Genomic DNA, 144179 nt, shown 5'->3' with positions numbered 1-144179 from the left:
AGTTCCATGTGTCAAAAGAATAATGCAAGTAAAAAACAGCTACTGGAAGCAAGTGTATTATTTTAAAAGATTTCAAAAAAAATCAGTACCCAAAAGCCACTGTAGCTATAACCACAAGAGATGTCATTTATCAAAACAGGGGAATGAATGAACCAATAACAAACAAGAAGGTTAATGGAGCTTCACCTCTCAAAATGCTTGAGATCACATCAAAAGTAAATTCTTTTGAGACATCAAGTTTAGATTAATCATAGAAATAAACAAAAATAAGAGTCAACTGTATTTTCTAGAATCATTGCAGCCATCTTAAGGAACAATTGAATAGCATGATAACATGACAAGCACTAAAAGGAAAGTCCAAGGAGAGACCAATAATAAAAATATGAGGCTTCCTAGGCTAAATGGTTGAACGAACTACATATAATGCTAAATATCAAACTACTCTTTTTGATAATTAATAGAATCATAGCGTGGTGTTATAAACTAGGTAGAAGAAAATAACAAATTAGTAAAAAAATTCATCAAAAAAAAGTAAACCATGATTCAGTTAGGAAAAAATATTCAAAAGACTAAGGAAACCAAGGAGTACATGCATGATCATAGCAAACTATTACATTACTTATTTAAATTTATTTTTCCTACAAAATTAGCAAAAAAATATTTTACAAAATGAAACTTACTTCAAACTTTTTCCCTCCACCCATTATATACAAGCTTAGTTAATCTGAACTTAAAGCAAATAAAAAAATTAATACAGATCTAAGTGTCAACTTCATAATCTGAGTGAGTTCTCAAATTTGATAAGTAGAATTGAGGATTGGTGGTCACTTGAAATCTGATTTCATCCAATGGAATATTAGTTAGCTATAAAAATGAGAAATTAGGATTTTGATTTGAAACTGAACCAAAAATTGAATTAAAATTATAGAAATTAGGATTTTGGTTTGAAATAAAATCAAAATTTGAATCAATGATATAGAAATTAGGATTATACAGAGAAATTGATAAATTATCAATAAAATATGCAGGAATATATATATATATATATATATATATATATAGAAAAATATAGGGTTTAGGGATCGATTGGAGAGAAAAATTAACAAAATATGTGGAAAACATACCTCAATTTTTTAAGTCGAGTTTAGATTAGATCGGATCATTTTAGATTGAAACCTCACGCGTTTGAAAAATCAAGAGAGAGAGAGAGAGAGATCGACAAAGACAGATTCGTCGAGTGTGAGATGTAAGAAAGACAAAGACTTCGTTTTCGAACTTAAGAAAAAGATAGAAGCTTCCACTGCGTTTGGATAGAGCTTCTTGACGACTTCTGCTCTTGCGGGGAGCTAGCAAACGTTTGGATAGATTTTTGCTTTGGCGTGGAGAGGTTTTTGCTCTTGCGGGGAGAGGTTTTTTGCTCTTTGTGGAGAAGCTTCAAAGACCTGCTCTTCCGCGGAGAGGTTTTTTGCTCTTGCGGGGAGTGATTGAGCTTTTGCTCTTGCACAGAGAGTTGTATCCACACAAGCCCTTCGTTTTCGAGCTTGAGAAAGAGACTTATTTCGAGAGAGAAAGAGATCAATGGAGATGAAAGAGAGAGACTATCTTCGAGTTTCAGAAGGGAGAGAATGAGTGATTGATTTCGAGTTTCAGACGAGAGAGAGTTTGATTTCAAGTTTGAGACAAGAGACAACGAAAGTGAGTCACTGAGTCAGTGACATCAAAATAAGGAGATGTTGTAAAAAAAAGACTCTATAGCGATGGTCAAACTTTGACCATCACTAAAAGTTGTTGTAGGTGATTTTTCCTGTAGTGATATTTCTATTCTACTCCTACTGTGTTTCTTCCTCTTCCAGGTATGCCATTTAACCTTTGATGAAAAAATAATCTATTTTGATTTTATTGGTTTCTCTATAGATTATCTAGAGGTTGTTGTACAAAGTATGCACTCAATTTAACTTGAAGAGAATTACTTACTCAACATATGCAAAGATCAAAGTGATATGCACTCAATTTCTAGAAGCTGTTCAGATTGGTGAAACTCCTTTAGTGGTATTGGAACCTCCCAAAACATTGGTTGTCAATGCACAACAATAATGTTATTGTACCTCTGCTCCGCCCACATTTAGAGATATACTGATTGAAGAAAGTACGAATGCAAAGCCCTTGTAACAAAGATGATCAAAGTGTGTATCATTCAACTACTTTAAGTGAAAACTTGGACAATATTGAAGATAGATGCCAAAAACAACCATCCACTTCCAATAACTTCATTAACCTGCATATTTCAGCATAACTTACCATGAAACTTTTAAAATCAATTTCTGCAAATTCATCAGGGAAGTTCAATATATTGGAAGGTTTGGGCACAATAGGGAATAGGGCAATGTCCACATTCCAGCTAAAAACTGAATTTGCCACCCATTACAGTACAAGGAATCATCAAAATGTTAGGACAAAAAAATCAGTAATTAATGTTAAAAAAATAATAAAAAGAAATATCAAACCTTATGTATTAAAACACCAAACTGAATGTCTGTGATACTAGTTTATTCGCTAAACAAAAGCAGCTCTCTAGTTTTGAGACAAAATATGTTAAGTAGGTGACTGGAATTTTAGGGGATGTTTTGTTTTGGATTGTTAAATTTTAATTTCAGATTTGGACTTTAGATTGGTCAAAAATCATATAATAAAAACTCATTTTTCATAATCTGAAATTAAAACATTTCAAAGTTAAATTAGAAAAATCTACAGGATGTCACATCAAGATTTTTGAAAAAATAATGGGAGAAAGTTCATATTGATACTAGAAAGTTATTGTCGAGCCGAGGACATGGTTAGGCATTACACAAATATTGATACTCCTTAACAAAATGGTGTCACCGAAAGAATGAACCTTACTTTGAAGGAATGTTCACGATGCATGTTAAGCAATACTGGTCTGGAACTAGAGTTATGAGTTGAAGTAGTTTCAATGACTTGTCATCTCATTAATCGATAACCTTCAGTGGCATTAGAGAAAAAACCTCCAAATGAAATGTTGTATGGAACTCCTAGTAATTATTTCTATTTGAATTTTTTTTGGATGTGATGCTTATGCACTTATTCCAAGTTGTCAAAAGAACCAGTTGGATCCAAATTCATAAAAATGCATCTTTGTGAGTTATATCTTGGGTGTGAAGGGATATCAACTGTAGGATCCAAGCATTCAAACAATAATTACAAGTAGGGATGTTCATCTTGATGAATCATTTGTGTTAGCAAAAGGGTTAAGAAGGCTTGCTAATGATCAAGAAGCAATTATGATAGCCATGTTTTACGAATATGTTGAATCAAAAAGTGAAGATGAAAGACCACATCACCATCAAGAAAAAGTTGTCTCTCGGGCCCAAGTGTTCTACTAGACAGATTTATCTACCTAAGTGGGATAAAGATTATGTGGATCCTAATACTTTGCATGCTTTTATATTAAAGAACGAAGAACCAACTTTTTTTTTATGAAGTCATAAAGAGAAGTGATTCAAGTCATTAGAAGAAGGCCATGAAAGAAGAAAAGTTGATTTTTCAAATAAACAAGACTTGGGATTTGGTAGAATTACTTGAAAAGTAAGAAAATAATTTGTTGCAAATGGGTGTGTTCAAGATAAAGAAAGGACTTGATGGAAAAGTTGAAAAGTACAAGGTAAGGCTATTTGCAAAGAGATTTTCACAAAAGTAAGGTATTGATTTTGGTGAAATTTTTTGCATAGATACTCAAATTGGTCTTCATTCATTTGGTTATTAGATTGGTTACAATGCATGATTTAAAACTCGAACAAACGGATATAAAGACGACCTTTTTACATAGGAAATTCTAAGAAGAGGTTTAAACGCAACAAGTAGAAAAATTCCTTGATAAAGGCAAATAAGAGCTACTATGCCAATTAAAGAAGTCTTTGTATAGATTGAAGCAAGTATCAAGACAATGGTACAAGACGTTTGAAATTAAAAAAAAATGGAGAAGAAAAGGGTGAGTAACAAAGGTTACTTAGTAGGTAAACAAACAATTCCAACTAATAACCTCTCATTGCATGAACGAGTAAGCATTCTTAATCATTTTAATACATACACAATTTTATAAGATAACTGGTAGATATAGTCAGGGATGAACAATTAAATAGTTAAAATTCACATTACATCGATCAGTATTACTCATACTATTACATTTTTATATATAATTCTAATTGATAAACTTGAGACAATAAACATGCTTTTTCTTTTTAGAATTCAAAATAATGCAACAGATACATAGTACATAATGGTAGAGTAGTGGAATTAGAGAGTTAGGATTCTACGACTAAATCGCTTCTAGTCGAGACATGGTATTCCAATACTGTACTAATGTAAGTTTCTAATTTTTGTGGTCGATCGATACATTACCATATTTACAAAATCATTTATCCGGCTCAAGATGGCCGTTTGACGTGATCGTAAGTAATAGATCTCTCTTCGACATATCAAAATGTTTGACTACTATAGACTGTTAGTGATCACTGACTAGTCATCTTCATCTATGCCTATCAGGTATGTATGTGATTCTCATTATACATTCCCACTTGTGTACGTCACATTTACATTACATGTTCACTTAAAAAGATATAAATGAATAAACCCAGATTCTAGTCGCGACGCCACTCTTATAAGCATCTCATACCACATATGAGTTTGGTAGTTCTTATCGTATATCCTAAGATAGTAAATACAATATAAAAATGTAAATAGCGTCTTACGCTAACATAATTATAAATAAACATGCAAGTTACCTTGTGACAACAGAATGTAAATTAACCTTGAATATCCGTTCATCAACCCACGCATAGTACAACAATGTAAAATGCAGATATTATCCCTCATGTGTGATTTTGACATTTTACTATTTCATCCATTTTTCCCTTTTTCTGATATTCGCACTTTTCGATGTTTATCAAATCATTATCAATTTATTTAATATCAAATTATTTTTAACTTTAAAATTTATTTTTATTAATTAAGTTGAAATTTTTTGAAATTTGGATCAAAACACGGTCCGAGCAATGACATAAGACCAAACTAACAAAAATAATTCGGTGAAATGTCCAACCCACATATATTTCTTATAAAACACAATTAAACACATATATTTCTCAATAATTTGAAATAAACTATGAAAATCTTACGTTTTAAAATAAAATCAAAAGATTTATAATAGTACTAAATGCATTTTCGAAATCTACAATTACTAGTAAGAATTATAACCCCTACCACTCTTTGAGCGTAAGAATTGAAAAACATGCATGGAAATCAAGGCGATTAGTGCAAAAATTGAGGTAAATCAAACATGAAGACAGCTGATTTTTGAAAAAAGTTTAGGGCCTGTGTGGATTGACTTTTCTAAGTACTTCTGACTTTTGCGGGGAGTCAGAAGCACTTTAAAAGTGTTTGGATAAATTACTCCTAGAAAGAACTACTTTACTGTGGAGTCATTTTAATGCTTTTTCACGGAGTACCGATGGTGCTACTTCTCTAAACTACGCTTGCGCGGAGCCACAAAATATTGTCAAAATGACGAGATTAGGACAAGTATGCTCATAAATTTCAAAAATTACAAATCTACCCTCAAAAAAGTAATTGAAATAATATTATATTACTATCTATTGATATGATGGTAGCCTTTTGGTGTAACATTTGGGACAAATATACCCCTCATAAATTTTGAAAATTACAAGCATACCCTTAAAAATGCAATTGCAGTAATACTATATTACTATCCATTGATGTGGTGGTAGCTTTTTGGTATAGCATTTGGGATAAGTATGTCCATCATAAATTTTGAAAATTACAAGCATACCCTCAAAAATGCAATTAAATAATATTTTATTATTATCCATTGATGTGGTGGTAGTCTTTTAGTGTAGCATTTGAATTTGAATTTCTAACTCCCCCAATTGCTTACTCAATGATTTATCCATGAGCATTCCAACTATGGTTGAAATTTTCTTATTGAAAAATTGATGTGAACAATTACACACAAATTTACTATCCATTGATGTGGTGAAAGCTTCTTCATATTTTTAGTGGTTGTATATATTTGCTCACAATATTTTCTATTTATTTATAATTGTTGGGTGTTTATATTAGTTTTTATGGATAAAAACAATAACTTTTATTTTTTTTGAAGAATAATTTGTTGAGTTATAATGTTAATAATAGTAACTGATACTTATAAGGGCTTTTTGATCATTTAAACAGAATTCAAAATAGTTTCCAAACACAAAATTCTATCAAAAGTACTTCTAACAGTACTTTTCAGAACCTGCATCCTAACACACAACAGTTATCCACTTACTCCAGACAATACTTAAAAAAGTACTTATGAAAGTACTTATGTTCTAAGTACTTCTGGCTCCTGTATCCACACGGGCCCTTAGTGATTTCGAAGACCTCAACAACGACGTCATTTTTTTCTTCTACGGCGGAGGACAGTTTGGACTCTAAGTTGATGAACTCGTTGGTTGAAAGGATCCCCACGTTATGTTTCAATTTTTTTTATGAAATGTGGAGAAGGAGAAGAAAGAAAGAAAAAATAATGGGTTGGGTTTGTCAAGTTTGACGTCGCTGACAATTCTTATTTCTTAACCGATGATCAATAGAATCCTATTTGCGATGAAACTACGATCAAAGTTGGTTGAAATCCAACATTTTTAAAAATGTATAGCTATTGGTCTTTGATGGGTTGGGGAAGACAATGAAAAAAAAAAGTTATTTTTTTATATAAACAAATATTGGGACGCAAGCGATATTTTTGAAGTTATTTTCGTTTTTGACGATAATTTGACTTTTTAGACTTCAAAATTGATGAGTGAATATTTCATTTTTTTTTTAATTTTCATTACGGTCCTAATGGTGTGATTGGATTTTTTCAATTCTCACTTTAACAAAAATTTACTTTTTAAGCCCCGTCTAACTCGAAAATCGAGGATTTTGTAATTTTTTCGTTCAAATTCAAATTTAAGCGTACTTATAAGGTAAAGTATGTTTTTCATCCATTTTGAATCCAATGGTAAACTTAAATTCCCTTAAAAGTGAACAGAAAAAAAATTCAAAAGTTTTACCCTCAGTCCCACTTTTAGAATTTTCTCAAAATTATACTATTTGATTTTTCTCGAGAGACGAATTAAAATTTAGGATATTACATATGATAGGAATTTGTTATACAAGAAATATCTTTAACCATTGCATTTATTTCAAATTATTTAACGATGGCTTATATTTGATATTAATATTGTTTGTAAATAACTTGTTTTTGGTGTATAAGGACAAAACGAAGATTGATGAACTCAAGACAAGCTTGAGTAAAAGATTTGAAATAAATAATCTTAGACCAACAAGGCAAATTTTCGAAATTGAAATTTTTAGAGAGAAGCAAAATAGAATGTTATCACTTTCTGAAAGGACATACAGAAATAGTGCTTGCGAAATTTGGCATGAACAAGGCAAAGTCGGTGAAGATACTATTAGCATCTCATTTCAACTTATGTTCAAAGAAAAGTCATGAGAATTGTAGACATGAGATTTACGAGTCCGAAGATCTCTACTATTTGAATTTAGAGTCCTCACCATTCTTTTTCAGAAAAAAGGTGTGAATGGACACCCAAAAAATAATTTTAAAAATTCATTTTTGTTCATAATGACTCTCGGGCAGATAAAAGACATTGGTCTACCTATGATTTAGGTAAAAGGTCTGTTTTAGGAAATAGAAAAGGTGTTAGGCACCCTATTCCCTCCACCATATGTGATAATTTTAGATTCGATCATTTTTCAAGAATAAAAGAAAAAATCAGTAAAATCTAGTTTTGTGCATTCGCTTGCAAGGGACTTCGATTTTGGTTTAAACTAATGAGAGCTTCCTTATTAAGGAAGGGTGCCTTCTATAGTCCATGTTTTTGGACACTTTTTGAAGATTATGGACTCATCAATAAAAGACCCATTTCATAAGAAAATGGCCTAAAACCTTAGTCTCAAAATATTTTGTGGTGGGTAAAAATTGTGTAGGAGTTTTTAAGAAATATTTTTGAAAATGGTTTTCAACCCCTACCCTTTCGACCCAGCTGAAGCCCAATCTATCAAAAGTAAGGGATGGTATCCACTAATACATCTTAAGGTTATTCTAAAAATGAAAATAAAAAAGAAAGGAAGAGACAAGAAGGGGAGAGTGGAAGGGAGAAAAAGGGGAGAAAATGTTATTTTTCTTATTTTTTCCTCACCCTACCTTGTTCTTCTTCTTCTTTGAGTTTTCTTCTTGGTCTTCAAGATATGAGCTTTTTTAACTTTGCACTTTTAAACTTTAAGGATGAAAATGATAGGTATTTTTATGTAGAGCTTAAGATTGTAAGAGAGGTGACTTTAAAAAGTTAAGTAGGTATTTATAAGGGTTTTATGGGGATTGAAAGAAAGTTGGGAGGTGAGGAAATTTTTAGAGTTAAGATAGATGATAGTTGAGTAATGAGAGAGTTGAAGCTTGATAGGGAGTTCAAGTCTTGGAATTTGTGAAAGAGGAGGTTTATAAGATTTTGAGGTGACTTTGAAAGGTAAAATGGGGTGAAAGTCTTAAATGATGGAGAATAACAGGAGGCTTGTGGGTGAGGTATAGGGGATTTGAGATTAAGGGATGCGCATATATGGAAAATGGTGTGGATGGGTTGTTTTTTTTAAGAGGGTTGGATCTTTCAACCCATATAGGTTGCGTATTAAGTGGGGTTAAGGGGTGTGGGTGTTGATTAGAAGAATTGTTAAGTAAGAAGGATAGTTATTGATATTTTGGGAGGGTGGAGGAGATGTTGACACATAACTAAAGAAGTATGAGGGTGTATGTTAGATGAGTTAATTAAGAAAAGGGGGTGTAGGAGGGTATGAAGATAGCTTGTGGAGTGTATTGAGGAGAATGTGATGGGGTTAGGTGTAGGAATAGTGATGATGATGAGAATGATCTCTTTTGGGATGTGGGTTGTGATGATGACATGTATCCTTTTTTTTTAGCATGGACATTTTAGGTTATATGGACCTTGATTGGGTTCTTAGAATGGTGTTAGGCTTGGGTAAGTTTTATATCTTGAATTAGGTTTGAAATTGGTTAAGACTTATGTTTTAAAAAGGGTATAGGGTTATAAGGTGATGAGAATGAGATTTTAACTTAGGGGTTCAGGTTAAGGATTGAATTTGAATGAATGTGGGATCAAGATAGGATTTAGATTTGGATTTGATAAGCTTAAGATTTTGGTACGCTTTTTAGGAGAGGGTTAGAATGATGCTAGGTTGAGAAGATGATAGGGTTTAGGAATTGGGTAAGCCTTATTGTAGGTCCATAGGACTATTGAGATTTTTAGGACTTTTGATTTGAACAAAAATGTCAAATTTTGAAAATTTAGGCCCATCAACGACTTTTTTATAAAAATATGTCTGTTGGAACCATTTTCAAATAGGGCCCATTTAAATTGGGGTGTCTATAAGAACAAAGAAGAAAAATGAAGTATGAAGAATGTTCCATATGCAAGTGTTATTGAGAGTTTAATGTTTGTCATAGTGTGCACTAGACCGAACATTATGCATACGATTGGAATGTTCAATCGTTTTGTGGTAAATCCTAAGAAAGTTCATTATGAAGCTACAAAGTGGTTGCTTTAATATTTGAGAGGCATTAGTGCTTATGCAATCACTTATAACAAGGGATCAAGCTCAATGCAAGGTTTTGTGGATGGCAACTTTGTTGGTAATCTTGATAGAGGAAGATCAACATCCTTATTTATATTTCATTTTTCAAATGAATCGGTAAGTTAGGCGTTAAGACTTCAAGATACGGTTGTTTTATCTACTATCTAGGGAGAATACATGGTGGCAACAGAGGCATCAAAAAAAGTGATTTGGCTCCAAGTATTGATGGAGGAGATATGTATTATTTACCAACACATAGAAGTATTTTGTGATAATAGGGGTGTTATTCCCTTGGCTAAAAATCCAGATCATAACAAGAGGTCAAGACACAATTTTAGTTCAATATCACTATAGTAAGGCCTTGTCCCTATTTTCCTATGAGTTCCACCTATATACTAGAAAATGAGTACAAAAAGGAGGGGATTTTTATCTCTAAATAACATTGTAGATTTCATTGAACATAAATATTCATATCTCAAATATACAACTCTAACCCTTCAACAACTAGCTAGTGTCTCAAAATATCAAAATTTAGAATTGAACAGTGAGACAATTAGATATTATTGTGCCCTTAAAGTAGTCAAAGGCAACTTTTGCAGCCCTATTTTGGGCAATATCTTTCTTCAACCCAAAAGTTGTTGTACCAACCAATTTATTATCAACAAGAACATTAATAGTTGCATGTTCCTTCCATTAGTTTTTCATATATTCGACATTCATACCATTTTTCTAATAGAGCTTAAGCAACTCAATCATGGGATGTGTAGATGCAAAATTTTGCTCTACCTCGTGATCCTCACTGATCCTTCCTGAGCTCAGGGGTGGGCCTGCAACAAAGTCACTCTGATGCCCAAGTTAGACTTTTAGTTTGATAGAAGGTTCTTAGAGAAGATTTTCCATACCTTTTGGGGTGTATCGCCACCGTGTATTTATAGGATTTTCTACCCACAGATCTCCCTGGATTTTCTCCGTGATTCTCACCGAAGTGGTTGTACCTACTTAGTGATCTGCCTCGATTTCCATAGGACCAATTATACCTAATGTCTCAGAAGTGAGAGCAATTACACCTAACGTTCCAGGCTTTATAGAATTTTTCCCAATCTACACAACAATATAACTTGGGAGATTAGTCTTAATGATGGTCGGATGCTCGATTGGTTTATCATACAATTTGGTTTTCTTTGGCTATGACTCCTCAAGATTATTACGTGTCACTTATCCGAGAAATACCTTCCACAATACCCCATTTGGGGGGTTTGGACTTTTAGTCCAATTGCCTGAGAATAAATGAATGGTACCATGTGACACGTGGCCACGTGGCCACGCACCTTATAAATTGTCCTTTCAAGGTCTAAGATCTGTTTAGTCACTATTCATGGCATGCGCCACCTGCCTATGTTACCTTCAAGAGTGTAATGACCATAATTACCTCAATTTACTTGACCAGTTGATTTTATTATATGCCACGAGATAAATACATTGTTTACTCCCCCATATGGTCGAATTTGGCCCATTCATGAGTTAAGTTTTTAATTAGCAAATGATCGGGTTTGGTTCCTTCTACGTGCCAAAACTTTTGTTGTGTGTCGATCCCCTTACGGTTGGACTTGGCAATGCTTACGAGCCAAGACTTAGATAATAAACTCCACACGGTCAGGCTTGGCTCTAATGATAGGCCAAGGCTCTTGTTAAATAATAGAATAATTGATCGAAGACTTTAATATATAATAGAATATCCGATCGAAGTGTTAGATCAAACTTGGATCTTATAACGATCCAATACTTAGATAAATAACAGAAGTACCAATCCTAAACGGTTAGGCACAGCTCTCATGATAGGGTCAGGGCTTAGATAATAGATGAACCGACCGAAATCCCAGATCGGGCTTGAATCCCAAAACAATCCAAGACTTAGATAAATAACAGAAGTACCAACCTCACATGATTGGGTCGACTCCCATAACGGGCCAAGGCATAGATAATAAATGAACCGACCGAAATTTCAAATTGGGCTTGGATCCCAGAATGATCCAAAGACTTAGATAAATAACAGAAATACCAACTTCATACAGTCGGGCTCGACTCCCATGACGGGCCAAGGCTTTTGCTATACCAACCCCCACACGGTCAAGCTTGGTTCCCAAGACGAACCAAAGCTTTGTGTTAGTAGTCCCGCACGATCGACTTAGTATGTGGACTGGACTCCCCATATGAGTCAGGTGTGGTGCTAAGTAGTCTAGTACGACCGACTTAGGATGTGGACCGAACTTCCCATATGAGTCGGTGTGGTGCTAAGTGCTCCTGCACGACCAACTTAGGATGTGAACTGGATATTTGTCGTTTATCATGCTATGCCTATGTTTTATAGTTATATAATTTTTGGCATGTTTCTGTTTACTTCCGTCATGCATCTAGTTCTGATAGTCATATTTATTGCTTGCATGTTTATTTTTCCCCTATGTTTATTGGTATATATTATATCGATATTAGGTTGATTACACCATTTGTCAAATACTGACAAAAAGGGAGAGAATATTGTTTTCACCCATGTGTACTGTCCCAGTTGAATCTTATAGGTAAACCATTCAAGGGGAGCAGGGGAAACAATACCTAAGGGGGAGCAAAACAATTAGAATCTTAGGTTTTTATTTTTAAACACTTTTATAAGATTATAATTGGGTGTAAGTGTATTAGTCATTTTAGGAATGTTTCCTAGTCTATTTGGTCTTGATTAGGTTTTGTCTCATAATTGACAGAGGGGGAGATTGTTAGTTTTATATTTTGTTAATCCCGAGACTTAAGTTGTGTGTCGAACCATTTTACAATTGAAAACATGTGAAGATCTCGGTAAAGCCACTCAACCTCAAGCACATCGACAAAACGATCATAATGTGTGTGCATAAAATCTAAAAAGTAATGAGACCACCTAACCATTTTCCAAAACCTAAATGATTTTTAGGTTGATTCACAATGGTAAATACCTCGACCCATTCATTCATCAAAGCTTTTAGAAGTCCTAAATGGGCATAAAGGGTATTTTGATAATTCGACCATCCTTAGACCTCACCCACCCTTGGTGAGTGTTTAGGGATCTTATATAGGCAAAATCTACTAAATCCCCGAATTATTTAATCACCAGACTTCCCGAGAGCTCAATTTGGCCCATAATAGCTAAAAGAATATTTTAATAATTTTACCCAATTAGACCATGGCCCACCCCTTGGTGAAAGTTTGCGAAACTTCTATTTAGTAAGATATACAAAATCCCCGAACGATTTGTTCATCGGAGCTTCTGGGAGCAAGTTATGATCAAAATAATCCAAAAGGGCATTTTGGTAATTTATCCAGCACCGTCAGGTTGTTCACCAGAGGCTTTGACAGCAAGGTCCATATTCCACCAGGGTTGTCGGGTGAGTACTCCAACAGTCCAAAAATTTGAAAATATGACCGTTGGAGCCCCCAGCACCACTGGTAGGTAATTTTTATTTTTAAAAACCTTTAAAACCCAGCTCTTGAGTTCATTCTTGGTTTAGCTCAAACATAAAAGAAGACTTGCTTCCATCTCTCATCCATTAGAAAGTATCATCAATCCATGGAAGACCTAAACATAAGTTAAACCCATTTTCAACATAAGCTTTCCCTTGCTTGACTCTCTTCATCCTTTTACCCTTACCTTACACACATATTGGAGTACATCAATGGAGCTTGTAGCATCCTCTCGAAGCAAGGAGTTCAAAGTAATTAAGAAGAAATCCTCAAGGACATAAAGAACTCAATCAACTAATTAGAAGATCAATCAAGTTACGTCAAGTCCTTGTAAGTTTGTTTTCAATTTTCTTTCATTATCTAAAAGGTCTTAGTTCCTAGTCAAAACCAAGCTCTTGGGAAGAGTTGAGAACTCTACTCAAAAGAACTAGGTTGTGGATTCTCTAGGGACAAAATCCACAAGTTTGAGGAAGAAGCATTTTTCTCAAATCATAGGTTTAGATGAAATCTAGTGAAAACTTTAAGTTGTAAGGTTTTGAGGTGAACTGTAACAATGCTAAATAAAAGAGAAGAGAAAGAAGGAGAAGAAGAAGAAAGATAGGCCTATTCGAGTTGGCTGAACTCCTTAACTAAATAACATTTTTTATTCCCCCTAATTACAGAACTTCCGACTCCTTTTATCCTAATCATCTCTAACTAGAATAAGAATTCTATGCCTATAAAATAGCAACAGAAAAACAGAAAATAGAAGGATTAGATTCAAATCTGTTCTCCCCAGCAGATCTATGCAAATCTATCCACATCAACGCCACCTAATCGACCTTGAGAATCGCAACACTCCTGCCCGCTTGAAATCAACCTTGTCCTCAAGGTTGAAACGAAGGAAATTCACGTTGCAACCTCGTCCATGGTACCCAAGTAGCATCTTCCATAGGTAAGTTGCGCCATTGGATTAATAATTCGGTAATGGCTTGGTTATTACGCTTCACCATGTGTCTATCCAAGACCTTGTCGGGTAAGAGTGATATTTGTCCAGAATCAGTAGTAGGTGGTAGCACCATGGAAACAGGAACGGAGTTGCCGAGTCGTTTCTTTAAGCAAGATACATGGAAGACAGAATGTATCTTAGAATCTGGGGGCAGATCCAAGCGATATGCGACTAGCCCAATTTTTTCAACAATTTGGAAAGGCCCAAAATATCGTGGTGCAAGCTTGTTGGAGTGTCTAGTTACGAGGGAGTTTTGACGATAAGGCTGCAATCGTAAGAACACTAGCTCACCTACTTGAAATTGGCGTTCCGTTCGATGTTTGTCGGCTTGAGTTTTCATGCGCTCTTGAGCTATTTCAAGGTTGTATTTCAGAAGCCCCAAAACATGATCTCGGTTGAGTAACTCTTCCTCTACATGTTGTACCTCAGCTGTTCCTTTAATGTAACGATCAATAGAGGGAGGTTTTTGTCCATAGACTACCTCATAAGGTGTGTTTTTGTTGCCTCATGAAACGAGGTATTATACCACCATTTTGCCCACGGAAGCCAACGAACCCATTGTTTTGGTTGTAGACCAACAAAACACCGTAAATAAGTTTCCAAGCATCTATTAACGCGCTCTGTTTGACCATCAGTTTGCGGGTGGTATGCGGAACTCATGAGAAGGTTGGTACCTTGTAGGCGGAAGAATTCTTGCCAAAAATTACTGATGAACACAGCATCTCGATCACTAACAATAGTTTCTGGCATTCCATGAAGCTTGAAGACATAGTCGACAAAAGCTTGAGCAACGTGGACTGCTGTGTATGGGTGTGCTAATGCAATGAAGTGAGCTGCTTTTGACAACCGATCGACCACAACCCAAATGACACTTTTCCCGTGAGAGATAGGCAAACCGTCAATAAAATCCATAGAGATATCAGTCCATACCTTGGTAGGGATTGGCAAGGGTTGTAAGAGACCCGGAGGAGCCACTGATTCTGTCTTGTTACGCTGACAAACATCACATTCTCTTACATGTTTCTTGACATCATTTTTTATACCTGCCCAATAAAAATGACGTCGAATGCGCTTATATGTCTTCAAAAACCCCGAATGTCCCCCTTCCAGTCCATCATGCAATAAGTGTAATATCAATTGCTTGTTGGAATTAATTGGGTTTATCACGAAGCGCCCTTTGTAAAAAAGGCAATTATTGGCCAAGGAGTATTTAGAAACCGAATTTGGATCGTTTTTTAGGCGATTGGCAATGGACTGGAGACGGGGATCATCCATCTGATTTGCCCGAAGTTGCTCTAACCAAGTATGAACTGGGGTGGAAATTGCTATTAGTCACGAGTCTTCCGTCCGCCTAGATAGTGCATCTGCAACTTTGTTATCCGCACCTTTCTTGAAAACCAACTCATAATCAAATCCAATGAGTTTAGAGATCCATTTTTGTTGAGCAGGTGTAGACACACGTTGATCCAACATATATTTCAAGCTTTGATGGTCTGTGCGGATGACAAAGCGTCGACCAATTAAGTAAGGTCGCCATTTACGAACCGCGTAGATAATAGCTGCCATCTCCTTCTCGTAAGTAGACAATCCGCGATCTCTATTGGTAACTGATTTACTTATGTAGGCTAGTGGTCTTCCTCCCTGCATCAAAACAGCCCCAAACCCGACGTCCGAGGCGTCACTCTCAATCACGAATTTATTGGTAAAATCTGGCAATGCCAAGACCGGTGTGGTAGACATGGCATTCTTGAGGGTGTTGAAGGCATTTTCTGCATCGACATTCCACTTGAATCCGTCCTTCTTGAGTAAGGCAGTTAAAGGTGCACTGATTACCCCATAGTTTTGGACGAACTTTCGGTAGTAGCCTGTAAGACCAAGGAACCCTCGTAAAGCTCGGACTGATTTTGGAATTGGCCAATCAAGCATACAAGCCACCTTATTAGGATCGGTTGCAACTCCATTGCGAGATATGACATGCCCAAGATACTCGATCTCCTTAGATCCAAAGACGCATTTAGATTTTTTGACGTACAACTTAAGATCTTGTAGCCTAGCTAGAACAACGCGAACATGCTCCACGTGGTCAGACCAAGACTTGCTATAAATCAAGATGTCATCAAAAAATACTAGGACGAACCGGCGAAGGTACTTGCGGAACGCATCATTCATCATACTCTGAAATGTTGAGGGAGCATTAGACAAACCGAAAGGCATCACCAAGAATTCAAAGTGGCCATCATGAGTCCTAAAAGCTGTTTTGTGTATATCTTCCTGTCGGACCCTAATTTGATGAAAGCCTGATCGTAAGTCTAATTTAGAGAAAAAGGCAGCCCCATGTAGTTCATCCAAAAGCTCATCAATTACGGGTATTGGATACCGGTCCTTTACAGTAATATCATTTAGGGCACGATAATCAACGCAAAAACGCCAACTTCCATCTTTTTTACGAACTAGTATCACCCACCGGGGAAGAGAATGGACTATTGCTTGATCGAATAATGCCTGATGATAGCATCTCTTGGACTATCCTTTCAATTTCACCCTTTTGATAATGTGGATATCGATAGGGCCTTACATTAGTAGGCCCGCTTCTCGGTATGAGATTAATACAATGTTCATGCGACCGTGATGGCGGCAGACCCATTGATGCTTCAAACACAATGCTTTGGTCGTCCAATACTTGTTGTAAGTCGGAGGGAATGGAAGCATCAGTAGAATTTGTTGTTGCTAAACTCATATAAAGAAGGGCGAAAGGCTCCCCTACTTGTAGAGATCTCAAAGCAGCAGATGGATCCATTGCGTGTGCCTTTAGGGAAGAGTCCCCTCGAAGTTCAATCAATTTCTCATCCACATGAAATTGCATACCCAATTTGTTATAATCAAAAGTTACAGGACCCAATGCTCGTAACCATTCAACACCTAACACCATATCGCAGCCTCCAATATCCAAGAGGTAGACATCTGCATAAAATACATGGTTTTGAATTGAGATGGGAAGTTTGGAGCACATGCCGGAAGTGATCATACGTTGACCATTAGCTACCGTAACATTTAGATCATCACCCTTGTGTACTGGAAATCCGAGCCTCCGTCCGAGTCGATAATTAATGAAATTGTGTGTACTTCCTCCATCGATGAGGATATTGATGGGCTGCTTCTTCACAAAACCCTGTACACGAAAAGTGCGTGGTGTTTGCTGTCCCCCCAACGCATGAACAGAGATCTCGGCCAAAAGAGGTGGAATGGATTCATCAACGTTTTCTAAGTCTTCCTCAGGCTCCCCAGCTGATTCAGTTGTGCTAACCTCATCTGTCATAACCTCTCCAATGCAACAAAACTGTTGAGCCTTGCAACGATGGTTGGGCCCAAACTTCTCGTCACAGTTATAACAAAGGCCTTTAGATCGCCTTTCTTGCATTTCAGCAATGGTCAACCTCTTGAAGTTGGGATTTGGAGGAGGTTTGATTTTGGCTAGAGGACTAGGTAGGATTGGGTTAGTTGCTGATTTTTGCCCCAACTTAGATCGACGTCGTTGAGAACCCAACTTCTCATCAAATAGTCGAGCAAAAGCTATCGCTTGGACCAATGTGAGAGGTTGTTGACCAACTACATCATATCGAATATCTTCATGAAGTCCACTTAGGAATGTCTCCACCAGATTAGTTTGCGAGATTCCGGTAACATGACAAGATAGCCTCTCAAACTCTCGCTGATACTCATCCAATGATCCGGTTTGTTTAAGCTTAGTGAGCTCGCCAAAATAGCTGACGAACTTGGTGGGTCCAAATCTTGCAAGGAGGGCATCTTTGAATGCTGGCCATGGAAGGTATCCCACATGGTGCAACAACCATTCATGCCATTCGAAGGCTTCTCCTTCGAGATGGAAGCTTGCGATTTCCATCTTCATTTCTTCAGGGATTTTGTGAAAGCGCATATAACGCTCTACTCGAGCTAGCCATATGGATGGTTGTGTTCCATCAAAGGTTGGAAAATCCAGCTTCATTCCCTTGGAATATATGGGATCGATATGTTGGAAAACCTTTTGAGGACGAGGGTAAGCCGGAGGCGGTGGGTTTTGATCACGAACCACTTCCACAGATTCAGACCGAGTATCCTGATTGGATCCGATCTCTAGTGATTCCAACGAAACTGTTGGTGCCTTGCCCTTGTCTTGTTCCATCATTCCTTGAATGAGGCCTTGCAACACCACCATTTGTGCCCTGATTTCTGTGAAGTTTTGTGTGGTCTGTGTGTGTTGATTTTCCATCCTTTCCTTGAACGATGAGAGTTCTGTTTCCAATAGCTCAAACCTCTCTTGCTTTTCTTGCCCACGAGTGGTCATTGCGGATCGGAACGCTCTGATACCAGTTGTAACAATGCTAAATAAAATTGAAGATAAAGAAGGAGAAGAAGAAGAAAGATAGGCCTATTCGAGTTGGCTGAACTCCTTAACTAAATAACATTTTTTATTCCCCCTAATTACAGAACTTCCGACTCCTTTTATCCTAATCATCTCTAACTAGAATAAGAATTCTATGCGTATAAAATAGCAACAGAAAAACAGAAAATAGAAGGATTAGATTCAAATCTGTTCTCCCCAGCAGATCTATGCAAATCTATCCACATCAACGCCACCTAATTGACCTTGAGAATCGCAACATGAACCATAAACCTCATTTGTTAGTGGAACCCAAAATCCTAAAGTAGGATAGTTGGTAGTAGATGTAGGCAAATTGTCGAACTACTATAAATCTTGTGTCTCATTTATGATTATACTCTATGCTCTATCTTGAATGAATGAATGACATGAATGCCATGACTTGCATATTAAATGTTTGTTAAAATGTCTACGTCATATTTTAGAGTTGCAAGATTTGCCATGAATGATTTAAGTTGAGCATGTGCTTCTCTATGTATTTACTGGTTTTAGCATAATCTTGAAACCTAGGTTAGCTTCTTGGGTGGTGTAATTATTTTGGTATCTTGATCTCATCAATTGACTGACCTACATAATTTAGGAGAATTAAAAGGATTTTTATTTTTACCAATTCACCCTCCCCCTCTCTCTAGGTCTAGACATGATACAAAGCTCGAAATTTCAAAATAACCAACAAATTTAGCCGACTATTACTAATGGACATGATCTTCACAACCTTGCAAGGAAAACAATAGACATAGAAAAAAATATATATAATGCGCTTAGGATTGGGCTTTGCCTACCATCATAGTGGTGCTAGCCTGCTACGCTAGGTTTGGACATCAAATTTGGAGATTCAAGCCTAACACAACCAAATCAATATAATAAGCAGATATAAGGAAACTGAATAGAAGCTTACAAATTTTTTCTATGAGAAATTGTTCCTTAAAATGGAAAATCTAATGTCTTGGAAATTTTAAAATAGTATAAAATTTTTATTTAAAGGAAAAAAGGAGAGGGAGTAGATAGATTTTGCTAAGCTTCTATTCAAGAGATCTGAAGTGGAAAGTCCCTCCCCAAATTAAAAAAATGCCTAACATGGGGATGAACCAATTTTATAGATCTTTTCAAAGACTTCATAAGATTGCATAAAACAACAAAAACACAGAAAAAAAATGTTGCTTGCAATTTACTTTTTTATATAGGTAGATGATTATGAATTTGAAAACAAGCAAAAAACGAGAAACAACTCATACCTATAGGGGCAAAGTTAGTAAGTAGGGCTACAACTTAGGCGGGCAAAACCCGAACCCACTGGGTTTAACCTTGCCTTGGGTCAGGTCTGGGCATAGTTAGCTTGAGTTCGACCTCAAGTTCGAACAAAAAAAAATAAAAAAATGCTCGACTTAAATCGAGTTGTATACAGGCATAAGTATCAACCAACCCAATTTGCCCGAACCCGAATTTAATATGACTATAATTTAAAATTATTTCTTGTCTTGATTTCTTTTACACTCATAATTCATATTTTAATATGAATACTTTTGTTTATCTATATATCAAAATTGATATGTAATTATTTTTATTAGATAAATAATTATTTTGTTATAATGTTTTGTTTTGAGTGTAATTTTATATTGTCATACAATGATTATATAACAACTTTAAATGTTTTTTTCTTTTTCTTGAGATGTATATAAATTTTTGAAGACAATTTTATGAAAAATAATTGTACATTTTAAGTTGTTTTACATGCTAATTATCTTTATATAAATCCTTACCAATACTAAATTACATAGTATTAATGAGGATTGAATTAACTTGACTTGAGCATTTCCTGCTCAAGGTCAGGTTGGGAAAGGGCATGTATTGGTGTTTGTCAAGTTTGGAGTAGGCACTGGTTGATTCTCAATCCACTCGACTCAAAAAAAAAATTGGATGATTTTAGATACCCTTGCATATGCTTTAATTTGAGATACCCTTATATTTTCAACTAATGACATGCGCCTTTGCCTCCAAATCTCTCACCTCCCTCCAATTCAAACCACCACCCTCCCCTTCCATGTATTGAAGATGACATTCTCCCTTGACTTTGGCCTTCTATCATAGAAGAATTGAAAATGTCCTAAATACCCTCTTCTTGAACTACTAACAAAAAATATTTGAATTTTCTCCTCAAAAGCACTCATCTCCAACCCTACAATTAACTATAGTTTGCCCCCATTAGAAGAAAATCTTGGTTCTGCCCTGCATACCTACTTTTCAGGAGTGTGACAAAACCCAAAGTAATGTCATTTTTGGACATGAATTTTACTTTTTTATGTTTTTTTTCTTAGTTAGAGCATAAAATACGTCCTAAAGTACTTCTGAGATATGAAGTCAATGACCACAAATTCTTTTTAATAGGATTATTAAAATATAGAAAAAAAAAATTATTCTCAAAGTGCACTTCGCAGATACTATTGTAAACATCCAATTGTATCGAAAATGCGTCCAACGGAAGTACTCCTAAAGAAGCACTTTCATGGAATACTCTGCATTCCTAAACAAGGCCTAATTATTTTTATGAGTAACCCCTCAAATTTGAAGGTGTCAACTTAGCTAAGTCGATAAGGTTTGTGTGAGTGCTGAAATCATGACCCAGATGCAAAACCCATTGAACAATAACCCTTGCTGGCCTAGCAAAACTTTTAAATTGTTCCAAATTCCCAACAATTTTAATTACGATAAAGAAATTAGTAGATAACAACAATTGCTTTATGCATGAAGGGTTATTAAGGAATGAATATCAAAGATTTGATAGGAACGCGAGGATTCGTGCAAAAACAACCCAGGGATGGAGGGAATGTTATTGTAACCAAGAACTTGAAGAATGTTTCAAAATCGATCCATAGCTTTTGAAATAAGCACACTTGCGTCATGTTTCATTGCAAAGAAAATTATTTGTCTGGAAAAATCCATTTATAATCCATAGTTGGTTGGCATTTTCTAGGTAAATCATTTGCCAAGTGAATGGTCTACCCAGAAAAGCATACAAAACATTCCCTTAGAATTATTGTTTGCAAGATAGTAAACCAAAAGGATGGTCTCTTCTGTCCTTTACTCATGTCTTCTAATTTTACCATGTTGGGTACTTCAATACAGTTTCTTTAACCATTGTAACAAACTTAAAAAGATAATAAACATGGAAAAATGGTAGCTCATTTAAATCCAAAAGAATTTAAATCAAATATAAGCCAGTAGACACAACTTTGCCTGATAAAATTTTTACAAAGCTCATCTTATAAAAATGAAGTATCAGCCTACCTTTCTCACATAACAACATTCTCCCCCCCCCAACGTTGTTGTTGTTGCTGCTGTTGTAGGCACGATACATGATATCTTTCCATGTTCAGTGAACCTCTCCTCGCCAATTGTTATAAGCAGTGTTTTTGAACAACCAAAATTTCTTTCCATGCTTCATAGAACATCCAAGTGATGCCAGAGGATGGCATGACTTTCAAACAACTTGCACCCCACCCTCTATAGAGCCCTCCCAATCCCTCATTTCGAATGACTTCGGATAACACTGCTGCCATGTTGGCTGGACACTTCCCTTGCAGTGCACCCACCATTAGACGTTTCCTGGCCACCTCCAATGGAAAGCTGATTGTGCTTGCAGTAAAACCTGCATAGGTTGATGTAGTTGAAACTCTAATAAGCCAAACCAATTTTAATTTTGTTCATCCACAAAAAATATATATATACATTTCATTTGTTTACTTAAATCATTCTGTTATTATAGAGATGAAAAACAAATGGAATAGAGAGCTGCCATTGGCACCCCAACGTTTACTTATTACACCCAAATTTGTTAAATTATTATCTCACCCCCCAATTAGAGATTATAACACTCTTCAAACAAACATTGCAAAGATATAGCTCAGATTATAATCTCAACATTACAAAACATTATAACACTCGTTCAAACAATTTCAGTAGTTGTTTATAATTAATATTAGCTTCATATAAATTCCTAAACCCAAAAGATAAAAATCTAGCATCCCAAAAAAAACATGAGAGCTTTCATCGGCACCCCAACTTTTACTTATTCTCAACCATTCACTTATTTTCTTTATTTTTAATTGGGGTGAAATAAGTAAAAGTTGGGGTGCCAATAGCAGCCCTCTATAATAATTGACAATCAATAAAAAGATAGTACTAATATAGTCATGTTTCCATGAGCTGTGAGAAACACACAACTTGTGACAAATCAAATGATAATCAGAGCAAAGTGCTCTCACCTGACAGAGCTCCAACCATAATCATCTCTATGCGATTTAAAGATTTTTTATTCTTTCTTAGACAGTAAGAAGTCTTCAATGTCTCGTACATGAAATAGTAGCATGTGCTGTATGGAAGCATGCCAATCAACGTAGGCGAAAGGCCAGCATACAAGGAACCAACCCCACCATCCTTGTACATCTTGCTAAGGGCAACACCGATACTAGGATAAGCTTCAGGACTAATAGTCAACCGATCCTGTAATAAGAAAGGAAGAGAAAATTCAAGTTTTTATTATGAAATAAGATCAAAATAATTACAAGATATGTTTACGATTTTGTCAAAAACTGGTGAAAAAAAAAGAAAAATATATAAAATAAAAATAATAGATAATTGAATTGAATATGCAGGCAGTTGAAACTTGAACGCATGTTACTATCTACAAGTAATAGATCAATAACAACCATCATCACGAAGAAAACATGTGCCTTCTGTTCAAACGCAAGTATCTGATTTCCCTGTGAAATCTCTTCTTTATTTTTTTAGGGTAAATTACACTTTGACCCCTTGTAATTTGGTATAATTCCATGTTGTCCCCCTAACATTTTGAAAATTGCACTAACCTCCCCCTTCACACCCGATGTTAAAGTTTAGATATTATTTTATTATTTTACCCTCATTTTATGATTTTTTTTATTAAAAAAATTAAATTTCCAAACTATAAAAATGTTCCCAACTAAGCCTTCATATCATAAGTAAACCCACCTTTTCACAGGCATATTTTTGTTTATAAAAAAGAATAACATTTTTAAAAAGGTAAAATTGTCTTTATAAAAAAAGAAAATCATTTTTAACTCTTTTGTTGACCACAAGTAGACAAAAGGGTGTAAGTGAACCCATTAGATAACTATAGGGGAGGTAAGTACAATTATCGAAACGTTAGGGGGTCGATAAAGAATTATGCCAAACCAAAGGGGATGGAAGTGTAATTTACCCTTCTATTTTTTTATTTTACAGGCAACTAGTATCCTAAGAATCCTATTACCTTCAAGACTTCGAGAGGATGGCAGACAAGCGTGCTAACAACTCCAGCAGCTGCACCACCAATAGCAACGGGAGACATCCATGAGAAAGAGAAATCCAGACTCAAAGGACCGATTTGAACTTTCGGGTATCCATCCTTCTTCGATTTCTCTTGAGCCGACGTCACTGTTCGCTTGACACATTCAAATGTGCCTAGTTCAATTGCCTGAGTAGGGATAATACGGAGCATATTGATGGTGTTTCCAGCCCACAGCCCTTGCCAACCCTGATGCTCGATGATCTCAATGAAACTTCCAGCAATGTGTCTGGATCCAACACCAACCACCATTCTTGTCCTGCAAAAGTCATGTGAATCAGTTCTGGCATTATGTTTTCAATGTGATACAGTTTAGCCCTAATTGGTTGAGCAACAACTTTAATAATTCAATTCTTTTAGCTAAAATTCTGAAAATTCCAGACAGAGATATTCATAAACTTGGACTCAATGTGGGAATCGGTTGCAAATGAGTTCGATCGATGATCTTACTGGTTCAGCTCATCTTTGATGATGATAAACTAAGGGCAATCTTTAAAAAAATGAGAATTGAGGATTTTTGAACATTCACCTACGCTTTCCAAGGAAAATCCGACTACCAATCAAATACCAAAGCATTGAGGCATGAAGTTCTTGTGTATTTAAAGGTAATATAGCAATATAGAAAATAAGTAAATGAAGATAATATAGCAATTGAATAATAACAGGATGCATTTTTTAAAGATACAAAAAGAAACCTTCTTTGAGAATCTTTGTAAGTAGTTTCCAGTAGTCAACACAAAATAGACTGGTTAGGTTAGCAGCAATTATTGTCAGTATCTATGTAAGATGGGTATATTCCGAATTATAAAAATAAAATAAAAAGGTATATTCCATCAGTTCGGCCTAAAAAAACGGTCATGGGACAGATGACGGCAATAAATGTGACGCAAAGTGACAAATATTTAATCCAAATCAACTGGTTCTTGAAGTGCAAACGACTAACTTGCATAGTGAACCCGAAACACTAATTCATGCCTACCCTGTTTGCCAGATCTGCAGAATCTCAAATACATTTGTTTTAGTTTTACGTGGTTCACCATGAGAAAAAAAGTTAGGGAGAGTGCATGATGCATATCAGCCCGACAAATGCTACATTGATTCAACTAGACCAGAAGCAAGCAAGATTCATGTGAAGGCAACAAATAGGCAAGACTTACAAGCAGCTTAAGACTATAAATAAGCGATGCCGATCACATAGTGGCCTATATACATTTATATTCTTGACAAGGGAGAACTTGCATTCATAGCCTCTTCTGATCCAAGACACTATCAGGGAAAGCAAAATTTCAAATATGCATTAATCTACCAATTTTTTATTTTTATTTTTTTATATTTTTTGGATTGGCAAGCTGGACTAGAAACCATGACCTCAAAGTTGCTTTGCAATGTGTCAAACCAAATGAGTTATGGGTCTAAGGCCCAAAATTATAATTTGTAAAGCGCTGTTATGATTCTTGATTTCTTGTACATATAGGCCTAGTTGAATCAGACGACTTGGCCAATTCCGAAAGATCATATAATGATTCCATGATCCGCTGAAAACTTGGGTGATTCCTTGTGGATCCTTAGTCAGCTACGAAACCATATTGATTCTTTATAAATGATTTTTAGAACTTTTGTGGAGATAAATAATGACCATGCCAACATCTTAAAAATACGGAAGAGGAAAAATAAAATGAAAACCCACCTGATGGTTTCTAAGGGAGCCAAAACAGCTTTGGTCATGGCACCCGCTAAGGCTCCACTAGCAAACTCCCTAACTTCCCGGGTCCTCAAAAAATCCTGCATCCACATTGTATCTCAAATCTTCGGTTACTTTATAATCATTATGCACAAAGACAATCATTCCACACAAAGAAGAATTCATATCCAGGCAAGTACTAAAATCGTCAAAATCCAATAATTTCAAGCTTTAATATCAATGGTAAGATCAAATAATGGTCAGTATCATCAGAAATTCTTCTATGGACAGACCCCTAAAAAAAGCCTTAAAGTTTGATTGCCAGATAAGAAATTACTCTTAACATAATTTCATCTTCTGTCACGATAGAAACAATTGATGAGATTAATAATTCCACACCTTTGTCACTTTCAATAAAAGAAACAGTTCGAAATAGAGAAAGAGATTCATTTTATTAATTAGCCCTAATTAGGCTATATAAGAAATACATTAAGATAACTAAAGAATGTAAAAGACTAAAATAGCCCTACAGACTTATTTAACAATCCCCCTCAAGTTGGTGCGTGGATATCAACAATGCCCAACTTGGACAAGACATCTTCAAAGGAGGTTTTACTAACACCTTTAGTAAGAACATCAACAAGTTGTTGAGAGGTAGGAACAAAGGGAGTACAAATCTGTCCAGAAACTATCTTTTCTCTAATAAAATGACGATCAACTTCTATGTGCTTCGTTCTGTCATGCTGAACCGGATTTGCAGCTATGTTAATAGTTGATTTATTATCACAATATAGTAAGAAGGGGACCGGCACAGGAAAACATAAATCAGCTAGTAAGATTTTGAGGCACAATAACTCGCATACTCCAAGTGTCATGGCTCTGTATTCTGACTCAACACTAGATCGAGAAACCACATCCTGCTTCTTACTACGCCAAGTTACCAAGTTACCACCAACTTTAGTGCAATACCCAAAAGTAGACCGTCTATCAGTCACTGAACCAGCATAATCTGCATCTGTCCATGCCTCAATGCGAAGATGACCATGATTGTTGAATAAAATACCTCGACCAGGACATCCCTTAAGGTATCTAAGAATACGATAAACAGCAGCAAGATGAGATGTTCGAGGCGAGTGCATAAACTGACTTACAACACTAACAGCATAGGCAATGTCAGGGCGAGTCATAGACAAGTAGATCAATTTGCCCACAAGACGCTGATATTGGCCAATATCTGACACACACTCCCCCTCAGAATCAGCCAACCTGTGATTCTGCTCAATAAGAGTATCAGCTGGACGAGATCCAAACTGACCAGAGGCACTAAGTAGGTCAAGAACATACTTACGCTGAGAAATAAATATACCAGATTAGGACCGGGCAACCTCAATACCCAAAAAATAGCGAAGATGTCCAAGGTCCTTAATCTCAAATTGACGTCCTAAGTAAGTTTTGACCTCAGTAAGGCCATCTGCATCATCTCCAGTAAGAACAATATCATCCACATACACAATCAGAGCAACAGTTTTGCCTTGGGAGTGACGCAAGAACAAGGTGTGATCAGCAGAACTCTGATGAAAACCAAACTAATGCATGGCCTTAGTGAAGCGCTCAGACCAAGCACGAGGAGACTGCTTCAGACCATAAAGAGACCGGCAAAGACGACAAACATGGGCAGGAGAAGCAGAAGGAAGAAACCCAGGAGGTTAGACCATATAGACTTCTTCCTGAAGATCACCATTGAGAAAAGCATTCTTGACATCTAATTGAAAAAAAGGCCATCCTCGGATAGCAGCAACAGAAAGGAGAACGCGAATGGTGGTCATCTTGGCAACCGGAGCAAAAGTATCCTGATAATCAATCCCATAAGTCTGAGCATAACCTTTGGCCACCAGACGGGCCTTATAACGAGCAATGGAACCATCCAGATTATGCTTAAGCGTGAATACCCAACGACAACCCACAGCTTTCCGTCCAGGCGGAAGAGGCACAATTTCCCAAGTTTGAGTCTTTTCAAGAGCAGTCAACTCATCAATCATAGCTGCGCGCCACTCAGGATGAGCAAGAGCATCTGCAACAGTAGTAGGAAGAGAAACAGCGGAAACAGAAGCAAAAAAACTCTGATAGGATGGTGAGAGTGCAGAGTTAGATATATAATTTGAAATGGGATAAGTACAAGTACACTTACCCTTACGAGTGGCAATAGGACAATCATCACAGGAAACAGACAGAGGCGGAGCTGGAGACGAGGAGGCGAGCTGGTCGGACATAGAAGTGATGGTAGTATCACGGGGACGTCGAGAATAAACCTGCAATGGAGGAGAGGACAAACTGACGGGGGATGGAGTGGGAGGAACAGGCATGGGAAGGGGAAATAAAGAAGGAAAAGGATCATCAGGTAAATCTAAAGGAAACCACTCAGATTGAATACCAACAGACCCATTATAGTAAGGAGTATGTTCAAAAAAAGAAACATCTCGAGAAACGAAACGCCGTCGAGAAGGAGGATGGTAACAACGGTATCCTTTCTGTGTAAAGGAATAACCCAAAAAAATACATTTTATTGCCTTAGGGTCAAGTTTAGTACGAGTTGGAGTAAGAATTTGAACAAAGCAGACAGACCCAAACACACGCGGGGGAAGTGGAAACACAGGACGATCTGGAGAGAGCTTAGAGAGAGGTGTGGCAAACTGAAGAACACTAGAGGGAGTCCGATTAATAAGATAAACAGCAGTAAGAACTGCATCAGCCCAATAGGATTGAAGCACATTCATGCCAATAGAAATGGCACGAGCTAACTCTAGAATATGACGATTTTTTCGTTCTGAGCAACCATTCTGCTGAGGGGTCTTAACATTGGACATTTGATGCTCAATGCCAGACTCTAAACAAAGTTTCAAGACCTCACTATAGGTGTACTCAGTACCATGATCAGAACGGAAGGTCTTGATGGTACGACCATATTGGGTATGAACCATAGCAAGAAATTTCTTGAAGATCCCATAAACCTCACTCTTGTGTTTCATAAGATAAATCCAAGTAGTACGACTGTGGTCATCGATGAACAAAAAAAAATAGCGAAAACCAAGAGTGGATGTAACAGGGGAAGGACACCACACATCAGAATGAATTAAGTCAAACATAGCAGGTGTAGTAGTATTCATACTAATAGGATAAGAAGAACACACATGTTTAGCTAATTGACAAGTTTCACAAGACAAATCAAACAAATTGTTATTATGAAATAAAGTAGGGAACATGTGTTTCAAATATCCAAAGGAAATATGGCCTAAACGTAAATGCCAACGCATTATAAGAGCCTTATTCGACTGACTACGACTACTACTAAGCTGAAGAGCAGAATGAGTGCTAGGTGAACTGGGAACGTCCAAGAGATACAATCCATTTTCTTCATGTCCAGTGCCAATCGTCCTCTTCGACTCCAGATCCTGAAAGACACAATGAGAGGGATAAAAGGTTACACTGCAGTTCAAATTTTTTGTAAGACTACTAACAGATACAAGGTTAGTAGTAAGTTGAGGAACATGAAGTGTGTTAGTTAAGGATAAAAAAGATGTAACGGGTAAATGACCTTGACCAGCTATGGAAGACAAAGAACCATCAGCCAGTCGGACCTTGCGATGACCAGAACAAACACTATAGGTTTTAAATAGGGAGGACGTACCGGTCATGTTATCTGAGGCACCAGAATCAATGATCCATGGTGAAGAAGTGGTAGAAACACTGTGTGCAGATGCAAAGGTACCTGAGTGAGCGAAGGTAAAAACTGGCTGAGATGAGGTCTCTATCTGATTGAAGAATTTGCTGAACTTGTCAAGCTCTGCTTGGGACAAAGATACCGAATCCGATGAGGAGGTAGTAGCTGAAGAAGGTGCTAAATCATTCGTTTGCTGAGAAACTACATGCGCAGAAGACCGTTGAGACTGTTGACGATGCTGGTTAGGACGTCCATGAAGTGCATAACAACGAGCCTTCACATGACCCAACTTTCCACAATGATCACACTTATGTCGCTGACGGGTAGGTAGAGACCCACTGGGGGGCTGTGAAGAAGGTAGACGAGCAAGCATAGCGGAATGATCTCCCGAAGAAATGGGTATGACAGCTGCGCGACGACTCTCGTCAGCCAAGACATAGGAATACGCAGTCTGGAAGGAAGGAAAAGGTTCCATTCCCAATATATGAACCCTCGCATACTCAAACTCATCCCGGAAACCAGCCAGAAACTGAAACACCCGATTCTTATCCAAAATTGATGCATATAATGTCTCATCAAGAGGGTCCTTCCAGGAGTAATACGAAGAATAAAATGTCAACTCTTCCCATCGAGCACGTAGTTGTGATATATAGGTAGTAACAGAACAGTCACCCTGTGAGAGTCGAGAAATCTCACGTTCTAAGTTAAAAATTCAGACATTGTTTTGACGTTGGGAGTAAATGCTCTTTGCGGAATCCCATATCTGTTTTGCTGTCGAGGAGAACATAAAACCAGCTGCAATGTGTGATTGCATAGATGTAACCAGCCAAGAACGGACCATAGAATCATTAGCAAACCAATGTGAGTAAGAACTGTCAGTCTGTGCAGGTTGTTTGTCCGCCCCTTTAAGGTAACCAATCTTCCCTTTTCCACCAATGAACATTTCAACCGATCGTGTCCAAAGGAGATAATTAGGGCCATCTAATTTCACAGTAGTAATTTGAGTGCCTGGAAAGTCAGTTGAATGATAAGGAAGACCACACAATCCATTACTAATGCCAGTGATCGAGGAAGAGGATGACTCGGAAGCCATGAAATAATCTGAGTACTTTGGTTTAAAGGGAGTTCAAGAAGATGAGGGCACAACTCTCTTCAATAAAGTGATCGCAGCACCCTCAAGGTGACAATACACGATCGAAAGAGCTATAAAGGTTGATTAAACACTGTTGTGGGTGACCCAAGTAATCATTACCGCAAGTAGAGGGAATTAATGAGCAAAATCAGTGTGAGAACAGCCTTAAACAGCCCCTGCTGTGATCAAAAAATTCCGTAGTTGTTCAAAAAAACTGTCGGCACCCTCATATAACCACTATGGGGATCAGAAAACTAAAAACACAGCTACCTGCTGTGTCGCACAAGGCAGAACAGCAACTAATTGGGTCGCACACAACAGCACAGCAACTAATTGAGTTCGTTTACGCAAGAATCATCTACCTGCTGTGTCGCACAGGGTAGGACAGCCACTCATTGGGTTCGTCTACTCAAAAAATCAACTACCTGCTGTAGTTATAGGGTCTAAACAATCACCAGCTATGTCGTACGAACCAAAACAACCAGTTGCTGTGTTGGAAAAGGTTATACACAGTCACCTGCTGTGATCGCAGCTGTCTGGGCTCTACTTTAGGTGTCGCAAGACCTCACTGAAGCAACCTTGAGTGTCGCAGGACCTCACTGAAGTAACCTTGGGTGTCGCAAGGCTGAGATACAACTACTGTAGAAGTCGCAGGCCCTAAACAGCATCGTTGCTATAAGTAAAGCCTGATCGCAGGCTTTGAATATGGTTAACTCCCTATCGCATGATGCGATTAGGGTTTGCAGCAAAAAAGAACCCCCGTAGGGGTGATATAGGTTGAAGACGAGTGTTTGTAGAGATTCGTTTTTAAAGAAGAGGTCGATTGAGGTCTGTTGCAGATGAAGAAGGAGGATTTCGATATAGTTTCAGAGAACCTGCTCTGATACCAAGTTCGAAATAGAGAAAGAGATTCATTTTATTAATTAGCCCTAATTAGGCTATATAAGAAATACATTAAGATAACTAAAGAATGTAAAAGACTAAAATAGCCCTACAGACTTATTTAATAGAAACTAATTCCTATATCGAAATTTTAGTTGAGATTTGTGTGCAAAAAAACAGCGATGGCCTGTTTGGGTCCCGATCTAGTACCATAAAGTATTGCGAGAAAAAAAATGGCAAAAATTTGAGAATTGGCTACATGAATCTTGTTCCTCCATTCAATTCTTTCTAAACCATGTCTTCTATTAATTCTAGTGTGTTATCCACTCACACTACTTCATTTCATGTTCTTTTAGTCTTCCTCTACCTCTATTAGAATCTTCAACTCGCACATTTCTTCTAAATGGGCTTGTGATTGGCCTTCGTTGCACATGACCAATCCATCTTAAACAACTTCCCTTTAGGTTATCACCTATTACGGTTTCTCCTATATTTTTCGACATGCGCACATTTGTAATTTTACCTGTCCTAGTTTTTTTACTCATCGATCTCAGCATTGTCATCTTTGCCATGCTCAATCTATGTAAATGTTATTTGTTGATTTCCTAACATTCAGAACCATCAAGTATTTCCGATGTCTTATTTCCATCTTATAAAATTTTCCCTTTACTTTAATTGGGATGAGTCACTCACATAGCACTCTAAAAGGCATCTTTCTCTGTTTTTTTATAAATACAAATTTTATTATAAAGAAAGAGGAATATAATAATTACAAGGAGGTCAAGTAGACCTGCCAAAGAGAAGAAAAAACCTAAAAGAACATTAAAAAAAATAAGAGAGAAAATGTGGGGGAAAGCAACTGCACCCCACCCTCCTCCCCCATTTGCAACATAGTCCTGGTCCTGACATACTGAATCCCATCTAAAAAGCTAAATCTTCGAAGAAGACCCCCTTATATTCCTTAAAAGCACTACATCAGAAATGCAATAACCCAAGCAATCGATACAAGGGTCTCCTGGATTGAATGTTCTGACCCTATGAAAACCAAAGAATTTCTTTTCTTCCAAATCACCCAATACACAGCAAAAGGGGCAAGGCTCAAGAGCATCATTTCTCTCCACTTTGAGACCACTGACTGCTAATATCTGGGAATGAAATAGACAATTTGGGAAGCACCAATGTAGATTGAATAATGAAATGAAATAGGACCAAATGGCATGGGAGAATTCAAAATGAATCAACAAATGGTTTTCCGGACTTGCCATTGGACTTACAAAGGAAATAGAAGTCAACCAAAGTGAAACCACAAACCATGATCTTGTCAATGGTCAGATCTTTCTATACATGCTGTCAAAATGAAAAGAAGAAGAAGCTACTTTTGAACGAAACTTAGGGCCACAGGTAGCGATACTAGGAATTTTTCTGAGGAAACATACATGATCAATGAGGGAAAGACTCTGTCCTTATTAATACATCAAACCCTACGGTTAAAGAAAACATCAAGAGTTCTAGTTCGATAGGACTCCGACTCTAAAGTCATTAACTAGCACTACATTATCTAAAAATAACATACACTAAGTTCACCTATAACTAGAGCAAACAAATAGGAACTCAATGCTAATCTTGATGTAAACCATTTGTAACTGAGAACTCACTTGTCTCATTTGCTCTCACATTAGTTACAGCTCTGTCTCATATGTCCTTAATTATATGAATATATTCGATTATGACCCTTCTCCCCAATACTGACCAAATTAACACTCTATGAACTATTTAATATGCTCTCTCGAACTTGATAAAACTATGAGAATATTTCTCTTTTTCTTAAACTTCTTCATCATTTGTCTAAGTACAAAAACTGCCTCAATGGTTGATCTCCCAAGCATAAACTAAAATTTGATTTTCCATCACCCTTCGCCATAATTTCAAGGTGACTCATAAGTTTGATGCCCTAACTTCACCCAATGTATTTTTAGTCTTCAATATTAAACAACTACTTGGAGTGTTGGACAATTGTAATTGTCTTCAAGATATTTTTAGTCTTCTAATGAAATAATATCTAGTCCTAGAATCATACCTATCTTTGGCTGTGATAGCATTGTTTTCACCTCTGACCCTTAATAATACAATAGTATGTGCGTACTTTGGTCTCCCATAGTTCCATGTGTCTCTTCCTGGTTCTAAGCCTCCTATGTGATCTCACTTGATAATTTATAGAGATAAAGCCCACCAACTTTCCTTAATCCCTTCATCTTTTACCGAGGGGGCGTTTGGTTCAGATTATAAAATCCAATTCTCGTGCATAATCAGATTCTAGAATCCGATGCAGTGTTTGGTTTGGATTGTATGGATGATTTTTTCATAAGCAGGAAAAAAACCACCATCAGAAACGATCATCAAGATGTTTCTTGTGTTTCTCACAAATAAGTGGCTTGTTACGTTTTTGCACTAAATGGCGGAACAATGTGTAACAACATTTAGGTCATGGGTTCACGTCTTTTTGTCCATAAAAAGAAGGAAAAAACAAAAAGGGAAGAAAACCATTCTCTCTCTTCACTTGCTGTGGTTACCTCTCCATAAGAAGAAGACAACCCTATTTCTTTGAGTTACTTAGATCAAACACTTTCTTTTCTCTATAATTTTTTGTATGCCCCTGCTTCTCTATTCACTGCATTTTGTACCTCTCTACCATTATTTCCTGTCAAAACCTTATCAAACCCTTTTTTAATAAAAACCCTTTTTCTACAAGATTAAAGTGGAAGATTACTACATTTGAATACATGCTAGTAGAATGGATTACGATGTTGAATGGTAAAGGGGCAGGTTTAGTCCAGACCAGTTCAAATTTGGGTTAAACTAGTTTAGTTGTGATGTGTATTGCCTTACATTTACAAATTTGGGTTAAACCAGTTAAGCTTGATGTCCCTTCAATAATTTTACACACTAATATACAGAGAAAAATAAGAAACTGGAGCATTCTAATAGCTCAAAATTTATTTGTATTTTAAGTTCATTTTCTTAAATTAAATGATGGGAGAGACCTCCCAGCTTTCATTACTTGATTGGGCTGTTGTTTTGTAGATTACGTTGGGTACTCATAAGCTTTTTGTTGTACAGGGAGACCCCTTTTCTCAGTGACATTGTTGTCTTAACTTTCATTACATATTACATTTCAAACATGTAAGAGACATTTCTTTTTTAAATATATATTTAGAGACCCACCAAAAGTTGACATATTTGTGTTAAATAATTTTTTTTCGATTTTAGCATAAAAGTTGCTATTTGTGGATCATTTGAATCTCAAAAGAGGAGGCAACGATCAAAGATGCATTTGAAATTTTTTGTTTATATTTTTATCCCATTATTTTGGAAAAATATAATTTGGCGAATTTTTCCATAAAATCAATTTTCAGAAACAGTGTTAGCCTAATGAGATTCTGATTTTTTTTAATTGTAAAATCAGTTTTCAAAGACAGTTCGGGCAAATCAGATTCTGGATTTTGAAGAATAGTTTATACAATTTGATTTGATAATTAGAATCGAGAATCAGGTTCTACAATCTGAACCAAATGCCCCCCCAAGTGTTAGTGTGTGTTTGGTAACACTTCTGAAGTCTGAATAGAGGTGGCCTACCTTTAAAATTCAGACTTCAGAAGCTTTATTGCCGTTTGTTTCGTTTCAAATTTCAGCCTTAAGAACCAAAATTCAAAACTTTTGATTAAGCAATGGGGAAACGCTGGATGCAACTTCTGAATTCTGAATTATAATTTTTTACTAAAATACCCTCCTCAAAACACTAATTTCTATCACTTATCTCTTCTTTATACAAACTCTAAAACCCTTATTTTTAATTTTTCTACTTTTCTTTTCTCTTCTACTTCTTCCTCTACAACTGTGCTATCAAGGTCTCTCCACTTTTCCTTTTGATTAGGTATTTCACATCTCAATCCACTTTTCTTTTTTATTTTGTTTGTTAAATTTGTAGGTAGTTCACATCACTTTACGTGATCAGATTGTAATTGAACTAGAAAATGCATGATTGTTTATTGTTTGAGTATTACCTTGTTAGAATATAATTTTTCAAATATGAAATTAATTTGAAAACAATACTTTTGGGGTCTTTGATTTATTAGAAATTGAAATTAAATGTGTGGATGGTTTCATTATGTATAACATGTTATGTTTTTCGGTCAATAATTTATTAGAATTACAAAAGGATAATATTGTCAAAATGACCATTATGTTTTAAAATTCTGTTTGTAACCAAAAGCTTTTAAAAATGATAAACAAACAACTTTTCCAAAACAAGACTTCAGATTCCAAATTTCAAAAAACAGAAATTAGACTTTAGACTTCAAACTTCAGAAGTATAACCAAACATACCCTTAGGATACGTCAATTTAGTTATTAGGATATACGTCTACATTATTTAGTAGTTTTGGAGTCTAGTTGCCAATTAGGTATTTTATTATTGTGGTGTTTTTTCTATTATACTAATTTGGGAAGCTTTATAAAATTAGGAGTCTAATCTTTATTAATTTGGAGTCAAAATCCTTCCTTTATATATTGGAGGATGTAATAAGTTATTTCAAGCAATCAATAAAAATAAATAAATTAACAATGAAGCACCAAAAATTTATAAACCTTGATTTTGGAAAAAATTGGTGATCCAAAAAACAACTAAAAATTCAGAAAAGAAGAGTAGTATACAACAAACAATCGAAAAACAAAATAAGAACTCTTCAAAAATAAAATTAAAATTGCACAAAAACTCTCCCAAAAAGAATCTGGAGTAAGAATGGAGAAACAAAGAGATAAAACTGTAAAAAATGCGAGGGTATAGTGGGTTTAAAAAACAAAAATAATCGTTAGAAAATAAAAATAAAAAAATTGAACGCATTAAATTCCCATAATCGGAACTATCAGATAAAATTTAAAAATTTACAATCTTTTTTGAAATCATGTTTGCACCCCGAAAAAGGAAATATTGATCTCCCCAAAACAAAAAAATAAATAAATAAATAAATAAACTCAAAAAAAAAATTATATCTTACACAAATGTGAAAAACAGTGACCCAAACAGACTATAATAAAGTTGAAATTAAAATTCAAAGAAAAAAAAAATTGGAAACTTACTTTCATGGCTCGGCCAACATCGGGAAGTTGAAACCGGAGCTCAAAAGTGCTCTCTTTATCGAGCTCAAGCTCTTTCGGCCCCATTTCTATCCCATAAACATCTCCCAAAACGCAGTAGTTCTTCTTCTGCGATTCCGATTCGAATGCCATTATCAAATAATACAAGAGAAAAATTAAATTAAAAAACAAAAAAAGGATTAATGATTTATTTTGAAGCTCTAGACATTATATATATATATATAGAGAGAGAGAGAGAGAGAGAGAGAAAGTTTTAGATCATAAAATTCAACTAACATGCCTGTTTCGGCGCTTTCTCGATCGATGATGGGAGATATTTTTATTTTAGGGTTTTTGGATTTTTGTAGGTTTTGATTTGAATTGCCAATTTTGGTTTTTTTGGACCGACCAGATATAGGTATTTTTACGGAAGAAAGAGAGAGAGAGACTACGAGAGGGATTTAATGATTTAAAAATAATTTAGGGTTCAAAATAAAAATAGTAATAATAATAAGATAGTCGCACCAATAATTAGGAAATTTGTCTTCTTTTTTCAAAGTCGTCAATGTCTGTCAATGGGTACGACAAAAACTCTACTAAAAAATAAGGGTATTTTAGAAATACGTGTAAAATTAGTGATAATAAAATTTGAGAGTTTCTATTGCCACATCAAGTTTTACTAACACCTCACCAACTTTTGAATAATTTGTGATGATTTATATAGGAATTTTTTTGGAAAATATACTAATGATTTTTTAAGATTTTTTATCAAAATCCATTATCTTTAACCGTAAAATCCATTATCTTGTTTTTTAGATTTAAATATTGAAAAAATAAAATTTTGAAGGTGAAGGATAAAAATTTTATCATTTTCCAAGCTTTATCAATGAATTACTGATTAATTTGTCAATTCATTGATGTATTCGTCTAGTCCCTAGTCCGAAGAATTTTATATAATTGAGAAAATTTTGGAGTAATTTTTGGCTAGAATCACATCATTATATTATGAATGTACATCATAAATAATTTTATTAAGGATTAGGTTCTGTTATCCCTAAAAATAACACATGATCTTGATTGTGAAAATGTAATAACTAACAATTGGGAATTATTGTTGAGATGGATATGTATTATTAGGATACACGTAAAATCACTATCGTTGGATGTTATGTTTAAACGGTTAAGAATTAGGATCGTGTGTTATTTCTTGAGTCAATAGAATACAACCATTTTATCATATAGTGTGATTTTATAATAAAATCTTTTATAACTTTACTAAAGAGATTCGCTCTTGTGGGGATACCCAAGTACTTAGTTGGCACACGTACGCCTTAAAAAAAATTTCTTGTATGGTATTAGATTAGAGGCAAGATTCTTACGATGGATAACATAATGAAAATGGGTATCATCTCTATTAACTTTTGCAGCTTGTGCAAGGTAGATGGAGAACCAGTGAATCATGTCTTTATTCCTTGTACTTTGGTCTCATTTTCTAAGGTTGTTTAGGGTAACCAAAGACTTTGTGGGCTATTTTTTTGAAGTTGGTCTCAACTGAGGGTGAGCCTCTTTGCTTTTAAGAAGAAGTTGTGGAGTCTTATTCCCTTTGCCATTTGTTGGGGGGTTGTAGAAGGAAAAGAATACAAAGGTTTTTGAGGGTAAGGAAAAGGGAGTTTCAAAAGGTTATCATTTAAGGTTTGGATCTTTTATTCCATTGAAACTTGGTTCTTATTGTTTAAGGCTTGGGTCTTTTACTCCGTTGAAGCTTGGTTCTTATTGAATGTAGAGGACTCCTTTTTTAGGACTTTTTCGACTGTTGGAATTGGATTTGGAATCAGTCGAGAAGTCCTTAAGTAGTTTTGTTATCTTTTCCTTTTCCCTTTCTTTGTACTCCTCTTTGGAGTTGGTCTCCTCGACCATTCCCCCTTGTCAATTGAAATTTCCATTCATAAAGAAAAAATCGTGTATGGGATTATTCTAATAACAGCTCATCGTAATAATACATGCTTTCTAATTAAAAACTATAATAAAAAAATTTAAAAAGTACTACGGTAAATGAGTAGGACGACACAAATAACATTAATACAATAAAGAAATAAAATCACATATAACTTAAAAAAATTTACATGGTTCAACATTTTACCTACTCAATGTGATTTGAATCAAATCATAATATTATGAAAAAATTATAACCCTAGAGATCTCTAGCCGCCACATAAAAGCGAGGCGAAAGCCTTTTCTCTATTTTAAATCTTAATATATCCCCTCATGGAAGAGAACTCGTATAAAAAATATCTAACCTACTCAAGACCTCTTATGGTGGAGATCCGCTTCCCCTTTCCCCCACACTCTTATAAAAAAGAGAATAATTCTAAATAAAAATAAACTCTATCTAAATAAATTATAATTGATCAAATCTATTCTAGTCTCATCGAAATTCTTAATAGAATATGATTCGGTGTATCACAATACAACTTATTACAAAATATCATATCCTAATACTTTATAATCGGCAATAATAACAAAAGTTTTATGTAGCAATCTGCATAATACTATAATGATTTAACATTGAGAATTCCTTTTCCTGAAGTTATATTCAAAAAATTCTTGTAATGAGTTTATTTCAAATGAAGTGATTTACTCTTGTAATGTCAAAACTACCACTAAATAATTTTGAAAATGCTAGTGTGACACTTAAAATGACATCATTTCACACATTGTTGACTTTGATGTGTGCACAGCATCAGTGATGTTTTTCATCGAGATATAAGTGAGTAGCATTTAAAGTTCTATGCACACCTTCATGTCAATAAAGTGTGAAAAGATGTCAATTTTAATGTCATTCTAGTCTGACTCAATAATTTTAGAATTTATACTCACACGTGATAAATATCTTGAGAAAGGAGATAAATATCTTGAATATAACTCAACGTCAAGAGCCATCTAATGAATCTTCCTATTAGGAATGAGTCCAAAAGTGAGTGACAATGTCCCTTTGTTTGAAAAAGAGAGGAGGAAGAAAGATTCAAAGCTCCCCCACTCAACTTGCTCGCAAGCTCAACCTCTCGTTGACTTGTTGTATATACCATACGTTAAGCTGCCGTAGTCGAAATACTAAAAACGTATTCTTTACGCTTTACACATGTAATATGCTTTATACAATTAATTGGCCAATCAGCCCACGTCGACTAGACCAATTAGTCCAACGGGTCCATTTAGTTATGGAGACGGGTTAGACCCAATTCATGCTTAGTCGGCCCATAATTTATACTACAATTTTTAAAGCTGGGAAAACTTAAGAACAAATTCATATTTACCCAAAAAATAATTGCAGAAAAATCCAACCTTTTAAAAAATGAACAAAGTGCCCTTTACCCCCGACAATCCTTTTAGAAACCATGATACTCAGAAAAAGACTCTCTCAATATTAGAAATCACACTAGAAGGCAAAAATTCAATCTGTCATTGAATGATACAAGAGTCGTGATGAATGCACATTGTTCGGTACGCGGTTGACGTGGCAAGGGCACAAAACCATAGATCTTTTTTATCGGGATACACAATAAAAAGATGTGCGGTTATGTGCTCTTGCCACATCAACTACGAATCCAATTGCATGCATTCATCATTATTTATTGTAAGAACCAAAAATATTTGATCCTAAGGATTAAAGAAAATAGCATCCCAATCCAACTCAAACCTGATTGAACGGATACCATGGGTCAAAACCTATACCCCATTCGGTTTAGTCTAGAAAATCTGACCCCTCCAAACCCCTTCACTTTTTAAATATCAATGAGGTTCTATTTCCTATGAAGCCAACTCTTTTACTCTTCAATCCTCAAAAAGGATCGGCCTCTCCATTGGAGTCAACCCCTTCACTTAACCAAACCTCATGTAGGCTCGACCTCTCCATTTGAGTTGACCCATTTAAATCATTTAAACTCAAGGAAGTCAGCCCATTCATTCATTAGTATAAAACGATTTGGTCTTCTCAAGGAGCCAACCCCCATATAAGTTTACCATAAGACAATTCGGTCTCTTCGAGGAGTCAATCCCCTAACATACTACAAGGATCAATCTCTTAAAGAGAGTCAAGCTTTCTATCAAATGCAATAACTTATAGTAACTCGAGTAGCAACAAAAATAGTAATTATAACACTGGCTGAATTAACCTCGGATACATAATACGATTGAGTCAACTTGAAGAACTGAACAACCACCGAGTTAAATCGACAGTAGAGCAAAAGTCACTTCTCTTGTGAGTTACAAAAGTCAAGATAGTGGAGCTTTAAGGTCGTTATGAGCCAAGATGATGGTGCTTTAAAGCTATTATGAGATAAAAGAGTAGGTTATTAATGATAAAAATCATGGGAAGATATTACATACTCTAAGGCTAATGAGCTAATTCTATAAATAAGCAGATTTCTCCCACTCTAAGGTAAGTGAGAACACACAATACTACTCTGCTTCTAAATTTCTTCTCCTTACTCTGCATTTTTCTCAAGTTCTAACTTGATCATCGGAGGTTCCTTGATCGACACCACACCGATGTCTTTTCAGGTAAGACCAACGGAAACGCAGAGTTAAGTCAAAGAAGAAGATCCGAGAAAGTGGAAAGTCAACACGCACTTTCCACTTACAAATAAGTTGGAATATCATAGATAAAGCCCACGAGGTATTAAGGTGAACATCCACAATTTTTGCGATCCTGGATAGTTCAACTTAATTTTGAATTAGAATCTTACGTTAATCTGACTATTTATTTAGTAATTACAGTTTAACTCAATTATAGGAGACCAAATCTTTAGTTATTTGTTAGAATTCACATGCATTCAACGTTAAATTGTTTTAGAATTTTCTAATGGTGGATTAGTAATTTGGACTCTAATTTAAATATTAGAATTTTTTATTAAAAAGAAAAATTACACTCTCATGTGCCATAATAATTTTGAGTTTGATTCTTGGTTGATTAATTTATGCAACATTTGAGGTTTATTTAAAAACATATTAAATATTTTGAAAAAATGGAAAATTGTTGGCCATGGTTTAAAATGATTATTCTGAATATTTTGATTGCTAATTTATACACTTCTAATCTAAGTTGAAGTCACTATCATGATTTGATAGTAACATTGAAGGATGAAATAGAATATATTTTTTTTTAGGTTTTTCTCTTTGTTTAAAAATAATTATTTTTTAAGTTTTTTTTTTTTTTTGGTCCTTTTATTTGGTTCAAGACGTTAAACTTAGCGCTTCGTGGGAGACAACCTATTACTTATTAGGAACTTTAAACTATAGTCTTACATGATGGACCTGATGAATTGAATTTTGTGGGTATATTCACTACAAACTCTCACGAGTCAAACTCATCTACTAAGGTAACCTTGGGGTTTAAGGGTTTGCTGCATATGCTAAATACAGTCAAGTTGCCTACAAAAGTGGCACTTTATTTTTCTTTCTTTATTTTATTTTGATCATTTCATTTGCTTGAGGATTAACAAAATGTTGGTTAAGGGTGTGATAATTACGCAAATTGATGATATTTACCATTAATTTTGTGGTGATTAATTAATGTTAATTTAATTAATATGGCCTAACTAGTTTAATTTTCTTTCTTTTAGATTTTGAAGGCTCAAAATATGAGAAAAAGTCTAAAGATGGATTTTTTGTGAATAAAACATGCAAAAGGGTGGAAGAGCAATTATAAAACAAGTTAAAGGAAAGGCTAAAATTCTTACGTAAAATAAAAATCTCTATACATTCTTACGTAAAAAATGAAAATCTCTACACATTCTTACTTTAAAAAAATAAAATTTTCTTTTATTTTTTCTTAATCTAAAAAATCTCATACATCTCTCCACATCTTTCTTATTTCTATTTCTCTCGTTTTCCTCCACATGTTAAATTTCTTCTCCTAGCATATCTCTCACCTTCTATTTTTAATTGGTTTATATTTTTCTTTATTCTTCTAATATTATTTATTTTCTCTATACTTTTAATTATCTTCTTTTTCTTTTTATCAAATATTCCTCTTTAATCTCCTTCCCTCTTTAATTTCTTTTAGTTTATTTTTTCAGGTTTTTTATTTAATAATTTTGATAGGTTCATCTATGGAGATTGTTGACTAAAATCCTAACTATGACTAAGGGTGAAACTCGAAGATTATAATTTTATTTCAATTAATAAGGGTGGATTAATATTTATATATTTTTTGTATTGATTTAAGGTGAGTTAATTATTTTTTATTTAATTATATATCTATAAATTCTTTTTGAGTATTTGTCTAGATCATCACATTGAATGCTTAAAAAAATTTCTTAATTTACTGTGGATAATTGTTACATTGATTGTTTAAGGAATCACTGTGGTATGTGAATGTGCAATACATGGCAATCTTATATTTTTCAAAATATTTTAAAAAATAGTTTTTGGTTTAATTGTTATATCATTCGGTTAGGGAGAATCTTCATTCAAACCTAACCAAGAAAAGAAAAGTTGAATAAATAAAATTATAATTTTTGAGTGGATCTCCGATGTCTTAGAGTTTTAATTTTTGTTTTAAATATTTTAATTTGTGCTCCATACAAAAGTGTTGAAAATCATCTTTTAAATAATTTAGGTCAAATCTCCTTCCACCTCATCCGTATTTTATTTTAAATTTTACATAATCCTCGTGATCGACCTCGGATTCTCGAGATTTTACTACTTTGCTACAACCCTGCACTTGGGATATTTAACCTACACTATTTCAATAATAGCAAAGGTCAAGAAATCTTCTTTTAAATTTAAAATAATTAAGAGAAAGAGAGTAAGAATGACATCTCTTAAGAAAAAAATGAGAGAACTAATAATGCATTCTGACACGGGTCTTTAACTAATATGACTAAGCATACAAAAGTATTTATCAATCCATATGAATATTGACAAAAGCTATCTAATTATGTCATCCAATTAGATGATTGTGTAAAAAGCCATGTTAAATATTTATCAATCCATATGAAACTAATATGTATATATATTTCTTAGAATCATATAATAATAATAATAATAATAAATGGGTACCTTTCAACTATAGTTCTACATTCTTGATTTAGTGTCAAATTGGATACTTTCTAAAAAAATCTTAAATTCTCCCAAAAATGACCAAAATGCCCCTAATAAGGTTAGACCAAAATTCTTTAAACTCAGAAAATTATGAAAAATGATTCTAGAAGATTAAAAAAAACCCCTTTAAAGAACACTCTTTCAAAATTTTCACAACGGAAAAGTAAGCATTTTCCTCTAAAAGGTATGTTTGATTGAACATGGAAAATAAGGTGAAAAATGATTTTTTGTGGAAAATGACATTTTTCATGTGTTTGATTTTTTCATAGAAAATTATTTTTCACTCACATCCAAAAATCAAACAAAAGCTAAATTTTACTTTCACACCCATATGGGTGGGAAAGTGAATTCCATCTTTATTTTTCATTAACAAATTAAAATCATAACTCATCTCTTCTTCTTCTCCACTACTACCACTATTATAGTCACTATCACACTCAACCTCAACCTTATCATCACCGACCACCATCTTTCTCCTTCACTGGTCTTTCTTTCCTCTATTTTCTTCTTCTTCTTCTTCTTTCCTCACCTCCGTTACCATCACGTCCTCCCCTTCCTCTCTTCTTCCTCCTCTTTCTCTTCTTCATCCTCTTCCTATTCTTCTTCTTTTTCCAATTTTTTTTTATCCTTCTTATTTTTTTAAAGTAATATTAAACAATGGATTCAAGTTTTGCCTAATCATTTTTTACTACATTTTTTTTCATGGATTTTAATTTTCCATGCAATCAAATACACCCTAAATAGTCAAACTTTAACCGTTGTCTAACTCCCTTTCACTTTTGTCAGATCAATTCCAAAAATTATATCCACCCCTTTTAAATCTCAAAATCCTACAAGTTTCAAAATTATAATTCCCCCCAATTATACCTTGTGTAAGTCCTCTCAATCTACCTTATGGAGCCCACCAAACTTCCAGAAAGTGCTTAATAAAACCCAAAACTCTGTTGATAAAACCAATCTAATCAACTCAAACTTATCAAAGTCTTTCTAAAAGAATCAGGATTTTTTATGTTTGATCCATTCATGTGTGCACTCTATAAAATCCCTTCAACGAATCAAACCTCTCATAAAACCTCTAAAACAATACTTTGATACAATGGCTCATATCTATCCTAACTAATACAACACATCTTCATCGAAGTCATAATTTAACAACAGTTGAGAACATAATTAAAAACCTCCTCTCACCTTCAATTTTCAAATCCCTAACTCCAAGTCTATTTGGTGAAAAAGATTGGTCAAGAACACTTTAAATCAAGGAATCAATAACTAAATTACCCATTTCAAGGAAATTGGTTGTAGCAACCATTGTTTCTTCACTCTAAGAAATATTTTTTTCATCTTGAGCATCATTTAGGTTATTATTTTAACAATATTAATAGTCATCGTTATACTATAGCCCGATTTTTTGCCAAATGGTGGTTTAGTGCCTAGCATCCTCCAATCCCCTAACCTAGTATTTGCATCCAATTTTCGATCATAATGGTTTTCTTATTCACCTCTTGCAAGGTGATTTCTAATTTGTAAACCGTAATAATAATATATAAAATAAAAAAACCAAGGTTATGACCCCGAAAAAAAAATCTAATTTGGATCCACGTGTATCTTCAAAGGGGTTCTTTACTAGGGATAACTCTAATTTTCACCAAAACCTTAGAATTTCCCTTAATTTTGGTCACCCCCCAGTAGTTTGGAAAACGAAAGTGTTGTCAAAACTCTAATGCATGGTTTTAAAACTTGATATTTCATACGATATTATTTGCCATCAAAATTGAGTTGACTTACTCGAATCATCCCATCTCTGATAAGATTCAAAATTATATATAAGATGGCGTTATTACGACCCCCATTAGACCCCATTTGCGACACACCATTTTGTCTTATATGGGTAAAAATGTTTGGAATGGGCTGATTTTTTGTGAGGATGATCTCTGTTATGAGGGGATCATCCTGGCAAAAAACCATCCCATTCCAAAACTTCTAACCCATCAAAATTGATTTACAAAAATTGGATGGTCTAAAATTTTTCAACTTGAAAACATGGGGCTAGAAATTTCATAATGAGTTGATTTTTGGCAAGGATGATCTCCTTACCATAGAGATCATCCTCACAAAAAATCAGCCCATTCCAAACATTTTTGCCCATATAAGACAAAATGGTGTGTCGCAAAAGGGGTCGTAATAACCCGACCCTTATATATATATGGGGTCGGGTTCCGTATACCCTTATTACGACTCACATTGCGATACACCGTTTTGTCTTATATGGGAAAAAAATGTTTGGAATGAGCAGATTTTTTGTGATGATGATCTCTATGGTGAGGAGATCATCCTTGCTAAAAATCAGCTCATTATGAAACTTCTAACCACATGTTTACAAGTTGAAAAATTTTAGACCGTCCAATTTTTGTAAATCAATTTTGATGGGGTTAGAAGTTTTGGAATGGGCTGATTTTTTGTCAGGATGATCCCCTCATCACAGAGATCATCCTCACAAAAAATCAGCCTATTCCTAACATTTTTGCCCATATAAGACAAATGGTGTGTCGCAATGTTAGTCGTAATAGGGGTCGTAATAACGCCATCCTATATATATATATAGGGTCCCGTTCGCCACCCTTAGTTTTACCACACACTTTAACAAACGCGTTTTGTCTTACATGGGTTAGAAGTTTCGGAATGAGCTGATTTTTGGTGAGGATGATCTCTATGGTGAGGAGATCATCCTCACCAAAAATCAGCTCATTCCAAAACTTCTAACCCCATCAAAATTGATTTACAAAAAATGGACGGTCCACGATTTTTCAACGTGTAAACATGGGGCTAAACATTTCGGAATGGGCTGATTTTTGGGGAGGATGATCTTCTAATCATAGAGATCATCCTCACCAAAAATCAGCTCATTCCAAAACTTCTAACCTATGTAGGACAAAAAACGTTTGTTAAAGTGTGTGGTAAAACTTAGGGTGCTGAACATTTCCCATATATATATATATATATATATATATATATATATGGGTCCCGTTCGCCACCCTTAGTTTTACCACACACTTTAACAAACGCGTTTTGTCTTACATGGGTTAGAAGTTTCGGAATGAGCTGATTTTTGGTGAGGATGATCTCTATGGTGAGGAGATCATCCTCACCAAAAATCAGCTCATTCTAAAACTTCTAACCCCATCAAAATTGATTTACAAAAAATGGACGGTCCATGATTTTTCAACGTGTAAACATGGGGCTAAACATTTCGGAATGGGCTGATTTTTGGGGAGGATGATCTTCTAATCGTAGAGATCATCCTCACCAAAAATCAGCTCATTCCAAAACTTCTAATCCATGTAGGACAAAAAACATTTGTTAAAGTGTGTGGTAAAACTTAGGGTGCTGAACATTTCCCTATATATATATATATATATATATATATATATATATATATATATATATATATATATATATATATATATAGGGAAATGTTCAGCACCAAATATTTTGGCAAAACATTTTCAAAACATGGGTTAGAAGTTTTGGAATGGGCTGATTTTTGGTGAGGATGATCTCGACTGTGAGGAGATCATCATCACCAAAAATCAGCCCATTCCAAAACTTCTAACCCCATCAAAAATGGTTTACAAAAAATGGACGGTCCATGATTTTTCAACTTGTAAACATGGGGCTAGAAGTTTTGGAATGAGCTGATTTTTGGTGAGGATGATCTCCTCACCGTACAGATCATCCTCACCAAAAATCAGCCCATTCCAGAACTTCTAACCCATGTAGGACAAAAATGGTTGGCTAAAATGTTGGCCAAAATGTTTGGTGCTGAACGAGACCCATATATATATATATATATATATATCTTGTAGAAAATATGAATTTTATTGATAATTCTTGGATGAATATTACAAAAGTCCCAATAGGGTATTTATAGACATTATATCAACCAAGATATATGAAAACTACCTAATATAAATATTCTAGAATATCCTAATTGATATATTCTAAGTATCAATATATATTCTAGAATTTCTTCATCACAACCTTCCATTTGTGTGAGATACACTAACAATGATATAATGTATCTCATGCATTTCAATACAGTGCATCTTATTCTCTAACATATATATATATTAACAATTGTAAATTTTTATAAAACCTAGTGGATTAGAAAATGTCAATCAGAAAATCATATTTGGAAAAAAAATACCTAAATCATTAAAAATTATCTTTTATCAAAAATTAAAATTAAAATTATCTTTTATCAAAAATTAAAAAATCTAGTCATTTTCGATGAGTTTTATTAACTCGCTAATATTTATAAAATATCAATCAAGCCAATGGGAAAGACAATTCACATAAGATATCTTGCTCATTCACAAATATTACCAAGATAACTCGCACGAGTTAGCTTATGATCTAACGTGAATTCCTTGGGGCTTTAAGATCATATACTAAAATATAGTCAATTTCGTTCTCTAAATCTTAAACCCTTACTATATATCTACATCTTCACCCATTAAACAAAAACTCTCAATTTTTTTCTTCCCAAAATCAATCTTATTCAACCTTGATAATCAAATCTCCTTCAACCTTCAATTTTAAATGTTAAATAAGTTTTTTTGAGAAATAAAAATGATGAAAATTTTTGATTTTCTATCCCTTGATTAAGATGAGATTGAAAATGATGGATTGAAGATAGGGGTGAATAGTTAAGAAATATTTACCATGGAAGTTAAAGAACTTGAAGATAACTGAATTTGAAAGGAAATTAAGGATATTTGTCAACTTAACCTTTCTAAACTCTTGAATTTTTTACCTAGAATTTTATTATTTTCTACTTCTCCAAAAATCCAATATAATCTTTAATGTTTTTAAGGTTGAACGAAATTGAACATTAAAAGTTGAAGATAAATTGACTTTGATGAAGAAAAATCAAGGCCGAAGTATTTGAATTTTAATCCTAATTAGGGACATTTCTCAAAACCATAAGTTACTAATTTTTTATTTGAAATTTCTATTGGTCCGGAAAAATGAATTTTTAAATTTGGATTGCACTATTACTTAAAAGGAAAGATAGGTAAGAATTGGAAACCACATTTGCAATAATGAGTATTTCCATTCTCATAGGTTTAATTTCCTAATAAATGGGAAGTGATATCCTCCATGATGTCTCATATTTTTGTGATTGTCTATAGCTATGCAATTTTTGAGTTTGAAAGGTCGACATTACGTGACTTGAAGTTGCCACCATTATTTTTTAGTAAATGAGTGTGAATGGCAACCCAAAAATTGATTTTAAAATTTTCATATTTTTTAGTGACTCTTGCATAGATTTGGAATCAATTTATCTAAGATCTAGGTAAGGGTCCATTTAGAAAGTAAGGAAGGTGTTAGGTGCCTTACCTTATTCACCTTAGGTAGTTTACCTTAAATTATGAACAATTATTTTTAAAATGAAAGGAAAAGAAACTTCCAGAAAAATCGATTTGTACCCTTTCTTGCAAGGGACATTGATTTTTGGCCTAGATCATGAGGATCACCTCATCAAGAAAGGGACTCTTAAATCATGTCTTTGCCTTGAGAACATACATTTTGAAAAGTATGGGCTTTGTTGGTTAAGGGCTCACTCTCATAGAATGAAGAGGGCCCAATTACTTTTAGCCTCAAAATATATTTTTTGTGGTGGGTGCGAAGGTGTATTAGGATAAGGAAATCAAGATTTTCTTTTTGAAAAGATTTTCAATCTCTACCCTTTCAACCAAGTTGAAGTCCAATCTACCAGGTGTAGGCAAGGATTTATTATCAAGGTCTAAAAAGTCGTTTCTAGAGCTCTAATTACATAAACTTTATCAGTAAATCATACACTAAATAATTTAATTGCATATAGTTTATTATTAGTCCACAATAATTCTTGTTTTCAATTTAATTATGTATTTTAAAACTAATTACTGTTATTTACGTGTAACAAAAATTATTCACAAAGTTTCAAGACGAATCAGGAAAATCCGAAATTACCACTATGATGTAGGATCCAAAACAATACCGTGGACCAAAATTCAAGACATTTGGGCTAAATTTTATTACAACACCATGGTCAACGGTGGAGCCGCGATCAACGAAGAAAGTTAAGCCTCGAATTTTGTACTAAAGCTTGGCGGCTGAATACCATTGGTAATAGACTAGTTTTTAGTATTTTTTTGTAAACACTAAATGTCTCAAAAATCCTAATTTTCACAAGAAACCCTAATCTGGTCTCTCTATAAATAGGAGACCAGACCAAGAATTAAACAATCTAGATTTTAGAGAATTAGTTTTAGTTTTTATATTTTCTTTCTTTCTTAGTTTTATGAAAGTTATAAAGAGGCTCTGCCGGTTTCAAGTCAAGAAGTAATAAAGATATTTTCTCTCATTTCTACTTTTTCTTTCCATATATTTTTTATTTTATTTTATTGCTTTATTGTTCTTGTGATGACTGTTAGCTAAATCTCCGTTAGATCGATTGACAAAGTCGGAGTTAGATTTATTAGTGTTTTAATGTTCTCATAATGACTTAATAGTTTTATTGTGATAGTGTAGGTATTTATTATTAGGTTGAATATTAAATGTTTGTCAAAATTTTGATGATTTCTTTCTTTGATTGATTCAAGAAGAACTATGCTTTACAGATAATAGTAAATATTTATCTAATAATCTCGACCTAAATTATTGCATACTTTTGATCTTGTTTATATTTTAACTATTTGATTTTTTCGATTTACAAACATTAGCTTTATTTAGTGGATCAAGATAAAAAGAAAACCTGAATTCACTGATAAAACTTATGAAGGTGGATCCAATTGATCTACACGTCTCTATCGTATTTTTAAGTCTTTCTTTCAGTAATTTATTTTAGATAAATCTCTTTAAAAAATTATTTTTAATCACTTACGTAAACTTAAATTGGATTGAAAGTAAAAAATACCTTGGATTAACATTATTTTTGTGGTTCGACCCTTGCTTGCTAATGTTTTCTTTTGTTCTTATGTTATCATCATCTACAGCTCGAACATATTGGCACCGCTGCTGGGGACAACAGTGTAATCTAACAACTTTTTATCCGAAAATCCGATTTGATTTTTTGTTTATCAAAATTTTTATTTCAGAAAAAATTCGAAAAAAAAAAATACTACTAGATTCCTGAAGTCAGTACGAACAAAGTCCTAAAAATTGAGCTAATTTCATCAGAATTTTTTTGCCGCGCTTGAGTCAACTGTATCACCGCGATCAAACCTCGATATTCATAATTCAAAATTTTGCATAATCTTTTTTCAAACTTCTGGATTTCAGTGAACATATAATTTTTTTGAAATTTTAATTTTGATTTGTCTTCTATTTTCAGTCGAAGGATTCGACGAGGAACAACGTGGTTCGAAACTTTTATTCTACCACCCGAATCCGATTCTTTGACAAAAAAATAGCAATTTAATTTTGTTTAAAGTAGAACTACAGTAGGATTTTCTTTTTAGAAAATTTTAATTCAATTTTAATTATTCTAAAAAGGCTTGGATTGTAATAGAATTAAGGGAGGATGACAGTGGGACATAACTGTCTCGGCTCATCGGGTTTGTACACCGAGTTTGGTATCGGTGGCCCAAGTCGACTCAACTCGAATACATCTCTACTAAATTCAAGATTCACAGAAGATAATGATTTATAATCATTATTGGATATTTATTTATATATATATTTCTTCCTTCTATTTGATTAAATTATCATTATATTGCATTCTTTTTCGATTATCTTATGTCCACACACTTTTAACTATGTTTTTTAACATAGATTTTTTTTTCGTCATCAGGCTAAGGTCATTCACTCACACAATAACTGTCCTGACGCATAGACTGCGAACAGGAAGACATTGTTTAGACAATTAAACCCTAATGGTTGAACCAATTTACAAGGTGCAATAATTGTGAAATTGATAATTGTATTAATGTCACTTTGAATATTATCGATATGAGATTCATAGGAATCTAACATGATTCGTAAAGTTATAAAATCATATAACCTAGGAAACCGGATGTGAACTTTAATCAGGTGTTTTGGTAAGCAATTAGATTGGGAAGTTTAGGTTAGGCGCTTACGGTTCGACTAGACTCAGATTTGTATGGTGTTAAGGTTGACGAGTTCTCAAGGAGCTCCACTATAGTATGTAAGTTATACTACATGTGTTATTTATTTTTGATATATTTTACCTATATGAGTAAGTGAATGATTCCCTATTTTATTACTATGTGGGTATATTGAATAATTAGGTAATTATTGTGCCCTTAGTGACTAACGACTATGTTGTAAAGTAGAGGTCAACGATTACTGACTCTAGCATGTTACCTATGACTAGGATTGATAAGGTCTAATGGAATATGACTGAGAAATTAACTTAACCAAAATTAAGCAACATGAGAGCTTGAGGAAGATTATTTGCCATCACATTCTAATGATAGATTATACACAATGACTAAAGCTTGTGACAACACTGATATTTATACTTCCAAAATATTTTTTTTCCTACATTATTATATATTCAACTACATGTATAGATTTATAAATTATTTTGTTTTTGGAAAGAAAGTTCATGCATGGTGTATAGGGTTGAACATTGTTCTGAACTTAAGCTCATGAAGGTTTGAAAAATGCTCAATCTGATTTGGCCAAATAAGTCTAAGGCATATGTGAGTTATTGGAGATGAGATGTATTTTATCAGTTAGATAAAAACTTGATGTAATGCTCTCTCTGAAAGACAAACTCTCGTTGGTCGCACACCTTATTCCCTTGTATGAAGAAAATACATGCATAATTTGATATGAGAAGATGATTGTTGAGTCCCACAATGGACGAGTGCGAGATGTTGGTTATTTGGGTGTCCATGTGGACCCAACACATAAAGTCACATACTAGGACTCCTCTTGGAGTCAGAATCCTAGTAAGATTGAGTCCCTATTGTATTAAGAGACTACAATCTCTTTACCTTTTTTATCTTTATAAATAGATATTAAAAGGAGACGTGAAAGATAATCGAATAACAAATATTCTCTTTATTTTTCTTCTTCTCTCTAAGTTGATAGATTTTATGGGTTTCTAGAAGCGTCGACGTAACGGGTATTTAGATTTTCAATCTCTAAGAATCGACTCAACATGACACGACTCTAGGTTTGGATCTTCGCTGCAACTAAAAAGTACGCTCCCTAAAAACCTAACAATATCTGTATTTGAAATTTGTTATCAAAGATTTAAAGTTTTGAAAACAACTAGTTTCTTACCATTCAATGAATTCTTATTATGAATCTCATACTTAATCTTGGATTTTTCGAATTTAATGGATTGCGCTAACCCATATTTGAAAATTGGATCTTTCTAGTTAGGATAGTTGAGTCAACTCAACAAATTGGTAATTGCAAGGATTGATGTTTCATGACTGAAAATGGATTTGTTAAGACAGTACATAAAATAATGATGATGATAGTACACCCTAGTATAACATCTTGACTTTTGTCCAATTAGGTTAATCCTTTGATAGTCAATGGATCGTTGTAGAAATCGATCTTCAAGTTGGGCAGGACCGATGCCTAACACTTTTCAAATTCTATAACCAGATCCCTTGCCGAGTTTTCTCTACTGTAGACGGACTCGAATCCACAGTCAATGTCAATTTTTTATTCCTAAACCTAAATTAGGTGGCGACTCCCAAATTTGAATCGACATGTGGATCAAAGGCATTTTCAAGTGTGTTAATTTTTTTAAGGAATTTATTTTTATTTTTTATAATGATTTAAAATATATTCTTTTCCATTCGATTCTTAAGAACCATAATCAACAAGTACCTGTTGATTCTGGCAAGTTATGGAACTAACAAGAATCGAAACTAAAAAGATGTAGTGCTTATGATTACAATTAACTTATGAACCAAACCAAAATCGTGCCATTGACACCCCTAGAGCTAAGTGCTAATAGTCGTCGATCGATAATCATGGTTTCCTTCTACGTGAATATTTGGTTTAACCATTGCAAATGATCGATGATTAACTAATTATCTTCATAAGAGAAATATAAGATTCCCACTTATTCATGATTTTGGAAGAAAGAATAGACATTTAGAAAGAGTATATAATAGGGATTTGATATATAAAAAATGTGGGTAATATAGACCTTTAATCTTTTAATATGATGTGGATCCCACTCCAAAGTTTGTTGAGTAAAAACTTGACAAGATAAGGTTCCCTTGGAGTTATCAAAACTCCGAGGGAGTCCTTTTAATATAAATTTTTTTTGCAACAGATAGGTCCGGTAATACTATCTTTGTTCAAAATTGAGAAGTAAGACTAGCCTTACTAAGCAAGGTTTCAAATCTTAGCAAGGGTCCTTAAACTCACCTTGTGAGATCCCAAAAAAGAAAAAAAAAAAAAAAAAAAAGATCCTATGCTATTGGGTTATAGAGAAAAAAATTTATGAACTTTAATAAAAAAAATCAAAATAAAATTTATATTTTAAATTGAAGAGTTCGGTAGCCGTCCATTTTCAAAACCTTGGATCAAACCCCAAATTTGTTATTATTATTATTATCATTAACATTTGCATCTCAACTTTTCCATGAAATCTAGAGGATTGTGGTGTAAGATTTCCAATGTGGTAATTCATCCGTGCAAAATGACTCTTAGTAAGATTTTAAAAATAGAGGAGGGACGTGTATGTGTTTTTTTGAAGTTTAGGGGGATATGCATGTCCCTCATTTTGGGGGAAAAAAAATTGGAGGTATCTCTAATATCAACCAAATGTAAAGAGTTAATCATCAACTTTTTTTTTTCAAGAAGTTGAGTGACCCCCACTCGTCCCTAATTGGTGGCTTCGCCTTCGCCCTTGCTGCATGGTAAGCTTTGCATCACTCTTAGAAAATGAGGGGCATTATGTCTAATGGGGAGTTTCAAAAAAAAGAAATGTCGAAAAATAAAAAGTAATAATAAAAATAAAATTATAGTTTTCAAAGCTATTTGAGGGTCAACGCTTCGATGTACGGCTAAGATAAGAAACAATTCCAAAGGATTCTTTTGATAAACAATAAGGGTGGCTAAGATTATGGCACTAATCCCTAGGAAATCTGTCTTCTTTCTTCAAGTCATTCATGTAAGGAGATGACAAAAATCCAACCAAAATAAATAAATAATATATTTTATTTGAATTATTAACATTACAAATAAAAAATCTAAATGATTTTTAGGGATGTTAATGTGTGCCCTAAGGGAACACATTAAAGTGCAATAAATACGCCTTGGGATTAAGCTTCTGAGGGTATTTTGATTATAAAAAAAAAAGTGGATTGTCCTAAAGTGGGTACCTCATATCGCACTTCTTGACGTGAAAGTGTATGGGAACCATAAATGTTTTTCACTCATATCTCACTGGAAAGAATCTATGTTTCCCATACACCTTCACGTTAAGAAGTGCGATATGAGGTTCCAACCTGAGGTCACTTTAACATTATTCAAAAAAAAAAATTGAGGACATTTTTAGTATAAATTTTAATTTCCCAAGTGTATTTATTGCACTTTAACATGTGCCCTTAGGGCATAGATTAACAAGACCCACGATTTTATTATGGAGTGGACTCCAGTATCTCGAGAAACAACACATGATTTTAACCTCCTAAATATAATATCCTATTGTTAGGAATTATCCTTAAGATACATATTATAAGAATATTTATTGAGTAGATTGGATATGCATAATGTAGACACCCCAATTTAAACGGGTCACACTTGAAAATGGCTTAAAAAGACATATTTTTATTTAAAAAATCATTAACGAGCCTAATGGCCCAAATCTTTAAATTTTGATATTTGTGTTCAAATCAAAAGTCTTAAGACTTTCAAATAGTCATTTGAACTCACAATAAAGATTACTTAATCCTCATTTCTAATCTAACCTCAAGTTCAAGTCCTCACTAAATTCAACTTCACTTCAAACTCAATCTTACACATACCTTAACCTAATCGAATCCAATCAAACCCCTATGCCCATTGGACCTAAATCAATTATAAATCCAACCCAACCTAAACCATTACCCAATACCCAAGCCCAATACTCAAATCCATAACATTCTCTCAACACATTCCTTAAATCATTCTTTAAATCACTCTACCACCCTATCCTACTCTACTTTATCCTATCATTCTCTCAACATATTTCTTAAATCATTCCTTAAATCACTTAACCACCCTATCATACCCTACCATGTCCTACCATTCTCTCAACGCATTTCTTAAATCACTCCACCATTCTATCCTACTGTACTTCTTACTTTACATCTAACCTATCTTCCACATATCATTCTCACAATCAACCTCCTAAAATCTTAAGATAAATTCAATTATTACTCTCATACAATTGAAAATTTTAATAGAAAAATAAATGTCATTTCCATTTGTTTTTAGGGTTAGACCATTTTAGCCCTAAAAATTATCCCCCAACTCTATATAAATCCCATTTTCTTACAAATCAAAGAACATGCTCTGAAGCCATCTTTATCAAATTGTCATCTCAAAACATACTCTCCACCCCTCTCAACCTAAAATCTCTACTCACTTCAATTCTCTCTCACATATCTCTTTATCTCTTTAAATCTCCCATCTCTATATCATCCATTACTCAACTCCCATCTCTACAAACAAATCCAAGGTTTTTGAAAATCAAGAAAATAAATCAAACTTCAAGATAGGTTGTAGTAACAATAATGTAATCTCCATTCTCCCCGCTCCCTCTTCTTTCTCTCCTCTTCTTCTTTAAGGTTTTTGTTTTGTGTCAAAAATGTTATTTTAAGGTAAGATTTTAGGGTCTCCATTTCTCAATGAGGAGGCTCCCATGATATGTGCCAAAATTAAGGTCCATTCATTTAAGGACACAAATAAAAAATCTTTTCTTAAATTTTACTTCTTTCATTTTATTTTCATCAAAATGACCATATTTATAAGGTTACCATCTAAGGTGGAGAGGGAGGGGTGTCTAACACCTTCCCCAACTTCTAACTGAACCCATAGCCTAGATCTCTAGGTAGATTAGCTTCCTTATTCAAACTTCAGAGTCACTAATTGCTTAAAAGACAATTTTTTTCAAAATAATTAACCAGGTGACCATTCACATCATTTTCTAAAAAGAATAGTAATGACTCCAAACCAACATAGCATTTGAGGTTCACTCGGTGAATTTCTCATGTCTACACATAAAATCTCTACAGTTAATGTTTGTATTTAAATGGTCATTAATCAAGATCATGTGTTATTTCTTGATTTGATAGTAATCGGCCCTTTTATCATAAGGTGAGATTTTACAATAAAATTATTTATGATGTTTACTCACAACATTATGGTGTAGTAATATCACAATCCTCTTTTTTAGTTTAGAAACTGAATTATTAACATTCACTCTCATGGGAAACCCCATGTATTTAGTTCTTAGCAGGTATATACCTTAACTTAATAACTTTTAATATCAAAGAAAATAAATAAATTATAGGGACATTCCAAAATCTTGCATGGGATCACTCTAATAATACTTCATTGACCATGATACCTATCTTTCTAATTAAAAGCGATATAAAAAAAGTACCATTAGGTGTGAGCAAGAACAAAACAAAATTAATAACAATGTAATAAATAAGATTGTACTTCATATCGCATGTCTTGACATGAAAGTGTGTAGGAATCATAGATGGTTTCATCGAGATACGATTCAAAAAGCATCTATGGTTCTTACACACTTTTACGTTAGGATGTGCGATATGAGGTACAATCTTGAAGTCACTCTAAATGACTTATAAATAAATAAAATCACACAAAACACAAAATATTTACATGCATGGTTCAACATTGTACCTATTCCATGGATGAGATCTAAATCAAATTACAATATTATGAAAAGATTATAACCCTAGGTGTCTCTACCCAACTCACACACAAAGGAAGTGGAAGCCTTTTCTCTATTTTAAATCGTAATTCCCTCATCCAAGAGAATCCAAGTAAAAATATCTAAAATATCTAAGACCTCATATGGAGGAGTTTTGGCTCAAATTATAATATCAACGTTACAAAAACTCTCGTTCAAATAATTTCAGTAATTTTTTATTATTATGATTAGGCTCATATAAAATTCGATCTAGACTCAAAGAATAGAAATCTTGCACACACACACACACACAAAACAAAAGAGATTTTATTGAAATCCCAACTTTTACTTATTCTCTACCATTCCCATTCCCTTATTTTCTTTATTTTTATTGGAGTGTAATAAATAAAAAGTTGGGGTCCCAATAACAACTCTCTTGATTTTATGATGAGAAAAATATTCTAGGAGGTGACATTCTAAAATTCTTGTAATGAGTTTTATCTCAAATGCTCTTGTAATAATGATCAATACTAACAACTAAATAATTTCAGAAGTTTGAATCACACGTGTAAGACAACCAATATCCGTGTGAAACTAAAACTAAAAAAAAATATCAAGACTAAGATCAAGAACGATGAATCATTTGTTGGGAAAAGAGAGGAGGAAGAAAGATTTAAACCACACCCGTACAAGTTGCTCTCCGGCTAAACATCTTGTATATCATACATCCGCTGTCGTAGTCGAGATATTAACAACTTATTGTTTACGATTTACACGTGTATCATTCTTTATACAATTCATAAGCCAATCAGCCTAGGTCGACTATACCAATAGGTCAAACCAGGAAACTTTTTATCTGTTAGGGCTGTCATCTTTGACTGGAAACTGTTGCTAGGCCCATTTAGTTATCGGGACGGGTTACACCTGATTCATGTTTAGAAATGGGCTTGGGCTTGGGCTTGATATCTAAGTCTGTCAGATAATCTGAGTCGGCCCATATAATTTATACTATAATTTAATAAATATATCTTTGATAATTTTTAATTTTTAAGAAAATGGGTTTAAAACAGCTAAAAATTTAGTTCAACGCGCATGGGAGTATATGTGTAATAAACTTTATGAGACACATTTTGCCCTTCTCATGAACCCAAAGGGTGTGGTGGTCCTCTCACATGACGATTCCTTTGTCCAAATTGTGACTGTTGAGTTAATAGTTTAAATCATTTTTTTTTAATATGCAGGATGATATAAAAATGAGATCGTGCCATTGTAACATCTGTTATTATTTTATTCTTTTTGGAAGTTAAGGTAACATCCGCTATTTCAATTTATAAAATAAAAAATTATTTATTTTCAATGAAAATCATTTTTGTTTCCAATTGATTTTGAATCAATCCGAACCCAATTGTGAAGGATTGACTTTGCCTCTTGATACAGAACCCTTTAGTCTTTTCTTATCATTCATTTTGAGTTGGCCTTTGGGGTTTTTATTTTTGTTTAATATTTGAGATACCCCACATTTTCAAATTAAATGAAATACTCCTTGACAACTGTATCCCATATGAGATTAATCAAACATGATAGAAATGTTGTTGAGATTAGGTCCTGTGACTCTTAATTCATGGTTCTCCCTTTTCTCCAAAAGATCAATCTTTTGAAGTTGTTGGTTGGTTAACATGGTATCAGAGCACTAATTTGTATAGGTCATGGGTTCAAATCTTTTCACCCTTATGTGTGAAGGGGAGTGTTGATTATATATTTTCTTCCATTCTCAAGTATATCATGCCTCAGTTAAACCCTCTTAAATTCATAATTCTCCCCTTCTCTAAAAGATAGATCTCTTGGAGTAGTTGGTTGGTTAACAAATGCCCTTATTTTCAATCTTTTGAGTGTGATTCTAACTTTGAAAAAAAATTAGAATTCTATTTTACTGTAATCATTTTTTTATATTTGAGATACCTACTTACATTTCCAAACTTGTGACATGCCCCTTGACATTGGTCTTCTCTTATAGACTAATGAAAAATAACCTAAAAGGTTTTAATTTTCTTCCCAAAATCAGTCATTTTCTAACCTCTCGAATAAAATGATGGCGATGATGACCGTGGAGGTAACTTCAGCCACAACACAAGATATAAACACATGTCGAAAAACAACTTAACTAAGCAAAATCCAGTGGTAAAAGATAAACAAGTCACATGTCTTAGGTAGGCAGTGATATAACAAAGGGAGGGCAATAAGCATCTCACTCAACATCAGAAGTACAAAACTCGAGGAAGGATAGAAATTTTAAGTTAGGACATCAGACATCTACCATTCTAAAAATAGGAAATAACTAATGGGGATGCACCGAGAAGAGCTAATAGAACCATCAACTATATTCTTTTGTTTAAAAATCAAGGTAAAAAAAAACTAGTAATTATAAGCGGGCATTTGGGCAAATATAGTGAGAGTTAAAAAGCAAAATTGAGGTCAGAGTCCGGTCCAACGGATTTCGTGAAGGTTTATGGATCTTTCGTCATCTGCAGAACTCATACTAACTTGAAAATAGCTCGAGTCGATGGTCCACTTCCCTACCAAAACAGAAAAGTAAATGTGATATGCACTCTTCTGCATAGAAATTGCACCATTAAATACAAGATCTAAAGACACTTATCAAGAGATGGAATGAGTGAAGCTTCCTCTAACACACCAACCCTCAAATGAAGAAATCCCATCACCCCACATTAATGAGAAGTTCGACCACGTCAAATAAAAAAATATATATTCCCCATAAATAAAAGAAAATATCCGAAGGAAAAAAAATGATATTGTCAAAATGATGAAGAAAATTCAAAGAAAAAAAAAAGAATTTTTTTAAAGAAATGCCACAAAAGGGGGCATTCGGGTTTTTGGGCCTCAAACTACTTTTATTTCTAAACCCAGTCTTAAGCTTATCTATGGAAGTCCTCCTAAATACCGTGCAAAAAAGTCAAGGAAAATAGCAAAACATGATCAAGCACTATTTTCAAAAGTTCAAAAAAGAATAAATAATTAAAAACATACTAGGTTGAAAACCCGAAAAGATGACTTAGGCAAAAATTAAGACAAGCTTGCAATGTTGAAAATTTGAAAGGAAAACCTTAGCAATAATCAGAGTAAAGAAAAAAAATTTGTAAGCTCGTTAGATCGAAAACCTAAAAAGACGATTTAGGCAAAAGCTAGAGCACACTCGCTAGATTGAAAACCTGAAAATGCAATCTAGGTAAAAGTTAGAGCGGCCAAAAGAAAATTTTTGTTGAGTTGAAAATCAGAAAAAATAGTCCGAACCAAAACATCAGAAGTTTGAATAACCAGGTTTTATCGATTTTGGAGGAAACTCTTAATCAACAAGCTTCAATACCTAGCTCAAACCAAGCAAAGACTCGGAAGTCACAAATATCTTGTCTATGATTGATTTGAAAATTTATGTTTCCCTAAGTGAATCAAAGAGGAAGAATGATGAATTCTATGATAAATCTCAAAAGGAAATATTTTGTTCCCTTGAGCCTAACTCAGATTCTTCAATGTAAAAATTCAAAATTAAAAGTTAAATATTTATTACACTTATGGTAATCAGAGATTTCAAACCATCAAAACAAAGGGCACTTTTATTTTCTAAAAAGTGTAGTCCCCCCACTATACACTAAGAGCATTCATTTTCAAACTATCCCCACTACAATGTTTTTTGTTAAACTAGTGGCATTTTGTTCTGAAACTTGATCAATTTCAACCCCAAAGGATGATGTTAACCTTGAATTATAAGGTTACCTTCTGGATAACAATTTTTGAAGACCTTTGAGGTTTAAAGAAAATTAAAATGTTGACCTGACATTCATAAAATCAAACTTTTTGTCCAAAAAAAAAAAACCATCCTAAAGTGATGTTAATCTCTCATTTGTTTTTCTTAAAAAAATGTTCATTACTCTTTCACCCAAGGTAGGTAGAGTAGGACTCTCAAAAAAATTTCATTACTCTTTCACCTAGAGCAAGTGAGTAGGACTCCTAGAAAATAAGTTCATTACTATTTCACCCCGAGCAAGTAGAATAAGACCCCTAGAAAATAAGTTCATTGCTCTTTCACTCCGAGCAAGAAGAGTAGGACTCCCTGAAAAAAGTTCATTACTCTTTTACCTAGGGCAGGTAAGTAGAACTCCCAGAAAATAAGTTCATTACTCTTTCACCCTGAAGAGGTAGAGTATGACCCCTAAAAAATAAGTTCATTACTCTTTTACCCCAAGTAGGTAGAGTAGGACTCCTAGAAAAAAGTTAATTACTCTTTCACCAAAATAAGTTCATTACTCTTTCACCCCGAGCAGGTAGAGTAGGACTCTCATAAAACAAGTTTATTACTCTTTCACCTCAAGTAGGTAAAGTAGGACTCCCAAAAAAAGTTCATTCATCTTTCACCCAGAGTAAGTGGAGTAAGACTCCCAAAAAATAAGTTCATTACTCTTTCACTCAAAGTAAGTAAAGTAAGACTCCTAGAAAAAAGTTCATTACTTTTTCACCTAAAATAGGCAACGTAGGACTCCTAGAAAAATAAGTTCATTACTCATTCTCTTAGGGCAGGTAGAGTAGGACTCCTAGATAAAAGTTCATTAATAGGTAAAGTAGGACTCCAAAAAAATAAGTTCATTACCCTTTCACCTAGAATAGTAGAGCAGGGCATTCATTCATTCTCAGATTTATTCATTCTTTCTCAGATTTATTCATTCTTTCTCATATTTTGCTCAGAATTTATTGAGATTTTTTCTTAAATTTTGCTCAAACTCTATTGAGATTTTTCTTATATTTTGCTCAGACCTTATTGAGATTTGTTATCAGATTTTGTTCAAACTACTCATACCCTATTGAGATTTTGTTTAGACCTTATTGAGATTTTGCTCAAACCTTACTAAGATTTTTCTCAAATTCTGTTCAAGCCTTGTTGAGATTTGTTCTTAGATTTTGCTCAGACCTCTTTAAGATTTTTCTCAGACCTAGCTAAGGTTTTTTCTTTTAGATTTTGCTCAGATTTGATCAGACTTTTATCCAAATTTTTCTTGAGATTTTTTTGCTCAATTATCATACTCAATTTTCCATTTTGAAGTTCATCATTCTCCCATCATAAATGCTTAAAATGGAGGTGCGTCTTTTCAACATCATCATTACTTTATTACACACATGTTCACATTCATTATATTTGCATTAATTGGAGAGAATTTTTCTAAATTCAAGGACCTGACACTATCAATGAGAGCTCACCCTTAAAGACCTGACAACTTTTAGTTTGGGAAGAGTTTTACCCTCAAAGATCTGAGTACCTTGACGAGTTATTAAATCAAACTGCAAAATGAACTATTATTATCTTTGGCATTCGGATATCGCATTATCTATCAAAATAGATTTACTATATAGTTTGCTTCAAGCCTCTAACAAAGATGGGCATTTATAAATACCCCATTTTTGTACTTGCTTGATTAATCAACTTGTCAACCCGATTACGACAGTTCCCAATGATGGATGAATATTCTAAAAAATTTTGTTATTAAATGTGTTTCTAAAGATCTGATGAGATATTTCAAGCAAGCAAAACTTTATAAATCACACTACGCTAAAAAAATATGACCCAAAAATATAGAAATCATCATTTTCACACAAAAGAAACTTTACTAGAAAAATCATCAAAAAATGATAAAACTACGAAAATGCCCCTCATAGGATCCATGATCATTTCACGCCAAAAATGCATAAGTGACACAAACCAATACTCTCATTGAATTTCTTGTAAAAAACTAATTCCAAAACATTTCAAAACGTCGAAAATCAACCTCTTAACACACAACCCCTCTTTTAGGGCAAAACGGTAAATTTTCAAATCTTAAAAATAAAAAATTTGAAACAAATAATTAAAAAATTAATTAAGTGAAATATTAATAAATCAAATTAAAATTTTTTAACAAATAAAATCAATTAAGTAAGCCCATAGGCCAAATTTTAAGTAATGACCCATTTATTTAAATGGGGTCCACATGATATTTAATAAAGAACCTTCCACCAAGGGTCTTAAAGAATAAAAATATAATTTAATAAAGAACCCTCCATTGGAAGGTTATCCAAAAATTAAAAAATTCTCATTCTTCGTAAATCAAAAAATTCAAAATTCAAATAAAAACTTATCCAAAATATTATCATAATCTAAACAACTTAATAAATTAGTTAGAGATAAACCTTATGTCTAAGAGATCTAATCTAAACTCTAATCTTATATAAAAACTCTTTAAAAAGGAGTCTCCACCATCTAAATTCATAGGTCAAGAAAAATCCTAGAAAAGATTGGCCGAAAACTCTCCCAAGACTTCTCAAAACCCTAAATCTGAAGTCCCAAGTCCATACCTAACACCTAAGTCTCAGTTTTCAACTTAAAAAACACCTAGAAACTTTTAAAATACCTCAAAAAGTTAAAAAATATTTAGATTTAGGAGAAGAAAACCTCATCTTGAATATCGAAAGTAGATCTAGCAATAGAGACAAAACTGAGAAGATTCACACGAGAAACACTCTCTACTACTTTTTTAAGGCATCAACCGTCACAATCACTCGGGTAAAGGAAAGTAATTATTTATTTTATTTTTAGGCCATTTTTTTTACAATATAATATTTTTTGAAAAAATAGAGATCGACTTTTACCGAGCGAGATTGATGCTTAACACATTCCAATCACATAACTTAATCCCCAAACCCATAGTTTTTTTTCTTAGAGTCATGTTTTAGTTCCTAGACCATAAAACTAGGTGACGACTCCCAAGAAATAAAAGTTGATCCACACACATGGATCGAGGGTACTTTCAACGAGGTTATAATTTAAAAATGAGGATGGAAACATGTCTCAGAAAAACAACTTTAACCATCTACAACGACTTTTAGCTCGTGGTAAGACAAATGACTAAAGCCTATGAAATAAAAAATGAACGGATGATTGCTTATCATGATACAACTAGACCATTGCTCGATCAATTCAGGAATGTCATTCTAAAACAAAAAATCGAGAAGTTCTAACCAACACGCGGCGAATCATCAGTCTTTGATTTTATCCAAATAAGAAGTGTCCCCATCTTGCATCAAGATAGGCCTATTTTTTGTCATATTGAAACCTTAGTTGCGTTAATTTTAACTAGAAACCCGGGATAGATGGATCCGATCAGAACATTCCTTATGGAGGAAACGTTCCCCAAAGATCAAACCAACCAATTCAAAAACATTTTCGAAGATTAAATTATCTAAAACAAAATTAAAAAAATTAAAATACTATGAGAAACGTAGATCGATCTAACCCACGATCACAAGTTCTATTAATAGTTTTATGGTTCTCAATTTATCTCGATCCACTAAATAAAGTTAATGTTTATAGATTAGTAAATTAAACGGTTATATTAGAAAAGAAATTCAAATTATGTGATTAACGTATTAATTTAAGATTATAGGATAAATATTAAGTATTCTCTATGAAGCATGGTTTAGCTTGAACTTATCTAAGAATAAATCATCAAAACTGATGAGCAAATTATATTAAGTCTGATAATATTTACTTAAGAGTATCACAATAAAACAATAAGGCATTATTATGATAATAATAAAGAGACTAATAGAAACTTGTTCGAGCCTCCTCGACCGATCTAACGAAGAGTTTAGCTAACATTCATCGAAAAAACAGTAAATAAAATAAATATAAAAGTAAAATAGAGAGTAAAATTGAAAGAATTGATGTCTTCTTTTACTGCTCTTGTTTAAACCAACATAGTTTCTTCGATTACAACTTCTTCTTCAAACAAAAAGCTAAAAGAAAAACAAAAGAAAAATCTCCTAAAATTTTAGGTATACATTTACACATCTCCTTATTTTACAGATATCCTTTAAACTCTGGTCTAGTCTCCTATTTATAAAGATCAGATTAGGATTTCTAGGGTTCATAACCCTTCTATAAAAACAAAAATTATAAAATCCTATTTTAATACGAAGTATTTGTAGCCGCCAAGTTTCTATGAGACTCTCGAGGAATTCCATGCATTGTTCACCTTTTCGCCCTAGTTGACCAAGGCATCGCTGTCCATGTGGGCCTAATTGACCTACATTTTAGGCATTGATTTTATTTCGAATCTTGTACCATAGTGGATTTCTCAGATTTTTCTGATTCGCCTTGAAACTTTGTGACTTTCTCCTGTTACACATAAATATTCGCTATTACATTTTAGTCATTGGTGTTGTTTCTGATCTTATATCATAGTGGTATCTTCGGATTTTTTTGATTCGCTTTGAAATTTTGCGACTTTCTCCTGTTACACATAAATAATCGTAATTAGGTTTGAAATAAATAATTTAATAGAAATCAATAATAAATATGATCTAATAATGAATTATATCTAATTAGAGTATTTAGTATATGATTTACCCGTAAATTCTATGTAATTAGGGTTATAGAAACTACTTTTTAGACCATTATCAGATTGAAAAGAAATATAGAGGTTAAAGTCGACGGTCGCAAGATATTCACTTATCGACGAAGGACTCTACGAAAGATCATTCGGGGGCCCTTACTTAAAATGTGTCCTCCTCTAAGGAGACATCATGAAGGAAATACATGAAGGACAATATGGAAATCATTCTGGAGGAAAATCGTTGAAAGTGTCTCGACAGTTTTTACTAATAAAATAAAAGTATTGATAAAATTGGGACATTTTCTGAGAATGGGGAGTTGCCACCTAGTTCTAGGTCAAAGAACCGAAATAACTCCAAATGAATCTAGAATGGTCTATGAGTAAGAGATATGGGTAAGGAGTCAGGTTTCGGGTCTCAGAAGGTATTAGGCACCAAACCTGCCCGATCAAGGTGATCAATCTCTACTACAATTCAAGAAAATCCTAAAGTCAATAAAAGAAGGTTATGGTCAAACTAATGTCCAATCATCATCATTATTTTATGAATAAGTGTCAATAATTAATTACAAAAAATTAGGACTTCGAAATGAGTTACTTTATTGCATTATTGATGTGGGGTATGGTAAGAAGAAATATTACACATCTTGTAAAAGAATACACCAATGCTGAAATACCTTAAAATAGGGTGTTTCTCATCCAAAAAATAGTGTGCAAAAATCAGAAACACACCAGAAGTGTTAATGTTAGTGTGCTCATATCATGAATAAATTTTTATGAGTTCTTGGCCTTGAAATTTTGATTTTCTCAATCCAATTTTATCACACCTTAGTGCACAAATAATTACCAAATTGATTTGAATTCCTCACATGCATAAATAATTTTCAAATTGGTAAATATCATAACATTTATAAATTATTTTCAAATTGGCTAAAATTTTATACACATAAATAATTTCTAAATTGGTAAACATTCGACATGTATAAATAATTTTTGAATTGGTAGAGATTCACAAATGCATAAATAATTTTCAAATAAGTTAAAATTCCCACATGTATAAATACTTTTCAAATCGGTCAAATTGGGTGCGCATCTTTGTCATACTGACTATCAGATGCACTTGCCCTAACTATAAAATGACTTTCTCCCCAATGTTCACCATGAAAACTCCATGTCGTATAAGATGTATCAATACCGTCACAGATTAGGTGTTCTGAAATTACGTCTAGTTTTTTCTTCCTAGAAAACGTGTTATGACATTTGATACAAAGATAATAATAGTAACCATCGACCCCCAAACTCAAACTATTTTGTTTCAAATACGTGAGGAAATAATATATACATTTGAGGTATTCATTTGATAACCTAGGTTTCGTTATCCACTCTTTACTTAGAATCATCGGCGTCGAAGACATCTACAAGTTGAATGAGTAGAACGACATAGTTTAATGTAACTTTCAACAAATTGAAAACAAAACATATCTTGACATAATCTCTTATAGTGACAAACTATCTAATTTTGTAATAGGATAAGATTTGAATAATAATGTTGGTGATAGAAATCTAACCACAACCAATCCAAACATGAAAAATAACATGCAAAGTTAGAATATATAGAAATTATGAGTAAGCATTCTCAAAATCGAAAAACTTGTATAATGTCATGGTTCAATTACACCACAATAAGACAAAAAAGTTAGAAGTAAAGGCAAATTACTTATTGCATGTCTTAAAATTCAAAAAAAGAAGATCTAAAAGTAAAGAGAAGTAAAGGCAAATTGGTCATTGCTATATATATATATGTATATATATAGGTCCACAACCAAAGTATGACCCCACTTTAATAAATATGGTCACAACTCATTTGGTGTATTATTGTGTTTCTTCCTTAGTAATTATGCATTTTAACTCACTTTTAACCAATAAAAAAAATCCTTAGTAAGAAAACAAAATCTAACTAAGCCATATTAGATAAATAATAAAGTTTCAAATGATAGTAAAAACTACAAAGAAGTTAGCTGAAGGTGGACATTTGACTCCTATCCACAAATTAAATTCAGCGTGTATACTAAGCATAGCTATATTATCATCTATTTATTTTGATTTTTTGAAGAGAACTACAGTGTAATTATGTCATATTTCTCAAAGTAATTTAAAGAAACAGAATAAATGTTAATAATGACATACAATATGACCGAACAAAGCACACAATATCCTCTCACTTGATTAAATTAACATCATTTAATGTTTACAAGTACTTGTATTGAGAAAAGGGAAGGAAAACTTACAGTAGCTGGCTCAAGCATACAGCCAAAAAGGTTGAAAAGATCTCTGCAATGGAGGCAAGAAACATTTAATATTAAAAACTACAACAAACAAGAATAAAAAAGAAAAACATCCATTTCATGGCATAGTGATCACATTTAATTCATCCATTATTACAGAAGTTAAGTGAATACATAATCTAGAGCACGAAATTTATAATTATAAAGAAGTATGGAAATTTTGTTATTGATACACTAAAATAAAGTTTAGGGGAGGTTCCACATACTGTTTTGAGAACCGATCCCCAATAAGAATAAGATTGGTCCTACATCAATCCCCACCAAACAGAATCAGATCCATTTTTATATTCATCAACACATTTCTTTCAAGCGTAAGAAGGGGGGTAGAGAGGATCTGTTTTTGGCTTTCTGCAGACGCAGAAGCGCTTTAAGTATAAATTTGCCAAATGGTAACTCAATTCAAGAAGTGTTTCTATGCGAAAAGAGCATTTTGAACTAATATCAAAACTCAAAACGACAGGTGCTAATGGTATATACAAGGAATAGAAACTTGGATCTACTCACGATTTTGTTGCCGTGTTTTTCCAAGAATTTAATGATTAGAAACTACTTCCTTTAAAGAAAATAAATTTTATGAGATGATGTTTTCTTGCAATCAAACAATCCAAACCAGTTAAAGTGGCATCTGTTATCGGTTGAATAGAAGAAACATAAATTAATAAATAAAAACAAGAGGAGTGCCATTTGATAGATGGCTATCTGGACTGGCACCATAGTTATCTCTTTGTCTGTGTCATAAGTAGTTAGCAATTTGGTGTACAGCAAAAAATTGTTATGGGATTAATTTATGTGCCATTTGGAATATACGTTTAGTAGTTCGTTTAAAAATTAGAAGAACAACAAAAATGCAATACGAAAAAACAAAGAAAACAGATGGTTTTGCTACAGTTCAGTGAACTCATCCTTGTTAAACCAAGTTGATGGACTCAATTGTTCACCACCACCATCACCCATCAACAATTCCAAATATTGTTCACAAATAAATTTAACTCCAATACACATGATTACCTGCTCTGTAACTAAGAATTAACATACATTAAGAGACTAAAAAAATAGCAGATTATCTGACTCAAACATTCGTAGCAAAGATTTGGTGGCTTCATTTAAATTAGTCTCTTATGTTTCCCCTTGTAATGGCCATTGTTTCAATTCCTCCCCTCCTTTTAATTTTATTATGTTTCAATTTGTATCGGAATTTTTCGATTCTAAGACAAACAAACTAAATTAGTCTCAATAAATTCTCAAAATTTCGTAATTAGTCTCAATAAATTTTTCACATTCAGACATTATCTAGAAGCATCAAATTACATACTTCAAAATATAGGAATCTATAGGTATCGAGATTGATACGAAATACATCAGATAAAAAACCTAAATCTTCAATCCAAATCTAAATACATTGGATAAAAAACCTAAATCTTCAATCCAAATCTAAATATATCGAATGAAAAATCTTAATACAGTCTATATAAAGAAAAGAGGGATTAGAGAAAGTACGTAGCTCGAAGTCGTAATGATTCCTAGCTTGTTGCGTGAGGTGATGCAGTAGGTGAGAGTCCCTTTATGACCAATTTGATAAATTCGAGCTATCTCTAACCAATCTAGATCGAGATCGATCGATCAAATAGAGTGGGAGATGAGATGTATCGAGGGAGATAGATCGAAAGAGAGATCGATTGAGAAAGAGATTGTGAGAGAAAGAGATGGAGAGGTCAATAAATCGATGGAGAGGTCGATCGATCGATCGAAAAAGTGAAAAAGCGAGGTCGATCGATCAAGATAACGATTGTGAAAAAGTGATGGATACATCGATCGAGAGAGAGAGAGAGAGATAAAAGGTGAGGTTGACCGAGATAAAGACTGTGAGAGAGTGAGTGAGACTGTGAGAGGTCGATCGATCGATGTCTATGAGAGAGGCAGAGAGAAAGAGCAATAGTAACAGAGAGAGAGAGAGAGAGATAAATGGCGATGTCGACCGAGACAGAGACTGTGAGAGAGAGAGACTGTGAGAGGTTGATCGATCGATGTCTGTGAGAAAGGTAGAGAAAAAGATAAACAGTAGCACAGAGAGAGAAAAAAACAGCAACAGTGTGAGAGGTAGAGAGAAACAGTAACAGTGATGAAAACTCAAAACGTGGTCCATAGGCCGTAGAGTTTGGGTTTTAAAACTCGACGGGCTAGGCCCAACAAATTTTTTTATAAAAATTTGTGATTTTCACATAATACTAACCTCTAAAGTCTGAGACACCTCTAGACTTTACTCTTGATAATGCTAATGAGTTTGAGGATAATGCTACTCATACTGGACCCCTACCCACAGACCCCACTCAACGTAGAAGTGGCGATAGTTTACCAACTCATGGTCGTAGGCAGAAGACGACTACTACTATGCAAATTGGCCAGTCATTGAAGAAGTTTGCAGATGCAGTTCACAGTCAGACATCTACTTCTACTAATCCCACTTAGGTTAAAAAAGATAATATTCAAGAGTCGATCAAACTCTTAGACCAACTATTAGATTTAAACCCCAAGAGTGCTCTTTATCGTTTTACGTTGAAGATGTTTATGAAGAACAAACAATTCAGAGAGGTTCGTCTTGGTTGGTTAGAGGACGAGATGTCTGATTTTATGGCTGGAAAAGATGTTTAGACATGTTTATATGTTACTTTAATATTTTTGTGAATTTTATGATGCACCTATAGGGTGTAATATACATTGGTTACTTTTTGCACTATTATGGTGCAATATAATATGAAATTTGGATAATTTATTTTATATTTAATGTATATCTGATTTTCTGTTAGATGCATATTATATTTTCTATTAGATAGATATTTTATTTGCTGTTGGATGAATATTGTGATTAATATTTTTTGTTAGATGGATATATACGACTAATATGGATTCATAAGCAGGTCATATGGATTTAGATGTTGATACCACGATTACTATCGATTTAGATAATATGACTGATACCATCGGTTCAAATGGTGATACCACTAATACTGTCGAGTCAAGTATTTTAAGTATGGTCACTATAGGAGTTGTCTTAGGTTCCTTATTTTATTACGATAATTTCTTATATAAGGAGCCATATAGTAATAGTCAGTTAAAGGGGATTGACTTTGTGTAAGAAATATTAGATGATAATCGTGTGACGTGTCATGCATTATTTAGAATGGAACGACATGTATTTTTAAATCTGTGTAGTATTTTGAAATATCGAGGTCTACTGAAGATGGGACGCTACATTATTATTCAAGAACAACTAGCGATGTTCTTATTGATAATAAGACTTAATAAAAGACAAAGATTAATTACAAATAGTTTCGACCACTCACCTCAAACGGTTAGCAAGTATTTCAATAAAGTTTTTTTGGCTATTGTAAATTTGTCAATGTCCTTAATTGTACCTCCCGACTTCAATGAAGTCTCTTCGCACATCTATAACAATCTTTGTTTTTTACCATATTTTAAGGTAATTATATATATATTTGAAAAATATTTGTTTTATACGATATCGGAGCGATAGACGGGACGCATGTTAATGCATTTATACCAATGGCAAAACAAATACAATATCGAGGATATAAGAGACTCACACAAAATGTAATGGCAACATGTTCATTTGACATGTTGTTCACTCATGTAGTGGTTGGTTGGGAATGGTCGACTAATGATTCATGTGTCTTTCTTAAAACAGTGAATACTCCCAATTTAAAATTTTCATATCTTCCACCAGGTCTGTATTTAAAAGCTTGTTAATTATATCTGTTTATATTCAATCTAGAAATTAATATTTTTTTGTGGATAATAGGTAAATACTATTCGGTAGACACTGGGTACCCACTCATGGATGGTTATCTCACACCTTATCAAGATGTTCGATACCATCTACAAGACTATAGGAGATCACAGGCAAATGGTCAAAATGAGCTATTTAATCATTTACATTCATCACTTCGGAACGTGATCGAACAAGCCTTTGGGATTTTGAAAGTAAAATAGTCAATCTTGAAGTTGATGCGTTCATATAATTTGGACAAACAACGAAACATTATTGTTGCTTGCATGACATTGCACAATTTTATCAGAAAACATGCAATTGTCGATGAAAAATTTGCTCGATTCGAGGAAGAAGGATCAACGGGAGTGGAAGAAAAGAGCATCACTAATCAAGAGTATTCAGTTCCCCCATTAGTAGGTCGTCAAAGACAACAAACAATGAAAATACATAGGGATTCAATAGCTGATGTCATTTTTACTAGCAATCGTTGATATATTTTCATATTATATTTTTTTACTTTGTATTGTAATTATAAATACTATTATTCAATGTTGGAATAAAGATTATACTATTTTTAAGTATATTTCGAAGATTCGATGCTTATTTATTTATGTTCTTTATGTATGATGAATAGCATTGATGACAAACTATATGTATCCATCATGTTGTTCATGTGGTTGAGTGATGACATTAGTCATAGTTAAAACAAAAGAAAATTATGGAAGATGTTTTATAGGTGTCCATCTTGGCAGGTAATATGACATTGATATTAATGTTGGGTGCGTATTTATATTTGATGAGATTAATATTAATTCATGTGTTATTTTATTTTATAGAGACATGCATGGTCTTTTGTGTGGGCAGATGAAGTTGACATTATCAATGATAATGTTCCTCAAGATAAGTAATGAAGTCAAATAAGAAGAATGAAAAATATATTTTGTATATATTTGTTGGATGTATATTTTTCATATTTTTATTTATTTTAGTTTTACTTATTACATTAACTATGATTGTTATGTTTAAATGACGTCAGAATATAAATTAGATATTATGTGGATGTGTTATGTATATACGATGTAATGTGAATGTTAGATTGTGTATTGTGCAGGTATTTTATTTATTAGGAAAATTCCATAAGTCCATTTTTAAGAGGAGATGCTGCCAAAATTTCTATAGAATTGTAAATTTTTCTATAATTTTTTTAGAATTATAAACATTTTAAAATGAAAATATATATTTTTTTAATTTTTTATATAATTTTATTATATTTATATATATTTAGTGTAATTATATATTTATATGGGTATTTTGATAATTTTTTATGCATTCTGGGTGCACTATCAACCTTAAGGGCATTCTGGTCATTTTACCCTACTATAATAGATTTTAGAAGCTGTATCAAACATTAATTATCAAATTCTAATCAACAACATAGTAGTTTTAAAAAGCTCTATCAAACAAGCTTTTCAGTGTTTCAGATTCTGAGAGCAGATTCTAACAGCAGAAGCTGACAGCAGATTCTGGTAGATGGATGCCTTACTAGTCTTGAACATTTAATTTTGTAACTTTAAATGGCTTACTTTGAACGTATTTTTTATATACCTGAGTAACATTGCTTGCACATTCTCTTACTGTCTTGTGTTATTTTTCCTTTTCATAGGTGAAGGTTCACTTCGCCTCAATAGTACTTACTGTCATAATATGAAGATAGACAGCTCAGATGAGGGACATGTGCAGGTATTACTTAACTAGTGTAACATAAGAAGTCGACTTGTGTCCTAATTGTTGAAATCACATCCATTTAGGTGATTTTTGCTTCACTTTCATTGTTGTTTGGCTTGGTGTACAATATTTGCTCTTATTTGCACCATTTGTGAGTGATTTACTTAGTAGGTTTTTGTTTGTAGATGTCTAAAGCTGTTTTTTTCAAGGGTCTTCTTGACTTGGAAGGGTAATCAACCCCAATACTGGTTGGTAATCTCTTTTTCTCTTAGGGGTTTTGATTGGTCATTGTTTTTATGTGTATGGGTCGACTTATTTGAGATGTTTTTTAAGGTGTCACTTATGAGCAAAGACTCTTCTACGTTGAATGGGTTTGAATATGCCAACACTGAGATGGAAGAAGCTAAGGTTGTTTTGTTCCCTTGAATGGAAAATTCTATTAATTAATTTAACAACTTTCAGTAATCGTATTAAAAATCTATGTTTGTTGAGAGTTAGTCTTGATCTAACGGTGAAAGTATCTCCTATTGCAGGCTAGGTTGAATGAGATCATTACTTTGGATGCAAAGACATTGCATACAAATGGATCTCTTGAATTTCCTTGGATGGTCGATGGTGCTGGATTGCCTTCTAATTCTTCAAAACTTTTCCCAATTTTGGTAATGACAATATTTAGAGAGACTATAATTGGTCATATATAGATTAAATGACTTTGACAAAAAATTATCTCAAATATCAAAATTTGAGGCGAATATTGTATGTAGGCTCTGACAATGTAATCTCCAACATTACAATCAAAATTCAAGCATTTCCACCAATGAACGTCACATCTTCACAATGACCTCATATCAACATACGATCATTCTTCGAGTCATTTTGGAATCTTAATTTTTGTTGTTGTGTAGCATGTAATTAAGGATGAAAAATGAAATAAATAGCAAGTGAGCAATAAAACGAAATAAATAGCAATGAAAAGAAGAGAACAATAAACAAGCGAGTAAGTCATGCAAAACAAGATAATTAAACATGAAATTGAACAATACAAAAAAAATAATAATTGAAAAAAACTATTGGAACACAATTTTTCAAGAAAAATGGTTATTGGGACTGATAAATGACAGCCTAATGGTTGTTTTTTGAAAAAAGACGACTGAGCCTTTTTTTTTGGAAAGGCAATTGAGCCTTCGTCTTCATTATTAACAACTGAAGGAATAATTGGAAAACGATGGCTGGACCGTTGTTTCTCGTTTCAAATTATTGTTTAAAGAAATATCGTTAATAAAAATTCATCATGGGCAAACCAATCATTTCAAACATTGGCAGTTCAACCAGCGTTTTATTATCTTTTCAATGATGTTGATTTTTCTTTTATTTTTAATAAATAATAAATAGTTTTATTATTATTTTCATTTCTTTTTTATAAATATATATTTTTTAATAAATATAAAATGATTCAACCAAATTGAACCAAGTTCTAACTAATTTGATAAACATTGTGTGTAGCTAGAGTTAAACCCCCCGGAAAAGGATTGAGCCAAATATTTTGAAGTTCAAATGATACATGTTTTAGTTATAAAACTTAAATGCTCTGAGTAGGAATGAATCAATCTAATATCTGATACGCCTACCAAATATTTAATCATTATTGACCTTCCTTTTTTGAACATTCTAAGATTTTTAGAATCTTATTAAGGTATTCAATTTGCTAGAAAAGTAGTAGTCTCAACTCTCGAAAGACACTCTTGTCCCTCTCAAAGGACTAGTGGAAAATCCATTACCTCAACCTTATTACTAAAATAACCTTCTTCATTTTAAAGGAAAATTATCAAGATAAAAAAAATTTCTTAAAAAAAAAAATAAAAAAAATTCCTTGATTGATTGCATGTAAAAAAAAAAAAAACTAGAACTGCATTTTAATCTTGGGATGGGGATGATTGTGAGAGATTACCATTGGGAAGGGAGAATGTTTTTCCTAAGGAGGTGGACGAGAAAACATCTTTCCATCCAAGAGGTGTGGGGATTAATTATTTTAGAAATTAATCTTCTAATTGATATCAAAACCAGCTTCAATTGATTGAAATTCCTTAATTCATTTAAATCGTATTAGCAAGTTGAGTTAGATCATTATCTAAGCTCAAACTGACCTATTCCAATGCGCCACAAGAGTTCTCTCTCAAGCATATTTGCACACACACAATAAATGCTCACATAAAACTTACGTCAAATCTTCGAAAATTTATATGGAAGGAAAAATATTATTAGAGAGACTTTATCATCACACCAACTTTTGCCAATGCCATCCCAATTCATATGTAAAGGGTCTGCTTCGAAGACTTCATAACGAAGTGGGATTGGGTGTGTAACATTATTGTTTAATCCGTCTATATCTTCTTTTGTGCTTCCTATTTGTTTAGTTTGTACTTTGTTTCATGGTCTCTTCAACCATGTCATTAATAAAGATCTATGATTTAAAAAAAAAAAAATAATAATAAAATTCATAGGTAAATCTTCAAAGACTTAGCACACATATTGGAGTGGCATTAGCAAAATTTGGTGTGGAAATAGAAGTTCTTTAATTTTTTTTTGCTAATAAGGGTAAATTCGTAATTTACTTTTTTACCAAAAGTCTGTCCCCGCTCATGTAGTTTCCCTCTCTTAGTTCTTTTGTCTGTCCCTACTCATATAGTTTCCCTCTCTCAATTTCGTTTCTTTTTGCCCCCTGCCCTCTCTCTCTCTCTGGGCGTAAAAACCCAGACTTTGATCCAAGAACGACCATGAATGAGGCGAAAAGAGCTAATTTTTCACAGAAATCAATGGAGAAAAAGCCATCTACCCGAAGAGTGCTCTTGGATCGATGGAGAGGCATCGTAGAAGATGACGAAGTAGGTTGGTCGGATCCATTGAAGCAACGTCAGATTCTTCAGGCGAAAGAAAACTGGTTTTTTCCCTAATCTCTTTTCTTGTTTCCAAGAATTTCAAGTTCAATTTCTCCTTTTTCGATGTTTAGTTTCTAACATTCGATCAATTCGGTGTTCTTGATGCGATGGATTCACCGATTAAAAGATCGAACTTTATCTTTGATAGATAAGATAAATTAGGCTTTTTTTTTCACGAATTTATGATAAATCTAGCGTTTTGATGTTTTGTTTTAAAAGATGACTTTTCTTACGGTTATAGGATTTCTGCATTATCTTTGTTTCATTAGTAACTCAACATGTGAAATACAATGTTGATTGAAAATAAGTAAATCTATGTCCTAGAAGAACTGATAATGGTTGGGAAATTACAAAATTTTCTTATGGAAATGGTTCTATCAATGGATAAAGGGCACTTCAATAGTTTTTACTTAAAAGTGGCAGTTGATATGGTGGTTTTTGATACAAAATGTAGAAATCATGAAAAAACATGACCTTTGGAGTGTCACTATGACAACAAAAAAAAGATTGAAAGAACTTGAAGAACGTTGGTAGATTATAATGTTATAATCTTATCATACTCCACAAACTAAGTGCAACTCAAGATACAATCGATAACTTATTCCTTTTGAGGTCTATTTGTTTGCTTTAGGCATTGACTTTGAGAGTCCGTATCTACTTTCTCTAGTTATAGGTGAAATAACTGTTCATGTTCAAGAGAATGCCCTTTATATAACTTTAACAATGACAGAGCATAGATAGACCATTTTCACTATCTTGGTTTTATCATCATATGGATGGGGTGATTGTGGAGAACATTGTCAATTGAGTTAGGATGGTTCAAGTGGAGGCGGGCTTCTGGAGTGCTACATGGCTGACAAATCCCAATCAAACTGAAAGGAAATTTTTTTTAGATGTTAGTAATACTAGTTGCACTTTATGTAACTGTATGTTGGGCAATCAAGAACCAACAGGTTTATAGATTGAGTGCAACAAAGATGAAGTTGCTGGGTGAAAAACTAAAATACAATTAGAATTTAATTCATCTGTAAAAATGTGGAAATAACCTCAATAGGTGATGAACTAATACAAAGTCAATTGAGATAGTTAGGTCACATGCAATGAAGGATGATTAAATCTCAATTAGAAGGAATGTGCAAGTTGAAGGTTTTAGAAGAGTGGGAGGAAGAAAAAAGAAAATAATGTGGGTTCTGGTAGTGAAAGTGGATATGAACACACTAGAATTAATATAATACAAAGATTTAGTCAAAATTGAATGGAGGAACAAGATTCATTGACCTCAAATTTTTGGAATAAGGATTTGATGATATCCCTTTGTAATAAACAATTCTTTGTGGGAAAGTAAATTTATGGCTGTCAAGAGTAAAAGATTTAAAATATTGCATGGACACATTTTGAGAGTGTTAAAACCTACTCTATTTTCTAGATTTCAATTGTGAACTTAATTCTTGTAGTGTATGTAAGATCCTCATTAATTTCTTAACTATATAACTTAGAAAGTCGTTTGGTAGACCAGCTTATCTCTCCAAAGAAGATTGTAATTGATTAGTGTGTGATGTGCAAAAGTAGAGGAAACTATTGATCACTTGCTGCTTCATTTTTCTTTAGCCAGAGAGGGATGGATCACTTATTTTCCACTTGTTTTGGGGATTTCCTGGGTTATGCCTAGAAGTTTGTTGGTTGCTTTTGTTGTTGTAGATCAATGTCTTCACTTTGAGGTAGGGATCATCTGGTCGATACTCTCCTTTGCGATTTATGGGGGCATTCAGAAATAGTGGAACAATTATTCTTTCGAGGGTGAATAGGAATACATGGTGAAGCACGTCCTAAAGATTAAAGGTTTACTTTTTCAATGGTCAAAGATTGTAAAGCAATGTATCTGTCAGAAAAAAAAAGATACTAAAAAGGGCTTTATTTTCAAGATTTTATATTTAGGTGGGATGGTGCTACTTTTGTTTCCTGCTAGTTTTGTTTTTTTTTGTTTTTTCAATAGCCTTTTGAGATATTTTTATCTTCAGGTTGAATATAATTTTCCTTTACTTTTGAGAGAATTGTGGTCAGTCTCCTAGTGACTTGAGCCTCAAGGTGAACGAACATCCTCAGTTTGCCTCATGATGGTTTTATTTTATCACTGCAATCATCATGTTTGCGGTGCACTACAATTCTACGTTTGGTTTTGTATATTCTAATATTTTTATTTTCTCCAAATACTTTTGGGATAAGGCTTTGATGGTGATAATGATATTCTGATAGTTGGACTTTCTCTCCCTTTTTTATGATTTTTTTTCTTTTGGAAAAATGGAGTTATATTAGGTTAGCTGTATCAGTTACTTTAAATTTTTTTGCTTCATTATTTACTTATGCATACTTCCTACTGTGCTCATGGATGTTATTATTGCGCAATTGAAAATAATTCTATTTGCATTTTAGGAGTTTCTTTTGGGGACAATGTTTGGACTGCCTGGCACTGCTTTTTGATTGTCATTAATAATGGACAGCCTTTTTTTCTTGCTTTCTCTAATTGTTTGTGGCCCACTTGCTTCTTGTTCACGTTGTTCCTTTAGGCTTTAGGTATTATTTTGTTGAAGGCTTTTTGTTTCTAATTCTATATCTTATCCCAGACTTTAGTTTTGATGGCAATCTGTTTTTGTTTCATTTCTTAAATCTTATATCATCTAAGACTATGTGGAAATCCAGATCATTATTCTATCTATGCTTTCCTCTTGGGTTGTATATTGCACTTCTGAATACTTTTTGTGGTATATTGAACATATTGCTCAAATTTTTTGTGTGTCTTTAGTTCTCAACTTCTTTTTTTCTTTTTATATGTAAAGTATGAGAATTTATTAATATCGAAATGGGGAAAACCCTTGTGAAAAGAAAAGTTTTGACTTCTCAAACTTTTGGTGCAGGTTTTCTGACGACTTCAAATATTTGATCTGTTTGCCAAAGGGAACCCATATCTGGTGTGGGTCCTGGGATTTGATGGAACCTCTTCTTGAAACATTCTACAATTATTTCAAGGACAATCGTAGCGATTCTCCTCTCAAGCTTCTATGGAAGAGGATTTCTCAAGAAATGCGGCAGTGCACTCAGTGCATTTGTCAACACCATCAAGCTCAGGAATTGTATAATGCAGAGTATGAGTCGAGTTCCATTGGTCCTCTTCTTACTGTTTTACGAAATCTTGATGAGGAAAGAGTGACTCAACATCTTAAAGAGATAAATGCAAGGATAACACAAGGAGACTATGATTATGAAGTTCACAACGCTGAAGTTGTTAGTGTAATTTTTGAGGTATTTTCTGAGTTTTGGTTTCCATGCTGCTTCTTTTTTCTCCTTCTCTGATAACTGACAATTATTGGCTAGAATTTACTTTTATCAATAGATGCAATGCCATTTTCATTTTTCTTCAAGGTCCTTCCATATTTTTCTTTGATTGGTAAAGTTGAATATATATGAAAAAAAATTCAAAAAGAGAAAAGAGGAGGTTGCCCCACAATAGGGAAACCAACAAAAGATGAAAACAAAACTACAACGCTAAGAGACGTGTAATTAATCCCTTCTCGCACAGAATTCTGAAAGAAAGATCCAAGATTTACTCCATAAGAAAATCAGTCCCAAATTTTTTAAAATGATTTCGTGCAATTGTTCTTTCCCATCAAATTCCCAACTATTCTGCTCTCTCCCAGTGCCCCAACAAACTGCAAAGGGGGGGGGGGGGGGTTAAAGACCACAAGATTGAAAACTTAATAGTACTACCTCTGATGTTCTAGCTCTGGAAAAAAGCTAAGATAGAGAGTGGAAAACTCCAAGACATGTTGAACAAAGATAGAAAATGAGCCCAAACCTTTTTTTTTTTTTTTGATCGATAAAGATAAGTTTATTGAAAAAAGAGAAACAAAGGGGTCGAGGTGACCAACCCAAGAAACAAAGAGAAACAACAAGAACAAAAAAACACAACAAGGAAGAAAAAACAAATACCAAGCAAAGACGAGTTACTCTCACGCCAACAAACAAACCCTATCCCATCTCACGAGAAAATCTTCAAAGAATACCCCCTTAAATTCCTTATAGAGTTTGCTCCAAAAGTACAAGAGCTCCAAAATAGAAAGAACTAATCCTTCCGTTGAATAACCTTTTCCCTTAAAGATGTACCGATTACGCCCTGTCCAGATACCCCAACAAATAGCAAATGTAGTTAAGAACCAAAGAATCCATTTCGAAGCCGAAAATGAAGCTCCCCATGCCAACCACGATTCCAAAGCTGACTTGACTGAGTGAGGAAAGCAACCCACTACCCCAAATAAAGACAAAAAGTGTGACCACATGTGATATGCCACCCGACAATGAATGAATAAGTGATCCACCGATTCTGCCTGACTTCTGCACATGCAACATTGGTTTGGAGAGATAAACCTCTTCTGATCAACTAGTTTAAAGTTGCGAGTCTCCCTAAAGCCGCCAACCAGATGAATACCGATATCTTCGGAGGTATCTTCCCACCCCAGACAAAAACATGAGGGAAAACCGCTGTACTACTTGGAGCAATGCTATCATACATGGATTTAATCGAGAATTTCCCATCCCGAGTTCCAACCCACAATTTCTTGTCTTCTGAGGAATTCTGCACATAGTTATTCTCCACCCTAAGAATCAGTCTCCTTAGTCTATCCACCTCCTAATCATTGAAAGTTTTTCTAAACCCAAAGTCCTAGTTCAGCATGCCATTTTCGAAACTCTTGGATGCAGATACAACTTGATTTTTTTCACGAATAAATCAAAAAGGTCTGGAAAAGAGTCCTTGAGAGGACCGTTTCCACACCACTAGTCTTCCTAGAACCTCACCTTGGTCCCACTTCCAACTTTGCATTTTACTCTACTCTTAAACACTGTTGATCTTTTAAGGATGCCTTTCCACACTCCGCACCCCAATGCACTTCTCGCTGGATAACTCTCCCAACCATTTCCTTTGACTCCGTATTTGTCGACAATTACTTTCCTCCAAAGACTTTCCCCTTCCTCCCCAAATCTTCAGAGCCATTTTCCCAACAACGCTGAATTCATAGTACCAAAGTTACGAAGACCCAATCCCCCATTCCTCTTGGGTAGAAATACCTTACTCCAACTCACCCAATGATGTTTTCTCTCGCCGTCTTTGCCATGCCACAAATTGTCTCGACAGATTCTTTCTAGTTGCACTTTTATAGTTCTTGGCAAGGAAAATAAAGAAAAAATATAGATGGGGATGCTGGCCAGTGTACTTTTGATAAGGGTAATCTTCCCTTCTCTAGATAATAGTTTAGCTTTCCACATGCTAAGTCTCTTCTTTATCCTTTCTAACATCGGCTCCCAAATGTCTTTACTAGTATAACCCATCCCCAAAGGAAGACCCAAGTATGTGGATGGAAGGGTCCCTGTCTGGAACCCAATTGAGGCCGCCGTTGCTTCCAACCCATCCACCTCACCTACCGCAAACAGCTTACTCTTGTGAACATTTATCGGGATGCCGGAGATTGCCTCAAAACACCCAAGAATACTGCTTAAAAAGCTCAATTGTCTCGGTGAGTAATCAAAGAAGATTAAGGTGTCGTCTGCAAACTGTAGATGGGACACCACATGCCTACCCACACTAGTGGAAAAACCAGTGAGTTCCCCTTCCACTACCGCCTTGGATAACATTCTTTCCAAGGCCTCCATGACAACCACAAACAAAAAAGGCGATAATGGGTCTCCCTGGCGAGACCTCTCGAGCTTCTAAAAAATCCCGTTGCTGATCCATTTACCAAGACCGAAAACGTGGAAGTTGAGATGCACTTCATGACCCACTTGACCCACTTATCACCGAAACCCATCATCCTCAACAGGTATTTTACCAAATTCCAGTTCACATGATTATAGGCTTTCTCTAAATCGACTTTGCAGACTAGCCCGGGATTTCTCGCTTTTCTACGTGAGTAAATACATTCATTAGCTATAAGAACCCTGTCCAGAATTTGTGTTCCTGCCACAAATGCTCTCTGTGCCGGACCAATGATGTTGCTTAACACTGTCTTGAATCTCGAGGCTAAGACCTTAGAGATAATTTTGTTAATTGAACACACCAGGCTAATCAGTCTGAGGTCCTTGATATCTTTTGTTCCTGACACCTTGGGAATCAAAGCCAAGAAATTGCAATTAGAACCCAGATCTAAGAAACCTTCCCTGTAAAAATCCTTGATAGCTGCCATTACATCTTCCTTCACCGTCTCCCGACAGGCTTTGAAGAAACCTAGTGCGAAACCATCCAGCCTCGGGGCTTTGTCGCTAGCTAAATCACACACCACTCCCCACACTTCGTCTACAACAAACGGTCTTTCGAGCCATCTCTGTTGCTTTGGGGTAATGCTGTTAAAATGTAGAGAGTTTAGAGTGGGTTTGTCCACATACTCTTCTATATACAGATCGCTATAGAATTTCACTATCCCCTCACACACTTCGTCCTCTCCTATCTTCCACGACTCATATACTTTAAGTTTTGAAATGAACTTAACTTGACTATGAAAATTCGCCATATGATGGAAGAAAGAAGTATTTCTGTCCCCCTCCTTGAGCCACCGCACTCTTGACTTTGTTTCCAACAGATTTCCTCCATTGTGACTAATTTTTGGAACTCAACTTTAAGATTCACCCGTCTTAATCTCTTCACAGCACTCAAAATCCCTCTTTCCTCTTTACCTTCAAGATCTTGAAATTCCAACAGCATGTTATTCTTTCTGTCATTCACAGACCCAAAGGTTTCCTTATTCTAGATTTTCAACTTTTCTTTTATAGCCTTCAGTTTGAGCTTAAGCACTTTTCCTAGCCTGTCATCAAAAGAAAGCTCATTCCACCAAGTATCTATCATCTCCCCAAAACCTTGATTCTCTAACCACATATTCTCAAAATGAAAGGGGGTCGGCTGATTTCTCGGTAAACCAGCCACCAAAGATATGGGGCTTTGGTCCGACACGGGATTCAGCCATTTGTCCTGGATAAGCCTTCCGAAATGTTCTTCCCAACCAATCATAACTAGGAATCTATCCAATCTGCTAAGTTTGGAGTTCACCTGATTATTGGACCACATGAATCTTCCCCCACATAGCGGAAGATCAATAAGAGCATTACGATCTATAAATTCTAAAAATTTACGCATCTTTGGTGTGATTCTCGACCCCCCACTCTTCTCAAACGAAAACCGGACAACATTGAAATCTCCCCCCAAAACCCACGGTTTGTCCCAACGCCCTTTGATATCATCTAATTCTTCCCAAAAATGTGTTCGTTCTCTCTCTAAGGTTGGGCCATATACTCCTGAAAAGACCCGAGAAAAATCCTCTCCGATCAACCAACATAAGATTGAGACTGAGAAAGCTTCGATGTGATTCTCTTCTACCACCACTGACTTCCTGTTCCACAATAAAATGATGTCGCCGGAGGCCCCCCAAGAAGGAAGCGCACACCACCCAACTAATCTAATACCCCAAATCTCTTTAATCACCCTATCATCCACCTTATCTAACTTCGATTCTTGCAAGGCTACGAGATGTGGTTTTTGTTGATTCAGTTAGGCATTGATTGCTGCTTTTTTCAAAATCGCGTTCAAGCCCCTAATGTTCCATGACAAAATTCTAATCGACATTAAGATTTGATAAGTGCCTTCCGACTCTCTTCCCTTTTGTGGTCGTGAGTGAAAAATCCTCCACAGATCTCTTGAGTTTGATAATCTCCTTCAGCCTTTTGTTCATTTCCTTAACCATTTTATCACTGCACGCTAAGTGCCTCGTGATCTTTAGCTTGGAAAATTCATATTGGAAACGCTCTCATGGTGACATTACTGCTCCCTTATTGACAGTAGAGCATCCCCTGAAAGAGGCCATTGTCCCACCACCTTCTGCATATAGAACTCCACTCTGTTATTGGTTTTCAACGTCACATTAACCAGCAACTGAGACATTTTGCCTTCGTTTCTTACGGACATCCCCACTTTTAATCCAGTTTCTAGCAGATTAGCCAAGATTTGTTCTGTTAATTTCCGTATCTTAGTTTGATGCTCTCTGCTATCCATTCCCAATCTTTCTGGCATTGCCGACTTTCTCGGAGAACACACCTTGCCTTTCAAAGCCTCCTGTTAATTTCCGTATCTTAGTTTGATGCTCTTTGCTATCCATTCCCAATCTTTCTAGCATTGCCGACTTTAACGGAGAACACACCTTGCCTTTCAAGAAGGTGATTAGCCGATTCCCTGGTTGACTTGCACAAGAATCGGATTGACTCAACTGATATGATAGATGGAATGGGTAGACGGTTGAGGTTCTTGTGTTATGATTTAGTTAGGACTTTGTCTCCCTTTCGTTATCTTCCGCCCCCTGTATAGTAAAGGGAAAACGTAAGTATGCTCCTGCCCACATAGGCAAACATACAAACTAACTGAAGTAACCATCCTTTTTATTGATTCAGGTAGATTCTGTGACAGCTAACAACATCGAACTCTATGATAAGAGATAAAATATTACAATCAGTTTAGGCCTGGTTCTCATGAAACTAATAAAAGATAAAATACGACAGTAAGTTTAGACCTGGTTCTTTGGAAGTGATATTAACTTTGTTCCTGTTTGACATGGAATCTTGAATCTAGGATTGGCTCTCCAACTCAAAAGGCTGACCAAATCTACCCCAAGAGTTTTATATTTTACTCTTTTCCATCTTTCTCTCTCAAGGTCATTTGGAGATTACGATAAGAGCTAGTAATTTTTCATTTGATAGGTTAAGTTTGAGAGGGGAGATGTTATCCATGGGTGGGATAAAAAACTCCCTCTTCACACTTAAACCTCTGTGAAGGGGTGCTTGGCAATCTGTGTGCTTTGTGATACAACCACACATATTTTACCACCACTTCAAGGTGGTACCTTCTGATAAAAGCTGCTAATTACTTAGCAAATCTATCTTTTGCTGTGTAGATGACAAGTAGACCAGAATTAAAATATGTTGTATCAAAGAATCCATCTCTGAAGTGAGCATGGCCTATTGATCACTTAAGCATAGGTTGTTGTTAAAGGTATTAACATAGAAATTACTGGATAGCATTGGATGGGAATGGTGTTTGCCTTGTGAACTTACAAATCTTGAATGGTTCATCTCAGAAGCAGGAGGTTTGAAATCTGTTCTTTGAATGCATATTGAGAGAAAAATCTTTGTTCACTGCAGTTTCGGGGTTACCGGTCAATTTTCATAAGAGCAAAATCTTTGGTGTGTGAAGTGTTGATAATTTGGAATGGCTAGCCGTGGCCATCAGGTTCCAGGTTGGATGTCTGCCTACTTCTTTCCTAGGCTTGCCCTTCGGTGCTTCCTATAATAGTAGGAACTTGTGGGATCCGGTTGTGGAGATTGGAGAAGTTGGCAAAGAGACTGAGTTGTTGGCAAGCGAAGTTTCTGTCTAAAGGGGGTAAGTTGACGCTGTTGAAGAGTACTCTTTCTAGCATATTAGTTTATTACTTATCCTTGTTCAAGATGCCTCGTTGTGTGGAAAAGAAGCTGGAAAATTTGTTTCGTGATTTCCAGTGGAACTAGAAGGATAAGAGAAAATTTAATCTTATTTGTTGGAAGCAGGTTTGCTCTCCCAAGTTTAAAGGGGGGTTAGGAGTTAGAAGGTTGGGGGGGTGAACAATGCCTTACTGGATAAGTGATTGTGGTGCTTTGGGTTGGACTCCAATAACCTGTGGAGAAAGGTAGTGGCAACAAAGTTTGGGGAGAGCAGTTTTGGTTGGGAGAGTGGAACTAGGAGGGGCTCTCATGGTTGTAGGGTGTGGGCAGGGATACTTCGGGTGTTACCTCTTTTTCGCCCTAGGACCCGATTTAGCATTGGGGTTTGTTTTTGGGAAGATCTATGGTGTTGGGAGGTGACTTTAAAAGATAGATTTCTCCATTTATGTGATTTGTCCTTGAAGAAAGGTTCCCCGATCTCCAATCTCTTGGTAACCTCTCATGGGACTTTGGATTGAGATTTTGGCTTCAGAAGGGCTTTTAATGATTGGGAGTTGGAGGATTTGGCCACCCTACTTAGTCTATTGGAGGATTCCACGTTATTGGCTTTAGAAGGGCTTTCAATGATTGGGAGTTGGAGGATTTGGCCTCCCTACTTAGTCTATTGGAGGATTCCATGGGATTAACTGGTTGACTGATACTCATGTTTGGAGAATTACTAAAAATGGGTCGTTCTCGTTGAAATCATTTTATAGATCATTCTAGGAGGAGGAGGACAATGGGATGATGTTTCCAACAATTGCTATTTGGGGTCCCAAGGTTTCGTCTAAAATCACTTTCTTTATTTGAATGGCTGTGCATCACAGTATTCTCACTTTGGATGGACTCATTTGAAGGGGCTTTTGCACTCCAATTTTTTTGCTTCATGTGCAAATGAGACGGAGAGTCGGTAAGACACCTAATGATACACTGTTTATTTGTACGAGATATATGGGTGTACTTCTTTGGCTTATTCAGTGTTTTGTGCTGACTTTCCTCCTTGGTCAAAGGTCTGTTTGAATCTTGGTCGCCCTTGGGATATGCGTTCTCGATGACAAAACACATACTTTGGACTCTCACACCTTTCACCATTTGTTGGAGTGTTTGGAAAGAAAGGAACCGTCTGGTTTTTGAGGGGAAAGAAGATTCTTTTGAGAACATCATTCGGTGAATTAAAGATTTTCTTTTTTGTTGGTGCAAAGTCTTTGAAGAATTCAAAGGCGTTTCTTTGAGAACTTTATGGGGAGATGGGATTGGGTTTATAGTTTACCTTGATTGTATTTGGCTTTTCTTTTGTATCTTTTCGTTGGTCATCTTGACCACCTTTTAATGAAATTTGCTTTTACCTATAAAAAAATTGCATATTGAGAACATTCAAATTGGCACTAAACTTACCTTGTCTTTATAAGAATCTCAACATGACGAGTTCTTAGCCTTTGCCATATTGTGCTGTCACAGATTCACCAACTCACATATCTTGAAAACTTCGGGAGAAACTTATTGCCATATAATCGAATATGATGGAGCATAGATGTAATGGAGCCTAACTTTCTGTCCTTTCTAAGTGTTTTTTGAAAAGTTGGGTGTTCTTGACTTTGGGTCCTATGAGTTCGATTTTCTCTAAGTAGAGTTTTCCATGCACAAAGTGCTAACACAAGTCAATGGAGGTGGCTCCTACCTACCTCACCCTCTAAGAGTAATCTACCCGGTCTGGGTTGTGTGTTGCTCTAGTCAATCTCAATGTAAATGTACAATGAATTGGATAATGGTTCAAAATTTCATTTCGTTTCGGCCAAAACGTTTCGTTTTTTCAGCATACTAAGACAAAACAAGAGCTGAAACGGAACAGAGAGAGAGAGGGAGAGAGAGAGAGGGGTTTGTTGCTCGTTGGGATTGGGTTTGTTTTATTGCGTGCTCGTAATTTCTCTTTGTGCTCTTTCTAATTGGTCTTCTCGACCACTTTTTTAATAAATTTCGTTACCTATCAGAAAAAAAAAAAAAAAAAAAAAACGGAGAGAGAAGAGTAGGAACTTGAGAGATTGAGTTGTTGGAGTTCCGCCAGTAGTCGGATTCTATCGAAGTTCCAACTCAGGTATCTTCTTGTATTTTTTTTCTTTCTTCCTTTTCCTTCTTCTCTCTTCTTCTTCTATTCTCCTTCTTTTGCAATTTGTTTTGGCCTTTTAAAAAACGAGAGGATGCCCCGATAAGTGCCCTTGACCTTGGTCTTCCTTGAAAGTCTAAATGTTTTAGGAAAGACCCCCCATTTTTTGTTAAATATTTGAGGATACCCCTGTGTTTTCAAATTGAGGACATACCCGTTGACCATGGTCTCTTATGAAATATAGATTTTTTAATGTTAAGGAATGTTTCGCCATTTGTTTCGATAATGTTTTAGTTTTTGAGAAAACCAGAACAACGTATTAGCGCGAGATTGTAAACCTTGAATTGAATTTCAATGCGCCTGGACTTGTTGCGATAATATTTCCCTTTTTTGAAGTGGCCGAACTTTCTTTTTTTGATAGGTAGATGTTTGTTTAGGACATGTAATACAAGAATATGAGAAGGATAAAGTCAAGTCTCAATCTGAGATCTTGATAGGAATTTATAATAATAAAAAGAGTAAAAAGACAAAACTACCCTTACATATAAGAAATAAATAAAAAAGTTATTACTAGAAAACAACTAGAACTAAAATAACAACTAGTTATTTCCAATACTCCCCCTCAAGCAGGGGGAAATATACCAACTAAATTGATAATGTGAGAATTAATGATAGAAGTGTTAACAACCATTTACCCCAAAATACCAATCTGATGGGGAAGGCGCAACTATGAATATAAGAGGGTCACGGGTCAAGCTGGGGCACGATATGTGAGCACGTGATACTCGGGAGTAGAGGTGGATAACATAATACTCAACACTCCCCCTCACCTATAAAGGTGGAAAATTCCCTCGAGGAGACTCGAACCCATGACCTATACGAATTTAGTGCTTTGATACCATGTTAATACCCATTTACCTCAAAAGACCGATCTGATGGGGAAGGCGCAACTATGAATATAAGAGGGTCACAGGTCAAGCTGGGGCATGATATGTGGGCACGTGATACTCGGGAGCAGAGGTGGATAATACAACACTCAACAAGAAGGACCAACAGACCTCGTAAACATGTGGCAAGTTGATCTGAAGAAGGTATGAAGACTGTTTAAAGATCACCAGATCGAATTTTCTCCTTGAGAAAGTGAATATCAACCTCGATATGCTTAGTTCTTTCGTGAAGAACTGAATCAGAAGTAAGCATGATAACAGACTTGTTGTCACAGAATAGATTAGAAGAGTTAGAAATAGGAAACGCCAACTTTGTCAGCAAAGATCGAAGTCAAAGTAGCTCACATGTGCCAAGGGCCATAACACGATACTCAGCTTCTGTAGAAAAATGAGAAATCACATTTTGTTTCTTACTCTTCCACGGTATAAGGTTACTACAATAAAAAGTACAGAAACCAGAGGTAGATCTTTTATTTGTGAGATAACCAGCATAATCAGCATCTGTAAAACAAGACAAATGTGGCTAAGTAGTGGAAGAGTAGAAAAGGCTAAGACCAGGATGCAACTTCAAGTAGCAAAGTATACGATAAACGACATCAAGATAAGAAGTATGCAGAATATGCATAAACTAACTAACCGCAAAAGACAAGTCCGGTTTAGTGTTAGTCAAATAAATCAGACGACCTACATGTCTCTGATAAGAAGAAGGATCTGATAAAAGATCGCCAGTCAGCTTGAAGACGATGATTTTGATCCGTAGGGGGACGAAGCAGGAGGGCAACTAAGCATCCCAGTGTCCTGAAAAAGATCTAATGTGTATTTACGCTAAGATATCAAAGCCACAGCAAAAGCGGGCCACTTCTATCCCCAAGAAGTACTTGAGTGGACCCAAGTCCTTAACTTCAAAAACACGACCCAATAACATCTTAACTCCGTCAATCCACTGAGCATCATCTCCAGTTATAATAATATCATCCACACAAACCAAGACAATGGTACAACGACCATTTACTCTTCGACGAATAAAGCAATTATGATCCGAGTGGTATCTAAAAAACTCCATAGATAAAATAACCTTAGAAAAACGTTGAAATTAGGCTCGCGGAGACTGTTTCAGGCTATACAGAGATTTAAGAAGGTGGCATACCTTCCCAGAATACCCCCCTTGAAGACGAAACCCAGGATGGGGGTCTATATAAATTACCTCAGTCAAATCACCATTCAGAAAGGGATTTTTCACATCAAGTTAGTGAAGAGGCCATGAGTGACATGCAATTAAAGTCATAAGAAGTTGAATAGTAGAAAGTTTGGCAACCAGAGCAAACGTGGTACAAAATCTTTTTCAGGAGTCTGTGTAAACCCTTTAGCAACGAGGAGTGCCTTATACCGATCAACGGTCCTATTGACGAGATATTTCACAATGAATACCTATTTACAACCAACAATCCGCTTCTTAGATAAATGGTGACAAACTCCCAGGTATTATTTTTTTGCAAAACATCCATCTCAAGAGTCATGGCTCTAGTCCACTGAGGGTTTTGCAATGTTTCTGATATGGACTGAGGAACGCATATAGAATCGGTGGCTACAAGGTAAGCTTGATAAGAGAAAGAAAGACCCTGATAAGAAATAAATTGGACAATAGGGTTATCAGTCACACACCCCCGCCTACCTTTGCGAATGGCAATAGGCAAGTGAGAGTCAAAAATAGAAGGGGTAAGGACAGGTATATGTGTAGAAGTAGGAGGGGATGTACCTGAATTCAAGGAAGAGGTTGGCAAAGGTTGAAGAGGGTGAGTGTGTCGAGTTTAGATCTTGAGTGTCAGCGATGAAAGAGAAAAACTGGAGAGGGCAACTCTATAAGAGACGGCTTCTGCAAGGTAGAAGAGTCCTGCAAAGTAAATGTGACACGAAAGTATGGAACATTTTCAAATAAAGTAACATCAAGAGAGTGTATAACACAGTGAGAAATTGGATCATAACACCGATACCCTTTGGACATAGAGGAGTAACCCAAGAAAAACGTACCGAATAGCTTTGTCATCCAATTTCATGCGATTAGGGGGTTTGTCCTTAACAAAACATGTGTACCAAAATACTTGAGGTGTAATGGGGAAAAATACTATCAGGTTGAAGGATATGGAGGGGCACTTATCCCTTTAAGGTGTGATTTGGGACGCGATTAATAAGAAAAGCCACAGTGAGGATTGTCATATTCCAATATGCCTTAGGAACATGCATCTCTTGAAGAAGACATCGAACACTGTTCATGAGATGGCGGTTCTCACGTTCCGCCACCCATTTTGCTTAGGAGTATAAGGACAAGTCAACTGATGAAGCATACTATGCTCATGAAGATGGGAACGAATCCCATCAGATATATATTCTCCTCCATTATTAGACTTAAGAGATTAAATGGTAATATTGTATCGAGTTTGAATAATTTTAAGAAAATTAACAAAGATAGGACGCACCTCAGAGCGAGAACGCATCAAATAAATCTAAGTATAATGAGAATAGTCATCAATAAACGTAACATAATATCTATGACCATTAAAAACAGTAATAGGGGAAGGCCCTCAAATATCAGAATGAACTAAATCTAACATTGCATTAAATTGATGTATATGAGGAATATAAGAAGTACGTGTATGTTTAGAAAGTTCATACACAGAACACTGGAATTTATGGTCACTACAAGCAGTTTTTAAAGTAGGAAACAAAGAACATAAGTGTTGAAAATTGACATGTTTTAAGTGAACATGCCATAAGTCTAGAGTCTGAGATAAAAACGTGACTCCCAGAGAAGGAAGCCTAGAAGTCGGAGCAACAGTAGGTTGAGATTCAAACAAGTATAGCCCATCCCTCTTATACCCCTTGTTAAAAGTCTCCTTCGAAGTCAGGTCCTGAAAAATACAGTGAGTAGGAAAAAAAGTAACTAAGCAATTTAGAGATTTAGTAACACTACTCATAGATAAAAGATTAAGATATAGGTAAGGGACATGAAGCACAAAATCTAGTGAAATCTCAGAGGATAAGGGGATGATACCTTTATTGTGGATATGTGTAAGGGATCCATTAACAAGGTGAACCTCCTTATGAGTGGTAGGAAAAATATAGAAAGTAAAATGGCTAGACTCATTGGTCATGTGATCAGAGGCATTAGAATTAATAACCCATGTCACAGGAGCAGAGATAGACTGAGTGATATGGAAAGCAGAGGATGTACTTGGAGGCGTAGTAACAGAGGCCACAGTAAAAAAGGAGTGAGTGTGAGCATGAATCTAATCCCAAACAATAGTGGCAATCTGAGTCTGTAGCTATTATAAGTCAATTGTGCAAAGTTAAGGAGTATCAATGAGAGGAATAGATGATGACTCCATTGTAGTGGCACGAGGAGCAGTTTGTCCCAAAGACGAAGTGGAGGAATATCATGGTATTAGATGAGGATAGAGTTGAAAGTAGCGAACCTTCTCATGGTTAGTTTTTCCATAATGACTGTAGTTAAGGCCACTCCCTTTACCACGACCATGGCTACCAATGCCATGATTCCCTGATCTAAGGGTACGAGATTCGGAAAAACTCAAGTTGGCAACTAAGGCCATCTGATCTGTAGCTAGAGCAAAAAGAATGCTAGGGATCTGAGTATGAGGAGGAGCAATATGACGACGACGCTCATTACTTTCAATAGTCGCAAATGTCTCAAATAAAGAAGGTAAATGAGTGGTGTTGAGGATTTGTGTTCGAAGTGCTTCAAACTTTGGACGTAGACCCATAAGAAATTGGTAGGTTTGATATCGAGCAATTCTCTTAACCACATAACCGGCTGCTTCTGAAGACAACTCAACCATAGACTCAATGAGAAAGTTCCTCCTAACATGACTGAAGGATTCCAAAGTAATCTGCTACACTCTGAGTTTCTTTGGTAGTCCGGGCAATGTCTCAATAAAGCTCATAAATCCTCGAGTCATTCCTGGCATGTGCGTTTGTCTAAGTAAGTGCTAACCATAAAGATGAGACTATCTCATGGTATATGAACATGGTATAAATATGCTGCTCCATGGAGTTAAATAGCCACCCAAGGATATTGCAGTTGTCGATCTCCTATGATTCAAATTTAGGATCAGTAATTGGTGGTTTAGTAACAGTCCTAGAGAGCCATCTAAATTTCTCTCTATTACCTAGATAGAGTAGCACAGATCGGGACCATGACTAAAAGTTTCGACCATCGAGAAGAGCAGTGGTGATACATTGGGTCGAAGAGTTAGGCCCAAGGACTGTAGCATTAGTCGTAATTCCTTGTTGCGAAGACATTGCTTTGGTTTGAAGAAGGAATATGGAGGGCTAAAGAAGAAAAAACTTTACGGGCACCCTAGGTGCAAGCAAGCCTCTCAAGGCTGTGAAGATTTTGCCATAGGTCTTCTCAATACTTCAAAGAACTGTAGCAGGCTGAAAAAACTCCTAATAGGGGCTGTCGCAGGGCTATTGATCCTCCCAACAACACTCCAAGTGCTGCTGTAAGGCAGAAAACTGCTAAGGGTTGTTGTCGCAGGGTTGTAAAGCTCCCAACAGCACTCCCAATGCTGCTGCAGGGTTGTAAAGGTCCTAATTGGGGCTGTAAATCTCCCCAACAACACTCCCAGTGCTGTCGCAAAGCAGAATTGAAGGAGAAGTTGCTGTTGCAGCACAAAAAAAAACACCCACTGCTGTGGAAGGGCTGTTGCAAGGCAGTATTGAAGGAGAGGGGCTGTCGCAGGGCTGTTGATCATCCCAACAGCATTCTCAATGCTGCTGCATGACTGTAAAGTTCCTAGTAGGGGCTGTAAATTTCCCCAACAGCACTCCCAGTTGCTGTGGCACACTCCAAAAGCTGCAAAAAACAGTAACTACTGTTATTATCCAAAAAAAAAAAAATTTAAGTAGATGGAACAAACCCTAACATAGGGTAGAAACAGAAACACTACGCAGAAAAGTTATTGCAGAATGTGATAAAAGAAAAAGGAGATTAAAAGAATCCTGAAGGGGAGAAGATCGAATGAGACTGTTCTAGGTTAGGATTTAGTGAATAAAGAGAAGAAGAAGGAGAGTAACCAAGGAGGAGGAGAAAGGGGGGGGGGGGGTGAATTCCTTGGCTCTGATACCAAGAAGAATTTGAGAAGAATAAAATCAAGTCTCAATCTGAGATCTTGGCAGGAATTTATAACAATAAAATGAGTAAAAAGACAAAACTACCTTTACTAAGAAATAAATAAAAAAACTATTACTAGAAAACAACTAGAACTAAAAAAACAACTAGATTATTTCCAATAGTAATATGGTTAGTGGTTAGCATAAGAAGTATGGGTTCAAGGTGGTTTGAACCTCCACACGTCTTACCACTTAGCTAAGTGGCACTTCTTTTTTTTTTTTTTTTGATAGGTCAAGATAGAAATATAATAATTAAAGAAAAGAAACAAAAAAGAGGTTGAGAGACTTACCTAACACAAGAAACACCGAGACAAGCACTAAAGAAAAAAAATACACACACACACACATTCCCAGAACTATGAGTCACAAACTGTGTCACACCTCCAAAGAAAATCTTCAAAATTTTCTCCCCTTCTGCATGTACCTTAGAACAGAAGAAGATTAAACCCACAATGCTAATTATGATGTTTTTCATTTGAGTGCTCTATCCCTTCAAAAGTTTCCGATGTTTCTCTCTTTCCAAATTCCCCTGCATACAGCAAAAGGTATAATAGACCACATAATCCTTTCCTTGTGACGAAAAGATTTGACTCTCCAACTAAGGAAAGTGGCCCGACCTTTCTAAAACTTATAAAAAATGGACGGTCCGCATTCTAAAACACTTTTGATGGGGATAGAAAGTTCAGATTGGGCTGACTTTTTGTGAGGATGATCTCCTCATCATAGAGATCATCCTCACAAAAAATCAGCTTAATCCGAAACTTTTAGGCCACATAGGACAAAATGTTGGCTGCCGAACCTGACCCTATATAAATATTATAAATTAAATGAATCTTATACAGCACCATTTGCAAGCTCAATGGGCATTATGGACCCTTATCTGTTTTGTGTCATTTATGTCATTTTTATTGAGGTGTTTTGTTTGGTTTGGCACTATTTTGATAATACATGAATTTAATTTTCGAATCGCCAAGGGTTTACATTTATGAGCAGATGCTATAACGTGGAGCCGTGTTTCTGAATTACAGGTGTTAATGTTCCCTGTTTTGTTAGATGACCAGTCTTTGGCCACTGAGTTTCAAATATTTATTGAAGCGGTAGATAATTCTCATGAACTGACATTGGCTGGACATCAACAATATCCGGTAAATGTTTCTATTTATTTATTTATTATTATTATTATTATTTTTTGAATTGGATATACTGGAACTTTGTGATTGATTCATACACCTTTTTTAAAATTAGATTTTGACCCTGACTTGTAAAATTACTCTATCCCATCAGGGTATTTATGCACTTCTTTTCCTCAAAAGTAGAAGAGCTCGTTCTATTGGTCTCCGCCTAGCTGGTCACATTGGAAAGTTGAGGTATCATTTACTTGTATCTTACATGCATGATTACACTACTATCTTTTAGATCCTGCAGTCCAAAGATGCTATGTTATTTTTGTTTCTAAGTTCCTATACATATTAAGAAGAATGGATCTTTTTAAACATCATACTGGGCTGTTCTTTCCTTAAATGTAATGAAAATGAAAGAAATAAGTCCTTTTACATGAAGGGGCAAGCTAGCTTAGTTGGTAAAGCATATGGGTGATGGTACCATAGATCTGGGTTCAATTCCTTCAATCACCGAGTTACTGGTCTCATTAAAATCTGTCTTTCTGATTACAGGAAGAAGTCCTTGTACATCTTTAAGTGGCAAGGGTGAAACAACAATGAAGTCAAACCCTTGAGCAGTTCATTTTCATCATCTTTGTTATCACCATCTCATGTGCACTAGTTTATCCCAACTATTTGTTTTTTATAGATAGAAAATAAAGTGGTCAACGATCACCATATTTAATGCTTGTTGGATGTATAAGGTAAACTGAATGATGTGCCAAAGCTACTAGGTCAGGAGAAGCGAATTGCTTATTTGAAAAATACAGTTTCCACCATTGGGTTGTTTTGTTTGTTATGTCTGATTCTTTGCTTCAATTGCTTAGTTTGTTTGATCATTCAGCAAATTCTTTTTTAGTAGAATATAGCAACATTTTCCCCATCTTTGTCATATTTCGTAAGGTCACTTTAAGAACTCTATTTACTCTGATAAAATGTTTTACCGACTCATTTTTATGTTGGTCTATTGATGATGTAGGAGAGCGGCAGACTTGGAACCCTTGCAGCCATTGATTAAGAAATGTATGGGTTATTTGGAGACAGAAGTTTTGTCATCAACCTTGGAGAGTTCAAGGCCAAGAGTGCAACTTGAGCGGATCACTGTATGGCTTGGAATCAAAGCATTGTAGGAAAACAGTTGTTTGAAAACTGGATCTTCATTTATGAGATATTATTTCTATGCTCTCCATGATTTTTCTGCTAATAGTACTCTTGTGTTTTTTATTCCTTAAAAGGCTTGGGTTCTTAGAGCCTCCAGCATTTGAAGAAGGGATACTGGAACGATATCCCAATTTCCTCAGTATTGTACTCAATCATGTTAGTGATGATTCAATTGAATTCTCTTATGCGGTTAATTGTCTGAGGCTGCTCTTTGAAATACTTGGTGGGTTTTACTTCGCCCTCTACTTAATTATCAACGATGATATTCCGCTCAATCTTTAAGGTTTGTGTTCCCTGGATTTGCTTTTTAGGCTGCAAGCTTTGGTTGAGGACCTCATTGTCACCAAGTGTGATGCGCAACACACTATTGGGTCAGTGTTTTCACACTCGAAATGAGAAAAGCCATAAGGACATTTTTGATCTTTTCCAGCCATTTTTGCAGGCATGTCCATGAATCATTCTGGTCTTATGATGCATAGTTATGTACCATAAATTTTACTTCTTTGTTTTTCTATCCTTTCAAAGGACTTCTTGTCCCTGTCTTCAATAAATTTTACTTATGAAAAGAAAAAAAAGTTATGTACCATAACTTTGTTCTTGGTTTTTGTGGTCGGTCATTTTTCTGAGTCAATACATTCTAGGGTAAATTGCACTTTGACCCCCCTGTAGTTTGGCATAATTCCATGTTGACTCCCTAACATTTTGATAATTACATTTACTTCCCTTATATTTATTGAAGGGGCTCATTTACCCCCCTTCCATCTACTTGCTTTCGACCAAACATCTAAAAAATGATTTTTATTTTTATAAAGATCATTTTACCTCTTTAAAATATTATTTTTCTTGATAATTAAAAATATCCCTCTGAAAAAATGGGTTCATATGTAAGAATGTGAATGCTTAGATGGGGGCATTTTTAATTATTGTTTTAAAAGTAATCAAAAAATAAAATAAAAGTATAAAATAGTGAAATATCATCTGAATTTTAACACTGTTAAAGGAAGGGGAGGTAAGTGCAATATCAAAATGTTAGGGGGTCAACATGAAATTATGTCAATCTACAGGGGGTTAAAGTGTAATTTACTACGTTCTAAGCATGAATTTATGAACTTCTGATGTATACTGGACCTTTCTATCCAGTCTCTTGAAGCTTTGCAAGATGGGGAACTTGAAAAGCAGCGCAGGCATTTCCTCTATTTTCTCCTTCATCAAGTAAAAATGAGTAGTAACTTCAGTGTTCTAATGAGGAAAAAGGCTTGCCAGGTTAGCTTAGTTCTTCCTCTTTATTGTCAAGAGATTTCATATTGTACTTAAATACATTTTTAATGTCTCACGATTTCTCTTATTTTTGTTCCTACCACTTTGGCTAATATTTCCTTGCTGTTTATTGCAACATTTTATTTTCAGATAGCTCTTCTCATCATACAACGAGGTTATAAGATGGATCCTCCATGTCCGCCTTTTGAGTGCACTCATATGTGGTATGCAGATTTCAGTCATTCCTCTTTATACCCACAAACCAATACATTTTTTTTTGTAATGTGCCAATAAACAAATGGGGTCTTTGGTACTATCTATGAATCTTAAGGCTTAATTCCCGCCTTTTGTTTATCATAAAATATGATGCACCATGTTATTTTCTAGTTTTTCCTGTTATTTGCAGAAACTTTTCAGAGTCGTAAGGTTACTTGCCTATATTCATCTAGATTGAGTTTTATCTCTTTCCCATTCGATTGTTATTGATAGAACTATTATTTCAATATATTTATCTGAACTAGATTATTCAACAGATACGTAGAATGATACTTTTTTTTTTAATAGATAAAATAAAAATAATTTTAATGTACTGGGATCAGTATAACTATTTTCTCGTATAATTTCTATTTTCATAATGCTCACATATTATTCACATGCATTTAAAGGACTTAGTGAATTTATTTTTTGCACTCCAAATGTGTGAATTTGTACATGGTGCTAGCTGTATATATTACTAATTAGTCTTTCATTTATTGTTGGTCAGGGGTCCATCTTTGATCTGTTGTTTGAAGGATTCATCTCTTCACAGTTCTCTCAGACAACCGGCTTTTGATCTTATTCAATCTGTTATAGTCTCTGATGCTGCAGCTTTAACAATTTTAATGTTGAAGTCCCATACACATCCATATATTGATAATAACATGCCCTCTGATTTCAATGATGATGAAGATGAGCTGCTTCCCTTTTCTTATGATGTTGAAGAGAAAGATACCAGTTGTTGGAACGAATTTCATGTCCAAAGAAGACTTATTTCTCGGGATTGTAGGGGTTGGATGTGCATTCCTATGTTATGGTTTGATGTTTTAGTTGAAGTTGACCCCTCAGTCCTTCCCTTATCATTTTCCAAAGCTGTTTTCTGGGCTTTATCTTGTTTTGCAATGGTCGAGCCTGAAAATAGTATTGAAGTGGGACTTTCAGTTAGAGATTGGCTATCTTCCTATGCTGGAAAAATCTCAGATTCTTTTGGGTGGGAGGTTCCAACTGGTTCTGATGATGGCGGAGATGGGAAGGTGTCCAAAAACTCAGTTAAAGCATCAACAATATGTATCCCTTTGATAAAAGTATTCAAGAGGTTTGCAGAAATTTCAATGTTCTTTTCTAGATAGATCCTTGAAATTGTGTTGGTTTATTCCATTATGTTTTAAAGTTGAATGCTGTAAATTTACTAGCTTCTATTTTATATGCATGTTTTGGGTAAATAAGCTTGGATTGAACCCGCGACCTCATGCTTGTCCCTACTGGGGAGGTCCATTTCAGGTTTACTGCACATTTTGTCATTCAAATGGATAAACGGGAACTCTGGAAGCAGTGGACATGGGAACCAAGGATGGCCGAGTGCTTGATTCTTTTGCTTTTGGACCCAAACGATGTAAGGATTTTAAGTTTCAAACAAATTTACTGAATCTATTTGGCGTTCCTTAAGAATGCATCAAAACCTTGTCATTTTACTTGTATGGGCCACACCAGAGCAGCATCTCTCTCTCTTTCTCCTGCCATGTGTCAGTCAAAACCTTTTTACTTGGTGCAGAATGTAAGGCAAGTTGATAGGCTTATCCTGGAACATGTTTCAAAGACACGGGGTCTTGCTTGTGGACTGCAATTCCTTTGCTCGAGTGGATGTTCTCTCTCTGCCATTTATTTGGGCTTGAGACATGCACTGAAATTGGTAGCTTTTAATTCACTATCTCAGGCTTGATAAATTGTTTGTTTTTGAAAATCAAGTTAGTGTTAAATTAATTTTATTCTGTACCTTATTAGCATATAAAAAAACTGAAATTGACGCAATCACTGCTACATTTTGATGTTACTGTGTTTGCACCTCCCCAGGTCCAACTGGATTTTGTTTTATCAAATTTTCACAATTTGCACCATTTCTTGTTCGTTGTACGCAAACTTCTGAAAGAAGCAGTTGTATCTCCTCCAAAGACACCAAGCAGTCCAGTTGACTCAAATATCTCAAGATTATTATCCCAAGGAGGATTTCTGCGGCAGTCGGCCATCACTACTTCGCCAGTCAATATTCTTAGTTCATCAAATATAGTAGACGGAAAATCATGGGAGAGATTCAGTCACTTACTCTCTGAAAGTTTATGGCCTGCTTTGAGAAAATGCTTGGTAGAAGGGAAGGAATTTATTGATAATAAAAGCTCCCAGGTATTGTCTCGTGGACAAACCTTTCTTATTAGTACTCTTGTTGTCAATGTAAATGTTAGGTGCTTACTATTTGTTTGAAAGTGTAGAACACCCCGATTTAACCATGCTTGTGTTGCCTGTGACCAAGCCATATATTTTCCTTCTATACTAATTGGATGGCTAATCAAGGGATTTAGTTATTATATGACTTTCACATTGAGTAAATACTTCAATGAAACTAACAAATCGTTTTCAATCAACACTACTACCATATTGTATTCTTGGCTCACATCTCATAAAGAAGACCATCAATTGGTGGGCCAATCTTGGTGGGGCAGATCCAAAAATAGAATTGCTCAAGGACTGTTCCCTGCTGATACAGAAGTAAATAATTGTTCTCCTGAAAGAAAAATATTAGGTTAATGAGTAGATCAAAAGGTGGGAAGTGCGCAGGTGGTTATATTTTTGGGTTGTGCCCCATTCAAAAGGTCACCCACTGATTTAGAGGTCCACATCAGCGAGCGATTGCGCCATGTATCTGTTTTGGGTGGGTGGATGGTTATTCAGGACACTTTTTATCCTTTTCTGTTTGAGTAAGATATATATATATATATATATTAATCTTTGCTTGGTTGTTATAAAAATAACTGGACTCTTCTTCTATTTTCTTTTTCTCAGATGACTTCTGTTCGTATCCTTGAGATCCTCCCTGTCGTTTTTGAAACACTCAGCTCATCATTTCATAAGTTGTCGAGGACCAAAGTCTCGATAAGTGATGTTTTTGACTTAGAATGGCTTCATGATTTAATGGATTGGGGAAAATCTTCACTTGCAGTTATAACCAGATACTGGAAGCAATCTTTGCTTACTTTGCTAGATTTACTTGAAGGATTATGCCATGATAATTCTGCCAGGATTATTAGAACTATTAAAACACTTATTTCCTGCGGTGAGTTTTTCTTTTATATTTTTATTTTTGAGTTCAATCATCAGTTTCTTTTTGGTGCAGTTTTATCATTTTATTTGTACTTCCCTTTTTAGCAACTTTAGCTGATGCATAGTGCCTTTTTTCGTTTAAGATGGTGTTGCAATTGATGAATTAAAGGAGCACGCCTCATGCCTTTTTGTTTCATTATCAAATGAAGCTGCTTGTACTGTTGCGAAATCTGTCTTGAAGCCGGAGCGTTCCATTTTTGAAGGCTCGTCTTTAGAGAGAAAGCATTCAACTTCAGATGCAGAGCCTTCACCCTTTGAGGATATAGAGGTGCTGGTTCTGGACCCAGTGGATCTGGCTAAAGACAGGGATGGGCTTGAAGTAATTGATCTTTCAGATGATGAGGTGGAAGAAAAGATTTCCCGGGACGTGACTGTTTTATCCCATAGTGAATCAAGTCACAGTATGTTGAATGGCAAGACCATGGTTCCAATTGCTGATGAAAGTATCATACAAGAGGTTCATGGGAGGAAGCCTGTTTCTGTCATTAGCACGTCAAAGAACTTACCAGAGGCTGTTCAGGTCACAGATGTTCCTAAGCATGCTATGCTCCCTTCTCAGAAGCAGGACTCTGATGTATCCAGGGGCAAACTAACTTCTTTGTCTCTTGCCCAATCGAAAGGTCCAGATGACACAAGAAGAGGAATGAATAAAACATGTACTGTGAATGCTTCTAACGAGATTGTTTCTTCCAAAGGGTTAGATCAGGCATGTTTTCTTGGGACTTCTAGTGCTCTTGTGGGTTCGGAAACAAGGGATACCGTTCTAAAAGAAGTAATACGTGATAACGAAGATGATCCATGGGAGCGTGCAGTTAAAGCCGCCAGACGTTCACAATCATTATTAACAAAGCCAGGGCCTTCCATTCCTAGACGACAAGTAATTCAACTCCAAATGCCTGTAGAAAGCAAATATGGTTATCTTCGTAGGCTGGATGCTGGAGTTAAAAGATTGAAGCCTGCAAGGTTGGATGAATGGTATAGACCTATTTTAGAAATAGATTACTTTTCAACTGTTGGGTTATCATCTGAAAATAAAGACGAGAATGCAACTGTGGCAAAATTAAAGGAGGTGCCTGTATGTTTCCAGTCACCGGACCATTATGTGGACATTTTTCGGCCTTTGGTTTTGGAAGAGTTAAAAGCTCAGTTACGTAGCTCCTTCATGGAGACATCTTCAACAGAAGATATGTGTTGTGGCAATCTATCTGTGCTGTCAGTTGAAAGGGTTGATGATTTTCATCTTATTCGTTGTGTGCCTAGTGACAGTGAATCTGCTGCATCTAGAGGTTGTTCAGAAAATGATCTTGTTTTGTTAACCAAGCAACCCTTGCAAAATTCTTCCCATGATGTTCACATTGTTGGAAAGGTAAGAACTTTTAGTTCCTTCAAGGAGTATAAATATATGCTATATTTTGCTAATGTGCTTTTTAATTTTTTTTTTGGGGTTCAATAAATGCATGTGCAACTTGTGGGACCTTCAAATTATGATTTAAGAACTTGTTTGGCGAGTTTTCTCGGTCCCAAAGGCATCCTAGTGAGATCTTCTGGACCACATCCCGGTGGCTCAGTTGTGATCCGAATGATCTTGGCCGATTTTTTGAAAACTTGCCAAGTCGACCGGTTTTGGTCATTTTCCATACACATAATTAAGTATTTGAATGTTTTATATAAAATGAAAATTTGTGATCGAGTATCTATTAATCTAATTTATAATGTAAAATATGTGTTTTTAAAACTCACTTTAAACCGGTTTGAAAGGGCTTATCTCTCCAAGACTAGATGGCTTGGATGAGTCAACTTGATCTTCTTGGCTGCTGAGATGGGATGAGAAGCGGGATTTGAAAACTATGCTTCAATTTGATGAAACTCCTTTGGGCCATAGCCCCCAATTCATTTACTACCTACCAAATTATCCCAAGTATCTAAATGGTTATGTGTGAAGATGTATGTAGTAGCAGTTGATTTATTTGGTTGCCAATTGAATTGCCTTTTCTCTGCAGGAAGGTCTTCTTGACCTCCTTCATGTATGCCTTCCATTTTTTTCCCTACTATAAAATATTACACTTATCGTATTGCCCTTTTCACCTATAAGCAGGTCTTTTCAACCTCCTTCATGAAACCCCCCTTCCCTTTATTTAATGAAAATATTACTCTTATTGTCTGGGTACTTGTTTATTTCTTGAGGATGATTCAAGATCGCATAGCAGATTGGATGTTTAGGGACACTTGAACTATATGATTTTCAGTCATGTTCCATCCAAGGATTGGATTACCAATTTGATAGTCTGGGTTGGTGGTATATGCACCTGTTGGAAAGCTAATAGCTGGTTAAATAATTTACTAAATAGTATAAGACTCTCTGCAGGATTATTCTCAATTCCTTCATCACATTGTTTAAGAGTTGGGTGCTGTGCCTTGCTTATGAAATGTTCCTGCTATTTCAGGTGGAGAGGCGTGACAAAGACAATAAAAGAAGGTCAAATATCCTCGTCATCAGGTTCTATCTCCAAAATGGTTCTTCACGATTAAATAAAGCTAAAAGGATCCTCACTGAACGAAGTAAATGGTATGTAAGTCGCATAATGAGCATTACACCTCAAATCCGAGAATTCCAGGCGCTGTCATCGTTAAAGGATATTCCTATACTTCCAATTATCTTGAAACCTACTGATTGTTCTCGTGGTTATAATGAATCTAGAAAAGTTGAATTGGGTAAGCTATCACAACCCTTGCAACAAGTGCTTAAGTCATCGTTTAACGACAGTCAGCTCCAGGCTATTGGCATTGCTATTGGAACTCATGATTCAAGGAGAGAATATGAATTATCTCTTATCCAGGGTCCTCCAGGTTTATGATACCTCACCGATCTTAAGTTCTTGCATGGTCTACTTGGGTAAAATTTTTGGTGTCAAAATATATTTATCGTTTTCAATTGCTTTCATTTGTAGGTACCGGGAAGACTCGAACAATTCTCGCTATTGTCAGTGGTCTGCTTGCTTTATCTGCTTTACCCTCTCCGCAGAAACAATTAAGCAGCAGTTCGAGACCAGCCAATAGTTCATGCACCAATCCAAGAGCACGGATCAGCCAGTCTGTTGCAATTGCAAGGGCTTGGCAAGATGCAGCCATTGCTAGACAATTAAATGATGAAGGAGAAAAGAATGCAAAATCAACGGATAACTTGAGGAGAGGAAGGGTGCTAATTTGTGCTCAATCAAATGCCGCAGTGGATGAGCTGGTATCAAGGTTATCAAAGGAGGGCTTGTATGACAGTGATGGGGAGATGTTCAAACCTTATTTGGTAAGGGTTGGAAATCCGAGAACTGTTCATCCATGTTCACTACCGTTCTTCATTGATACATTGGTTGATCAACGGTTAGCAGAAGCGAAGTCGAATGTAAGTGACGCAAAGAATGATATGAGTGGGGAGTCTTTAATGGCACTCCGTTCTAATCTGGAAAAAATTGTGGATCGTATTAGGTTCTATGAAACTAAGCGTGCTAACATAAGGGACGGAAATTTGGATCCAAGAAGCTCGTCGGAAGATGTGGCTCCTAAAGACGGTGATGTGCAAGTAACATCGGATGCAGCAGTAGGAGCAAAGCTAAAACAACTGTATGAGCAGAAGAAAGAGATTTGTATAAATCTTGCGACAGCTCAGTCTCGGGAAAAGAAGGATTCTGAAGAAAGAAGGGCACTCAAAAATAAATTACGGAAGTCTATATTAGGGGAAGCCGAATTAGTGGTGACTACTCTGAGTGGTTGTGGTGGAGATTTATATGGGGTTTGCTCTGAATCATCAAATTGTAAATTTGGAAATTCCTCTGAAAATACTTTGTTTGATGCAGTTGTTATTGATGAGGCTGCTCAGGTATTCTGTTTCTCTCCTTTCTGATGCTTTGGTCTCTAGCTGTTAATTTTATTTCCACTGTTAGGTATGGTTTCTAATGCCTTCAGTATTTTTCTTTTTTATAGGCTCTTGAACCAGCTACTCTGATTCCTCTTCAGCTTCTGAAATCAAATGCAACCAAATGTATCATGGTGAGAGTAATGACTTTATTCATCTGTGATATCTGCTTTAATACTTTCCAAAAAAGGAAAGAGAGATTCTATTGCCACAGAACTTTTGCTAATGCTACCCCAATTGATATGTAAATCACCAAAGAATTAGCACATACTTGAGCGGCGTTAGCAAAAGTTGGTGTGACAATAGCATCTTCCAAAGAAAAAGAAAAAAAAAAGGAAAAAAGAGAGGATATAACTGATATGAGGATCAATTCTAGAGCTTTACTTGGAATTTCTCTTCTTGAAGGTTGGCGACCCGAAGCAACTTCCTGCAACAGTTATGTCTCATGTTGCTAGTAAATTTCTTTATGAATGTAGCATGTTTGAGCGGTTACAGAGGGCTGGTCACCCTGTTGTGATGCTTACTGAACAGGTAAAGTATTATGGTCGCTCAAAGCTTTAGAGATATGTGCTATTCTATGATTGATTTTGTTGTTGTTGTTGTTATGCTCTTCTTCTTTCAATGGCCCTCTCAATGAACCTTAAATTGATAGATGTGCTGGCTACAATGGTCAACATGAGAGGTATTGATAGCATTATTGCTGGCATCTTGGAATGTCACTACCAATTAGACTTGATTCTGGCCTTCACTTGCATTCCGAAGACATCTGATATTGTGTTATTTCAGAAGTTGGTTAACCAGTTTTTTTGGGTGGCATGATATGGTGACATTGTTTTTTGCTTTTTTGACATATTTATTTTAACCAGTAAAGGCATTGATTTTATTAAAGAAAGATAAGGTGGTTGATAGAGCGATCTACAATCAGAACAGAAAACAGAAACTAACAATGCAAGACATCACTATGATCTATTCGCCCTTTTGTGATTTGATGGGGAATTTGGAAAGAAAGAAATTCTTGATTGTTGATGAAAATTAATAATCTTTGCAGGAAATCATAATCACCATTGTGGGCTTTTGTCTTTTATTGGGCAATTTTTTTTTTCTCCTGGTTTTAGAGTTTTTGTTTTTTGTTTTTGAAGATTTCCTTTTTCGGAGGGAATCAATTTATGTTAACATGGTGTCCGTTAGTTTCATGCTTTTACTAATTGCTTATTGGATACTTAGGAGTTCTAATATTAAAAGGAAGCTAAGAAAGTAGCAAACAAGCCCTGAGTAAGTGACAGAAAGATGTCTACAAACTCATAAGATTAGAAGGAAAAGTAGAGACCTTGATCATATCAGTAGCTGGGATCCGTCTTGTTGAATGGTGAAGATGCTAAGGTAACATGGAGTGAGTGACTGTTTCTTGAAAATTTTAAATGAAGACTTCTAAGATCAACCTAGGCAACTTAGTAAATTCTACAAGATATTTCAATTTCAATACATTAAAGTTGGAATTTTAAACACTGAAAGATTGATGTCACTAGTGAGGAGTGCTCGATTCCAGGTTGAAGGTAGAAGGAGGTCAAAGGGTACTGAAAAGGAAATTCGAAATAGTGTGAAAAGAATCAAGGCATGCTTTAGTGGAATGCATGGTCCTAGATAGATCATAGATGGAATGAGGAATTTGCTTTCCATAGTCGGCTCCAAATAGTTGGGATAAGGCTCCAATGATGGTCCTGGAAGACCAACAATGGATGCGAAGAGCTTAAAACCTTGTTTGGATATTCTCAACAATGGAGGAGATCCTGAACTTTTGGCAGTTTTTGGGATATTGTGATGCATGATTCAATTATAAAGATTGTCTCCTTGTGAACTTTCCACTTCTGATATCAAGCATTCTAGATTGCTACTTAAAAATGATGTATTTTTGACAATTGTTATTTACTTTTTTGCAGTATAGGATGCACCCAGAGATATGCCAATTTCCTTCCTTGCATTTTTATGATAGGAAATTACTGAATGGCTACCAGATGGCCAGTAAATCGGCACCATTTCATGAAAATGGGTACCTTGGGCCCTACATATTCTTCAATGTGATCGACAGTCAAGAATGTCAGAGGAAGAATTCTGGTGCAATGTCTCTCTATAATGAGCATGAGGCTGATGCTACAGTTGAAGTGCTAAGGTTTTTCAAGAAGAGGTATGCCCTTGACCTTTATTTTAATTTTAATTTTAATTTAGGAATAACTCATCCATCCGGCAATTCAAAATACTGTGTAATTTTTGAAAGGTACCCGTCGGAGTTTGTTGGTGGACGTATAGGCATTATCTCTCCATACAAGGGTCAAGTTTCACTTCTGCGTTCACGGTTTTCTAGTTCATTTGGACCTAGTGCTACTGCTGATGTAGAATTTAACACTGTCGATGGTTTTCAAGGTCGTGAAGTAGATATTCTGATACTTTCTACCGTGAGAGCTTCAGACCCAAGTTCTACAATGCCTGGGAGCAACTCAAGCATTATTGGCTTTGTTGCTGATATAAGACGAATGAATGTTGCTTTGACAAGGGCAAAACTCTCCTTGTGGATTCTTGGTAATGCAAATACATTGCAAACAAATCAAAACTGGGCTGCTCTAGTCACGAATGCTAAAGAAAGGAATTTGATTGTATCAATGGCTATGCCATATGAGTCTGTATTTAAAAAGCCTTTCTCAGCTTCCAGAAAAATGCCCAGCTTTTCTGGTCCTGATTCTCATTCCAAATATTTAAAGCTTGGTGAAAAGGTCAAAGACACTACTACTCGATGTGTCGACCCAACCAGGGGCAGTGCTAAGGAATCAAATGAAAAGAAAACAACAAATTTAAACAACATTTCCGAAAGGTGCCATAAAAGAAGACCTGAAGCTGATAAAAAGCATAATATGACAGCAGACGGGGATCTTCCATGTGAAGTAGTACTCTCACTAGACAACAGACCATTGAAGGATGTAAAACCTTCAAAGAGAGCAAGCCATGAAACAGAGAGCCGAGGTAAAGGCAAAGAGACTGACAGAAAACATGTTGACTCTGCTAGTACTTTGCATGCTGGGAAGGGGAAAGCCACATGTGAGAAATCAGGAATTGGGACTAAGTCGGCTTATGTACAACAAGAAACAAATGTTTGTAATAGAACTTTGAACCTGGAACTGTTGACGGATGCAATGGAAATTTCTGAGGATGATATGAATCAAAAGAAGTTGGAGATTTCACTCCCAAATGCAGAAGACAGCCATCAAGAGAGGGAGGAGAATGATGGGAGTAGATTACCAAACGTAGAGGACAGATCCAAAGATTTGGTTGCAAATAGGAAGCGGCAACGTGAGGCTGTTGATACCCTTCTTTCTTCAGCTCTCATATCTTCAAAGAAGCCTGAAACTACATCAAAGTCTAGAGATGGTAAAAGGGCTATTTCCCCCACAAATACCGCTAGTGATGCCACTACACCAGCCAACCCAAGGAAAGGCAAGCTTCTTTCCATGGTCTAATAATATATGAATTCCTTTTTTTTTTTTTTTTGGTAGATCTATTTTTTTTAACCTATAGAGTACCGTTCAAGGGCCAAACATTGTGCCAAATGGGATAGAAGTTTCAGAATGGGCTGACTTTTTGTGAGGATGATCTCCTCACCTTAGAGATCATCCTCACAAAAAAATTAGCCCATTCCAAAACTTCGAACCCATATTTTGCCAAATGTGCCCTTGAACGGTCCCCATATATATCTTCACAAACTGGAACTTGTGCTTTTCTACACTTATGTTTCTATTTTCATTAGTTCTGACAAATCTGTAAATCAAGTTTATGTGCTTGTTTGATGTTTCAAGCTAGAGTATTTTTCTTGTGTAGGTGACTTCTTTTATGGTTATAGTGTATGAATTAGTCTTGCATTAAAATTTCAATCTTCTTATATATTTAGAGGTAGAATATTTGATGTATTTAGAAGGCTTTAAGGGTTATAGTAGATGGTGTTTGCATGTCTATACTACAAATTCGTGGATGGTGTGCCCTATGAGGTGCCAAGTGGAAGACATCACACAAAAACATGTTGCACCAAGTTGTCATTCATTGTCACACAGACACCAAGATGCCATCACAATAGAAAAGCTACCAGATTATCAGCCTAGTTTGTTATGCCACTACTAATCTTAATTCGCCAGAGTGAATGCCGTTTCACCGTGTGTGGTGGTCATGTTGTGTGTGTGTGTGTGGAGGGGGGGGGGGGGGGAGGGTATTGAGGGTCAAAGGTATGGAGTTAGCAGGAAGGAGCAAACCCTCATTAGTGCCTTCTCGCAGAATGCCTTTGTTGCAAGTGGTGCATCATTAAGCATGTTGAAAAATCATTTTGCACAAATATCTAGGTCTGGCTGTCAGATATCTGAGCAAATCTTGACATCCACTACATTTCTATTTTGAGAGGGATATTCTCATATTGAAGGTCCTTGGAAATGGAGTAACATGATTCATTTAGCCGACCCAAGTCTTTATAAGGCTCTGTTGTTTTTATTTTAGAGGGACATTCTCATCTTTTTACACATGCATGTCCTGAATCTCCATCAGAATTTTGCTAGAAGGGCACCTTGTCTTTTTTCGTCATATATTTCTTAACTAAAAAGGACCGGGCATGGTGAAAGGGGACCAAACAGTAGACGTGCACACCCACACATAGACACCTATCAGACGAATGCCCATCTTTATCTCTCCCTTTTTTGGCCCTTTTGTGCATAGCCCAAGTGCTTTCAGCCCGTCCACCTTACCCTCCTTCCCTTTCTAGTGCTTCTGCTCTCATTATTTCTTTTTTTTCTGAAATAATGTCTGAATTACCATCGACTTGATTTAGGTAGAAAATCAAGGTCATCTTTCCCAAGCTATCTTTGACCGAAACTTTTCACATCTCAGTTGACATGCAGGTCAACAAAGACCTTATCCTCTGCATCTCATCTGCTTACAATATTAAACGAATTCGCCAAGTTGGTTCATTTTCCAAAAATGCCATTGTGCTATCAAATTATGACAATTATTTAAGATGGCTTTATAATTATACAGGGCACAGCTATAATCATCCCTTAAATTTCCTAAATTTACAATCTTTCCGTGCTTTATTGAGCCCAACCAAATCTATCCATTTGTTCCACCTTGCACCCCTTCCTCGAAAGGTGATTTTGTTCCTTTGGATTTTTCTAAATGCCATAATTATCAATCCACAATGTTTTGAGATAAAATAGTTATGTTTGTAAGTTCTCGCTCATATTCATGGTATTAAATTTCGACATATTTCCATGATATAATACCGTAATATTTTCATTTCCACGTGGTCCGACACAAAATTTAGCCAACAACTTATTTATATATTTCGGTGGAAACTAGCCACTATTCATTTCGTGAAATATTTTGATGAATAGTGAATTTCGATAGAAATAATCAAATGTTATGTATAAAAATGTGGAAATATTTCGATGAATAGTAAATTTGAACTGAAATATCCATAAAAGTATTCACATTCAATCATTCATATTCTAATTAGTTAGATATATTAGTAACTTATTCATACATATTTAAAAGATAAAACTATATGATAATGCGAATATATATATATATAGGGTCAGGTTCGGCAGTCAACATTGGGGAGCCAACACACTGTCCTATATAGCTTAAAAGTTTTGGATTGGGCTGATTTTTTGTCAGGATGATCTCTATGATGAGAAGATCATCCTCACTAAAAATCAGCCCAATCTGAAACTTCTAACCCCATCAAAATGGTTTAGAAATTGTGGACCGTCGATTTTTTACCAAAAATTTGTAAACCACTTTTGATGAACCTAGAAGTTTCACATTGGGCTGATTTTTTTGTTGTTGTGAGGAGTGTAGATAATCCTCACAAAAAATCAGCTCAATCTGAAACTTTTAAGCCATATAGGACAAACGCGTTGGCTCAGTGGTGGCTGCCGAACGCCACCCATATATAATATTTTATAGATTATAATAGTATGGTAATTTAGTACATATAGTTTGTTCATTTAAGAAAGCGGAGTATATTAAATTATTTATAATTATGTGATATTATTCTCATTTTCAAGAAGCATACAGGTTTTTTAAGTTACGAACTTTTAGATATTCATGCCAACATGTAATGAAACGTTACTAATCTTCATTTCCATAGTTCATACGGTTGTCTAGTATAGTTTGATGACTTATGAGTGTGTGTTCATATATGCTTTTTTATTTCGACACATATTTTTGATCAGTCATTTCAACACTTTCAATGAAAACTTCCTCAACATTTGTATCATTTCATAATATTTCCATGATTAACCCCAAGGGGTTGGCCTTGTAGCAAGCGGAGCTTTGATAAGCTCCTCAGCAAGAGTAGGTTAAGTGTTCGAAACCCCATGAAACAATGAATTCCTTGGGGCAACCCTCTAGGGTTCGATTGACCCTCGAGTCAACCACTAGCACGTAGGACTTTCCATGGGGGAGGTGCATTTGACAATGGGATTAGTCTCACCCGAAGGGTGGGGATACCCACAATAAGCAATAATAATAATAATAATAATAATAATATTTCCATGATTTCCTTAAATTGTATTAACTTCCACATTGGACAATATTTTCATTTCCATGATGACCAATGTATACATAATTTAATACCTTGCTCATATTTAATTATTTAATATAAAATGTTATTTTTTTCTATCAAATGAAAACCCATACAATATATTAATTGAACAAACCAGGCCGGTTCATTTTCCAAAAAAGCCCTTGTAATATCACATCTTGAAAATACAATTATTTATCGCATTTTTGTAAGTTATGTTGGGCACCTTTATAACCACCCTTAAGTAGACCAAATTTACAATTTTTTCAAGTTACCTTATTCCTTAAAAGGTAGGAGTGTTATTGTCAAGTTATTTTATTCCCACCTACCATATATTGTTAACCTATCCAATCGATAAGTTGGTTAGCGGTAGTACCTATAAAAAGCTTTCACTTAGATCTTTATGATTGTGCCCATATTAAATATTTTTGTTTTAAATATAGATTTGTTATGAGGATTCTTATCGTACTCTTAGAAACTTAATTTTTTAAAACCATCATTGATGTATACGAAGGTAGTATATTTGTTCTACTAGCTACACATTTTCCATTTTAATAAATTTTCTCGTTACATTTATTTATTTATTTATTTATAATGATTTAGAAAATCTCTATTAGCAACAAAAAATTAAGCAGTGCTACATGCACATTTTCCCCCCAACATTTCCCCCAGCTTTTAATGATAAAAACCATAAAATATGGATTGCTTGAGAACATTGTATTTCTGATTTAGATATTTTTTGCATTTTAATTTTCTTCCTGCTGTGACTATCATTGAAATTATATTTCTCGATTTTTTTCCTTGTTCTAGTTTCAGCCCAATGTTGATGGTTCTTGAAAATCAGTTTTTACTCCTGTTGTGTATATTTTAAGTATCCATCTGACGTAATTCTGTCTTACCTCAATTTTGACAGTTCAATCAACTTCTGGAACCAATCAAGTGCAAAAAAGAACGGCAGTATCAGCTCATCAAGGGTCGCATGGGCCCCAAAATACAAGAGTCAGGTCTTCAAGTACCAGGGACTTGGATACAGAATGGAAGGCTTTTAAGGATCTGATCAAAGATTAGTTAGGAATGTGGGCCTCCCCCTTTCCTTGACTGTAAAATAATTGTTTCAATTTCTGGTCCGTCTAAGTTAATTCGCAGCAACTCACTCCAACTCAACGATTTGTACATGAGTCTTTGTCATTCTATTTTAGTGTTGTACATATCATTTTGTCCATCAAAACAGATATATTTTAGGTCTTGTACAGTAATTTCTTTACTTGCCTAGTGTCTAGTTTGTTTTGTAGGCATTTGGCCAAAAAAATTTGGTTCAGTTTCCCTGCTTAATCTTTCGAAACAATAATCTGATCTCCTTGAGTCCATCTCGATATGTGAGAAAATTTAATTACTTAATGTATTTTGGCTTTGTATCAAGGCATTCTCTTTTTTCTGCTACTGGTTTATTTGTGGACTGTAACTGATATAGAATTTGAGCATTTTACTGTGCAGCTCTCTCACAGTCATTTTCCTTGTGATTCGATCGATATTTTTCTGTGCTGAACCAGCCATGCGGTGAGGAAAGTTTTCTCAGGTACTAAGCTCATCTAAGAATTGTGGAAAGTATATCTATCGCTTTATAATACACCATGGTATTGTTAGAATTTCTAGTTACAGGTACTTCCAATCTCTCCTTTTTCATGTACAACTTGTGTCTCCCACATTAGGATCAGCTTGCCCTTGTCGCTCCATCTTCCGGAGAAATCCAAACCATATATCCTTGCAGACATAGTGACAAAAGTCTGCAATTTTTTATTTTTTACTTTTTAAAATCGCGCGATTAAATCACGATTTTTTCAAAAAATCATGAAGTTTTTGAAAAAACTTTGATTTTTAAAAAATCTCGATTAATTTTGTGATTTAATTGATGAGTTTTTGAAAAAATCACAGATTATTTTTGTTTTTAGTATTTCTTAAGTACCTTTTTTTTCATTTAATATATAAATATATAAATATATAAATATATAAATATATATATATATATATATATATATATATATATATATATATATATATATATATTGTTTTTACTTTTTAATTTATATTAATGTTTTACCTACTTTTTTCGAAGCTTTATCCTACCAAATTATTTCCGAACCCCGACTTTGTCATTATGCTTGCAGGGGCCTTTGCAATGTAGTTGTGGTTTGCATTCGAAGCCCAGTTTTGAACCCCACATTTACATTATGCCCTGCAAACCATTTTCAACATTTGAATGAATGGGAAAATTGTTTGAAAATAATTTTATTTTATTGTTTTTTTCATTTTCTTTTTGATGAATGATCAATTCATATATAGAGAGTTGAACAGATACATCTTCAGAATATCTACATAGATTTGAATGGTGAAAGAGGATTTTTATATTGTGGACTCAAAATATATGGAGTAAATTGTTGATGAGGATGACTCACTCTTGCTTTACTTGGCTCTTTTACCATTTTTAATTTTTGTTTACTTTCACCCTATATGATAAATTCTAAATTCTTATTTATTAAGTTTCCCCTATGTTGCAAAGGTGCTAGCTTGCTAAGTTATGATAAGGCACCTAGGGCTGTCCATTCATCTGATTAGATCCGAAACCTGATCCAATAACTTCGGGTATGGATCAAGGATCTAATTTGATAATATCGGATCGGTTTTGGATCAACCATGTCTTAATCTGATAGGGATTATATCCGATAATACATTTGAAAATTTATAAATGATGTATATTTTTCTTGTGTATATACTATATTTTACATGTTCTTTTTTATTTTATTTTATTATATCATATGAATTGGATTGGCTTAGGACGGATCTGAAAATATCGATTTTTTTGAATCTGATTTGGAACATCCCGATATATTGGATTGGGTTTGGAGCTTAAAATAACTGATCCTATTGGGTCCAGGTCTAATAAATTTCTTATCAGTTCGGTACCAATTTATCCATACCCAATCCATTGACAGTTCTTCTGGATCGGGTATGGATAAATTGAGAACTTCTATTGCAACACCAACTTTTGCTAATGCCACCCCAAGATGTGTTCTAATTCTTTTCTGTGATTTACATGTGAATTGGGATGGCGTTAGCAAATGTTGGTGTGGCAATACAAGTTTTGTGACACTGAAAACAACAAAGCATATTAATATAAGAGATGTGCCTTCGGTCTTAATTTCCTCCTAATTACTTTTCTATGGCTTTCAATCAGATTAATTTAACTTGGCTAGTTTATCTTCAAATGATAGGTTATTTTTATACTTTTTGATAGATCAGCAATTATATTGTAATTGATTAATCATCATTTGATGTTTTTATTAATTTATTATTTTAGGTAAATTCAACAATCGTAATAGCAAATATATTATTTTATAATCCATTTAAAATACATTTAATTCCTGATTGATAATCTTTGCCAATGAGAACAGATGATAATTCTTAAATATTGTCATACATAAAATGAGAAAATGGGTGGCAAAAGTACTTGAAAATATTTATTATTTGAAAGCTAAGATGGCTTATATATATCCTAAGAAGAGAAAATCGACCTCAGAATAATTTTTTTTATATTCTTTTTGGCTCATTACTGAAAATTTCATGTTATTCTCAATTAATTCATAGATCAATAATTACATTTTTATTTTTATTTTTTAATCTTGATCATGAAAGCAAAGCAATAATTGATTTCTCTATGGGTGAGTGAGGTTTCCCCTTTCATTAGTTAAATTTACATTTTTTTTTTCCAAACTAAGTCATGGACCAATAATTGAATGTAATAATGGATTTGTTTATTAAAGGGTGAGAATTTCCTCTTTCATTTGTGAAATTTTCATTTTTTTCCAGATTAAGTCATGGATCAATTATTCAGAAATTTTAAATCTTGACCATAAACTATTAATTGATTTCTTTATTAATGAGTGAGGATTTCCTCTTTCTTTTGTGAATTTTGTGTTTTTATTTTTCTAGATTAAGTCATGGACCATGAAACCAATAATTGATTTCTGATCATACAAAATGTCTTATAAACAGAGGAAAAATTTTCTTCTCCACTTTGAAATTCATTGCATAACAACCAACAAGGAATATCTCTCTATCAAATCCGTGATGGGTACATACCAAAGATACTCGTTTATGTTAAATTTACAGATCTTAATTGTTTTGAAATCAATTATTTTTTCAAATAAATATAAATATATTCGCCTCCTAATTATGCTTGGATCCTCTCTTTGGGAATCTTTTCTTTTCCTGTCTGTGATCCATGTTCCATTAGGACTCTCTCTCTCTCTCTTGATGTTTCTTTCCTTCTTGAACTCAATTGTGATTTCTTCCTTATTCCGTTAAGATAATAATCTATACCCTAGATTTTCTTCTTAATCTAATCTTGATTCCTATTTATGGATCTCGATCACTACTCTTGAGAATGGGTGATTTGTTCATTTCTATTGAATCCATAGCACTGTTCATGGGCTTCTTCCTTAGGTCTCACTCCAAGACTTGACTTAATGGTTTCCCGTGATCATCTCCTAGGACTCTCTCCAATATGCTCTATCTCATTGGTTCATGCATTTATGGGAAGATGTTACAACTATCCCTGATGTGGAATTATACTCACACAATTATCACGTTGTTGTAGTATGTGGCTTATATTGAGTGGAACACATATCTAGAGAAAGTCACTACAGTAAAATAGGGACAAATACTGTAGCAAAAACATGTAGCGACGGTCAGGGAGGCCGTTGGTAGTCGTCGCTAATAACCCCATCGCTATGTTGTTAGTGCAGGATTTATAGCGACAGCCGATGCTGGCCGTCGCTATAGGGTATCATTTAAAAAAAAATAGTTTACTCTTTAACTACGCTTTTGGCTTTTGGCTGTCGCTGTAAAGGTTTTTGAAGAAATTTTATTTTACACCAGCCCCCTCATGTGTTGTAGAATATTGAAGATACCCCTAATGTTTTGAAATTGATGACCATGACCCCAATCACCAATATGAAAAGACTCAAATGCCCCACTCTACTAGAGTTCATTGTGTTACTATTACCAGATTATAATACAAGATGAGCTACTAATTTTACTTTTACATTACAAAAATTATAACTAATTAGTTGCCTTTGCTGAGGTCTTGATAGGATATGAAGCATCCGTGGCTATACCACATATTCCCTCTTCATCGGCTATGCCGGGCTACATTCTTATGTAACCTTTCTCACCCCATTCTGGTCCCCATGAGTTCTTCACTATCCAATACTTGGTCCCATCTAGAGTTGTTCCATAGCCCACGATCGCCACCCTATGATCTAGTTCTTTGTCACAATCTCTCGTGAATACGCCCTGTGATCATAGTCAAGTCGATTCATGCATATAAATTAAATTCAAGGAATTTTATGTATTTAGAATATAAGAACTGCAAACTAACCTAACATTATATCTATATATATACTAATTGAGGGTTACTACCATTATTTGTTATCACCATCATATGTTGAATACTATGTCAGGATTGGATGAACGAGATGAATACTCACCTCCTGATTGAAGGATGGTAGAATTCATCCTCCATAATTCAAGGGAGTTGGAAGAAACTTTCTCGATGTCCAAAATAAGTCAAATGAGAAACATTTGGTAGTCCTAGTGTTACTATATGTATAATGTTACACAGTAAGTTTCAAGAGTATACCTTGGCATAAAACAGAATATTTAAACCCAAATTCAACTATGGATTATCAAGAATCTAATTTAAAGCTTGTCAGAGATAAAATTAAGTGCAAGATTTACTTAAAGGTATCTAATTTCCACTTTGAAAACCCAAATTCATAAATTTTTTTAATGAGAAATTAAGCTCACAACTAAGAAAAAACAAAGGTTAGCATCTTCAGTTTCATGGAACAGAACAATCACCAAATTACTAAAGAATTCTTATTACTAGGCACAAATGCAGTGTGAGAATAGAAAACATTGCCCCTGCTTCCCAAAGGAACCTCATCTAGCACAGATGGATTTGGCTTAACTAAAGACTTGAATAACATTAGTTTTCCTTCCCCTTGTAGTACCCTCGGCCCCTCTCTTTGCATTGTCAAAAGATCTGTTTGAGCCCAAGTTGGACAAATTAGTAAAGAGGGGGCATTGGATACTTTTGTTGGAATAGAGCACATCAAATCAGTTTATACTAAAGGTTTCAGATCCACAATTTATAGCAATATTTATATGGATGATCCACAATTGTAGCTCCCTGCAAAGTTGTAATTCAAATGCAATGAACAAACATAGATATTGAGATAGGATTGCAAATTCACAAAGATATGGGCACATTAAAGATCAATATAAAGTAATGTTAAAAGCTTGCAATGTAACTGGACAAGTCAGTTTCAGAAAATAATAATAATAATAATAATAATTTTTTTTTTTTTGATAACGAAGGGTATCCGGGCCAGCTTGCGCGCATCCTGACTAGTCCCTAAGCCCCGCACCCAGGCTATGGCTGGTGCCTGCTTGGTAATAAGCTTGCAAGGGAAATTTTGGTATATAGTAACAATTTGAACAATTAAAAACATTTAATATCAATTTTATAGGTATATGTATGCTCCATCAATTCAGTAGACATCCACCTTTCCCACCAAAGTAATTCAATTTCTCCCCAATACACATCAATTTCATTGTTTCATAATCAAGAGTTTAGATTGGAAACTTACATTGAGCAAGACAGCAATTTCAAGGGCATGAGCCTCTTTGAATGTTACATAAGCAGTGTAAGCATATTCTCCAGATCTGTTTATAACAAAAGGAATTCACCCGTCATGAAAAAATACAATTACACACACAACGCATTTTTTTTATGGGTAAGCTAGACTTGAACCCATGACCTCAAAGTTTTTTTGCAATGCGTCAAACCAACTGAGCTATGGGTCTAAGCCCACAGACACAACATACATTGGAAATGGTATAAAAGAAAGTGTTTGGTAGTGTTCAAATTTGTATTGCTCCTTTACAACAACCCATTTTGATAGTGAAAATTTAATGGAGGAACCATAAATTTACAAGGCTAAACCAGTTGCAACTATTTTAGGAAAAGAGGGAAAGAATGAATAACTCGAGACCCTCCATAGAAAATGGTTTGCAAGATTCAGCACTTTGGGTCCCAACATCTGCATACTTTGAACTATCCAAACATAAGCAAGCAAAAAAAAGTTTACGTCTGACACAGGTAAGGTCAAACACTGCCATATTGGAGGAACCGTGATGTTGGAATTTTTGATCCCCTTTAATATAACGGATCATGAGCTACCTACTGGGGAGTCTAAGAAAAACAGTAACTAATGAGATGGACTAAGAACTTGGTCATCAGATTCTAATTACAAACCCAACAACCAAACAGAAAATGCTGAGAAAAATGAAATCTTTCATAGTAGAAATAATATCCAATTATTAAAAGAAATGGAAAAAAGAAACAGAAAATTCATGAGACCTAAATACAAATTTAGTGATTTTTATTAAAGATAAAAGTTGATCAATAAATAAAAAAGTTAATACCTGACAATTTCGACATGATCGATAGCACTAGAGAAAGCAAAGAAATCATAAACATCCTTTTCATTAGCATTTGGTGATAGACCAGTAACTTCTACTACATACCCACTTGGGCTCATGGTTTTTATATAATATCGGGCAAACGTCTGAATTGAGTTATTTTAACCTGATAGAGCAGTTAAGAAGAAATAGCAAAACAAATGTTAGAAGGTGGTAGCTGTGTATAATAAGGAATTAAAAGTGGAAAATCATGCTTTTATTAATGAAGGCAGTTTTGCTATTTTTTGGCCATAATTTCATCATTAGAAAACGAAATTCGTAAGATTCATTTTCTGAATCTGAATAAAAAGGTTAACAATGGGATATAATGGATTATCATCAAATGAGCCTGAAAATAGTGATTTCCTAGACAATTTTTCATCTTATATTTCCTATAGTAAGTTAACGAGCCTCACAATATAAAAAGATGCACCTGGCAATCACTTCTGAAGTTTTTAAAATCAATATAGAAACAATTATAGGGTGGTCCCTTAGGTTCATTACAGTCAATGGGCTCTATTCCATATGATCACCTCAAAACCTTATCACAACTCTCTTCCATTCGAATCTATCTTAAGTCGTACCCTATGTTAAGTCTTGTGTCTCCATATTTTCTTTCAATCACTTTGATGCACTTTGATCTTCCTCTTGCTTTTAGAATCCCTGACTTGTATGTTCCTTATCACTAGTGTTGTCCTTTATCTTCGTAACATGACCAAGTGTCAAGCCATCTCAATCGACTCTCCCAGGGGTGAAGTTAGTAAGGAGCTGGTGGGGGCAATTGCCCCCACAGAACTTTGAGACACTTCTATATTTTCAACTAATTACAGAACTTTGAGACACTTCTATATTTTCAACTAATCCATATTCATCTTCTTTCACCTTTGGGTCCAACTCTAGGTTTTAAGGAAAGGGTTTTGCCCCCTTAAAAGGCTAATGCCTTATTCCAAGAGATGTTGAAACTTACACCTTAGGCTAATGGATGCTGCAGAGTAGTGTCCAGAAGTATAGATAGATGACAAAAAGTAAATGTATCTAATTGACTTTCAAGGTCATTGACTGGGAGGATGACTATTAGGAAACATGGTGCGGAAAGTATAGGGCTATATGCTCTTGGACTTGGCTCTGTACTTGGCTATGGATCTCTCTTTGCATCTGCATCTGCATCTGTATCTGCATCTGCATCTGCATCTCCCTTTGTAGCTCAACAATCCTCTCCTCATATTGTCAATCACGTTCCATTTGCGTGTTTTGCAACTCAACAATCCTCTCCTCATATTGCCGATCACGTTCCACTTATGTGTTTTGCATCTCATTCAATTGGGACTACATCTCGGCATAAGTACTACTACGAGATGAGTTAGAAGTAGATGTAAAGATCGAACTCGGGGTCGGGCCTAGGCCATATGTATGCACTCTACCATGCCGCTCTGGTCCCATCTCCTCAATAAATATCTTCTCGCTTATGGGTGTAGCATCCGATCCGCCACTATCTTTATGTTTTTTTTATCATATTATTCCGTAAAAAAAAAAAAAAAAATACATTAGTAATTATCTTACAATAAATAATTTATCTTACAATTGACTTTTTACGTACAATAAGCTCGGTCGATTTAGGATCACTGTAAGACCCATTTTCCCTAGTATGGATTTTCTTGAAAATTTCAGCCTGGGTAGGTAAACTACCATATTCTTTACCCTTGGTCTATAATTACATGAAAAAAAAAATAAATTAGTATATATCGTAGGTCACTTAAATATTAAAAAAAATATATATAATTAACATATAAATACGCACCATCTCCAACCAATATTGTGCACAACTCTTTGTCCCCCCCTATGTTTAATTACTTGATTTTTCCTATTCTTGCTATTCCTTTTTTAGATAACCTATACAAATTTAATAACATTACAAACATATCATTCTTTAAAAATAGTTAGTTAAGAAATTTGTAATAATTTATACCTGATCCTCGGGGTACTCCAATAATGGACAAGCCAAGTCCAATAAGCCTTTGAGACGCCAGTAAGAATATGTAACAATCTCTCTTCATCTGTTTTATATTTTTTGTAATCATTTTTTAAATCATTCTTCCAATCTCTATACCTCGTCGACATACGTTGCATCACCCACTTGTTCTTTGAATCATCAATTTCTGTCTTATTCTACAAAAATACATAATTTAATAAATAAATAAAAATGATATAATTAGAAAAATGACATACACATTAATTTATATTTACCTTGACCGCTTGCCATAGTGAGTCCTTTGAATGCTTTGGAATGTCAGTCCATTTCTTATATTGCAAAGGGGCATAACCAGAATGCCTAACAATAGTCCCCAATAATTGTGAAAAACGATTAGCACTCTCCCCTATCGCCTGATCATATTTATTCCAATCTAATGACATCTTTTGGCTTATCTTCTGGCCAAAATTACCCACGCCTAGCGTAGGGCCTTTCTTCCTCGTGCTAGTAGAAACGAAAAAGATGAAATCATAAAAAAAAAAAAAAATGTTAACGATAAATTATCTAGATGCATATGTCATTAACAATAGTACATGATATTCAAAATAATTTAATATAACATATCATACCTGCACTACTCACACTGTCTCCAACATCCTCGGATGGCATAACTCTAGAAGATTCTCCACGAGACATATCTAACTAAGCAATTCATAACAATGAAAATCAATATATTCACCAATTATAAGGAAATTTCACTTAACAAACTATCAATAAGTACAATTTTTATTGAAAAATAGGTAAGGAGTCTTCAAGAGAAAAACAAGCAATAAGAAAAAAAAAGTAAAACAAAATTACTAAACATCATCATCATCATTAAGGAAGTCATGATCATCGCCATTTCCTTTGACAAGTACTCCTTGGATATCATTCCTATACCAAGTGACAACATCATCATCAATGTCGACTTCGGTTTGGTACAACTCATGCTCATTATTATTATCTTGGAAAGGCACTTCTTCAACATCCTCTTCAAGTATCATATTGTATAGGTTACGTGGTTGCGTATTTATTACTACACGCCAATCATCATTAGTGTTGTCTCTAATATAAAAAACTTATTGTGCCTGGTTTGCAAGGATATAAGGTTCGTTAGTAGATAATGTCTGTGTAATATTCACACAATTGAACCCATATTCATCTTGCTTGAATCCCCCATGACTCAAAACATCCCACCAATGACATTTGAATAAAACAACTCGATACCTATTAGGATACTTTAACTCTAAAACATCATTTAAAATGCCATAATATCCAACATTGTCTGTCACCGGATTCATGTCCCTCGCGCTTGCAAAACTATGTGTCTCTACAGATACGAACACACCACTGTTTTGAGTCTTTCACTGTCTGTCTTGCTCTTTTGTGTGAAATCTAAAGTCATTCACAATATATCCTTTAAAATAAATCACATTATGTGATGGACCCAAAGCTAGATTCACGATACATTCATCCACAGGCTCACCATGTAATCGCATTTGACTAACCTATTTAAAATGAGAAAATGGGATAACTAAAGTTACAAGTATATTGAAATGTACTTAATAAAAAAAAATGTAATCATGATATTGAATACATACGTAATGTTTAAACCATTCGAAAAATTCTTTAATATGTTTTCGCTCCATATCCCTCGCACTCATGTGATTATGAGTGTCTTTAATCAATTGTCTATGTTGTCTATAAAATAAATTGTTCCATTAATAAGTGAATAATGAAAATTATGAATATATAAAAAGTAGATTTGAAAAACTTTATCTTACCGAACAAATGGAACAATTTCATTACAGTTGTTCAACACGTTAAGACGTGCTTGTTCCCACTCACTGGATCCCAATATTTGTGGGACAACCTTTCCAATAACACGACCATTTTTCATAAAAATTGATAACATTCCACTCGAGCCAATATTAACACTATCATTATTACGCTCTAATCGGTTGAATCTTGTCTTGATCCCATGTAAGTACTGTAGACACCCCAATTTGAATGGGCCCATACTCGAAAAGGCCCAAAAATACAGATTTTTCAATAAAAATTGCCAACGGGTCTCAAAAGCCCAAATCAATCGAAATATGACATTTTGATCGAACCGAGGCCCCTAAGACCTCTCAATGGTTTAGGAGGCCCACTAAAAGGGGTTTGACCTATCCTCCACTTGTCCAACCCTCACCGCTCCGCCTTTGTATCTAAGAATACTCGAATGCTCGATGAAATTCTCCAACGGGCCTAAAAAGCCCGATTTTCCCACACGTGGCAATTTGATTAATTCAATAAATTCAAAAATCTCAAAAAAATTAATAAATTAAAAAAATGTGAGACTTGGGATGCCTACCCCTCTTTTACTTCCACCACTCCACCTCCGAATCCACAAACACCTTAAGCCCATTCAAAACCCACAAGCCCTCAACCCTCTCCCAAATTAAATTCTCACCTTACCCTCAACCTAAAATCAATCCCATATCACCTAAACCCTAAAATAAACCTATCCTCAAAAATCCAACCCAAAAGAAATCCCATCCAAGCCAAAATAACCCACAACCCTCCTAAAACCCAAGCTCAATACACTAAAAGCCCACAAATCACTATCCATACCCAATTCATTATCCAACCCATAATCCTAACCCACAAATCACTACCCACATCAACCAATCACTATTTTTATCATCAAAAGGTGACACATGTTATCACCCCATCTCACCTCCCTCATCCAACTACCCACCCCATTAATTTGCTATAAATCTCATCTACCCACACATTAACCCATCACATTTTCTCTCAAATCAAACACATCTACCCACACCCCTAACCTATACCTCCCCTAATCTACCCTCATCATTCCCTACAAAACCTATATCTACAACATAAACCTATATCATCCTCTCAAGTCAAACACTCAACCTCTCCCATCAACCTATCTCAATCCCTTCATCTCCACCCACTTTGACACATGGCATCATCTCCCTCACCCTCCTAAAATATCATCAACCACCTCTTTAAATCCTCCATTCTCTTAAATCAAATATCATTTAATCACAACCACCATCTTAAACTCACCTGACCAAACACTCCACCCAAATGGGTTGTGTAGGATCCAAACCATATGGGTCAAAACTCATCCATTTAACTCCCTTTCCCTAAATACCCTCATATCTTCCCCAAATTACATCCACTCCTCTCTCAAACTCATAACCATTCTACCACTTCTCTTTATTTTACCCCATTATATCCCTAAAAAAATTTCTCAACATCTATAAATACCATCATCCTCTTCCCAAAAATGGTCCCAACTTTCACCACAAAAATTTCCCCCCAACACTCACTACTAACCACTATTACCAATTCTCTCTCACTAATCATCCCCAAGTCTCACAAAAAAAAAATCACATACTACACTCATCTCTATCATCATCTCTTCTCTATTCCTTCAACCATATAAAGTTGTATTTTCTTAAAATACTAAGGACTCAAGAAGACTCAAAGAAGAATAAGAAAAGAAGAAAGAAGATACAAGGTGGGTGCAACAAAAATAACCCCCTTCTCTTCTACACCCTCTCCTCCTCCCTCTTCTATCACCCCTCTTCCCTTCATTTTATTTTTTAGGATGAATGGACCCCAAGGCTAAAGGTCTATAAGGGTCAGTTCCATTAATGGAATGACCCTATGATCAAGTCGAAAATGAACCCCTATCTAGGGTACAAATGAACCTACGTGGCACATTTTTTTCACATCTTTTTAAGTAAAAAAAAATTGACCGAGTTGAGTTGAGGTTACCACTATTTAGTAGGGAGAAAAGGGTGCCTAACACCTTCCCTTTTCTCCAACCGAGCCGCTTACCTGAATCTCAAGGGTTGATTTAATCTTTATCCATCGAGAGTCACCACGAGCCCAAAATGGTAATTTTTCAAAATGTACATCGGGTGACCATTCACACCACTTACAATATGAATGGTGGCGACTCCAAACCATTGTAGATGTGATCGTCGTAATGACGAAATCCCGTGTCTATAGCTTGACGACTCCACTAGGGAGTAAAGGCTCTACCCTCGTGTCAACTCGAAAAAAAAAGAAAGGTTTCAAAATTTTTTATTTGCAAGCTAACAATACTTGTTGTATTTATTTTTTAGGTAGGTTTCTTTTATTTATTTACTCACTTGAAAAAAAAGCAAAAAAAAAAAATCCGATTTTCACTTTATGTATCCGATTATGTCCTTTTAAGCATGCAAATCATCAAACAAATGAAAAAAAAAATTCTTTTTTGGCCCAAGCCAAAAACCAGAGGCAATGTGCGTCAAAATGGGTATAAAAAAATAAAAAAATAAAAAAAATAAAAAGAAATAAAAAAAAGTCGTTTTTCTTCTTTTTTGGCCGAATGGACAGTCGAACTTAAATTGATCATAACTTTCTCGTCCGATCTCCGATTAGCTATTATTGCATATCGATTTGGGGTAGAATAAATTTTTTTACCAAATGGGACAAAGCTAGTAATATTTTGACAAGTCAGAATCGATTTTTGAGCTCATTTACTATCGTTTACACTATCATTTCCATTTAACGTCTAGTCGCGATACAAAATGAGTAGGAAAAAAGAGCATAAAAAAGGAAAAAAAATTTGGCCCAAGCCAAAAACTAGAGGCAATGTGCCTCAAAATGAGCACAAAAAAAATTAATAAAAAAAAAAATTAAAAAATTAAAAAATAATTTTTTTTGCTCAACTTGTTCCTTACATCAGTCTTGGAAACTTTTCTCTTGGAATTTATTTTTTATTTGAAGTTTTAAAGCTTCAAAAGATCAAATGGATCATCTTTTTTAAACTCAGGGCGTATCGCTCGCCACTTTTTGATTGATCAAAATGAAAATTGAAAGTGATCATCGGCTATACTATAAAAAATAAAAATAAAAATAAAAAGAGAAGTCCTTTTATGATTAGTTCATTCGTAAAATTGAAAAAATAATGATGAAAAAAAATCGATTGGTTGACGCTTAACTATGAATGTGCAACCCTTATGGACTAATTATCTAAAAAGCTATGGTCTCTTTGATCTGGCCAACGAGCCCATTCATCTGGAAAATGCCCCGGGCACACCCTATCCTATTTGCACACACCACTAGCACGTTTACTTTACTGTATTGCACGCTTGCATGTCCCTAATAGCCAACGTGGCACTAGTGCGTGGCCCGATCTCCTCGGAGATGCAACGTCATTCATGAAAACCACAACTCCAATCACGTACCGTAAGGTATATAAAACTGGGGCATCAATACCGTTTGATCAGGTGATTCTGAAAGGTATATTGATATACCCATGTTGGAGCGACCTGAGCCTTTGTCCTATTGTAAGCGCATGGTCACATGTCTCGATTGCCAACGTAGTACTAGTACGTGGTCGGTCCACTCGCGGGATGCGAAAACCATTTATGAAAGCTACAACTCTTGACTCGTACCCGTAGGTATATAAAAGATAATCCAAGTACATCAATTGCACTTCTTGGTCAAAATCAATGCCTAAGTAAGATCCTGCCCCGCTGTACCCTACTGTACGAGGGGGATAGACTACGTCTATTCTAGACGAGAGGTACTTAAGTGAGCCCTTGCTCAGCATCGTGCGCCACCTCTCAACTGGGGATCAAACTGGCTATTTTTGACTTCAAAAAAGTGAATTGAAATTTTAGATTATCACCTATACGGTATATCAAACCAAGTCACCACGTACCATCTGATTGAGTACGCTTGAGAGGTATATAGGTGTGCTTGGGCAAGGGTGGCCAGATAAGAATGCATTGCACGTAGTAAGCTTAGAGTCTAGAAATCTTCCCTATAAGTCACGACTCGAACTTATCGCGGGTGTTCCCTGGTTGTTGAATGGAACCTGATGATTGATGTATGTGAATGATGAGATCAGAGTTTATGATTATTCTCAAGGATTAAAATTTTATTTTCAGAAATTAAAATGGGTGCACTGACTCAATAAAGAATCCATTTCTTGCAAAAATTCAATAATGACCCAGTCCATCTCGATCCAATGATCATGATAGGCCGGGCCATTTAAATCAAAATGAAAATCAAATTTTCAAAAAAAAAGTGATTTACAAAAGAAAAATATTTTTCCAGAAAGTAAGAGTGTTCTCTAGGAAAAGAAAATGTTTTCAAAAAAGAAAAGTGTTTTCAAGAAAGTGTTTTCCATAAGAACAAAGATTTTCAAAAGAAAAGTAATTTTACATAGACCTTGGAAATGTACTGAACTATTCTCTTGTGTCAACTCAGGATACTGGCTGCAGGCAATAACCCAATCGACCAATTGGTCAAAACAACCATCACGGGGATGTACACCGTAGAGAAATTCAACTTTGCAAAATTCACCGTTGAGATGCGCCCTGTACTTTCACGAGTTTGAGATAGATTGGAATCTTTTGCGCGTTATGGCTAAGCGTTGGAACCCTTATCTTCACATCTTCCACATTGGGCATATGCACTTGTGTCCTACTCATGAAGACTATTGTGGCATCATGGGGATATCTACTTTAGGTCCTCTAGTCAGGCCTTCATTGAAGACAGGATATTCGGGTGACCTCACCACAGGCCTAAACATTTCAAAGGAAGAAGCCAAGGCCTTAGTCCGTAACGGGAGATTGGATTTAGTACCCTTATTGAGTCCATACCACTCTCGTAGTCATCCCATCAATGTAAAACTAGAAGCTTGGAGAGCCACTAGAAACTATCGGTTATGTTTAGGGATCCTAGCCCAATACATGCTGACCTCCAAAAGTGAGGGTCAAACTGTTCCTGAATCTTTCATAGACATAGCTTCCCAGCTCTCTAGAAAAGCTAATCCCGTACCTCTTATTCTAGCTGAAACCTTCTCAGGTTTGGATGCCATAAAAAATGGTTAGGGAAGGGATTTCAAAGGAAGTCCTCACCTACTTTATATGTGGCTTTGCGATCGTCTTAAAATTGTGGACATTCCTTCAACCCTCGAGTATAGGCCAGAACACTTTTCCAAGAGAAACATGTTAGTGCGTCACAACTCAGTTAAGGCTTAGAGCAAATGGTTGGATTATCGCCTTGCCCGTCATATTGGTTTGAGATGCCCTTGGTGGATGACGGGCTACCCTGTTTTAGGTATTAAAGGATCCTATTACGTCCGTTTGATTGGACTGGAGGAAACATCTTTTTACCAACCTGCCTTGATCCCAGAATAGTACGGAGTACCTATAGAGTTTTCGCTACCTTAATACAAATAATTCTTTTCTCCCGAACCATTGACTGAAAAGTTAGTGCATCTCATTGAGAAGGCTTGGAACAAGCGCATCTTAGGATATCCATATGGACCAGTAAAGTTCAAAGAGTCAGTCGTTAGAACCAAAAGAAGCAAGACTAATTGTCCTAGCAATCCTGATGACGATCAAAACAAATCCAAGCATCCATGTAAAAGAATGTAAGACAGAGTTATTGAAAGTTGTTATTCAATGAAAATTCTATTTGTCAAACAATTTTCAATAGTTCAATGAAATTTCTTTCAGTTTATTTGTGGATAATCATGGCATAAATGAATTGTTTAATGGGTTGGTGTACAAAATTCAAAATGTAATATTCTTTTTCAAAATGTCTTACCGATCCCGTGTCGATGCCAGCCCTGTGCTGATGAAACTTCTTTTTCAAAATATTTTACCGACCCCGTGTCGATGCCAGCTCCGCGCTGATGTAATCACTTTTAATTTTACCAACTCTGTGTCGATGCCAGCTCCGACTGATGTAATTATTTTTTAAAATCCTTTTTTACCGACTCCGTGTGTATGCCAGCTCCGGCTGATGTAATTCTTTTTCAAAATCCTTTTTTACCGACTCCGTGTTGATGCTAGCTCCGCGCTGATGTAATCATTTTTAAAATTTACCGACTCCGTGTCGATGCCAGCTCCGGCTGATGTAATTCTTTTTCAAAATCTTTTTTTATCAACTCCGTGTCGATGCTAGCTCCGGCTGATGTAATTCTTTTTCAAAATCCTTTTTTACCGACTCTGTGTCAATGCCAGCTCCGGCTGATGTAATTCTTTTTCAAAATCCTTTTTTACCGACTCCGTGTCGATGCCAGCTCTGCGCTGATGTAATCATCTTTTAATTTTATCGACTCCGTGTCGATGCCAGCTCCGGCTGATGTAATTCTTTTTCAAAATCCTTTTTTACAGACTCTGTGTCGATGCCAGCTACGGCTGATGTAATTCTTTTTCAAAATCCTTTTTTACCAATTCCGTGTCGATGCCAGCTCCGCGCTGATGTAATCATTTTTAAATTTTACCGACTCCGTGTCGATGCCAGCTCCGTGCTGATGTAATCATTTTTAAATTTTACCGACTCCGTGTCGATGCCAGCCCCGTGCTGATGAAATCATTTTTAATTTTATCAGCTCCGTGTCAATGCCATCTCCGTGCTGATGTAATCGTTTTTAAATTTTACCGACTCAATGTCGATGCCAGCTCCGTGCTGATGAAATCTTTTTAATTTTACCAACTCCGTGTCGATGCCAGCACTGTGCTGATGAAATCTTTTTAATTTTCGCCGTCTCCGTGTCGATGCCAGCTCCGGCTGATGTAATTCTTTTTCAAAATATTTTGCCAATCCCGTGTTGATGCCAACTTCGCTTTAATGTCGGTTCCGAACCAAGGAACTCTTTCTTTAAAACTCGTTTTCTTTAAAATAAATAACTTTACCCGACTTAATAAAATGTCAGGCATTTTTCTTTTTGTAAACAAGATAGTAATGCTTGGTCTTCTATCCCAAAGGTGGCCAAACGAAAGAAGTATAAAAACCCTGAGAAGCCTCTGTATTTCCTTCGATCTACATCAACTATGAGTAACTTAGAGGACTCACAACCTGCGACAAGTGAACTTGCCGAAGCTAATGCAATGATAGCGAAGCTAGTAGAAATAACAAAAAGACAAGAACAAATGTTGATGGTTGTTTTTAGTAATACTAACTTCCTACAAGCGCAAGCCGCTCAGCACCAACCATCTGGATCAAATTCGGAACCCCTTGAACAGACACGACCAGATCAACAGACCACCCCACCTCCTATGGTGCCAATGTATCAGGACCCTCCACTTTACATCCCACAGAATCAACCACCTCTGGTGGTAATCCCAGATGATGAGTGTGACTTCAGAGTGCTTGAGGCCAAAAATGCCACTGATAACAAAATGGCCTAGCAGATAAAGTCTCTCCAAGAAGAAATGAGACGAATGAAGGGTACAAATACTTTAGGAGGGACAAGATTCAGGGACCTTTACTTTTATCCTAATGCACAGTTGCCGGCCAAGTTCAAATGTTCGGAGTTTGAGAAGTACAGTGGGGTGGGGTGTCCTCTGTCACATTTAAAACTATACTGCGGATCCATGTGCCAATACGACGAAGATGACAGGCGACTGGTGCAGTTGTTTCAAAGAAGCTTGACAAGGCCAGTACTCAAATGGTTTTCCGGATTGGACCATACACTTATCAAAAGTTGGCAAGACTTGGCTGAAATGTTCTGGCATAATTATCGATTCAACATAGATGTAGGTCTGGATTGAAATGATATGGTCAAAATGATTAGAAAGGAAAGGGAAACAGTAAAAGAGTACGCCCAAAGATGGCGGAAGTCTGCTTCACAAGTGAGGCCTGCAATGACTGAACAAGAGATGAACACGTTCATCTCAACACTAGGGCATGCCTTTTATACTCATCTGGTTGGACACACCATAGGCACCTTATCAAATTTAGTTCAAGTGGCAGACCGGGTTGAGGACGAGATCTGGACTGGTTTAATATTTGACTTCACAGCCCTAAGTGCAGCGGTAGGGACATCGGCACAGAAGAAGTTCGTGCCTTTTGTCAAAAAGAAAGAGGAAACTCAAGTCAACAATGTACAACCCAGCCAACCTCTTTTCATTTAGGCACCAGTTTAGAGGCCGCAGGCATCACAAGTCCCTTGGGTGCTAGTACCTCGAGCTGCTTGGGCTCCAGCACCGCAGAATCCCTTTCAGACAGTTCCTCTGCAAGCACAACCAGCACCACAGTATGGGCAAAACCAACATGCATGACCTAACAGGGTAAACAGAGTATTTACCAGATTGCTCATGACACTATCAGAATTACTGCCACTCTTACTCAGAGGAGAATATCTGGTAAAACGTCCACCAAATCCTGAGGCTGTGAAAGGGCCAGGGTACAACCCTAACCTATTCTGTGTATTCCATATGGGTGCACCAGGGCACTCCACAGATCAATGTTGGCAGCTCAAGCATCAAGTACAGAACCTGATCGATAAAAATGCTCTCATCCTATATGGGCATGCCAACCCACCCCAACAACAGAACATCAACCAAAACCCCTTACCTACTCACAATGGAGAGGGGAGTGGGCACATGGTAAATGTTGTCTGTGGAGAACTCGACTTCAATCCCTCAGATTTAATAGCGCCTATCGGAGCAAAAATCAGGGTCCACTTAACAAAGGAATCAAAAATACCGGCGATTAACACAGTCAACCACCACACGACAAACTCATCCCAAAATTCACTACCACCTCTCAGATTATCTGACCTCACCATCCATCCCACTCATCAAACTCCCAATACTGCTATTTGACCGTCTCCCATTATACCATATGCATTGCAAGGTTCTCAATATATGACTCGACCACCCTTTCACATACCATACATCGCATCTTCACGTCCACCACTCATCCTCCCATACACTCCATCAACTACTCCTGCTACCGTTTCATCTAAATCATCGCCACCACCCCTCATTCTCAATGTAAAACCCGAGCCGCCTCCCATGACTATACACTCACCCAAATCATTCCCCTATAACTCTATCCAGGCAGTTCTCTGGAGTTACGAGACAACCATCACCACAACCTTCGGGGTTGAAACCATAAAGAAAGTAATGGTGGTCAACATTGGGCATATGACAAGGGCATGGCGATACAAAAAAATATCAAAAAAGGGGGTAAGCATCAGGGAAGAGACTGAAGAAACAACAAAAAGCATGACGGATGAAGAGAAAAGAAAAGTAAATGGAAAGGACAAAATGAGTGAGAGTGAACAGAAAGAAGAGATGGCGAAAGTGACGGATAAGGAAGCTGCAGACTTCATTAAACTCATTCTCAAGAGTGAGCACAATATAGTGGACAGATTGAACAAACAGCCAGCTCAAATCAGTATCCTGGGTCTGATGCAAAAATCAGAAGAATACCAAGAGGCATTACTAAGAGTTTTGGGAAAATCGCATGTACCTGCAACTACCTCACTCGCGCAACTAGAACAAATGATTGGCCAGATAATGGCCCCCAATCCCATTATTTTCATTGAAGATGAATTTGTGCCTAGAGGAACGGGACACGTCGAGCCACTAAACATCATGGTCATATGCAAGGGCATGATGGTTGCTAGGGTGTTGATTGATAACGGCTCAGCGCTTAATATTTATCCGCTTGAGACCTTCCGAAAGCTCAACGCTGATTGGTCACATGTCAAACTCAACAATAAGGTCATCCGAGGTTTTGATAGTTCGAGAAGGGATTCTCTAGAAGAAGTGGATCTGCCTGTCACAATAGGCCCATGTACATTCGAAGTAACATTTGAAGTCATGGAAATACCGACAACCTTCAACCTACTGCTGGGCAGGCCATGGATCCATATTGCCGGGGCAGTACCGTCCTCTCTACACCAAAAAGTCAAGTTCATCATGGGGCAGAGAATGATATCAGTGCTGGCAGAAAATCTTATCCCGGCTAGAAGAGCTCTGGATGTGCCATTTATCGACATTGAGATGACGAAGGACAAAACACTCTATCACTCTTATCAATTCACCGCTGTCAATCATATTGAAAAATGACAGGAGAAGGTAAAAGCAAAACTATCAAGAACAAATCTGATGGTTGGTCGGGTCATGAAAATGGCAGGTTATCGACCCAAGTAAGGGTTGGGACCGGGAGGAAGAGGGAGAGCTATACTGGTTGAGGCCAAAAAGCATACTCCTTATTTTGGTCTCGGGTTCAGGCCCACAAAAAGGGATATTGTAGAAATGAATGAAAAGAAAAAAAAGCTTCGAATAGTGAGAAAGTAAAACCGTGAACTAAATATCTGGAACCTGGGCAGAGTTCCGCATATCAGCATTAGCTTCCCAAAATCTCATACTAGACCCAACAGCTTACCGGAACCACTACCAGCAAAAAAGCCAAAAAGGGTAAATTTCAAACTCGTGCACATTCATGAAGACTCAGTTGTTGAGTCCCAGTCATCCTTCGTAGAAGGCATTGATGTTTTATTCAATGGGGATTCCAATGAAAGTCTATCAGAGACCGCCTTCGAATCAACCAAAGTGGAAATCACCACGAGCCAAGAGAAAAAATCACCCTTCCCCACTGGCATCGACTGGGCATCAATCGTCGTCCCACCGAGTTTGGGAGGGACTATGCCCCCATCTGACAAAAATCAATCTGAGATCATGGTTATCTCCGAACCACCAACCAAATCACCCAACACATCACTTTCACATCTCATCCTCCCCTTCAGAGAAGGGGAAGTTCTGAACAATTGGGAGGAATTCCCATTGACCCTTTAGGCTGTTGAGGCCTCCAAAAAAAATGCCGTTAAACGAATCTAGTTTGCCCGAGGATCATAACGAGCCCTCGTCCTCGGGTAAAGACTGTTTTGAGGGCTCCTTATCTTTATTAACAAATTCGCATGATTGTTCTTCTTATTTTAGGTATTCGAAAAGCAGCAAAAAAATAAATATTCCTCAAAAAGCAAACAAATCAAAAATTTCTCAAAAGTCAAAAAAATCAAAAAGCTTTCAAAGTTGGAAAAAAATAGATATTTTTTAAAAGCCAAAAAAAGAGTTTTCAAGGGATATGTCTCAATCAAATGAGTACCCAGATAAAATAGAATTTGAAAGGGATGAGTATGATTTCGATCTTGAACTCGACTTTGACCTCATGGGGATCGAAGAAGAGTCTGAAGACGAAATGGAGTACCCACCTAAAGAAATTAAAGACTTGGTAGAACATCACGAGAAAGGTGTTCAGCCAAACATTAAGAATACATATTCAATCAATCTTGGTACCGAAGAGCACCCACGAATTGTCAAGATCGGAGTCTTATTAACGTCACAACAAAAGGAAGAAATGATCAAACTCTTACAAGATTATCAAGATGTCTTCGCATAGTCATACAGGGATATGCCAGGATTGGACACAGATCTTGTTGTGCACAAACTACCAATTGCCTCCGAAAGCAAGCCGATCAAGCAGAAATTGAGAAGATTAAAGCCAGAATGGACCCTCAAGGTCAAGGACGAAGTCATGAAATAGTTCGAAGCCGGATTTCTTGCAGTCTCTACATACCCTGAGTGGTTAGTTAATGTCATCCCAGTACCAAGAAAGATGGGAAGGTACGCATGTGTGTTGACTATCGGGACCTGAACAAGGCCAGTCCTAAGGATGACTTCCCACTTCCACACATCGACACTCTAGTCGATAGTACAGCAGGGCATGGCATGTTTTCGTTCATGGACGGCTTTTCAGGCTATAACCAGATAAAAATGACGGAAGAAGACCAGGAAAAGACTGCATTTATCACATCATGGGGTACTTTCCACTACAAAGTCATGCCATTCGTGCTGAGGAATACAGGGGCGACTTACCAATGGGCAATGATCGCACTATTCTACGATATGATCCACAAGGAAATGGAGGTCTACGTAGACGACATGATTGCTAAATCCGACATTGAAGAAGAACATTTGGTAAATCTAAAGAAGTTGTTCGACAGGTTGAGGAAATACAGTTTAAGGTTAAATCCTGCAAAATGTGTATTCGGGGCAACATCGGGCAAACTACTAGGTTTCATCGTCAGCAGAAGAGGCATCGAGATAGATCCAGAAAAAACCAAGTATATCCTCGAGATGAAAGCACCCGTTTCAGAGAGAGATGTTCGGGCATTCTTGGGGAGAATACAGTATATTAGCCATTTCATTGCTCAGCTTACGCCTATCTGTGAGCCAGTCTTCAAGCCATTTCCTGATGAAGCCATACTAATCACTGAGGTTGAAGATGATAATGAGGAGCCAAGCTGAAAAATGTATTTCGATGGAGCAGCCAATCAGAAAGGAAAGAGAATAGGGGCAGTTCTGATCAAGCCAGATGGATCCCACGTACCAATCGCAATCAGACTAAAATTTCAATGTTCCAATAATGAGGCTGAATACGAAGCATGCATAGCAGGGTTGAAGGCAGCACTGGATCTCGAGGTAGATGAAATCGATATTTTCGGAGATTCAAGCTTAGTAGTTTATCAGACGACTGGAGAATAGAAGACCCGAGAGCAAAGACTGGTCCCTTACCACGAGTATCTGGAAGAACTAAGCTCACGTTTTGATAGGATTTCACTCATGTACATGCCGAGAGCTAAGAATCAGTTTGCAGATGCACTAGCTACACTTGCCTCTATGATCAACATCTCGGAAGACCTAATCATCGACCCTATTGAGATTGGAATTCAAGATGAGCCAGCCTATTACTTACCCATTAAAGTAGAAGAATCTGAAGAAAAGTCATGGTATTCTGACATCAAGGCATATCTTGAAGATCGAACACTCCCCTCAGACGCAACGCTAAATGGTAGAAGGACCATTCAGAAGTTAGCAAGACAATTTTTCTTGAGCAACGGTATTATGTACAAGAAGTCGCACCATGAGATCTTACTTATGTGTGTGGCAGAAACAGAAGCAAAACGACTAATTGAGACTGTACATGGGGGAGTCTGCGGACCTCACATAAATGGTCATATGTTTGCTAAGAAGATCATGAGGATGTGATACTATTGGTCGACAATGGAGAGTGACTGCTATCAACATGTCCGCAAATGTCATCTATGTCAAATCTACACCAACAAGATTAATGCCCCACCTTCAGAACTACATAATATGACTACTCCTTAGCCCTTCTCACTCTGGGGCATGGACGTCATTGGGCAGATCTCGCCAAAAGCTGCAAATGGGCATCGTTTCATCATACTCGCTATCGATTACTTCACAAAATGGGTAGAAGCTGCATCATATGCCAATGTCACCAAAAGCAACGTCATGAAGTTTGTCAAGAACAACATCATTTGCAGCTATGGACTTCCAAGCGGATTGGTATCTGACAATGCCAAGAACTTCAAGAACAAAGATATGATCAAAATGTGCGAAGACTTCTAGATCACTCATCACAACTCTGTACCTTACAGACCTAAGATGAATGGAGCAGTCGAGGCAGCCAACAAGAACATCAAGAAAATAATCGAGAAGATAGCAGTTACATACAAAGATTGGCACGACATGTTGCCATTTGCACTACACGCCTACCGAACCTTGTTCAGAACTTCGACTGGGACAACTCCGTATTCATTGGTCTACAGAATGGAAGTAGTCTTGCCCATAGAGGTTGAGATTCCCTCCTTCCGAATCTTAGAAGAAGCAGAGTTAGATGAAACTGAATGAATTCAAGCTCAATTTGATCAGCTGAATCTGATTGAAGAGAAACGCCTTGCAGCCATTTGCCATGGACAGATCTATCAACGACGAATAGCTCGTGCCTATAACAAGAAAGTTAAGCCTAGGGATTTCTTGCCAGGAGACCTGGTCTTATAGAAGATTCTGCCAATCCAAGAAGACGCCAGAGGAAAGTTCAGACCGAACTATGAGGGACCATTCATCGTGCAGAAGGTAATGACGGGAGGAGCTCTGATTCTCATAGAAATGGACGGACAAGTCTTCTTGCAACCGATCAATGCTGACACTGTCAAGAAATACTACGCCTAGAACTGATCCTAAGACGACGAAAGGCCATTTTTGCTATTCTAAACCAACTATCAACCTTAGTCGAACCCTTTTGAGCCATCACGTTCATTTCTTAACCTAAGACTGGGGCAAGTCAACAACTATAAAATGATACAAAAAAAAATCAAAAAGATCAAAGCATCAAAGCACTCCTGGCCAGCATGAGGATAAACTGTGAACGGCTAAAAAAAACAAAAAAATCAAAAAAGTCAAAAACTCAGACACTTGATCTGAGCTCGACCCAAATCTCCCGCCTAAACAAGTTCGAAAGACGTTGGGAGAAAACATAGATCACTTCTTCGAAATAAAAATAGACGAACCCCATGTCGATTCCACTTTAGATAAACTAAGACCCAGACCTTAACCTTTTTGTAACCTTCCACTACCATAAGCCTATGCCAACGTTTCATCCTACTTAATGTCCTTTTTGATCAGGAAATATTCTAAGGCAACATAATGATAGTGGCAGCAGCAATGATCTTGCAACTTGGTCCGGACCTCAAAGTCTTGTTAGTCGTTGGAAGACTTGAGAGGAGAATCCAGATCGGATATTAAAAAAAAAGAGTACTCGAAGTGTAGAGTAGTCGATCTCGCGGCTCAACTTGAGTTGTCGAACCACGAATAGTCGTCAGCAAGCTCGAGAGGGGAATCTAGTTCTATTATTCAAGAAAAAGTGCCACTACAAGAGTAGAGTCGTCGACCTCGCAGATCAACTTAAGTCACCAAGCCACAAAGACACAGAGACTCCGAGTAGAATTGTAATGAAAAATACAAGCATGGTCTGAAAGGGCATAGTGAAAACCCGAAAGGGCGCTATAAGTAAAAGAATCAGACTATGGCAAGATCAAAGCCACTAGCACGATGAAAATCCCAAAAAGGACGTCGATGCGTAAAAATGTGGAAACCGGGTTTGATGAAAACCGTAATTGGCATCAGGGGCAATAAAGATTAACAAAAAAAAAACAACTCCTAGCCCGCAAGAGTATAAACTGTGAACGGCAAAATCTTTCAAAAATCCTGAGACCTAAACAGATAAATAGTCTTCCAATACCAGGGCACTGGGAATGACTTTAAAGGAATCAAAAGAGTAATTGACGTTTATATCCTCTATAGTTGGCAAAAACACCAAGATTGTCGCAACTAAAGATTTTACAAACTCTGAATTTATCGTACTCATTTGATAAAGATATTTCATAAAATTTTAAAAAAGAAAAACTACTATTTTAGCCAATGATGAAGATTCTAGGACTTATTCAAACTTCAAGTTTTCAAAGCATTAGATACACCTGAGGCCAAGTAAGTACAAAACCTATTTTCTTTGCATTAATTTTTCAATATTTTGTAATGAAAAGAAAATACAAAAAGAGTTAATACAACGCAATCAATCAAACATCATGAAAAAAAGAGTCAAGGCGTTCCTCAAAAGTATGGATCCTGGCAGCCTGACTCATCATCACTTTTTCAGCATCCGAAGCATCACGACTCATTAGACAAGACGCGAAGGCATCGAAGCAGGGACCCCAAGTAAGTCCCTCCTGAGATCACTCTCCGGGCCTACTGAGGTAGATAAACCATTGATCATCGAACTCGTAGTTGCAGCAATGTAAAAATTTATAAGAATGACCCAACTAGGGAAACCCTTATGGATACGTGGCCTTGACGATGCTTATGAGATTCTAAGTGAAGATGAGTACATGCAAACATTCCCGAAGGGAATTGGGCCGAAACCATTTGGATTGAAATCAGAAGCTTCTTGAGAAACGACCGTTGTTATGAATCACATTAACCTTGTTGAGATCCTTATGGATGTGAATCAGTAGTCCACCGTATTTTCTAGCATTGTTTCAAGAGCGATCACTCTTGCGGTCGTATCAACAGGCGTAACAGAAAACTACAATGGAGCCCTTCAAGTGATGACAGCAGAATTTCAAGTCCCTTCACCTCTGGTTCGGATTTGAGAAAATTTCTTTGTAAGGTATTGTAAACAACATGCCAAGGGGATTTGAATGGTGGTCGATGTTTCTTTGGATCATTTGTGTCCTAGCCCGATATCAAGGTGTCGAAGAAGGCCATCAGGGTGGTTAATCCAAGAAATGCCAAATGGTCACTCCGAGGTCATATGGGTCGAACATATAGAAGTGGATGACAAAGCAGTTCATAGTATATATAGAATACTAGTTAACTCTGACCATGGATTGAGAACAAAGTGATGGGTTGCTACCTTAGATTGACAGTGCGAACGCTTGGCAAGTGTTATGACTAGTAACATGCCAGCTAGAGATATTGGTGTGATAATGAATCAAGAAGTGCGAAAGAGTATGTTGATACTGCAAGAGAGTAGCACCGATGCAACAGGTCTTGGTCGATTCGGTTCCAACTACAAAACTCTCTCTTGGATCTGTGACAGCTGTTAACAGCCATATTGCAAGTGCTCTAAACAGCAAAACTCTTTCTTGAATTTGTGGCGATTGCTAACAATCTCAGTGTTTGCACCATTAAAAGGATCAAAGGTATCAAAGGACAATGCATGAATTGAGAGGGCTAGCTTATGAGAGAAATGGAGCAAGATCAACAAAAGAATGCAACATAGAGAAAATTAAAAAAAAAAAAAAAACATCAAAAAAATCAAAAGAATTTCAAAAACCTTTTCGAGTTGCACTCAACTTTGATTTGTCAAAACACGATCGAAGAAATAGTCAGATTTCAAAACTCATCAAATTTTCATCAAATCAAAGATCTCACACGAGCTCCGCGCCATCGAGCTCAATGAACTAATAAGGAAAAACTCTGCTAGACCCCGTGCTTGAGGCACCATTTTTTACAAAATTCATCAATTTAATCTGAAATTCGAAGTTGTGTTTTACAAAGTTCTCTTCCCGTGCAAATAGGGGTTTAGTCTATTCTTTGCAGTTCTTTCCATACAATTCCTACAAAGAAGGGCAGCTGTAGACATCCCAATTTGAACGGGCCCATACTCGAAAGGGCCTAAAAATACAGATTTTTCAATAAAAATTGCCAACGGACCTCAAAAGCCCAAATCAATCGAAATATGACATTTTGATCGAACCGAGGCCCCTAAGACCTCTCAATGGTTTAGGAGGCCCACTAAAAGGGGTTTGACCTATCCTCCACTTGTCCAACCCTCACCACTCCACCTTTGTATCTAAGAATACCCGAATGCTCGATGAAATTCTCCAACGGGCCTAAAAAGCCCGATTTTCCCACACGTGGTATTTTGATTAATTCAATAAATTCAAAAATCTCAAAAAAATTAATAAATTAAAAAAATGTGAGACTTGGGATGCCTACCCCTCTTTTACTTCCACCACTCCACCTCTGAATCCGCAAACACCTTAAGCCCATTCAAAACTCACAAGCCCTCAACCCTCTCCCAAATTAAATTCTCACCTTACCCTCAATCTAAAATCAATCCCATATCACCTAAACCCTAAAATGAACCTACCCCCAAAAATTCAACCCAAAAGAAATCCCATCTAAGCCAAAATAACCCACAACCCTCCTAAAACCCAAGCGCAATACACTAAAAACCCACAAACCACTATCCATACCCAATTCATTATCCAACCCATAATCTTAACCCACAAACCACTACCCACATCAACCAATCACTATTTTTATCATCAAAAGGTGACACATGTCATCATCCCATCTCACTTCCCTCATCCAACTACCCACTTCATTAATTTACTTTAAATCTCATCTACCCACACATTAACCGATCACCTTTTCTCTCAAATCAAACATACTAACCTATACCTCCCCTAATCTACCCTCATCATTCCCTACAAAACCCATATCTACAACCTAAACCTATACCATCCTCTCAAATCAAACACTCAACCTCTCCCATCAACCTATCTCAATCCCTTCATCTCCACCCACTTTGACACATGGCATCATCTCCCTCACCCTCCCAAAATATCATCAACCACCTCTTTAAATCCTCCATTCGCTTAAATCAAATATCATTTAATCACAACCACCATCTTAAACTCACCTGATCAAACATTCCACCCAAATGGGTTGGGTAGGATCCGAACCATTTGGGTCAAAAACTCACCCATTTAACTCTCCTTCTCTAAATACCCTCATATCTTCCCCAAATTACATCCACTCCTCTCTCAAACTCATAACCATTCTACGACTTCTCTTTATTTTACCCCATTATATCCCTACAATAACTTCTCAACATCTATAAATACCCTCATCCTCTTCCCAAAAATGGTCCCAACTTTCACCACAAAAATTTCCCCCCAACACTCACTACTAACCACTATTACCAATTCTCTCTCACTAATCATCCCCAAGTCTCACACAAAAAAAAAATCACATACTACACTCATCTCTATCATCATCTCTTCTCTATTCCTTCAACCATATAAAGTTATATTTTCTTAAAATACTAAGGACTCAAGAAGATTCAAAGAAGAAGAAGAAAAGAAGAAAGAAGATACAAGGTGGGTGTGCAACAAAAATAACCCCCTTCTCTTCTACACCCTCTCCTCCTCCCTCTTCTATCACCCCTCTTCCTTTCATTTTATTTTTTAGGATGAATGGACCCCAAGGCTAAAGGTCTATAAGGGTCATTTCCATCAATGGAATGACCTTATGATCAAGTCGGAAATGAATCCCTATCTAGGGTACAAATGCACCCACGTGGTACATTATTTTTTACATCTTTTTAAGTTTAAAAAAAATGACCGAGTTGAATTGAGGTTACCACTATTTAGTGGAGAAAAAAGGGTGCCTAACACCTTCCCTTTTCTCCAACCGAGCCGCTTACCCGAATCTCAAGGGTTGATTTATCTTTATCCATCGAAAGTCAGCACAAAATGGTAATTTTTCAAAATGTACATCGGGTGACCATTCACACCACTTACAACATGAATGGTGGCGACTCCAAACCATTGTAGATGTGGTTATCGTAATGACGAAATCCCGTTTCTACAAGTACCTCGAGCAAAATGTTAACAATTCTTCTCAAAGATAACCTTCTGCAATTGAACCCTCTGGATAAATTTTATTATGCACATATGACTTTAGCCTGTGCAAGTATCCCTTTATTGGATACATCCACCTGTAGTGCACTAGACCGGTTATCTTGGCTTCACTAGCTAAATGAATGCGTAGATGCACCATAATATCAAAGAATGCTGGCGGAAAGATCATCTCCATTTTACAGAGTGTTAAAACAATTTGTTGTTCAAGATACTCTAGTTCCCTTACCCTGAATATCTTACAACATAATTACTGAAAATGTGAACAACTCAATCAAAACAGAACATACATTCTTAGACAAGAGTCCCCGTATTGCAAGTGGAATAAATTGTTGCATCAGTACATGAAAATCATGACTCTTCAGTTCTGAGATCTTACATTGTTTAACTTGAACACATATTGAAAAATTCGAAGAATAACTATCTAGAACCTTTACACCCTTTAAGCATTAACAAAACTTCTTCTTTTCAAGTGACGACATTGTGTAACATGCAGGCGGTAGTAACAATTTCCCCATTTTCGGTATCGGGTGAAGTTCTTTCTTTATACCCATTAATTGCATATGAAGATGACTTTTCAAATTATTTTTTGTTGAACCCTCAATGTTCAAAAGTGTTCTAATCAAATTATCACGTACATTTTTTTTGATGTGCATAACATCCAAATTGTGACGTAATAAAAGATCTTTCCAATACGATAAATTGAAAAAGATGCCTTTTTTCTTCCAATTTTTTGGTAACCTGCAATCATCCTTTTTTCTCTTCTTCCTAATCTTATCTTTATTTGCCTTACCAAAAATAATTTGCTCGTATTCTCGTAATTGATCAAGCGCATCCACTCCACTCAACAGTTTTGGTGTATTTTCTAACTCTTTTTTTCTATTAAAGGAATTTTTATTTTTTTGGAATCTATGATCAAGTGGTAAAAATAGACGATGTCCCAAGTAACATTCTTTTGTTTCCTTTCTGCAATCTGACTGAACAAGTGTCTTTGTGGCAAGAGGGGCAAGCAAGTTTTCCTTTAGTACTCTATCCTGACAAGTTCGCATATGCAGGAAAGTCGTTGATAGTCCATAAAACGGCTGCATGCATCTTAAAATTTTATTTTCTTGAGGTACCATATGACTCAACTCCATCTGTCCACAATTCATTCAATTCGTCTATCAATGGTTGCAGATACACATCAATGTCGTTCCCAGGAGCCTTAGGACCTGGAATGAGTAATGACAACATAAAAGAAGTTGGTTTCATACACATCCATGGAGGTAAGTTATATGGAATCAAAATAACAGGCTATGTGCTGTGAAGAGTACTCATGTAATTGAAAGGAGTAAAACCATCGCTTGCCAATCCAAGTTTAACATTCCGAGGTTTAAAACCAAATGACAGATACTCCTTGTCTAAAGTTTCCCACACCATGAAGTCAGCTAGATGCCTTAACACGCCATTTTTTATACGACTATCAGAATGCTATCTCATGTTCTCGACTATTTTTGAAGACATAAACAACTGCTTAAGCTACGATTTTAACGAAAAATGACGCAAAATCTTTGTAGCTATTTTCTTATTTTTTGTAGACGAACGAGAAGGTTCCTCAGTTCACTGGCATCTAATTGATCTCCATCTAAA

General features: G+C 35.6%; 2 protein-coding genes, 1 long non-coding RNA gene and 1 pseudogene across 10 annotated transcripts in view; 1 reads left to right on the top strand and 3 right to left on the bottom strand.

Moving 5' to 3' along the window:
- The window catches only part of LOC147393077 (uncharacterized), a 5955-nt gene extending 4663 nt beyond the window's left edge, over positions 1-1292 (bottom strand). Inside the window, exon 1 of one of the 5 annotated variants that reach the window (XR_015182384.1) lies at positions 1125-1292. This is a non-coding gene — a long non-coding RNA (uncharacterized LOC147393077). Of the gene's footprint in view, positions 1000-1124 lie in introns of those variants that run through there. The other 4 variants (XR_015182385.1, XR_015182387.1, XR_015182386.1 and 1 more) reach the window with 4 other exon arrangements.
- A 20459-nt stretch (positions 1293-21751) lies between these two features.
- LOC147393076 (Mitochondrial substrate carrier family protein) lies at positions 21752-36996 on the bottom strand. Of its 3 annotated transcripts, none has more exons than XM_086455365.1 (6): positions 36845-36996; positions 36547-36672; positions 25685-25779; positions 23923-24256; positions 22898-23135; positions 21753-22281 (listed from the first exon to the last, which is right to left on the bottom strand). In XM_086455365.1, exons 2-6 carry the CDS (start codon positions 36628-36630, stop codon positions 22031-22033), a joined length of 1002 nt encoding a protein of 333 aa, XP_086311491.1. In that variant the 5' UTR covers positions 36631-36672; positions 36845-36996; the 3' UTR covers positions 21753-22030. The 3 variants fall into 3 exon arrangements, with proteins under 3 accessions (XP_086311493.1, XP_086311491.1, XP_086311492.1); XM_086455366.1 differs by having other exon boundaries at positions 36841-36952; XM_086455367.1 differs by lacking the exon at positions 36845-36996 and having other exon boundaries at positions 21752-22281; positions 36547-36714.
- Positions 36997-76537: 39541 nt separating this feature from the next.
- LOC147393075 (P-loop containing nucleoside triphosphate hydrolases superfamily protein) lies at positions 76538-113507 on the top strand. 2 transcript variants are annotated; one of them, XM_086455353.1, is made up of 22 exons: positions 76538-76783; positions 79694-80078; positions 95585-95701; positions 95841-95923; positions 96696-96842; positions 96952-97100; positions 97189-97319; positions 98018-98140; positions 98285-98358; positions 98898-99485; positions 99671-99782; positions 99942-100079; positions 100241-100567; positions 101225-101495; positions 101626-102908; positions 103987-104389; positions 104491-105413; positions 105518-105583; positions 105855-105980; positions 107387-107631; positions 107722-108932; positions 112973-113507. In XM_086455353.1, exons 1-22 carry the CDS (start codon positions 76620-76622, stop codon positions 113125-113127), a joined length of 7221 nt encoding a protein of 2406 aa, XP_086311479.1. In that variant the 5' UTR covers positions 76538-76619; the 3' UTR covers positions 113128-113507. The 2 variants fall into 2 exon arrangements, with proteins under 2 accessions (XP_086311479.1, XP_086311480.1); XM_086455354.1 differs by lacking the exons at positions 76538-76783; positions 79694-80078; positions 95585-95701; ... (1 more) ...; positions 96696-96842; positions 96952-97100 and having other exon boundaries at positions 97222-97248.
- Positions 113508-117264: 3757 nt separating this feature from the next.
- LOC147393074 (cysteine endopeptidase RepA pseudogene) lies at positions 117265-119723 on the bottom strand (annotated as a pseudogene).
- Positions 119724-144179: the final 24456 nt, after the last annotated feature.

This window comes from Akebia trifoliata, chromosome 10, assembly GCF_017979445.1.
Source record: "Akebia trifoliata isolate Shusen 1 chromosome 10, ASM1797944v1, whole genome shotgun sequence".
Lineage (NCBI taxonomy): Eukaryota > Viridiplantae > Streptophyta > Magnoliopsida > Ranunculales > Lardizabalaceae > Akebia > Akebia trifoliata.
The sequence above is the reverse complement of the archived record's forward strand: the minus strand, read 5'-3'. Positions and strand labels throughout refer to the sequence as shown.

Bases quoted from the DNA above. Each gene is read 5' to 3' on its own strand.
- LOC147393076 (XM_086455367.1), bottom strand. From the start codon at position 36,696: ATGGCATTCGAATCGGAATCGCAGAAGAAGAACTACTGCGTTTTGGGA. The intron at 25,780-36,546 runs GTAAGTTTCCAA...ATGTGGATGCAG, and splicing joins ATGTTGGCCGAGCCATGAAA to GATTTTTTGAGGACCCGGGA. The intron at 23,136-23,922 runs GTAATAGGATTC...TTCTTATTACAG, and splicing joins ATCCTCTCGAAGTCTTGAAG to GATCGGTTGACTATTAGTCC.
- LOC147393075 (XM_086455353.1), top strand. From the start codon at position 76,620: ATGAATGAGGCGAAAAGAGCTAATTTTTCACAGAAATCAATGGAGAAA. The intron at 80,079-95,584 runs GTATTTTCTGAG...TCTGAATTACAG, and splicing joins TTGTTAGTGTAATTTTTGAG to GTGTTAATGTTCCCTGTTTT. The intron at 104,390-104,490 runs GTTTATGATACC...TTTCATTTGTAG, and splicing joins TCTTATCCAGGGTCCTCCAG to GTACCGGGAAGACTCGAACA.